This window comes from Schistocerca serialis, chromosome 8 (assembly GCF_023864345.2).
Source record: "Schistocerca serialis cubense isolate TAMUIC-IGC-003099 chromosome 8, iqSchSeri2.2, whole genome shotgun sequence".
Taxonomy (NCBI): Eukaryota; Metazoa; Arthropoda; class Insecta; order Orthoptera; family Acrididae; genus Schistocerca; species Schistocerca serialis.
In genome coordinates, this window is record NC_064645.1 from 493,855,003 (window position 1) to 493,999,181 (window position 144,179).

General features: G+C 40.8%; 1 protein-coding gene across 1 annotated transcript; it reads right to left on the bottom strand.

The window, feature by feature from the left end:
* Window positions 1-11,880: 11,880 nt before the first annotated feature.
* LOC126416631 (protein CBFA2T3) lies at window positions 11,881-90,661 on the bottom strand. Its single transcript, XM_050084393.1, has 5 exons — window positions 90,604-90,661; window positions 35,365-35,569; window positions 20,941-21,133; window positions 15,594-15,901; window positions 11,881-12,311 (listed from the first exon to the last, which is right to left on the bottom strand). The coding sequence occupies exons 1-5, from the start codon at window positions 90,630-90,632 to the stop codon at window positions 12,180-12,182; spliced, it is 867 nt and encodes a 288-aa protein (XP_049940350.1). The 5' UTR covers window positions 90,633-90,661; the 3' UTR covers window positions 11,881-12,179.
* Between the last annotated feature and the right edge of the window lie 53,518 nt (window positions 90,662-144,179).

Genomic DNA, 144,179 nt, shown 5'->3' on the forward strand with positions numbered 1-144,179 from the left:
GTTCCATTATTCTACAACAGATTGACGTAAGCGAAATAGGCCTATAATTATTCGCATCTGATTTATGACCCTTCTTGAAAATGGGAACGACCTGCGCTTTCTTCCAGTCGCTAGGTACTTTACGTTCTTCCAGCGATCTACGATAAATTGCTGATAGAAAGGGGGCAAGTTCTTTAGCATAATCACTGTAGAATCTTAAGGGTATCTCGTCTGGTCCGGATGCTTTTCCGCTACTAAGTGATAGCAGTTGTTTTTCAATTCCGATATCGTTTATTTCAATATTTTCCATTTTGGCGTCCGTGCGACGGCTGAAGTCAGGGACTGTGTTACGATTTTCCGCAGTGAAACAGTTTCGGAACACTGAATTCAGTATTTCTGCCTTTCTTCGGTCGTCCTCTGTTTCGGTGCCATCGTGGTCAACGAGTGACTGAATAGGGGATTTAGATCCGCTTACCGATTTTACATATGACCAAAACTTTTTAGGGTTCTTGTTTAGATTGTTTGCCAATGTTTTATGTTCGAATTCGTTGAATGCTTCTCTCATTGCTCTCTTTACGCTCTTTTTCGCTTCGTTCAGCTTTTCCTTATCAGCTATGATTCGACTACTCTTAAACCTATGATGAAGCTTTCTTTGTTTCCGTAGTACCTTTCGTACATGATTGTTATACCACGGTGGATCTTTCCCCTCGCTTTGGACCTTAGTCGGTACGAACTTATCTAAGGCGTACTGGACGATGTTTCTGAATTTTTTCCATTTTTGTTCCACATCCTCTTCCTCAGAAATGAACGTTTGATGGTGGTCACTCAGATATTCTGCGATTTGTGCCCTATCACTCTTGTTAAGCAAATATATTTTCCTTCCTTTCTTGGCATTTCTTATTACACTTGTAGTCATTGATGCAACCACTGACTTATGATCACTGATACCCTCTTCTACATTCACGGAGTCGAAAAGTTCCGGTCTATTTGTTGCTATGAGGTCTAAAACGTTAGCTTCACGAGTTGGTTCTCTAACTATCTGCTCGAAGTAATTCTCGGACAAGGCAGTCAGGATAATGTCACAAGAGTCTCTGTCCCTGGCTCCAGTTCTGATTGTGTGACTATCCCACTCTATACCTGGTAGATTGAAGTCTCCCCCTATTACAATAGTATGATCACGAAACTTCTTCACGACGTTCTGCAGGTTCTCTCTGAGGCGCTCAACTACTACGGTTGCTGATGCAGGTGGTCTATAGAAGCATCCGACTATCATATCTGACCCACCTTTGATACTTAACTTAACCCAGATTATTTCACATTCGCATTCGCTAATAACTTCACTGGATATTATTGAATTCTTTACTGCTATAAATACTCCTCCACCATTGGCGTTTATCCTATCCTTGCGGTATATATTCCATTCTGTGTCTAGGATTTCGTTACTGTTCACTTCCGGTTTTAACCAACTTTCCGTTCCTAATACTATATGCGCACTATTTCCTTCAATAAGAGATACTAATTCAGGAACCTTGCCCTGGATACTCCTGCAGTTTACCAATATTACGTTGACTTTTCCTGTTTTTGGTCTCTGAGGACGGACGTTCTTTATCAACGATGATAATGTCCTCTCTGGTAAGCCGTCAGGTATTTTATCGTTTCGCCCAAGGGGGGGTCCCTTTAACCTAAAAAACCCCCGTGTGCACGCCACACGTACTCTGCTACCCTAGTAGCTGCTTCCGGTGTGTAGTGCACGCCTGACCTGTCTAGGGGGGCCCTACAGTTCTCCACCCAATAACGGAGGTCGATGAATTTGCAACCATTATAGTCGCAGAGTCGTCTGAGCCTCTGGTTTAGACCCTCCACACGGCTCCAAACCAGAGGACCGCGATCGACTCTGGGCACTATGCTGCAGATATTAAGCTCAGCTTGCACTCCGCGTGCGATGCTGGTTGTCTTCACCAAATCAGCCAGCCGCCGGAAGGAACCAAGGATGGCCTCAGAACCCAAGCAGCAGGCGTCATTCGTTCCGACATGTGCTACTATCTGCAGCCGGTCACACCCAGTGCGTTCAATAGCTGCCGGAAGGGCCTCCTCCACATTACGGACGAGACCCCCCGGCAAGCACACCGAGTGCACACTGGCATTCTTCCCCGACCTACCCGCTATTTTCCTGAGGGGCTCCATAACCCGCCTAACGTTGGAGCTCCCTATAACTAATAGGCCCGCCCTCTGTGACTGTCGGGACCTTGCCGGAGAATCGGCCACTGGCCCAACAGGCGAGGCATCCTGTGGTGGCTCGGAAACGATGTCATCACCACTAGGAAGCACCCCGTACCTGTTGGAAAGGGGTAAGGCAGCTGCCACGATTGTCTGAAATAATTCAGGTGATATGGCAGTAACTGTGAAGTTTGAAGCCTTCTGCTGTACTCAGGAATAAATCAATATTTCAAATAGTTTCCTGGAGAGAAAAAAAAAAAAAAAAAAAACCTGCATGTATGGATGTTAAAGGAGCCACTTGTAATTAGGAGCTGAAGACTTGATTTGTTTGAAGTATAAATAACTATTTAGAAACTCACTTAGAGCATAGCTAAGTAAGGAAAATTCATTTAACTGTAGAAATCAATGTCTTGGTCACATATTAGTTTAATGAAGTTCATAATCAGTTTCAGATTTTTAACCTTTATTAGATCCAGTGAGCATAGCACTGACATGTAGACATGTGTAGACCTACATGTCATTGCTGTAATCTTTGAGCCTAATGATGACTGCAAAGCTGAGACTGGTCATGAATTTTAATAAACTGGTGTGTGATGACGACACTTATTTCTACAGTTTAATCTGTGATAAAGGTCACCAGTCTCCTCTGCAGGTCAAAGTGACCTCATTTTGGTAAAATGAATTTTTTGTGCAGTTTGATTTAAGATTCATTGGATGGTCATCATTGTCATTCAGAAGGTACCCTCCGATGCAACATAAATGTTTATTTTAAGAATTTTTCCAGGAATGACATGTGAAATGGATTCCTTGATAAACTGAATGCCTCCATTTGGTGGTAGGATTATTATGCTACATCAAACTGATGCAATATGCATGAACATACCTGCCACTTCTACAAAATTGTTGCCATTATTAAGATATCATACACTATGTGATCAAAAGTATCCGGACACCCACAAAAACATACATTTTTCATTTTAGGTGCATTGTACTGCCACCTACTGCCAGGTACTCCATATCAGCGACCCCAGTGGTCATTAGATATCGTGAGAGAGCAGAATGGGGCACTCCACGGAACTCAACGGACTTCGAACATGGTCAAGTGATTGGGTGTCACTTGTGTTATACTTCTGTACGCAAGATTTCCACATTCCTAAACATAGCTAGGTCCACTGTTTCAAATGTGATAGAGAAGTGGAAACATGAAGGGACTCATACAGCACAAAAATGTACACATTGACCTAGTCTGTTGACTGACAGACCATCACATAGGAATTCCAAACTGCATCAGGATCCACTGCAAATACTATGACAGTTAGGTGGGAGGTGAGAAAACTTAGCTGCTCATAAGCCACATATCACGGCATTAAATGTCAAACAATGGCTCACTTGGTGTAAGGAGAGGAAACATTGGACGATTGAACAGTGGAAAAACATTGTGTGGAGTGACGAATCACGGTACACAATGTGTGATCCAATGGCAGGGTCACGGTATGGTGAATGCCCGGTGAACATCATCTGTCAGCGTGAGTAGTGCCAATAGTAAAGTTCGGAGGTGGTGGTGTTATGGTGTGATCATGTGTTTCATGAAGGGGGCTTACACACATTGTTTTGCATGGCACTATCACAGCACAGGCCTACATTGATGTTTTAAGCACCTTCTTGCTTCCCACTGTCGAAGAGAATTTGGGGATGGTGATTGCATCTTTCAACACGATCGAACTCCTGTTCAAAATGCACGGCCTGTAGTGGAGTGCTTACATGACAATAACATCCCTGCAATGGACTGGCCTGCACAGAGTCCTGACCTGAATCCTATAGAACACCTCTGGGATGTTTTGGAATGTCAACTTTATGCCAGGCCTCACTGACTGACATCGATACCTCCCCTCAGTGCAGCATTCCATGAAGAATGGGCTGCCATTCGCCAAGAAACCTTCCAGCACCTGATAGAATGAATGCCTGCGAGAGTGGAAGCTGTCATCAAGGCTAAGGGTGGCCAAATACCATACAGGATTCCGGCATTACCAATGGAGAGCCACCACAAACTTGTAAGTCATTTTCAGCCAGGTGTGTGGAGTGTAGCTTCTCATTTTTGAGTGACATATTGTCCAGCAGCCAATACCACAGATAGCATAGAAAGTGAGGTTTGATCTTTTAATTGCTTCAGCTTCACCAGAACCTTTCGAATTTTCTTGTTCTAGTCCTAACACTCATTAAAAAAATGGAGCATGTTGCAGAAATAATGAAGATGACAACTAAAAAGATGTGATAAAATGCAGTTATGATTGCTGAAGTGCATTGTTATTTGTGTTACACCTTGCAGTTTCATCAATTTCATCAGCAGTTCAAAAGTGACTGTAGAAGGTTTGCTTGTTTGCTTCAGTTGCAAGGGGGTTGATTTGTATATCCTGGAGCTCATTTGTTGTATATCATGAAAAAAATGTTACTTACGTTTTTCCAACTTATAGTCACCTTGGAAAATATGGTTAATATTGGAAGTCTTTTAGACTAGATTAGATTAGATTCAGTTTTTGTTCCATAGACCCAAAAAATTAGATGATTCTCGTGGGTGTGGAACATATCAGAAAGTATAACTACAGTCCAACGTAAGTCAGGACCCTTCATCTTGATTTTGTTGCCAACTGCGCCAGCAGCATGCCAAGAGGTCAGTAAGTAAAACAGTTGAACCGGCACGATCATGAAAGTGAAAGCAAATAGTAGTTGTTTATTTTGGATTGTACAATGGTTTTTACTGAAAGCTGAATTTAATGTATTGACCACCAAGTTCATCAATATTTTTCTCCAAAATATGGGAAATGAAAATAAAAGCTACCTTACATTTTTTTTTCCATCAGTGCAGTTGGAACATGACACATAACAATAGCTTCATAACTGTTGTCTACATGGTTTACTGAATTTATTTTCTAGGCAATTATTTCATTAGACTGCTTACCAGACAAGAAACAGCTGCATATATATAATAATGCCAACTGGCAGACTTTTTTTCCATTTTGTAATATCAGACTTTATTGAAAACATAGTGTATTTGGACAATACACTTATTGCTTAAAGTAAAATGTAACCATTAATTTCATTACTGGTGAATTAAAAGACCACATTCATTTGTTTTGTAGGTTTTAAACACATTTCATTGGTGAAAGGACAGTGCAATAATTTATTAGAACCGTGATACTTAAACATGAACAGCAATATTAAAAATGTATCTAATTGTTGGAAATTCAATCAACAGCATTATTAAATAGCTTATAATACAGTATATTCATCCAATAAATGTGGTGATAAAACATTAATTTATTATTTGTGGAACACCATCAAAATGTGACAATAGTAATGTCAGAACAACAGATGTTACCAACACATGCTCACTTCAGTTGAAACTCAGTACTGGATTAACAGTTTTGGTACCACCTACTGAAGTGGAAGGGGGCAGAAGCATCATAAAGGAGCATGGTACACATACAAATTGTGTCACTTAAGTTGTGCAAATAAGTGCAATAAGTAGTTTCTTTGGTATTTTTACATGATCATTAAGGTTGCACATACAAAGTTCTGAAATCAGTATCTGTTTTTGACAAATACCAAGAAATGTGTGTTTCACTTGCAGAGTACTGGTATGTTAAGAGATTAATATTAACAACTATAACAAAATATACAAATGGTAACTCATACACCACCATCTATACATCCATTTCAGGTTTTGTACAAAATGATCAGAAGCACATGAACAAAATAAAAAACAATGCCTACAATAATTTGTTATGTCCACTTTTATATCTTATATTTAATTTTCATGGCCACTGAATTACAGTAATAATTTGTAGAATCCATATTGATTTCAACAGTTTGTTGGTTTTTAAAAACAATGGAAATTTGTTTTCTTTATCCACTGTAAATGGTTAAACAGCAGCATCCCCAGTACAAGAGAAGTAAATCCACAGGAAAGATACATATAAATAAATAAATATATAAATAAATAAATATAGTGTATGATTTTCATATTTTAAACATAATTATTAATCCACAACAATTATCTTCTTCAGGCCTTTTTAGTACATATCCAGTTTTGTTTCATAATGAAACAAAAACAATATGTTTTATGATGGGGAAAGCTGACATCGTTTCTCAGTCTTGCATGTGCATAGAAGCATAATCAATTTGTGTGAAACTCCACTATATGAAATCATTCATTATTTTGCCTTTCTCTCAGATATTGCCAAATGCTAAGTCGCTTGTGTGGAGAAATGTTCTCAGACCAACATTGACTGTGATTTAGTTCTTAAACTTTTACTAAAAATGTCCATTAATTTAGAGTCTAAACAGTTCCTCTTGCTGTTTGCGTGGTTGACACTGACTGCAGTGGAATGATGGAAGAAATCAATGTAACTTAAGTATTATCTGTCCCATACAAAAACTGATTATGACGTTGAAAGTAAATATAGGTCATTTGCAATAAAACCTTGATGGACTTTAACTTCAGATATTGAAACATTCTGGTTGGTTTGTAAAGCTTCTCAGACTACCTTAAAGAATAGTTTGTGACATGTCATTTCTCTCCACATGTGCTGTCAGCAAAACATTGAAAGCTAAGAATATAATGAACATGTAAATAAAGGAAAGAAGAGTGAAAGATGCTGAATCCAAAAGTAAAAGTACAGCAGTCTCTTCATTTAACACCCATCCAGCAGCACTGAAACTTGATGACATTACACATATCTGTGGTAAGTGAGAGGGTCACAGGAAGGGTGACATTGCAGATTGTAGGGGGGGGGGGGGGGGGGGGGCACGGCACATGGATGATGGATGGATGGATAGATAGATAGATAGATTATATACATAGGTAGGTAGGTGTAGAGAGAGAGAACAAAACATACAACATGCTGGGGGAAATATCAGCAGTTACAAGGTTAATTGCACTTCTTTTCTGATCTGGGGCATGGAATAACAACTATAGTGTATTATGGTAGTCTAAAATTGTAAAATAGTGAAGCATGATACAACCAGTGGAGGAGAACTTTAGTCAACAAATATATGAAATAATGCACTTCAGATAAAACAAGCAAGGGGGGAGGGGAGGGGAGGGGGGCGGGGAGGCAAAGAAAAAAGCTAAAATGGAAAAGGAAATGAAGTCAGGTAGTCTGTAAAAGAAAAGGTGTGGAACAGAGTAAATATGTGATTCAAGTCATTAATATAAATTAAAACAATCAATCATCTGCTTCCTGGAACAAATTCCAATCTGTATACTTGAAACCCATGTATGTGCTGTGTTTATAAGAAGAAGGTATAGCTTGTCTCGGGTACACACGACTTATCTTTTTCCATTGATTTTAACAGTATTTTACCACACTCGTGATAGAGCGAAATACTACTTTAAAATTAAACATAAAAACTGCAGAACATGGTAATGTGTGTTTGGATTCCACAAATATATTTGGTGGATGTCAGTCTAAAATTCAGCAGAATACTTCATTTGTTTCCAAAATGAAAATTTGTAACATGTTTATTCTCATTTATAACTTCTGTGGCACTGATAGGTTGGCGTATTTTGATTTATCATTAAAAATCTGAATGCTTTACTGGACTATGCTCTCAAAAAAAAAAAAAAAAAAAAAAAAATAATAATAATAATAATAAAAAAACCAAAGCAAGCTGGTAGTTCCTACCAGGTGTGAAAGATCTTCTTCAGTGTGAACGCACTCACATTGCTCAAACTCTTACGGGAATTGCTAGATTGACTGCTGCGGTGTGTGGACAGAAAGTTGGAAATGTGGGTCTCATGGGGAGCGAGCCAGAGATAAGTCCCTGTAGAGCACTATCCTCTGTGTCCTCAATGGCTCAGTCAGATAGAGAGTCTGCCATGTAAGCAGGAGATCCCAGGTTCGAGTCCCCGTCGGGGCACACATTTTAAACTGTCCCCATTGATATTTATCAATGCCTGTAAGCAGCTAATGGTCTGGATTTCATTGTAATTTCATTTTAAGAGCACATTCGTCATTCAGAAGGTGGATTGTATCATAGATATAAACAACTGATTCTAATATCACAAAAATAATGAAATGATGAATTTCTGTACACATAAAGTAAGTTTTTAGATGTACATAACATAGGACCAGGACAGTAGACTATGCCATGTTCATCCATATCAGCATCAGTTGGGACAGATCCTGAATAATACCATGCCACTGCTCTGTAGTTGTGTCGTGCCATAGAAGTGTCAGAATGTTGTGGATACAGTATCCTGTTGAAAGGCCTTTTTCAGACAGCAACAATTATGGCTCTGAGATGCCTTGCACATAGCTCCTGGCTATTGCACTGTTGCACCCCATTTAGGGCTGAATGCAAAATGTGCAATGGCTGAGTATAAGGTGGTGGTGAATAGTGAGTCATGTCACAGCAGCCATGATTGAGGCATTCATCAAAAGGGATTTGCTGTGAGTTTTAAGGAATGCATAGAAAATTAAGGAGGACTGGAACCAACGTGTCTTGTGATGAAGCCAGATTCTGACAAAAGACTTTGCAACTTGTATGTACAGTACATACATATAGAAACATCATTGCTTACTTGTATCACAGCATGTATTCAACTCTAGAGTAAGGGTGATAAAGCCTCAAACTGACTACACTTTTTTATAATAAACTATTAATTTGCCATGATATTATACTAATTAAACATTTGTTACATTCACAGTACTGTATCTTTTACAAAATTTCAGGTAGTACCAGATACCACAGATGCACAGTTATTACGTGATTCAAGAAAGGAATTGTTAGTCACCAAAAATTAAGTTATTTGACATATCTGAAATTTGTCAATTCCCTCTGGTAGTCAAGTACATTACTTCCACTGATATTGCTGACATAAATGTGAGACCTTGGGCTCCTGGGATAAAGTCTGTTTTTATAAATATATGAATGTCTTAAAAGTAATACACAATAGGGAATATTATTTTGTTAGGGGTCTATTTAATGCAGTTCCTTCAACATCTGTTCAGGAAATCTAAATATGCCATTCTTAGAATGGCTTTCCTGTATGATCTTGTCTGGAATAAGTTCCATATCTGAAGACACTTTGAGACTAAAAATGTGTAGGCAGGCTTTGGCAGCTTCCATTATTCTTAATTTTCCATAACCATCACAAAAATTCTTACAAATACAAACTGACATGTATATCAGTCACAGTTACGGAAGTGCAGGCTAAATACACTCAGAGCCTGTCAATATACCAACTGTTAAGTTATTTTTTGTTGCAGTTACACCCCTATTCCGCAACCTATGTTTCACTTATTTATTTCATGTACTACATATAGCACAGCCACGTGAGTTGCATATTTCTTCACAATCTTTTACTTATCCCTCCTTTCTGCCTTTTCTTTTCTGCTAGACATTTCCAATCATTCCTTTTTATCTGCACTGTTGTTCTGCTTTTTATCTACATTGAACCATTCCTCACACTCCATTTCCATCCAGAATGAAAGGTTTCATTGCAGTAGCCACCCTTTTATTTTTCCAGAAGCTGTCAGATACTTTAAATTGTCTCTCTTGCATGCCATTCTGCATATAATTTGGAGGAACTCACCATTATTCTTTCCATTCCCTCAAACCTAACTTATAATCCGCATTCCTGTGTAGCTCCCTCAATAATGAATTTTGTTATGGAAGACTGACATTTGTTTCTCAGTTTTTCATCTTCCTGCTGTATCTACAGCAATTCCTACTTGGTAAATACAATTCTTCTAACTTTCTTTACTGTAAATAGAACCAATCAGTATCTCGTAAATTTATTTAACATTTTGATCTCCAGAGAAATGTTTGAGAAATTTTATTGAAGAGCATAACAGAAAGGACTGGTTGCGAGCTGCACCTGAACTTACATTTATGTACCCCGATCTTTGTTACTGCTTCTATGATCTCCAAGATAGCGTTAGTATTCAACAATCCACAATTTGAGCAACTTATAAAATTAAAACATCAATACTGTACATATGGTAAGATTAGTACAGCTAATGACTTCCATACTTTATTCTTTTATGGCATCATTTGTCTGGATACACAGTCATTTGAAAATTTTCCAAATTACTGGCCTAATTCAATATACATTTTAATTAAACAAAACACATTTCGAAATAATTATGGCAGTGGATGTTAATGAAATGCACACAAGTGTTCTCCAGTAATGTCCGTGTTTTCATTCATTTTGCTGATGATGTGTGGATTTTCAAATAAAAAGTGAAAATGATGGAAAGTACTAAATACAGATCCTAGAGTTTATATAGAATCTGGAAGACAGGTATCAGAAAAAATTGTTGCTAATAAAGAAAATTAACCAAGGTGCCCGTCAGGGCTTAGAGTGTGTGATGCTCCAATACAAATATTAAAAAAACAAGAGCATTCATGGTTCCCTCCAGACATTTCAAACTAGCTGAGTGAGATTTACAGCAGCAAGAGATGAAAAAATTGGATCTGGAGAAGTAGTTCATGAAGTTAAAAAGTAGTTACAGAAAAATATCTTAGCTAATGTCTGTTAAGATTATTGTTATTAAATCACTAATAATGTTTGTGCAGTAAAGCAGAAATTTGAATGATGAGAAACTTTATTACATGAATTTGGAAAAGACCTGAAGGCTATGGTCACCATCCAGTAGGATAAAATCACCTGTTGTTAATCTGACCCAACAAATGAATAATTAATTATCTTCGGGCAAATGTTATCTTCCTCCATTCACATTTGTCACCACTCAGTCCCAAAGTAAGACGTTTTGTGAATGTTTTACTGTTTGTTCCATTTAGGAGGTTATTTAAACATTTAATAAACTGGAGAGGTAACGTCAACTAATACATATGTGGGTATGATTTCTTGAGTTTTTTATTATTTTATATACCCATGAGTCTAGATGTTACTTGTAAATACATAGGAGTGCTTTCTCCCACTAAAAGATCCCGTTTTTTTCTGAAAATCTGTCCCAAGCGTTTGTGTTGCGATAGTAGCTGCATTGAGTATTTTAGAGGGCTGAACTGAGTGTGTGTGCTAAATGAAAATCTTAGCAGTACAAATAGTTGAGGAAAGCCTCTTTCAAAAACATGTAATAAATCTGCCACTAATTTGGAGAGTATGCAAAGAGTCATGTGGTTTTACAATGCATTAAACTACTTTAAATACACAGGAACTTCACAACAGTATTTAACATTTTTAAATTTCACAGAAACATCCATCGTGAATTTGGAAAGAAATGTTTAATTAGCACAAGCACCTGCATTTTTCTCAAAATGGAGGAAGATTAACATTCAGTTTTGCTCTCTCTCTCTCTCTCTCTCTCTCTCTCTCTCTCTCTCTCCCTCTCTCTCTCTGTCTCTGTCCCATAGCATAGAACACAGTTTTCAGTATACTGTCAATGAACCAAAAACAAAAACAGGCATCAATCTCCTTCATAAGTAAACTAATTATGAAACTGGCCTCTTATCTCTCCATTTACATACTGGTTCAATGGACATGGTATCTGATACATAATTAAATGACAGAGAAAATTTGTACAACTTCATTGTTGTCACAATTAAGCTCTTATTTGATTACAAAAATCTGTGGTAGACTAAAGTAATGTAAATATCTCAAGGTTTTGAAATGCAATGTGTTAAGTAAGAGGATGTCAATACACATTCTGCCCCACATGTATTCAGTCCATACACTAATTTCTAGTGTAATTATCTTGCCAAAAAAAAAAAAATTACTTGTATCTTCCATCCAATAACTGAGCCCTACTAACGAAATCTGATCTTGGCAGTCACATGACCCTTAGGAAAAAAAAATCTACTACATGTATAGATCAGTTCAAGTTGCCTTTGTATTTCACGCATTACTGGTGATAAAGGCTTATCATACTTTCCCTCGGCACTGGAGACAATGAGGTGTACATCAGTCATCATTGTGAAGTTGCAGTGGCCCTCCGCACGGGCCGGCGCTTGCTGCGTCACTTGGCTGGAGTTGCACCAGAAGGCGACACACCAGTTACCGTTGGCGGAACTGCAGGACTAGATGTGGGTTGCTGGCTCGGGGCAGCTGGCACCGAAAGTGGTACAGGTGGAGGCAGCTTGCAACACACCTGCACAAAGTGTGTGCTGTTACCTATCAACATGAAAGTAATGTTCTCTCTTTGTGTTCACTATAAAGGTGAATAAATACGTAATATTCTTTGTTGAAAGATTACAAAGATGCACACAATCTTACACTCAGATTAGGTGCGCATTTTTGTTTACTAAGGCCAAACAACAGCAATTCACCCAAAAACTAATTTCTGTAGTATGGTATCTATGTGCATGTAGTATAACAGTTACCACAACCATTATAAATTACTGAAACTTTCTAAAACAAACTCCAAAAAGAATTTGCTCTTTGCACATAAAGAGCAAAACATACTATTGTATTGTGTATTGAAATCGGAGAAACGACGGAGAGGCTTCGTCCCAACGTAGCCCTCAGTGGTTCACAGCCCCACAACAGGCCACAGCAGTCCACCCGCCCCACACCGAACCCAGGTTTATTGTACGGTTCGGCCCCCAGTGGAAACCCCCCCTTCCCCCCCGGAACATCTCATAACAGATGAGTGTAACCCCAATGTTTGCGTGGTACAGTAATTATGGAGTATGCATATGTGGAGACAGTGTTTGCGCTGCAATCACCAACATAGTGTAACTGAGGCAGAGTAAGGGGAGCTGCCAGGCAGATTCGTGCCAGGGACCGGCATGCCTTCCTGCTCAGGAAGCAGCATGTTAGACTGCACGGCTAGCCAGATGGGCAAATAAAACATAATTTTCTGATACCAAATAGTCTGATACCCTCCTGGAAAATTAGCAGCATTCGGCTTGCCCTACTTGTAAAAAAATGTCCCCTTTATAATTAAAGATTTTTTATATCAGTTGGAAATGTTATTTTTTTCCTATGAAAGAGTTTCCAATCTGTAAACAGTTTGTAAACTTTTACAGCAACCTGTAACATTTTGAAAATTGTGTGTGTTTAGTTGTTTGCTCAACTTAACCTATGATGATAGTGACACACCGATAGAGAAGTATATCATGTGGTAGAGTGCGGTTACGCTTACCGATTTGATTGATTCCATGTCAACTTGAATAAATGATACTGCAGTAGTGAGTTCTACTCTCACTTTGTGTGCACTGTTTAACTTGTGTATGCATATTTTACCTTTAAGTGAACTTTTTTTTCAATTTTGATTTTTATGTAATTCTCAATCACCTATAAATATTATTATATAAATTAGTGAATTTTAGAACTTATTTTTGCATTATAGTCACATCAATAATAATGGTATCAAGCCTCAATGCCTTTCCATTGTAATGGAAGTGATCTGTATCTTAGTAAAAACAATGTTATAAAAATTAATACTGCATAATTTCTCTCAAAGCTTGTACAATATTCAGAGATATTATAATGGCAAGAGATAATGTATAACATGCTGTAAGTCACAACATGTGGAACTTTTGCAAATCTGTAAACTGTAATTGTAATTTTGTCAATAATTCAAAGCAATGTACATGGTTCCAGAATGAGATTTTCACTCTGCAGCGGAGTGTGCGCTGATATGAAACTTCCTGGCAGGAAGTTTCATTGTACATGGTTATTGGAATGTTACATAAGATAATGTGGTGGAGAGCAGATGTGTGCAGTTTGCATGGTTTTTAGCCAGTTCTGGAATAGTCTGTCAAGGTTGATGTAAAGCTCTTTCTGATTCCAGTTACACATTGAAATTAAAAAAGAAAATTGTGTGTTGTCTACAGTATTCAAAAAATTAAGGTGTTGCAATCTTCTTCCAACATGTGTAAGAGTGTTCAGGCTATAAAAGTTGTAACTGCAGTGAAGTTGTCATTGGATTACAGGTGAGTTAGAAGTGGCACTTGACCTGGAGGAAATTTTTATTATGTCATGTGGTTGACAAAGGGACGAGACGTGGTAACATAAAATCCATAATCCCCAAGCGAGTGAGTGAGTGTGAGAGAGAGAGAGAGAGAGAGACAGACAGAGAGAGAGACATCGCCACAGTGAATGGAGTAGTATGATGTGCAACATCACTGGGATGTTGGCAGACATTGTACTAGCAGGGGCCTCGATTTTTAGCAGTACAACATACCATGTCAAAACTCCGAAGTTGTGTCCAAATAAACCAAGTTGTGTCCAAATAAACAGAAGAACAGTCAAAAGATATGTAGTTGTTGCATGGCACAAAGATTATCTACCTTGAAACATATGGAGCACATCTGGGACATCTTCAAGTAAGATGTTCACATCTTGCACTGGTTACTGTCATCATAGTAATCTCCATTGGCTATGGAATTAACTATTCTCTTCATGAAGATGGAGAAAATTATGAATATTTTTCCTGAGCTATGAGTACCATCAAGAGGTCCTGTAAAAGGACAAGACTTCTCACCAAGGCCTTTCATATTCTCAAGGAGATCATGTCACAACGTTTAACAACTGTGATCCGGATTAAATAGGTTTCTACATGTTGCTCAATAGATGTATGTAATTCAAATGCTGATGACTACAGTATGGATCACTCCTAAGACAAGTCATTATATAAAAATATGCTCTTTTCTCAGTTTTTTCTGAGACACAGATATCTGAAACTGCGAGAAATGGAAAGAATATTAAGTTGACAAATGTTTTTAACATGTGTTTTACTGTGAAGATGGGTCTTTACCAAACCCATAAATAACTGTATGAAGAAATTTAATCAGTCAACATGGGATCTGCACTTCAGAGTACTATGTAGTTACAATTAAAGTGAAGCTACTTACAGAGGTCCAATGTGGGCACTACCCGGGGCATGTGCAGCATGGTCAGTTACAGCAGCAGCAGCAACCTCACCAAAAACTTCCACCGGTATAGGATGCCTTCCTCTTCCAGGTGCCATACAAAGTTGACTCATGTTTTTGAACTTCATTATCATCTTCTTTAAAGCATTTAATGGCATCACACCTCTTCTCAGAGCATTCAATTGACAATACTCTCTATGCAGCACTGTAACAGCTGCCGTTCAAATAAAACAGTTTCATTGACAATGCACAGTCTCTCTTCTCAACAGCCATACTGTTCACTCATATCATAGCTTGTCAAATGACAGTGTGGATGTTACACCATCACACAAACAGCACACAGCACCAGATTTGCACCTTGTGGCTACAATTGGAACTAATTTTTTTCCAGCATATAACAGTGCTGCATTAACCAACCTTCATTGCTGTATGATAACTACATCACACACTGGACTTCTGTGAGTAGCTATTTTTCAGGTGTGTGTGTGTGTGTGTGTGTGTGTGTGTGTGTGTGTGTGTGTGGGTGTGGGTGTGTTGGCACACAATCACAATACCTGGTGGTGACTGTCCCAGTCCTTATGTTGGCAAAAGGCGCCACAGTAGCGTGCCGTATTGCAGCCACTGCATGTCTCATTGGCACGTCGTCCACAGTTCCAGCAGGCATTGGCTGTTGCCGCTGTCGCCCCAGCTGGAGGTGGCTCATCATCGTCTGTAGGGACTGCCTGGCGGCGTGCCTCTGCCAGCACCTTCTCCACCTTGGCACGCTCTGCTGCCACCAGCTCAGCAGCTTTCGCCTCCGCCTGAGCCACTGCACGTTGCAGTTCTGCTACAGCTTGACGCTTCACCTCATTCACTGCCTCCTCTGTAAATATGGTATGTCATTGTTAGTACACAGCACTTCATACTCTAAAATGAAGGGAAAGTCTTTCATTTTGAGCAAAAGTAACATCATACTTGAAAGTACACGGATCATGGATTTTTTTCAAGAGGTAAACTGATGCTTGTATGTTCTCACAGTAATCATGGCCACATTATTTAATACAGTGCTCAAGGAAGTTGTATGAGAATTGTACAGCAATTACAAAGGTGTAAATGTGATTGGGAGAGAACACTTCTTAGCATATGGTGATGAAATTGCAGCCCTGTTAGAGTCAGACGCTGAGATTGTGGAGACAGTTAAGCATCTAGCTCACAATGCAATCAAAGTCAGCCCAAAGACTGATGCTGAAAAGATGGAAGTGATGGGGCTATCCAAATGAGTGATCCATTGCAAGTCAAAGATCTGAATTTGGCTAAGGTAGTTTTCTAGCACCCACTTTTAAGTACATGTTGTAGCAATCACGAAAGCTCAATGATGGAGATAACACAGTGGGTTATTAATGCATCAATAACATTTCAACCTGAAATGGGTAATTACATCACATACAATATCCACCAAAACTAAATGTGATGGCATTATATGGAACAAAGATCTTGAGTTATACAAAGATGTAAAATGAGAAACTGTTTGTATATGAACAAAGTCTTGAGGAAGGGCTTTCACCTAATGTGACGTGGAATGCTAGAGTAACAGGAGGAACCAACAACATTAAGAATTGTTGCAGCAAACGTTGTCCAGAAAATGAAAAGAATAAGACTTCAATTGTACAGGACATGTGGTCCACATGCCTGAATGCTGCAGAGCCAAACAAAAACATACACACTGTTATTTCAAGAAATGTAAGTTGGATGAAATGAAAGGCTAACCTTGTGTAAAGATACTGACTGACGAAGGTTGAGACCAGAAGGATTATGGGAACATAGGACAAGGAGGTGGCTGGGGTGGAGAGGGGGTGGGATAGCAGGGTAGGGATGGGGGATAGTAAAGTACTGCTTATTGGAGCATATAGGGGTGAGGTGGAGAGAGAGTAGGGAAGCTAGGTGCAGTTGGGAGATTAACAATATATCCTATGTTCCTGTAACACTCCTGCCTAAACTTTTGTTGGTCATTGTCCTTACCCATCTAGCCCCTTCCCTGCTCGCATTCCAGCACTACATAGCCCTGTATTCCACCAATACACCCACAGTCTTTTTACTTCTATCCTTTTCTGCTTTTCAAATTTTTCCACCACAGGGGAACATATGTTCCACTCCTCTGTAGTCATTGTTCTTACTGGTTGTTCTGACAGTTCTTTAGCTTCTGCTTTTTCCTGCAATGTAGCCTTTGATTGTGGCCCAAACTAATGTGACGGCATTTAATTCACAATGGTACAGAGGAATTTGAAGAACAGTTTTCCCTGAATTCTTAGCCATTTCACCTACTATGTATTTGTTGTGTGCTACTCTTTTTTTTTTAACTTCTAGTGGTATATACCATCTTCGAAAGTGGTATTTTTAGATTTTAGCCATTTTGAAATATCTTGCTTGTTGGGATTCACATTAGGAACTTTGTCTTTTTGAGGAGAATGGTATGGTGCATTATCAAGGACAGTAATTGTGTTTTCCTGAAACTAAGGAAGAACAAAACAATAACTGTGTTTTCCTGAAGCCAAGGAAGAACATCTTGAAACCACTTCTCGAATGTGTCAGCACACATTCCCTGTGATAATCTCTACAGTTCTTGGATCTGAAAATCCCTAAACAACTTTCCATGAAACCTGCTTTGCTCTCCATGTGTGTGATAATTAGTCATTTTCCTTTACCCAGTGGAGCATTGTTTCTTGTGGATAATCTGGACAGAAACAATTATTTTGAGGATTTTATGACACTATTTGCCCAGATGTTACTTTGGGTATGTCCTGCATTCAGCCACATCTGGTCCAAATAGTACGTGGGCCTTCCATCATCTCTCAACAATTTAATGGTTCGCAGAAAATTCCACCTCCATAAAATGATGTCATCTCTGTTTATAGCATGTTATTGCCTCCATGCCAAACATATTTAAAATTAATTAATTATTTATAAAATGTAGTTCTCCAAAAACTGCCCATACCTGGATCTTCATTCATGGCAAGAAGAACTTTGTCAATTGTTGGAATTTGGCACCAAAAAAAAAAAAATCATGTACCCTCCTTCATACTGCATTTCTACCGAAGTCAGCAATGCTTTCTGAAAGCTTCTATCATGATTTTTCTTATATGGGTGACTTCAGAGAGTGTGACGTTTTACTCATTTATCACATGATACACTCAAGAATGACCAATGCCTGTAGATGCAGCTGTTTTGAAAACAATATCAGTCACTGATTGCTCTGAATACAACTGCTCCATTTTATACACATTAAGAACCATGTGTTTCTCTGCAGAATCTGATAATTTCTTCTTCGATTGTTTTGGTGCGCTCAGAACTGAAATGTCACTTGTGTGCACTCAGAACTGACATGTCAGCCTCACTTGCTGTATCTGTGGAGGATGACATAGGGGAGTTTAGTCATACAGGATATTAATGGTAAAATGCAGGCACATGAACAATGAATGATGAAACTGATATTTACACCAATAATCAAATACTGGTCTTTCAGGTGTTATGAACATTACAATTAGATTTTGAGATCACACACTGAGGACTTAGACACACAATGAATACAGTTACACTCAGCGAGCACTCCCTGTATCACTCACCCCTTGATGGCAGCATTATGGTCATGTACCGTGATGTGTTTACAAGCGGTCTCTCATTTAGGTGAAGAGAGTATAGGATTGAGTTACTACTGTAAAGACTCTCAAAAAATTTATTTTGGAAAAAGCACCCCCTGCCCCCGCCCCCGCCAACCCCACCCCAAATACTGGAAAACATTTAAGACTATTTAACCCCTCCCCCCCTCATCCTCACCAAAAATACTGGAAAACATTTAAGACTATTTAAAGTGAACAAGGTACCAGATCTTGAGATAATTTAATTTTCCAATGATACACAGTGGAATTAACACCTTTCCTGAATGAACTCTCTTGCACAGCAGATAGTTTCACTTGAATTGAAAGAGCAGAGCAGAGATCACTTGTTTTCACAGAAAGTTCAAAGAATGGATGCACAGAATTACAAACCAATGTCACATACATATTGTATTTATGATGAGAGATCTTAGGTATCTGAACATTATGACAATCCTGGAGAAAAAAAAAGTTCTCTAATGATCAGGAGAAACCACTCATGTGAAACACATCTTGCTGTATTCATATAAGCCCACCTCCATAGCCACAAGCCTACGTGATAGCACTTGACTTGGTGATAGCTGGATTGGATCCTGATGGTGAAAGAAATTTTCACTGCCAATATTGTTTGCAAGAAATTTTCACTGCCAATATTGGTTGCAAGGGGATGAAAAAGTGTGATGTAAAATTCTTGATTACCACACTCTGATGCTAGCGTCCTAGACTTAAGTCCAAACATCTCCACAGTGTCTCATGGACTGAGCACATACAATACTGATGATGATGTCTCCAGAATAGGGATGTTAAGCATGGAGCCACCCTTGGTGCTGTTTTAGAAGAGTAGGCTATGTGCCAGCACCAATTTTTCACCATCCACCCCTCTCTCACTACCAAACAACACAAACTACACATCACATCCATTAGAGTCAGACTACACTGAACAAATACACTCTAGAAACAACTCTCAAACCCACAGCAAAGGGGCCATAGTGCACTGACAAAGAAACACTTTTTGATTAGGTGGCTGAACCTACCCCTCAGTACCTCTCAGCCAATAATGCCATGCAGTTCTTTTTTTTCTTTATTCATACAAAATATTTTGCATGCAGCACCTGCGGCTGAACATGTATACTCCATCTTCCAAAAGACATTTCACACTGCTCAATTGTCACTGATATGTGCTTGGTTCAATGAATATTTGAGCGATAGTGCCCAGAATGTTATAATGGCTAGTGAATGTTCAGCTGAAACAAAAATAACATTGAGCATGCCTAAGACAAGCATAATAGAACCTTTAATGTTCCAAATACTCATTACAAATTACCAGATACAGTCAGCTCAGCAGCACTACCAAAGGGTTTGCTGTTAAATGCTATTGCCAACAGGAAAATGCCATCATTAGACAATTATAAGGACAGACTTAGACAAAATTTCCACTTGATGTAAAGAGTAGCAGCTCTATTAAAATGTGGATAAAAAAGCCATGATGCCAATAACAAGAGAAAAAATTCAAAGTATCTATTTGCAGAATTGCTAAAATGTCTAACATGTCAAATCATTTAATAGTTAGGAGTAATAATAAAAGCTCCATGAAACATAATGAACACACAATAGATAAGGTGAGTGATAGACTTAGATTTGTTGGAAGAATTCTGGAAAAGTGCACTGCATCTGTAAAGGAAATGGCATAGGAGATGTTATTATGGCCAACTGTAATATACTGCTCCAATGTTTCATTCATTCATTTGAAGTTCTTCTTGAGTATGGATGACAACAGACATTGAAAGAATACAGACATATGCTTCTTGGGTTGTAACAGGTTTACATGCCCATACAAAAGGGTAACACAGATGCTTGGGGAACTAATATGGGAATCTGTGGAAGAAACGTGATAGTATTAACATGAAACATTGCTACGTAAATTTAGAGTACCAATACTTGAAGAAGACTGTGTGAAAATTCTGTTCCCACCATCATGTTGCCTGTCTGATACACTACCAATGTCAGCCACATTGACAGACATATCCCGAGTCAAGAGTGTGTGAATGGTGTGCTACCAGAATTCCACTCATATTTACAAATATGCAGGAACTATCCGTGAAAATAGTGCAGTATGTACTGCTTACACGTCACACTCAGATACACTAATTTTCTCCACATAGTGCTATACATACTGCTGACAGACAGACTACTGTCATTCTTTGTCCTTGGAAATCTTTACTTGTCTGCCACACTATTCTTTATAGGCACTGACTCCTGCAGATGGACTCACCTGCACGACGCTTGACCTCTGCTACGCGCTCCTCTGTGGCGCGGATCGTCTGTGCCATGATATCTGCAGCTGTCCGCTTGATGTCACCACGACCCCAGTCATCAGTTACTACACCAGGCACTGCACCCCTATGTTGCAGGATCGCCAGTGCTCGTTTTGTCTTCTCCACCATGCTCAGAATGCAGTTTAGCATCTGCCAACATAGGAGTAACATGTGAGTCCTGCTGAGCTCCCTGTGTGCTCATGATTGATACATGTATTTTAAACTGATCTGCCATTTATAGAAGATTTTGCTGTTGTAAAAATGGTAAGTTTACACAATTTGTGGCTTAACATCAAGTCGACTCTAATTCAACTGTTGCAGAGTAATTTACAATCAGTGACATAATACCAGCTGTCATTACATTCTGAAAAAGACTATATTTTGTAAAGAAAATATTGCTATCAAAGAGAAAATTCACTCAAGAAAATTATAAAGTTATGAGACACAATTGTTGGCCAGTAGTTAAATTTTTAGTATTGATGATATGCAATAAGTAATAAACAATAAAATTTCTTTTGCTTTTGATTTTTTCATCTTCGTTCTCCTCCCCCATCTCTCTGATTGGATTTCCCTCCATCTCTTATTCCTCATAGTTCTTAATTGCACTCTTCACTCCATTTTCTTCCTTTTAATCCACTTTGAGTCCTCACTCTACCCTCATCTTCTCTGAAGTTGGTACAGTGCTTACCAACATACTGTATTCATCTTCACAACAACTCTCATCCTGGAATCTGATTGACCTGTCCTTCCTTTTTAATCTTCCCCAACCTATCTCTCTTTCCTCCATGAGGAATGAACTATTAGTTCTGAAAGTTAGATAGTTTTTGTACGTTTATATACAACTACCAGCATTTTCAAAACTTTTGCCTCCTGAACATAAGAAAGAAAATACTGCATGATATGAATCCTCCTGATTCAAAACCTCCCTGAAAGTCACTTTTTAAAAATAGTGTCCTCCGAATCACAAAATTAATCTTCACTGATTTACGAATGTGTGGATATGAAAATCCCCTAATTGCAACAAGATATTTTTAAGAAAATAAGAGTGAAATTCAAAGATCACTGCATTTGTCTGCAGTTATTTTCAGAATCCTCTATAAACATTAGTCAATGAGATTTATGGACTTATTAACAGCCATGCAGGATTAGCCGAGTGGTCTAAGGCGCTGCAGTCATGGACTGTGCGGCTGGTCCCAGCGGAGGTTCGAGTCCTCCCTCGGGCATGGGTGTGTGTGTTTGTTCTTAGGATAATTTAGGTTAAGTAGTGTGTAAGCTCAGGGACTGATAACCTTAGCAGTTAAGTCGCATAAGATTTCACACACATTTGAACATTTTGAACTTATTAAGATGGTGTCTTCTCCTCTCAGTATGGCTCACTTCTTGCATTTATAGTGCTATACTCAACTGTTTTCAGAAGAGGGGAAAGTTATTAATTAGCCACAAAAGATAGGGTATTGTAATTTTTGTTGCCTTATAAGCATTAAATAATTTAGATTTTAATAACAAAAAAACCTAATCCATGGAATGTTTAATGAAATCGAGGAGTTGGAAAAACTGAAGTTCACAACACTTCCATGAAATCATTGCAACTGTAGTGTAGTGTGAACAAAAACATATTTTCAGAGTACTATTTTAGCACATCATACTTATGTTGCTAAAGCAAATCCAGAAAGAGGACAGAAAAGGGTGAGGCAGCCAGAAACATGGAAAAGATGGAGAAACAGAAAAGGTAAATTACCACTGATAGTTTCACGGACTGGATAGGCATAATATTCTTTCATTGATTGCTATAATTTCTATCCTTAACACAGTAATACTTTTAAACTAACAAATTAACAAAATTCATTATTCATTTTCAGATATTCTGCTAATTACCCATCTGTTTACCACAACCAAATGTAAACGTTACACAAAGGTGTTCAAGTGTTCCCACTGCAGATGGCAGATATTATGAAGTTCAACTGAATCTTCTATGCATCAGAAAACAAAATTAGCCATGACAACTTTATAATGAGTCAATGTATTGTTTCGCAACCTAAGAGGAGAAAAACTCAGAAATAATCAAAAAGAGGGCTAGCCTTCATCTGCCACGTATGAAGGGCGTATTGTGGATGTGTTGTAGTGTGCAGGGAAGCATTTCTTGGAATCTTAGGATTGAAAAAAAGGACTGTGTTCACGGTGTTCTAAGGAGATTACATGCCAGTGGTGATGATGCAGTAAGAGAAACTAGGGGAGGTGACAGAAGAAGCTACAACTGTGCACCTTGCTGGAAGGCAATAGGAAAATTTCAAGAGTCATTCAAATGTTCAGAACCTCACTACTGTAGAAATAGGGAGAGTCATAGTAGGTTGTACTTACCATCTGAACTTAATATTAAGAAGATATGGCAAACAAAGCAAATGTTTAATACAACTGTCATTAAACTTGAAGGTCAAGAGAGTGTTCTTTTCATAGAGGTTTTTGTAGTAGTTACAATATACACTTTGGGAGTCCTAGAACTGATGTTTGTTGAGACTTGGCAGAAAATCCTAAGAAATTTTGGTCTTATGTCAAAGCGGTAGGTGGATCAAAGCAAAATGTCCAGACAGTCTGTGACCAAAATGGTACTGAAACAGAGGATGACAGACTAAAGGCCAAAATACTAAATGTCTTTTTCTGAAGCTGTTTCCCAGAGGAAGACTGCACTGTAGTTCCTTCTCTAGATTGTCGCACAGATGACAAAATGGTAGAAATGGAAACAGATGACAGAAGGATAGAAAAACAATTAAAATTGCTCAAAAGAGGAAAGGCCGCTGGACCTGATGGGATACCAGTTCGATTTTACACAGAGTACACGAAGGAACTAGCCCCCCTTCTTGCAGCGACGTACCATAGGTCTCTAGAAGAGCATAGCACTCCAAAAGATTGGGAAAGGGCACAGGTCATCCCCGTTTTCAAGAAGGGCCGTCGAACAGATATGCAGAACTATAGACCTATATCTCAAACGTCGATCAGTTTTATAATTTTGGAACATCTATTACATTCGAGTATAATGACTTTTCTGGAGACTAGAAATCTACTCTGTAGGAATCAGCATGGGTTTCAAAAAAGACGATCATGTGAAACCCAGCTTGTGCTATTCGTCCACGCAGAGGGCCATAGACACGGGTTCCCAGGTAGATGCCGTGTTTCTTGACTTCTGCAAGGCTTTTGATACAGTTCCCCACAGTCATTTAATGAACAAAATAAGAGCATATGGACTATCAGACCAATTGTGTAAATGGATTCAAGAGTTCCTAGATAACAGAACGCAGCATGTCATTCTCAATGGAGAGAAGTCTTCCGAAGTAAGAGTGATTTCAGGTGTGCCACAGGGGAGTGTCGTAGGACAGTTGCTATTCGCAATATATATAAATGACCTAGTGGATAACATCGGAAGTTCACTGAGGCTTTTCGTGGATAATGCTGTAGTATATCAAGAGTTTGTAACAATGGAAAATTGTACTGAAATGCAGGAGGATCTGCAACGAACTGACGCATGGTGCAGGGAATGGCAATTGAATCTCAATGCAGACAAGTATGATGTGCTGCGAATACATAGAATGAAAGATCCTTTATCATTTAGCTACAATATAGCAGGTCAGCAACTGCAAGCAGTTAATTCCATAAATTATCTGGGAGTAGGCATTAGGAGTGATTTAAAATGGAATGACCATATAAAATTAATTGTCGGTAAAGCAGATGCCAGACTGAGATTCATTGGAAGAATCCTAAGGAAATGCAGTCTGAAAACAAAGGAAATAGGTTACAGTACACTTGTTTGCCCACTGATTGAATACAGCTCCCCGGTGTGGGATCTGTACCAGATAGGATTGATAGAAGAGCTAGACAAGATCCAACGGAGAGCAGCGCACTTCGTTGCAGGATCATTTAGTAATCATGAAAGTGTTATGGAGATGATAGATAAACTCCAGTGGAAGACTCTGCAAGAGAGACGCTCAGTAGTTCAGTACAGGCTTTTGTTGGAGGTTTGAGAACATATCTTCACTGAGGAGTAAAGCAGTATATTGCTCCCTCCTACGTGTATCTCACGTAGAGACCATGAGGTTAAAATCAGAGAGATTAGAGCCCACGCAGAGGCATACTGACAATCTTTCTTTCCATGTACAATACGAGACTGGAATAGAAGGGAGAACCGATAGAGGTACTCAAGATACCCTCCGCCACACACCATCAGGTGGCTTGCGGAGTATGGATGTAGATGTAGATGTAGATGAGAATTAGGAGACAGGTTGAAGGCAGAGAAGAGTTATTATAGTAGAACGAAGAGTACATACTTTGAAGGTGGGGCATTTTCTGATTTATTGCATCAGGATAAAGAAGGGTCGTTGATATATCTTTTAATTGTTAGAAACACACGTTGCTTACAAAACTTTAAGATCAAGCTGTTTATTTTACTAGGCAGTATAATTTCTACAATTTTGCTAAGTGGCTGGCAATTGAAAAGCACTTTTGTCTAAGCCAAATGTTCACTCTTATTGATGGAGCAAAACTCAGCACTCAGAGAGTTCAAATGAGATAGCAAGCTTTGTATATCATAGACTTATGTGGACAAATATGCATGGGATAAATATAGTTAAGATTTGTTGCAGATGGTTGCTGCAGTCAAAACGAAGATGGGAATATGTTCACCATGGTTTGTAAATGGATTCATTCAGAGCCCCCTATTAACATACAGGAAGTGGAAATAGTTTTTCCATTTATAGGCCACTCATACCACCTAATAGAGTTTTTGCAAGAACAGAAAAAAATTGAGAAAGATGGGAATTACAGTCAGCACAAAAGTTTCTGTATTACAAAAACTTTGTTAACTGTCAAAGTTCAAAGGGAATAAGCATACAGAATTGATTTTGGTGTAGAAAATGTAACAAAAGAGGGAATAAGCATACAGAATTGATTTTGGTGTAGAAAATGTAACAAAACAGGGCACAAGTGTATAACCGATCAAACCAGGTCCAATCAAAACAAATCACCTCAAACTGAATCCAAACAAAGTGTCAGATGTGAACATAACATTTTGGTTGTAATTGGATGACTATTTATGACCTGAGGTTTTACAAGGAAATAGAACTGGTTTTCAAAAGGAGTTTGATGATGCTGAAAGTGATGAAGACTGCCATTATGGAAATATGCAGACTGATCCAGTATTGATAGTTTAATTACAGAGCACATACACACCTGCAAATTTGTTCAAATAAAGAATTTTTGTGTTCCTTTCAGTATTTTATAATAATCATTTAATGAATTTCAAAATACTTCTTATCCATCCTCCCAGCAAGAGTGAAATTCAAAATCCCCTATGCCAATAACCAAGTTTCAGAAGCCTCCACATACATATTTCATTGTAATTTAGTGTGTGTTACAATGCTGTTTTAAACATTTCTACTGCAGTTCCTTCTTCCTCAATGTTCAATGCATTTTGCTGGGAGTATAAACATGTATGCTTTAAGTGGAAGTTGTACTCACCAAACTTGTGAAAATGGCTTATAGGGCCTTTTGAGTCTAGAGGATTCATTTTAGACACAGAGCTACTTTCACAAAATAATGATTTGTCGTAATTAACAGTGCAACAAAAAGGAAAGAGACCTCAGTGAGATTGAATGTAAAGGGTATCAGTTATTACCTACTGAATTACATTACAGCAGTCTAGTAACAACAATATCTCAAAGCAAATTTATTGCTTCCAGGTTAGTTCATGCACCCAATGCACAGATTGTTGCAAATGTTGAATCTACAGCAAGCCCAGGTTCTATTCTCTTAGACCCCTGTTCCAAAGGGATAGGCATGGCACTGGGTATCACCCTCTCCCAACTCTTGCTCATCAATGTATGTGGACACATTACATGTAAGATGTCACACAAATACTTTGCACTGAAAGAGCTATTGTGTGAGGAACAGGAGAAAACTTTTTGTTAGGCTGTTGAGCAACTCTTGCACTCTCCTAGATAATAATGTCATACAAACTCACCTATAGAGGTGACATTGTGTCACACCCAGGCACAATGAAAAGACTGCTATAAAATTTTAGCTTTTGGGCTCCTTCTGAAGTACAACACACACACACACACACACACACACACACACACACACACTTTTGCAGAAGCACAACTCTGCTGCAGCTAGACTGTGTTGTAACTGCTCCCAATGGGAGCAACAATCCAGTGGTGGGGTAAGGAGGAGGCACGTGATGGAGAAGGGTAGCGGTATGTGTAGTGGTTCTTGTGGGAGCATGCAGAAATGTGGTGGGGACAGGTTAGAGCTGCTGGGGAGCAGTCAGGAGGTTTGGGGAGAGGATGGGGGGGGGGGGGGGGGGAGTGGAAAAAATGAGAGCACATGGAAAAGGATTAGTGGGCACATTGGTAGAAGGGAAGGCTTTGTTCTGCTGGTGTTAGTAAGAAGGATACAGATTGTGCAGGCCGTGCAGTGATGATTGACATGAAGCACATGGTGTTTGGCAGCATGTTCAGCAACTGGTTGATCCAGCTCTCTCTTGGTCAGTGGCCGTTCATGTGGACAGACAGCTTGTCAGTTGCCATGCCTAGACAGAAGGCAGCACAGTAGTTTGAGTGTAGTTTGTAGATGAATACTTCAGAAGAAGGAGGTCTCTTGGCTGAAAGCTGAAATTTATAGTAGCCTTTTCGTTGTGCCTGCTTGTGACTTAATGACTCTTCTACATGGTGAGCAGCAATCTATCCATTTCATAATATTGTTGTTATTTCATACTGGCCTTCCCATTGCTTGTATTATGACTTCAGTTATGCTAAGTAATACCATCTGTTCGTAAGATGCAGCATTCAAATTCTTTTAGTCCCTCTTGTGGCCATTTATTTAAAGCTTTATTGTCACTGCAATTGTGTTCTGACTTTGAATGTATCAGTACTTTTATGATAATGGTGGAAAAATATTGCTTGAACAAAGATTAAAAATTAAATTTTGTTTAACATTTGAAAAGCAGCCAAGTAAATGTACAAAAATGCTGGAAAGTGTGTTTGTAGTAAGTGAAATTAAACAATTCAAAATCCAGGATGGAAAGCAACAATATTGTGGTGGCCACCTACTTAGATGTTGACCTCCACCTCAAAGATGGCTATGTCAGTAACTCTGTCCACATCAAACCTACTAAACACCAGCAGTACCTCCACTTCAACAGCTGCCACCAGATCCATACCAAGAAGTCCCTTCCATACAGCCTAACCACCCATGGTCGTTGCATCTGCAGTGACAAGTGGTCCCTCTCAAAATATATTGAGTCTCACTGAAGCCTTTACTGACTGTAATTAACCTCCCAATCTTATAGAAAAACAAATCTCTCATACCTTACCTTTCCAGTCACCCACCACCTCCCAAAGTCTCACCAACCGGCCACAGAGGAGCATTCCTCTTGTAACTCAGTACCACCCAGGACTGGAGCAACTGAATTACATTTTCTGCCAGGGTTTCAACTACCTCTCATTGTGCCCTGAAATGAGAAATGCCCTACCCACTATCCTTCCCACAGTGGTACTCCACTCTGAATTGTAAAGGTGGGAACTCTCTCTGCAATATATCCTACTTTCCCATAACCCTCCTGGCCTCAACCTTCTTTAGTCATTATCTTCATCCATGTAGCCCCTTCCCTGTTCCCATTCCAGCATTACACAGCCCTCTATTGCACCAATGCACCCAGTCTTTTTACTTCTCTCCTTTTTCGGTCCCCCCCCCCCCACCCACCCACCCTCCATCTAACCTTCATACTGCATCTAGCTGCTATACCTTCTCCCCACCTCATCCCTGCATGCTATATTGTTTGTAGTGGGCAGTTTACTTGAACCTGTATCAATGGCACAGACTTTTATGTGGCAGCAAGCAGGAAGGACATTTAAGATTCTCTATAATCATGAAACCTGGGAAATGATGAAGTTCTTTTTAGTACATTTACATACATCCCATCATAAACAAGAACTTTAAGGGGTTATGGGCACATAAAGTTATACATTACCAAAGAGAAGCAGCCACAGCATGCTACTTCAGTATTGAGAACTAACAAGCAATTATCAAGTATTGCTGATCTATTCATATTAATAATTACATGAATTCTTCAGACATTAATTTTAACTATATACCACAGAATTACACTCAGAAACAAATTGTATATATGGTGTCTGTGGTTGGGTTTGTATCACTGCTTTCAAGCAACAAAAAGAAGCAAACTTAACCTGTTCTGTAAATTATAGTATGATCATCTACACCATTACACAACCTGCTCACATTTTACATTTTAAAGAAGGTAGCCAGGACAGTATATGCCAGTCAAAGTTCTCCATATACGAACACTGTAAAGGCAGAGTCCTTGTGGCACATTTCCACTAGTTAGTCTAACCACCAATCCATTAAATCCTCTTTTTAAATACAATTTTGTGAACAAAGGTTTTGGCAATATCAGCACTCCCATAAAAGTTTTGTCTGAGCTCTTTATTTTATTGACACACTTCTGTAGAAGCTAGCTCAGCAGCCAATTTCATTACAGTGTTGTTCTTACTAGTGGCAATATTCCACTTTAAAGTGCTCTTGTCTGCAAATAGTTTTTTCTCTCTTCAATATTATATTGTGCTCAGCAGATCAAGTTTCCCATTGCATGAATATGCAGTCATGAGAACATGTACAGTAGCTCTAAATTTACATCTGTCATAAATATACCAAAATGGACAATGATAATTTGTTCCAGTTGACAGTCTACATTACTTATTGAAATACATTCATATACTGGCAATGAGCTGTCAAGGACCTGAGAATAAGGGAATCACATTTCCTTCCTTGAATAATAGGTACAAATCTTTAACCTGCTTAAGCTATTATGGCAAGCACGGAATGATTAAGATGAGTAGCATAGCTGCTCTTCATACGCACTGCTGAGTGTCTATTTTCCTCCTCTCCCCCTCCCCCATCACTTCTGATAAGGCCAGTTCAAGAACCTCTTTCCTCACAAGCAACAAAGCATTCGGTGCACCTTCCACTCCTCCCCTCATCCCACAGGCATTAATTGCCTTCCTCTTGCTCTTGGGAAGAACTTTAAAAATAAATCATAAATCTAGAAATAGTGATCACAGAACTTTTTTTTTTCTTTTAAAGTATGTACCACATAAACATTCCTCTAACAGCCCATCTATTGTGCTCAAATTTCACACATGGCTTATCTTAACTTGTCTAAGGCTGAGGAACATGCTACATACATGGAGGAGCTCAGTCACATTTTGCTGCTCATATAAAATGATATCTAATACCCCTATAGGGTCCAAAATTAACATATCAAGCACATCCTGTATCTTGACCTCCATCACCTGACCTCCGTACTCAAGATTTTTCTGTATGACGTCATCTCCAAAGAAAAGTGTACAACATTCCTGTTGACACAGGTGAAGAGCTGGAGCAGTGAATAGTACAGTCTTTCCCATATTTGCAAGCTGGTCTTGGAATGTTTGAAAGAATTCATAACTCAACAGTAGTATTGCCCTCAAGTGTTTGAATAAACAGGGAAGAGCTCATTTAATGTTGTGATGTGCTAAAGCTGTATTGTATTTCTTGTGAAGATTGAACTTAGATGAGGACCTAATTGAAAAGTATTCATTTATACTGGCTAATTTTTGACTGAAGTCAGTGGCTCATAACCACTCATTTGTGGACCCGTGTTTACTGGAACAGTTTTGCTTCTTTTATCGTGTCTTACACACCCATGTCAGTTTTTTCCCAGTAATTATGATACACCCTTTATACAAATTTTGTTCTTTGACTCCTCTGACACCTGTCTCAGTTTAGTGCCCATCTCAGCTTGGTGCCCCACATGGCTGCTTCTGTTGCTTGGACCTTAAACCAGCCATGAGCATACTATGTTCTATTAATAACTATATCTTTCATTTCTTTCAGAGTCTCTGTTAATCTGAGGTTATAATTTGTTTTCTGTACCACAGGCTTACAGATGGTACGTTGGTCACAATGCTTAATAATGAAGAAATAAAAAAAAATTATTGTGATCAAGACTTATGATTTATACTGACAGAAAACAAATTGTGACAACAAAAAATAATTAATACAGAGCAATGCAATTTCAGGACAAGATTTGTCTAGGTAGCATATTTAACTGATTAACATTGCTAGATTATGTGTTAATGTAAGTGCAAGAGAGCCATTGCAAATGTGAAATGCGGTACATTAGTAACCTATGTAACAGTCAGAATATTGAATGAAAGCATGGAAACAGGCATGCATTGTGTTGTATGGGTGCTGGATGACAGTTTGTGGGATATAGTTCGATGCCTGTTGCACTTAGTCAGTCAATATGGGAATGGTTAATGCTGTTTGTGTATGATGCTGGAGTTGTTGTCCATTGGTGTTCCATATATGCTCAATTGTAGACAGGTCTGGCGATCGAGCAGGCAACAACATGTCGACACTCTGTAGAGTATGATGGGTTACAACAGTCGTACGCGGGTGAGCCTTATCTTGTTGGGAAACACCCCCTGGAGTGCTGTTCTTCAATGGCAGCACAGGAGGTGAAATCACTAAATTGATGTGTAGTTTTGCAGTAAGGGTGCAAGGGATAATGACGACAGTGCTCCAATTGTCGTATGAAATCACACCCAGATCATAACTCCGGGTGCAGGGCCACTATGTCTAGAACACAGAAAAGTTGGTTGCTGGCCCTCATCTGGAATCCTCCTAACCAACACACCCAGCCATCACTGGCACTGAGATAGAACCAGCTTTCATTATAAAACACAACAGGTCTAAACCACACCCTTCAATGAGTCCTTGGTTGACACTACGGAAGTCACAAATGGTGGTGGTTTGGGGTCATTGGAATGCATGCTACAGGGCATCTCTCCTGAAGCTGTCTTTGAAGTAACAAATTTGTAGCAGTTCCTCGTGTACTATGATGCCAACTGCAGCTCAAATTGCTGCTGTGGATGCAGTACAATGGAGCAGACCCATACACTGAACATGATGGTCTCCCTCTCAGTAGTGTAACTTAGCCATCCAGAGCCCTGTCTTCTTCTGACTGTACATTCTTGTAACAACTGTCACCTGCAATCATGACCAGTGACTACATTCCTCCCAAGTCTTTCTGCAATATTGCAGAACAAACATCCACCTTCTCAAAGCCCTATTACACGACCTCATTCAAACTCAGTTGGCTGCTGATAATGGTGTCTTTGTCATCTTAAAGGCATTCTTGACTAACATCAACACACCACATCCAATCTCCAAGGTAACATCCATGACCATTACAGCATGTATAGCAAACCTGATTTGCATCTCTATAGTAGTGCTATTAGTGCCACTCTTGTGTGACTGGCATGAAATTTGAGTAGACATTATCTTTCAGATGTAGAAACACCCTAACCAACTTTCGTTTATCTCACAATACTCACCTTGGTGTTGCGATCATTTTTTCTGTCAGTGTACATGTGCTATACTAAAATGATCGGTGACCTCTCTGTAGAACTGAGGGTGTGCCTCCGACACTTTATCTTTAAAGGCAAAGATCAGATGGAGTACCATGTTATGGAGCACAGTTTTAGTCTGTATGCAGGGTTATGATCAACACAGTGCTAAGGCTGATTCACACTGGTTGTCAATGGAAAAGAATGGAGTGGAACAGCACCATAAAATGGTAATGTGTTCACACTAGACAGAATGTGGGCATAATGTCATGTCACTCTGCACACCACACAATAAACAGTGGTGGTAAGATCATCATGGAAAGCCCATCTTTCAGAAAGTATGAATACAGTACAGTAACTGGCAGTAGAGTTTATTGACACCTGTATGAGTACACATAATAATACGACACGGCAGCCCCTGTGGATGGGTGCATTTAAGGATGTCATAAGGCCCCTGCATCCTCTTTTGAGGCAAGTTGGCCCACATCTGTTATAACTGGTGCTTGATGTCTGGCATCTGAACTGTCTCAACCATTTGCTTTCAGGAACAGATCTGGGGATCTGGTTGGGCACAGGATTCCCTCAATATCATGCAGACAGCTCATAGAGATCCACACCATTTGTGGACGAGCATTGCCCTGTCGAAAAATGGCACCACAGTACTGTCATATGATATGAGGATGCACAATGACCACAATGTACCATTGTGATGTCAGGGTTTCCTCAATCACTACCAGCTGTGTCCTGAAGTACCCAATGGTGCCCCATATCATGACACCAGGAGTAACACCACTGTTCCTGTCCAAAACACTGTAAGAAAGAGACCTCTCACTAGGTTGCCACTATACTCATCGACTATGGTCATCCAGAGTAGAGCAGGACAGTGATACATCGCTGAACACAACATAGGGCTTTTCATCAGCTTCCACATAGGATGGTAATTCCCTTGTTTGTCTGCCCCTCGTCTCCAACCGATGGTGCAGGATGACACAGGATGTTGCAAGGAATCCATTACTTGTTCTCAGATGGTTGAACCAGATGTGAAGGAGTTACAGTGTGCATGGTGCACAATACATCGATCCTGTCTCTTGGTGATCAGATGTGATTGACTGGAACCTTCATGATAAGTATGTCTGCCCTCACATTCACATGCAGTCCAACATTGAGCCACTGTCAAATGTGAATGCCTCATAAGCCTAGATATTGCATGATTAAACCAGCCGGCCAAATGGAGACCCACAGTTAAGCATCTTTCAAACCCTGCCAGGTGCTGATAATGTTGTCTCTCATGAATACATGGCATCTACGTGTCCTTCACAGTGATTACTCAACATCTGATGATGTTCACATCCCTTATATACACTATCACATGATGATATCATGCAAATTCAGTCTGGTGACCATTCCATTTGTCACAGATAATTGCAACTCTAAACATAGCCTATGCACTCAGGTGACAAAAAGTCATGGGATAGCAATATGCACATATACAGGAGGCAGTTGTATCGCATACAGAAGGTGTAAAAGGGCAGTGCATTGACGGAGCTCTCATCTGTACTCAAGCCATTAGCGTGAAAGGTTTACGATGTGGTTATGGCCGCACAGTGGGAATTAAAAGACTTTCAGTGCAGAATGATAGTTGGAGCCAGACGCATGGGACATTTCATTTTGGAAATCATTAGGAAATTCAATATTCTCAGATTCATAATGTCAAGAGCATGCCAAGAATACCAAATTTTCAGGCATTACCTCTTAACACGAACTACACAATGGCTGACAGTCTTTATTTAATGACTGAGAGCAGTGGCGTTTGTGTAAAGTTGTTAGTGCTAAGAGACAAGCAACACTGCGTGAAGTAACCACAGAAATCAATGTGGGGTGTACGACGAACGTATCTGTTAGGACAGCATAACGAAATTTGGTGTTAATGGGCTGTGGCAGCAGACAACCGACGCGAGTGCCTTTGCTAACAACACATTCCCTGAAGCGCCATCCTGGGCTTGTGATCATATCGGTTGGACCGTGGACGTCTGGAATATCGTGATCTGGTCAGATGAGGCCTGATTTCACTTGGTAAGAGCTGATGGTAGGGTTTGAGAGTGGCACAGACTCCACGAAGCTGTGGGCACGAGTTGTCAACAAGGCACTGTGCAAGCTGCTGGTGGCTCCATAGTGGTGTGGGCTGTGTTTACATGGAGTGGACTGAGACCTCTGGTCAAACTGAATCGATTATTGTCTGGAAATAGTTATGTTCGTCTACTTGTAGGATCTTTGCAATCATTCATGAACTTCATGTTCCCAAACAATGATGGATTTTTTATGGACGAAGATGTGCCATGTCTGTGGGCAACAGTTGTTTGCGACTGGTTTTGAAGAAGGTTCTGGACAATTCGAGCGAATGATATGGCTGCACAGATCACCTGACATTAATTCCATCAAACATTTATGGGACATAATCGAGAGGTCAATTCGTGCCCCACCTGCTCCCGCAATACTTTCACAATTGTGGACTGTTATAGAGGCAGCATGGCTCAATATTTATGCAGTGGACTTCCAACAACTTGTTGAGTCCGTGCTACGTTGGGTTGCTGCACTATGCTAAGCTAAAGGAGACACGATATTACGAGGTATCCCAAGACTTTTGTCAATTCAGTGTGTGTATGCACCGATGCTGTGTGTGCGTGTGTGTGTGTGTGTGTGTGTGTGTGTGTGTGTGTGTGTGTGTGTGCGTGTGTTTGTACTGCATTACATTAATATGCTATCAAGTCTTCTGGGTACTTCACTTTTTTTGTCAGGAAGTGCAGATTAATTTCCACTGGTGCCAGACGTGTTGTGCTGGCGGTCTGTGTGCATGCCACCATGTGAAACGCATTTCCGTCTGCTGTGAATTGACCTCTGTTCAGAATCCTCTGGCGCGGCACTCACCACGTGGATGTTCCGCCACTCGTCGTCACCCCCAGCAACGGAGCCGGGTCCCGAGGAGGCGGACCCCGGTGTGGAGAAGCCGTCGGGTGTGGCGGGGGTGAGGTGCGGGGGCGGCGAGAAGAGCGCTAGGGGGCCCTGTCCGCCCCCGGGCACCCCGCAGGCACGCTTCGCCGCTGGCACCGCGCACTCCTCGCTCTCGTAGAAGCTGCGGCACATCAATGTATATGCTCACTAACAAACAGTGTGAATGTATCGTACACGGCAAAATACAGTACGACCTTAACTATCCGGCATGCTCTGGTGTCTGTCAATGCCGGATTATCAAGGTCTTTTTTAAAACGGGATATAAGCAAAAAATATAGTTTTTATGTTCAAAAATACAGTGCAGCGCCAAAGAAACTAGAATAGGCATGCGTCTTCAAAAGCAGAGATATGTAAACAGGCAACGCCTATATAAAACAATAAGTGTCTGGCGCAAGTATTACATCAGTTACTGCTGCTACAATGGCAGGTTATCAAGATTTATGTGAGTTTGATCCTCGTGTTACAGTCGGCGCACAAGCGATGGGACGCAGCACCTCCGAGGTACCGATGAAGTGGGGATTTTCCCGTACATCCATTTCACGAGGTACTGTGAAAATCATGAATCCGGTAAAGCATCAAATCTTCGACATCGCCGCGGCCGGAAAAAAATCCTGCAAGAACGAAACCAACGACGACTGAAGAGAATTGTTCAACGTGAGGGAAGTGCAACCTGCCGCAAATTTCTGCCGATTTCAGTGCTGGGTCGCCAACAAGTGTCGGCGTGTGAACCATTCAACGAAGCATCATCGATATGGGCTTTCGGAGCCGAAGGCCCACTCGTGTACCCTTGATGACTGCACGACACAAAGCTTTACGCCTCGCCTGGGCCCGTGAACACGGACATCGGACTCTTGATGACTGGAAATATGTTGCCTGGTCGGAAGAATCTCGTTTCAAATTGTATCGAGCGGATGGACGTGTACGGGTGTGGAGACAACCTCATGAATCCATGGACACTGCGTGTCAGCAAGGGACTGTTCAAGCTGGTGAAGGCTCTGTAATGGTGGGGGCGTGTGCAGTTGGAGCGATATGGGACTCCTGATACGTCTAGATACGACTCTTGACAGGTAACACGATCATAATAACCACCCTGTCTGATCATCTGCCCCCATTCACATCTATTGTGTATTCCAACGGACTTGGGCAATTCCAGCTGGCCAATGCGACACCCGACATGTTCAGAATTACTAAAGAGTGGCTCCAGGAACAATCTTCTGAGTTTAAATACTTCCGCTGGCCACCAAACTCCCCTGACATGAACATTATTGTGCTTATCAGAAGAGATCCCCACATCTTCGTACTCCCACCGATTTATGAACAGCCCTGTAGGATTCATGGTGTCGATTCCCTCCAGCACTACTTCAGACATTACTCCAGTCCATGCCACGTCGTGTTGCGGCACTTACGCGTGCTCGCGGGGGGGCCTACTTGATATTAGGCAGTTTCTTTGGCTCTTCAGTGTAGGTACACTAACTGTAATTTATCAAAAACACAGGTGGAACTGGCTCTGAGCACTATGGGACTTAACATCTGTGGTCATCAGTCCCCTAGAACTTAGAACTACTTAAACCTAACTAACCTAAGGACATCACACACATCCATGCCCGAGGCAGGATTCGAACCTGCGACCGTAGCAGTAGCGCGGTTCCGGACTGAGCGCATAGAACCACGAGACCACCGCGGCCGGCGCAGGTGGAACTACAGTATAAAAAATTAAAGTGTATATTACTTTAATGTAAAAACAAAATTGAACTGAAAGTCGAATACAGTACTCCTCTATTTAAACACTTAAAGGCTTAAAGCGTTAGAAAAGTTCGATATCCTCAATGATTTCTTGCACGCTGATTACGAATTAAACTAAGCACCACTGTTTTGAACAGACCAAGAAGAAGCTAATTAACAATAATTGTCACTAAGAATTTGGTGCAGTTAATTATCTGTAGGGACAGTAAAGGGCGTGGAATATGTCGGATTAGTATTTGCCACTGAAGGTTTAATTGAAATTTTTTTCTACGCATTTAAATTTTCTTCATTGCAGAAACGTTAACTTGCTTTTCGATTGTGCTTTTTTCTTAACAAAAACTGTTATGAACTGCAAATTCATAACTTCAGAAGCGTTGTATTGTTGCCTCTTCGCAGTATCATATCGTCAGTCAACTCTTCTTCAAAAACTAAATTTCTGACAATGTCAATCCATTCGCAACTTCTATGCTGAAAACGCATTCCGTTCATTGGCTGATGCAGAATTTTTCATCCATACAATTTTAGAGTGATCAGTTATGGATTCATCATCATCTGCACCGCTTTCCATGTCGACTTCTTGGACCGGGTTATGCCATAGTTTTCTCCAGGCCCTGTGCAAAGTCGTATTTTTCACATAGGTCCTAGCAATTGCCGCCGTGAAAATGACGTCTTTAATGTTAAAACAGCGCTGGAACTCGCTGCATTGTGAGCTTAGCTGCCTTGGAACAAACATTCCTCTGCACCAGTATTTGAAATTCTATATGGCTCCTAACAATGTCCGAAAGATATGTGCGGAAAATGTTACCTGGCACAAGCTCTGATTCTGGAGAGTGAACTCTGAAATTGTCAAGGATGCGAACCGCCTTAGAGTTTGTAGGTAGACCTATCTTTTCAAAAATTTCCTTCATATCAGGAACGAAATGGTAAAAGAACCAGTCTTCGAACAACCCGACTTTCATCTACGCATTAGTCTGTGCATTGTAAACAACTGGTGTATGTGTCACAAGAGGTCAACGTTTTTGATATTTCCCGGTCAAAAATACAGTTTATTAGCTTCTGAAGCATTTCCATATGCTACGGCAGTTATTCTTTCTATCTTTATTCTTTATAAAGTCCTTTGCCCAGGACTCCTCAGGGATGAATTTGGAAAACACTGCCATAACAGACCAGTCTCATCAGCGCCGAACTAAAAATGTGCGAAAATTTCGGATGAGTACCAGACTAGCGGGTCTGGCGGATTATCGAGTGTCAGATTATCGTGGTCTTACTGTACGTTTCGACCATCAACACTGCGACACCGTTAGGAACTCAAACTGGAGTGAAGTGTCCTGCAAACTGAGATTTGCAAAGTAGGGAGAGTGAAGACCATGGTGACCCCCCCCCCCCCCCAATAAATTTATTTTTAAAAGCAGCATCAATTTTTTAATATCTTAGTTAGCAAAATATGACGCCGTTGAACGAAGACATCCAAGCTTAACTAATTACACGTATTAAAAGCTTTTGTGCGGTAACAATTAGTCGTTTGCAGGATTTAATAACATGTCATGAAAACAAATCCATTTGTATTATTTACTAAACAGACAATATTCCGAGTTTTAATGAATTTTGTTAGTACGGCAATAAATTTATTATCAGTGTCCGTGTCAAGAGAAACAGCTATGAAGAGAGTTCAAGGCAATTCATCAATACTGTCTTTCTTTATGTTGTTGTTGTTGTGGTCTTCAGTCCTGAAACTGGTTTGATGCAGCTCTCCATGCTACTCTATCCTGTGCAAGCTTCTTCATCTCCCAGTACCTACTGCAACCTACATCCTTCTGAATCTGCTTAGTGTATTCATCTCTTGGTCTCCCTCTACGATTTTTACCCTCCACGCTGCCCTCCAATGCTAAATTTGTGATCCCTTAATGCCTCAAAACATGTCCTACCAACCGATCCCTTCTTCTAGTCAAGTTGTGCCACAAACTTCTCTTCTCCCCAATCCTATTCAATACCTCCTCATTAGTTACGTGATCTACCCACCTTATCTTCAGCATTCTTCTGTAGCACCACATTTCGAAAGCTTCTATTCTCTTCTTGTCCAAACTGGTTATCGTCCATGTTTCACTTCCATACATGGCTACACTCCATACAAATACTTTCAGAAACGACTTCCTGACACTTAAATCTATACTCGATGTTAACAAATTTCTCTTCTTCAGAAACGATTGCCATTGCCAGTCTACATTTTATATCCTCTCTACTTCGACCATCATCAGTTATTTTACTCCCTAAATAGTAAAACTCCTTTACTACTTTAAGTGTCTCATTTCCTAATCTAATCCCCTCAGCATCACCCGATTTAATTTATAAATATAAAAAAAGGCAAAGGGATGACGATAAGTAAACATTTATTACGAAATGTATTCCAATTTACTCAATTTTACCGCAACAATGCAGTAGCCCACCTTGTTTATAGGAATTTCCTAAACTGATCTAACTATTGTTTATAGCCTGTTGTATTCCATGCATATTATTTTTCCTTGATTCTTCCCCACAAAATGTTTTATAATAAACTATCATTTTACTGGTCGCGATTTCGCCCGCATTACTCAGTAAAAGAAATCTATATGGTTTGGTTTATCGAAGAAGCCCACCTTCTTTTGAATGGTTTCGTCTCTACGCAAAATTGGCGATGAGAACCAGCATTTCGCGATCAAGAAGTTTCTTCACCCTCAACGGGTGACTGTCGTGTGAAATGTCCATTCACGGAATAATCGGTGCGATATTTCTTATTGGCACGGTGAGTACCCAACAGTACGTGAAGGTTTTGGAAGACGATTTCATCCTCATTATCCGAAGCGATCCTGATTTCGGCAAGATGTGGTTCATGCAAGACGGAGCTCGACCCCACCGAAGCAGAAGAATGTGTAATGTCCTGGAGAAGCACTTTGGTGACCACATTCTAGCTCAGGGTACCCAGAGGCCACTGGCATGTGCCTCGATTGGCCACCATATTTTCCGGATCTGAACACATGCCACTCCTTTTTGTGAGGTATATTAAAACAAGGTGTACAGCAATAACACCAAACCCATTGCCGAGCTGAAAACAGCCATTCAGGAGGTCGCTTGACAGCATCGATGTTCCGGCACTTCAGCGGGTCGTGCAGAATTTCGCTATTCGTCTGTGTCACATCATCGACAATGGTGGCAGGCACATCGAACCTGTCATTACTTAAATGCGAATGTCTATAGTGACGTTTACTCGTTGAACAAAGTGTGTGCACGCCGTAGTTTGTAACTAATTTACGTTTTTATCATATAGTTCAATAATTGTCAACCTGTATATGGAAAGAACTTAAGACTACTGCCAAATTTAAATGCTAAAATTACATAACTTCTATAAACTCGGTAATCGCATAATATATTTTAGTCCAGGCTTGCAGTGGCACACTTTAGGAGTTTAAGTGGCATTGAAATATACGGTCTCAGGCGTCGAGAAATCACCTAAGATGGTTTTAGTTGAAGTGGGTTACTTACCCGTCATTCCTTGGCCTATTTTTAAAAAAAGAAAAAGACAGCATTGATGAATTGCCTTGAACTCTCTTCATAGCAATTTCTCTTGACACATTCAAGTTGAAAAAATTAACTTTTTTCAAGGGGATGTCCCGTTTATATTACCTTATGCTCCATACGCTACCTATTGAGTCGCCCCTCCCCCTAGTAATCTAGCGCTGGTGGCGCCCGTGGGAAGGTCATATACATCCTGTGTATGAGGTAAGATTACGCAGCGTGTTTCTCGTTAAAAATGAACTGCATTTGAGTGTCGGTTGTATTGTGAGTAGACCAGGAAGCAGGCGCATGTCGCGGGGGTTTCGGGTGTAGGATCGTGACAGCCCACCTCCACTCCCCGCCACAAGAAACTTTTCAGTAAAAGCGCTTATATTTTTACATAAATCAATTTCCAAAGATCTCAGCTTGCTTTCCGAGAATAAAGTAGTATGAAAACTAAGGTCGTAAAGCAAAGAACTACAGAAATTAGAAGCTATGTTTAGCACAGACTACTTCTCAGTTATTAGGTGAAGGTTTGTCCACGTGGATGGGCTCGCGAGCTAACCGCTTGCAGGGAACACTCCAATCAGGAAAATGTGCACATTCGCAGGCTGACCGTATCTGCCGTCGACAACAAATCTGATACGGTTCCTGAATCGACACGTAGAACCGGCAGATCATAGTAAGTTGAGTAATCAAAGAGAAAAGGGGAAAGACCCTCCACTAAGGAGGAAATAAAAAGTTACTTCTTAAATATTGTTGGAAATGACTTAAAGAACAGCATTCCTCTCATTTAGATGATCGCATAGCCGTAGTCTGCAGAACCGTATTCTCAATCATAGGGAGAAGTGAAATACCGGTAATGGTGGCAGCACACTTGGGTTTTATATCGTGTAGATTAAGAAGCAGTCAAGGTGGCGGGAGTCTATTTGTAATACCTCTTAAATCAGTTTCACAACAAATGTACTTCTCAAAACTTTGCTACAAATATTTTTCAAATGGTGTATTTATCTGAACTGCAATTTCTAATCCAAGCGAACAATTATTGTTATCCCGGGCATGTATTTATTTCAGTTCTATGAATCAGTGTCGTCCTTCCCGCTCGCTCTGTCCATCTCCTGTGTCCTCTCCCCACTCTGTCCATTATTTTCCCCCTCTTCCCTTACACCTCTTTCACCCCCATTCTTCGTCCATCTTCTCGTGCCTCTCTCTCTGTCCATCTGCTACCCCCCTCCCCTCTCTCTGTTCATCTCCCCCTCGCCCTCTTTCTGTCTGGCTCCTCTTTCCTTTCTACATCCGTCTCTTCCCCCCTCCCCCCCCCCCCCCACCATTCCATCTCCTCTTCCCTTTCTCTGTCCATCTCCCCAACTACTCTCTCTGTGCCGTACAATGGCATAATTCTGTAGGTACATTCATGTGGATACTGTCTGCTAAATGCGTTGCGAATAGAGTTACTATCAAAGAAGTAATAAATTCAAACATCATCCACGATACGGCAGTTTTTCACGCGTCCCACTGTTTATGATGTCATATACCGTGAACTACGTGCCGCAAAATGATATAATTTTGCACGGATATTCAATGCTAAACGTGAACACTGTCTGCAAAATGTGAACTGAATACAGTTAGCAGTAAAGTCATGCCTGATGCAATAGTTTTACTGAACGAATAGCGTAAATGTAGTTAGTGATAAACTTTTACCGTTTCATCATTTTGTGGAGGCTGTAAGCGAGAAAAATTTTCGTATGGGCCTGAAATTATTTGTTTGGTTCGTGGGGGCGCTGAAATTATTTGTAAAACTTGTTTTACGTTACTACGTGCTCTCGTTCTCAAATACTGCGTAGTGTGCATGGCCGTTATAAGTAATACAACGTGTACATTATGCAACACACAGTACGAAAGTATGGATTAAACACATTGAAGATTGTATAAGCATTGTATTCATTACTTTGAATCGTATCCAGCACGTATAAACCAAGAAGAGCATTTTCACAAATACGATAAAGTTCAAAAGTCAGAAATGCTTTATTCAAAGACCAAATATTTTTCCCTAATTCGCGTAATCGTAATGTTCTTCAAATCAGTAAGTATCTTGCACAACACATTTTCTAAAGTAGGCTACATTCTTCCCCAGCGTTCAAGCAATTTCCTTGCCATATTTCATCAAAATTTGTTCAGCGGGTTAGCAGTAATAAATTTAAACGTCATGCCTGATGCTGCAGCTTTACACGCATCTCAGAGTTTATAACGTCGTATATCTTGAACTACGCATCAAACAATGATATAAATTTGCAGGTACATTCAGTGATATATGTGAACACTGGCTGCAAAATGTGTCACGAATATAAAGTTAGTAGTAAAGAAATAATAAACATAAAAGTCATACCTGATGCGAAAATGAACAGAGCAACCGACAGACTTTTTTTCCGTTCATCATCATTTGAGGGGAGGTGGGGGAGGGGGGAGGGGGGACGGTGTCAGCGAGAAAAAGTTTCGTGATCTCGTTCCCAAAACTAGCCGCACGTAGTGGCCGCAGGATTTGAGGCGCCATGTCACGGATTGCGTGGACCCTCCCGCTGGAGGTTCGAGTCCTCCCTCGGGCATGGGTGTGTGTGTTGTTCTTAGCATAAGCTAGTTTAAGTAGTGTGTAAGTCTAGGGACCGATGACCTCAGCAGTTTGTTCCCTTACGAATTCACGCACCTTTAAACATATTCTCAAACATTGGCTGAATAATGTCTGCGTATTCGCGCGTAGTGGTCTGCATTTGTTTTTCACCCCCATCCTTACCCGTTTTATAGGTAGGTGGTTCTCACCCGCACAGCGACTTTTTCGAGACAGTGGTATGTAAACCGCATTTTTAAAATTTTTTTAATATCTTGTTTTTTCTCGATACGATTTTGATGAAATGTAGCCTATTTGGTGCACCTACTTACGTCAAAATTACCAACGAAAACACCACAAAAATTCGTCTAGTAGTTTTGGAAATTTGCATGTTAAGAGACAAATAGACAGCTGCGACGGTTTTCCGAATTTATTGTTAGTACAGACGAAGATTATCGCATTAAAACGTTTCGTGCGTTATTCTGTAATTAAAAACTTTATAATCATTTTACTGAAGAGTTTACACGTATTTTTTATTATTGTTACTATTATTAAAATTCTAGGCATTTGCGGACTGTCAGTCAGACAGGGTGTTCGGAAATCCCCGTTTCAAAGTTCTAGGACTAGTTGAAGGGTATGAGTACATCATAGGTATGTTGAATCGGAACCCATGTTCCGAAACTTACCGCTTCCGTGCTACAGTCGTTTGAAAACATGTTTGCTAGGTAGGTATGCAGCAGGCTAGTCGTGGTGGGGGTGGTTACGTCGGATCGGTTGGTGTCATTTGGCGTCTACCGTCTATCCTACTTCTCTGACCTGATTCGAGCTTTATTCACGAGTCTGTGAGTAGAAGAGCAACAAGGTTGAGTACACATTTGTAGAATACACAGACACGATACTTCTGAGTGGCGGAACTCACGGTAATGGAAGATTTGCTTGCCGCGTTTATCAAGATCATCTTCCACAACATCGCATACCTTTTTCTCCACAGTTACGTAACGGCAACGAGAAAGAGTACTTTCATCGTCAGCAGGCGTGACTGCGATGCTCCATGGAAACGCCGCACTCATGAATAGGACGAGGCCGTAATACATCACGTTGAAGAGAATCCGTCAACGAATACACGAGCAACTTCTTTGGCTATTAATGAGTGGACTTGGAAAACAAGCGATTTACTGGGTCACGCCTATCAATTGCTTGCAAAAGTGTTCACTTTACCAACATGTCTTTACATGGGTGTAGCACGCAGCAAGCAAACATCACTCTCCAGACATGGGTTCCAGTTCAAAATATTATCTACTCATTACAAACTGTCCGCCCTCCGCCATCAAAACCTGGGTCGTTGCCTGAAGAAGATCGTGCTACGCCTCGTGTAACCTTGCGTAACAAGGCCAAACGTACACCAGCACGTGTCGGAACTCTATAGCGGCAGGAACGTGGCCTATCGAAAACGCTATTTACCATTCCGCGATACTAATACATTGGTCCGGGTCTCACGACTGTCACGTGAGTTGGGTTGATGAGGGCCATATTTCACGGATCTGCAGGAGCTCAGGGTGCCCACGCACCTAGCGCCGCAGAGCACGAACATATAATACGCCTATGCCTGTAAAACTGGCGTTCTGTAATATTTTTCTGTATGTTAGTTTCAGTATTGTTTACTAAAATTTATGTTATTAATTATTATTAATAATGAACAAATTATTAATTGGAAATAACAGTTAAATGCTTTGACTGACTGATCCATTGCTTTTTAGTAGAATATTTTATGCATTACGAATGAAAAGACACACAAAGCTGATATAATATTCTACAATATTTATTATTTTACAAATATGTTTCCGGCTGTTACGATAAATACCGCCGAATATTACACAAGTGTTCTGTGCGCTTTTTTTCTGTCATAAAACTGCAATGACTACAGTTAAGGGTTGCGAAAATATCCCATTCCAGGAACTGTGTGTTTATTACAATTTTACATTTTCTCCCCTTGCTTTGAGCGAAGCTGTCTCATTTGTTATGTCACTGAAGTCAAGTTTAGTAGCTGTGCCGCATTCTGTCGACAAGATAGCTGCATTTGATAGTCTGCTATCACACATACTCGACTTCAGTTTTTTTAATTGTTTTTCATTATCTGAAATTGTGTTCACAAGCGGCTGCAGTCCTCTGAGATTGCCATTAACACCCTCAAAGTTATTCCAGTGTTTTATAAGCGTCGCTTAACACAAACTTAAAAAAGAAACCTTCAGATCATCCAGATGGGAATCCGTGTCAAAGTTGTTCATCAGGTATTTCAGCTGGCATCTGAAAACAGTTGTTTCGTTAACTAGCTCCGCTATTTCAGTGTAGTAAATTATGTAATCCGTCACCTGTTTTGCTGTCTTCCTCCATCGTCACGTCTCGCTCCAGTCCTCGGAAGGCAGAAATTGGCAAATATTTGAGGCATTCGATCAAAAGCGTAATTTGCTTCAAGACCCCCCCGCCGACTTCTGTGTTCATACTACATTGTAGCGAAGTATCCGGCAAAAACTCTATTGCCGAACACGAGCAAACTGTGCAGGCGGCATCTGAGTAAACATAGCGCAGTATAAACACCAAGGATGTATGAAACTTCCTGGCAGATTAAAACTGTGTGTCCGACCGAGACTCGAACTCGGGACCTTTGCATTTCGCGGGCAAGTGCTCTACCATCTGAGCTACCGAAGCACGACGCACGCCCGGTACTCACAGCTTTACTTCTGCCAGTACCTCGTCTCCTACCTTCCAAACTTTACAGAAGCTCTCCTGCGAACCTTGCAGAACTAGCACTCCTGAAAGAAAGGATATTGCGGAGACATGGCTTAGCCACAGCCTGGGGGATGTTTCCAGAATGAGATTTTCACTCTGCAGCGGAGTGTGCGGTGATATGAAACTTCCTGGCAGATTAAAACTGTGTGTCCGACCGAGACTCGAACTCGGGACCTTTGCCTTTCGCGGGCAAGTGCTCTACCATCTGAGCTACCGAAGCACGGGTATATAAACTCCATAGAGTGGCTATCTGTGAGGTAACAGCGCTCCCAGCGGCAGCAAATAGCAACACCGGCCGCCATTTTTTGAAACGTCTACATGTCAGTATATTTACATTTGGTGTATACTACTGGCGTTAGAAAACCACTGTTTTCCGGTTGTAATTTGTTTTAAAAGTCTTATTGACCGATCGCGAATCATGCCCAGTGTATGTGCAGCGTACAATTGCGCTAATAGAAGTGATAAAACAAATGGAATATCATATTTCAGGTGAGTATCTAAATGCGTATTGTACTTCGCGCCTTGTGCATCATTTTCGTGTTTAAGCTGTTTACAAACTGTAAATAAGCTACTGTATACACGTCTCTTTATTTTTAGATTTCCTCTGAATAAGAAAGAGCTGTTAAGTCGGTCGGTAGCCAATATGAGGCGAGATAAGTGGCAGCCAACTCAATATAGCTACATATGCTCGTTTCACTTTGAAGATAGATACATGTACAGTACAAACGAGAAAAGGCGATTTCTGGCAAACGCAGTACCGACAATATTTACGTTTCCTGACCATCTGCAGAAAACAACTATAGTATAGAGACAACCAAGGGAACGGCCTGTCAGTGAAGAATCAGCTTCCTTTGTTATTTATTTGCTATATGGGTTATGTGTGACTTTTACTATTAATCAATGTATGTTTAAAGAAAAATAAAGCTTAATGATAATACTTCATTTTTGTAGGTGAAAGAGTGAATCAGAATGATTATACAGATCATTCTTATTGTTTGCCTAGCCCCAAAAAATTGAAACAGAATTATGAGGCACTACAGAAAAGGACCGAGAAGCTGAGGAAGCAAGCGAAACATGCAAGGCAAAGTGTTTCAAGAAAGAAGAAACAAATTGTGACATATAAAACAGTGGTTGTAGGCCTAAATAAGAGCCTTTCTAGACTGTGCTTCTGAAGTGATAGGATGTGACAAAAATAATGATATTCTGAAGCAACTTTTTGCAATGCAAAACAAATGTTCAGTTCCTCAATATCCTAATGAAATAAGACAGTTACCCCTTACACTCAATTTTTACTCCTCCAAAGCTTATAATCATTTGAGGAAGTTTGTTAAATTAACCCATCCTCGAACACACCGCAGGTGGGAAACTACAGTAAATGGCAGTCCTGGATTTACAGAAGAAAGCTTAAAAAAATTAGCAGATGAGGTTCAATGTAGTTCAGGACCTATTTTAGCTGCACTTATGTTCGATGAGGTGGCTCTTAAAAAAGACTTAATATGGGATGGTAATAAGGTCTGGGGTTATGTTGACTTAGGGCAAGGATGTGAGGAAAGTAATGATAGCCAAATAGCAAAAGAGGCACTAGTGTTTATGGTCACTGGGATTAATAAGAGTTGGAAAATTCCTGCTGGCTATTGTTTTCTTAATGGTTTAACAGCAAGTGTGAAACTTAATTTACTGCAGCAGTACCTCCGTAAATTGGAGAAAACTGATGGAAAACAGGTTTCATTGCAATAAAATGCATCAAAAATAGTTTTTATACTGCTCCAAAGGGCGTATTCAAATTGTTGTGTGTGGAATTGTTCAGAATGTTGGGTGACAGGCCGAATTTATTTACACGATTTTGACCATCTAATGGTGCCAGCTGAATTTGGAGAAGAGTCACATTACTCTTTTCTAGTCAGGATGCTGTTAAAATAGTATTTTAATTGTAGGTTACACCATTTGTGCAAAAACCAGGCCAATGGAAGAAAGAGGGAAATATATTCGGCAAATATACACAAACTTATATGGTTTAAGGGACAATGAAAGGTCCTGTGCTGTCAATTGATCGTTTTTGGAACTACTGAACTATTTAAAATTGTTTTTGACCTAATCTATATGGCATTGCAACGAAATGAACTGCAACATTTCGTAATAAACTTTTCAATTGATTGATGTCAGAAGTGTGTTTCATTTCTTTTAGCCTTCATCACTATATGTTTTACAGTAGAGAAATCAGATTGTCATTGCAAATTGGCTTTTTTTTTACGCCATGCGTAGTAAACAATAACAACATTCAGTATTAGCAGACGACGTGAAGGCTGCACCTTGACGTTCCAAGACATGGCGGCTCAGTTTTCAAGTTGCTTCAAAGATGGCGGTGCCATAGCCAGTCTATGTTGTTTATATAGGTCGTTGATAAACACAGAACCGTGTCAGCGATAGACGTTGAAAGTTGGACGTTAATATTTCTTTGTAGAGATGGGCAAACTGAAACACGTAACTGTTTCCAAACAAATGAAACAGTACAATGTAATGTTTCGATAACCTGTTTCGAAACAGTGAAACAGTTTGTGTTTTGTAATCTAATAAACCTACACATTTTATCTTCTTGAATGTCTACTGTATAAGTATGTACATATAAATACAAATGAGGTGCGAGAGCTCTAATCATATCGCAGGAAGTATGTAACTATCACTTAGGCGTATTGGCAGTTTCGTATTTCCTGCAGCAAATGCACTGCTTTCGTGTCGTGTGACTTTCATGCTTTTCAAATGGCTGAGGACAGCTATGGCTGAAGATACAAGAACCACCACGAACGGAACTGGAGGTGGGAGCAAATTGCAGAAACTACGGATATGCTACTGGGATTCCCACATTCCTTTAGTATGGGTAATATACCCATCCTGCTAATTTCCATGCACACAAAGGGAATCATTGTGGATAATAGGCACATTGACTATAGACTCACAAATAACGCCAAATAATTAGAAAAAATAACAAAATATAACAGAAAAAATTTTTGTCTTTCAAGGTTTTTCAAACCGTTACTATAAATACACCATGCTCCCCAGCCCTTCCCGTTCACCATTACACTGTAAGTGATACGTCAAACAGATTGCTTGCAATTATACCTACATCAAATTTATGTATATGTCTAATAACTGTCACTCTACGCCTTTTTTTATTCAAAATGTTGTAGTCTTACTTGCGTTTCTTAATATGATTACTGTACATGAACAGAGAAGCGTTGGTTATAAAAAAAGTGTAATTTAACTGAATGATTTTCACATATTTATTATTTTGAATGTGAATAGTATGCGTTGTTTTATTGTTTGGTTAGTGTTTATAAAGCAGATGTTACGCCATTTCGGAATAGGACAGTCAGCTAGAAACGAAGCTTTATTTTCGGACATCTTAAGCTTCATGCTACTGGCTGTCAAAAAGATTTCGACACTCTTGAAAGTGTTTCATGAAGTGGTATGTTGTGTTTCAGTACCTGTGCCGAGCCCGAATCTCGTCCGACAACGAGCGGAATGAAACATCACTGTTTCGATACAATTAGTCCGTTCCAAGCACAGGTGGACTGAAACAGCCTTATTTTGAAACAACGATACAGTTTCTGTGTCTGGCTCGAGATCGAATCTGGTCTGGTTATCCGAGACAGGGGCAGAATGAAACATCACTGTTTCGAAACAGTGAATCACAGCCGTTCCGAAACACTGAAACAGTTCCACGTATCGATACACTGTATCGAAACATAGAAACAGTGGCCAAGTCTACTTCTTTGCAAAGTTGACCAATGATTCTGCTGTGGTGTGCATACACAAACTCTGAGTCTGAGATATTATTATTGCGAGTAGCAGCGAGCGAACTATTGTTGAGAGGAGTCGGAAGTGGTCGGACGCAGCCTGCGTTTTGGTAATTTGCCTTTTTGTTGGACGTAATTGTTGCTTGCTTGCGCACTGGAGGGATTTTGTCAGATTTTTGTATGCTTGCGAGTAATATTTGTATCTTTGTTGTGGCCAGAGACATGTTTATTGAGTATAGACATTGTGGAATAATTAAAGTCTGTGTTTGGCAGTGTTTAAATAATGTATTTTGCGAATATAGTAAATTAAAGTCTTCATTTGGGGTCTTTCGTTTTTTTCACCGTTTAAGGCTAGTTACCAAACCCCTCCTGATCATTCAGCCTCTCTATACAAAAAAAATGACAGGACTTATCGCAATTATTATGATCATGCATTGCACTCTGCATGGATCGCAGTATTCCTTTTGAGATATTTTTAGCAGCGGCAAGACGAGTTATCCTTTGCGTATAGGAGCATTGCATGACAGTTGTTAGGAGCTGTTAAGGAATATTTTAAAACTCGCAGTCGGATAGAATTCTTTATGATTTCAATAATTAATTTCTGTTTCTTTTCGTTCTCAGTCAGAATTCTATTACTGTCAGAGATGCAACATCACGTATTTCCGTGCTTCTTTCAGCAAAACAAACAATAATTACAAATATACACGAGTTTATAAAAAAAATTACCAGTTCAGTTTCAACGTCTGTTTCTGCATGATTCTGCTTGGACGAAATAACACTGTTAAAATGACGCTGTGAAAACAGCGTGCATTTACAGCCAACGGCCGAGAGAAAGGCTGCTTCTCGTAGGGCAATACATACTAACGCGAAGTGTAGGAGTCCACTCCAGTCCTTAGTTCTTAAATCGTCTTTTTTCCTGTTTTTCTCCCGCCTAGTTTTTGATCCTCCTTTGTGCTTGCGCCCTTGGTGCGGCCATATCTCACAGCTGCCTCCGTATGGCCTTGGGTGCGACTATAGCATTACTCGTCTATGATATAAGAAAACACGTCGGTGTAACAGCTGAACGCAAGACACGCAACAATATCAATGAATTTGATTTGCAGCCAGATTGTGGATGCCTGAATTTCACGTCATGTAAGAAGACGGCCCAATTTCCAGCCATTCTGTGCATCTCCCTCCACTAGCCACAGGCAGCCAATAATATTCATTCTCTTTCCGACCGGCTACCAGAAACAGCGAGAACCTCGCTCCGACATGCTGCACTGTTGCCGTACTTCGCGACAACCGCATTATTCATTCAACCGTCATTTTTTTTTGTTTGTTTCATTCTTGCAGCAGTATAGCTGTCAATGTGTATCTGTAAATGTCTATGTGCGAGTAAAAAAAAAAAAAAAAAGTAAGTTGACAGCAATAAATGCGAAGTGCTTCACAAGCAGGCGAGGCGGAGTATTTACCGCATTTACAACTTTTTTAAACGTGAATTTGAAAGCAGGTCTCCTACTGTTGGCATTTGAAAACACAAGATGGAATTCGTGAACCAGGTGGTGTCGGTAAGAGAACTGTAAAGAGAATTATAAACGAAAGTGTCAGACTTGTAGGAATCGTAGAAACAGTTGGTTTCGTGTCACCTGGAAAACATCGCAATTGCAAGGAACCTGTGACACAAATGGATGGTTTTAACAACGAAGTTTTAAATTGCTCCAGTGTTACAGTTACTTAGGCTTCAATGATAAGCGCTTCGTCAATGTAAAGAATTTTAAAAGACGTTGGTTCCAGACATGTTTAGAAGAAGTTTCTAATTCAAATAAGTGACATAGGTGCAGCACGAACTATATCCCATATAAAGATTCACGATACAAGAGAAGGAGGTAGTTGAACAGTGTATTACCTCGGTGAAACATGGGTCATTTAGAATCATTCCAAGAACATCCGCTGTAAAATGAGTGATGGTACCGGCGGTTTTAAAGTTATCATAGGAACAGGTTCTCGGACAATTATTCTGCATGCTGACTCTTCGTCTGTGTATGTTTTTTTTTTCTTTGAATAAACTTGTACTTACGTGTAAGAAAAACAGCAGTGATTACCATTCGGAAATGAGCGCTGTCAGTTTCGTGACGTGATTCACAAGTCTTGTCATACCTTGCTTCGAAGTCGGTCATTGCTAGTTATAATTCAACTGTTATAGAGAAAACTTCAAGTACAAACACCAGATAAGCGGATATTTATCTCCGGATTAAAAATAAAAATATTAATCACCCTATAAACCAGACTCGTGCCGATCTTGCAGCTCGTTGATTTATACAAGTCACGTGACAGAACGTACAAACTTCACTTCCTTGCACGCGGACAGGGTCACATAGTATTGCGTTTACCCACATGTCACTGTCAGTGTAGCTGGTTGGTTGGTTTGTGGGGGTGAAGGGACCAGACTACAAAGGCCATCGGTCCCGTCAGTGTAGCCTCATGGAATTAATTTGGGCAAAGGTTTTTAAGGTTATGTGGAAGAAAAAAAATTCAAGATAACGTACAGTGATTCGTTTGTGCATGAGGCAATAAACAACATCCCACCTGTAGCGTGGGCACAATCTGTGCAGCATGCTGGAAAGCTTCAGAAAGAAGAATTTGACAGGTCAGAAATAACGGATATAAGCCTTGAGCCTATCATCGTAAATTTACAATCAGATTGTTCGAAAACAGATTCAAATTGTGATGATGATATTACGATGTAGACTTTGGAACAAACTAATAATATTTCTCAGTTTTAAAGACTCGCGGTTTAAAAAATGTGTTTGTCAACGTATCAGTTGAGTACATAATAATGAGAACTTCCTAGCCTTTTTGATTAGGACTTTATATCCTTTTACTTATGCAGACTATAATGTTCAACGTATTACCCAATGAGAAGCTAATCTTGTCCCACCATGTTGTATGCTCTTATAACTCGCGAGAATGCAGCTGGATAAATTCGTCAGAAGTCCGATATTTCCACATGTAAACCTCTGTCATTTTCAAGGCATGAACTGGATAAGGCCCGAAAATGACAGTAACTGTTACTTGTCGAGATATCGGTGGTTTCAGATGTTACCGGTCAGCATTCCCTGGAGTTATTCACAGATGATGGTTAATTGTTTGCTTGCTCAATGGCTTATAAATGTGGTCTCTCACTGTAATATCGAACGTGTTAGTTTACACTCGTAATGCCCGTTAACAGCGAAAAATATGACAACTTACTGACCATTTTTACAATAGTCTTTTACATTAGTCTTTTCCACCAATAGTTCTTTTTTACAAGCAGTGATTACACTTGTCTGTAGTCAAACAAATACACACACACACACACACACACACACACCTTACACATTTCAAAAAACTGTATTGAGTAGAAGCAGTTGTCATGCAAATGTAATGATTTCGGTTTATGTTTGAAATTAATTCCGTTGTGTATTAAATTTTTACTTATAATGCAGTTCAAATCGCAATAAATGATCTAATTATTACAAGCAGTTTCAATGACCTTGTCATTAGACTATTGCCATTTTGAGAAAAATTGTATTTCATGTCTTCACAGTTGTGTGCCAGCTGTTATCGCCTCCCGACGTCAGGTAGAGCAACTCTGTGGAGCGGTGGATGCAGCGTCATCAGGCCGTGAATTAATATTTCTCTCATGACGACCGATCGAAGTTGGTTTTTATATTCATTATTGCCCTCATAGATTAGAATGTATAATACAATGTTGTTGTTGTTGTTGTGGTCTTCAGTCCTGAGACTGGTTTGATGCAGCTCTCCATGCTACTCTATCCTGTGCAAGCTTCTTCATCTCCCAGTACCTACTGCAACCTACACGTTTCTGAATCTGCTTAGTGTATTCATCTCTTGGTCTCCCTCTACGATTTTTACCCTCCACGCTGCCCTCCAATGCTAAATTTGTGATCCCTTGATGCCTTAAAACATGTCCTACCAACCGATCCCTTCTTCTAGTCAAGTTGTGCCACAAACTTCTCTTCTCCCCAGTCCTATTCAGTACCTCCTTATTAGTTACGTGATCTACCCACCTTATCTTCAGCAATCTTCTGTAGCACCACATTTCGAAAGCTTCTATTCTCTTCTTGTCCAAACTGGTTATCGTTCATGTTTCACTTCCATACATGGCTACACTCCATACAAATACTTTCAGAAACGACTTCCTGACACTTAAATCTATACTCGATGTTAACAAATTTCTCTTCTTCAGAAACGATTTCCTTGCCATTGCCAGTCTACATTTTATATCCTCTCTACTTCGACCATCATCAGTTATTTTACTCCCTAAATAGCAAAACTCCTTCACTACTTTAAGTGTCTCATTTCCTAATCTAATCCCCTCAGCATCACCCGATTTAATTTGACTACATTCCATTATCCTCGTTTTGCTTTTGTTGATGTTCATCTTATATCCTCCTTTCACGACACTGTCCATTCCGTTCAACTGCTCTTCCAAGTCCTTTGCTGTCTCTGACAGAATTACAATGTCATCGGCGAACCTCAAAGTTTTTACTTCTTCTCCATGAATTTTAATACCTACTCCGAATTTTTCTTTTGTTTCCTTTACTGCTTGCTCAATATACAGATTGAATAACATCGGGGAGAGGCTACAACCCTGTCTCACTCCTTTCCCAACCACTGCTTCCCTTTCATGCCCCTCGACTCTTATAACTGCCATCTGGTTTCTGTACAAATTGTAAATAGCCTTTCGCTCTCTGTATTTTACCCCTGCCACCTTCAGAATTTGAAAGAGAGTATTCCAGTTAACGTTGTCAAAAGCTTTCTCTAAGTCTACAAATGCTAGAAACGTAGGTTTGCCTTTTCTTAATCTTTCTTCTAAGATAAGTCGTAAGGTTAGTATTGCCTCACGTGTTCCAACCTTTCTACGGAATCCAAACTGATCTTCCCCGAGGTGCGCTTCTACCAGTTTTTCCATACGTCTGTAAAGAATTCGCGTTACTATTTTGCAGCTGTGACGTATTGAACTGATAGTTCTGTAATTTTCACACCTGTCAACACCTGCTTTCTTTGGGATTGGAATTATTATATTCTTCTTGAAGTCTGTGGGTATTTCGCCTGTCTCATACATCTTGCTCACCAGATGGTAGAGTTTTGTCATGACTGGTTCTCCCAAGGCCATCAGTAGTTCTAATGGAATGTTGTCTACTCCCGGGGCCTTGTTTCGATTCAGGTCTTTCAGTGCTCTGTCAAACTCTTCACGCAGTATCTTATCTCCCATTTCATCTTCATCTACATCCTCTTCCATTTCCATAATGTTGTCCTCAAGTACATCGCCCTTGTATAAACCCTCTATATACTTCTTCCACCTTTCTGCCATCCCTTCTTTGCTTAGAACTGGGCTGCCATCTGAGCTCTTGATATTCATACAAGTGGTTCTCTTCTCTCCATAGGGTCTCTTTAATTTTCCTGTAGGCAGTATCTATCTTACCCCTAGTGAGACAAGCCTCTACATCCTTACATTTGTCCTCTAGCCATCCCTGCTTAGCCATTTTGCACTTCCGGTCGATCTCATTTTTGAGACGTTTGTATTCCTTTTTGCCTGCTTCATTTACTGCATTTTTATATTTTCTCCTTTCATCAATTAAATTCAATATTTCTTCTGTTACCCAAGGATTTCTACTAGCCCTCGTCTTTTTACCTACTTGATCCTCTGCTGCCTTCACTACTTCATCCCTCAGAGCTACCCATTCTTCTTCTACTGTATTTCTTTCCCCAATTCCTGTCAATTGTTCCCTTATGCTCTTCCTGAAACTCTCTACAACCTCTGGTTTTTTCAGTTTACCCAGGTCCCATCTCCTTAAATTCCCACCTTTCAGTTTCTTCAGTTTCAATCTGCAGTTCATAACCAATAGATTGTGGTCAGAATCCACATCTGCCCCTGGAAATTTCTTACAATTTAAAACCTGGTTCCTAAATCTCTGTCTTACCATTATCCGAAAACAAAGGAAGTATGTTACAGTACGCTTGTTCGCCCACTGCTTGAATACTGCTCAGCAGTGTGGGATCCGTACCAGATAGGGTTGATAGAAGATATAGAGAAGATCCAACGGAGAGGAGCGCGCTTCGTTACAGGATCATTTAGTAATCGCGAAAGCGTTACGGAGATGATAGATAAACTCCAGTGGAAGACTCTGCAGGAGAGACGCTCAGTAGCTCAGTACGGGCTTTTGTCAAAGTTTCGAGAACATACCTTCACTGAAGAGTCAAGCAGTATATTGCTCCCTCCTGCGTATATCTCGCGAAGAGACCATGAGGATAAAATCAGAGAGATTAGAGCCCACACAGAGGCATACCGACAATCCTTCTTTCCACGAACAATACGAGACTGGAATAGAAGGGAGAACCGATAGAGGTACTCAAGGTACCCTCCGCCACACACCGTTAGGTGGCTTGCGGAGTATGGATGTAGATGTAGATGTAGATGTATATAATCTATCTGATACCTTTTAGTATCTCCATGATTCTTCCATGTATACAACCTTCTTTTATGATTCTTGAACCAAGTGTTAGCTATGATTAAGTTATGCTCAGTGCAAAATTCTACAAGGCGGCTTCCTCTTTCATTTCTTCCCCCCAATTCATATTCACCTACTATGTTTCCTTCTCTCCCTTTTCCTACTGACGAATTCCAGTCACCCATGACTATTAAATTTTCGTCTCCCTTCACTACCTGAATAATTTCTTTTATCTCGTCATACATTTCATCAATTTCTTCATCATCTGCAGAGCTAGTTGGCATATAAACTTGTACTACTGTAGTAGGCGTGGGCTTCGTGTCTATCTTGGCCACAATAATGCGTTCACTATGCTGTTTGTAGTAGCTAACCCGCACTCCTATTTTTTTATTCATTATTAAACCTACTCCTGCATTACCCCTATTTGATTTTGTATTTATAACCCTGTATTCACCTGACCAGAAGTCTTGTTCCTCCTGCCACCGAACTTCACTAATTCCCACTATATCTAACTTTAACCTATCCATTTCCTTTTTTAAATTTTCTAACCTACCTGCCCGATTAAGGGATCTGACATTCCACGCTCCGATCCGTAGAACGCCAGTTTTCCTTCTCCTGATAACGACGTCCTCTTGAGTAGTCCCCGCTCGGAGATCCGAATGGGGGACTATTTTACCTCCGGAATATTTTACCCAAGAGGACGCCATCATCATTTAATCATACAGTAAAGCTGCATGTCCTCGGGAAAATTTACGACTGTAGTTTCCCCTTGCTTTCAGCCGTTCGCAGTACCAGCACAGCAAGGCCGTTTTGGTTAATGTTGCAAGGCCAGATCAGTCAATCATCCAGACTGTTGCCCCTGCAACTACCGAAAAGGCTGCTGCCCCTCTTCAGGAACCACACGTTTGTCTGGCCTCTCAACAGATACCCTTCCGTTGTGGTTGCACCTACGGTACGGCCATCTGTATCGCTGAGGCACGCAAGCCTCCCCACCAACGGCAAGGTCCATGGTTCATGGGGGGAATACAATGTATCGTAGGCAAATGAGCCTGACCGTTGTCCGCAGCAACACAGTTCGGCAACGTGGACTTTGTTTGCCCACTCTCTGCTGCTGTGCATGCGCATTTCTCATCCCCCCAACGCTTCCTTTCCGCTCCGCCCCTATGCGCGGAAACGCCGTCCTAGGTGATGCAGACTACAGTGCATGGTACACGGCAATTCAAAAGTTGCGGAGGCGTTGTGCTTTTCACGCACTACTGTTGTCTCGGATGCACCTGAAAAAGGACGCACCTCAAAGGAATTATCCAAATGGTATGGAAATCAGTAGATGTCATGTACATGTACAGGCAAAAAAATGATTACAATTTCGTAAAAACCAGATGATTTATTCAAGAGAAATAGTTTCACAAACTGAATAAGTCAATAACGTGTTGGTCCACTTCTGGCCCTTATGCAAGTAGTTGTTCGGCTTGACACTGGTTGACAAGAGTTTCTGGAAGTACACCTGAGGCATATCGCACCAATTCTGTCTAACGGCGTGTTAGATTGTCAAAATCCCGAGCTGGTTGGAGTGCCCTGCCCACAACCCTCGAAACGTTCTCAATTGGGAGAGATCCGGCGACCTTGCTGGCCAAGGTAGGGTTTGGCAAGGACTAAGGCAAGCAATATAAACTCTTTTGTTTGCAGGTGAGCATAGTCTTGCTGAAAAGTAAGCCAAGGATGGCTTGCCATGAAGCGCAACAAATGGGGCGTAGAATATCGTTGACGTACTGCTGTGTTGTAAGGGCGCCGCAAATGAGAACCAAAGGGATCCTGCTATGAAAAGAAATGGCATCTCAGACCATCAGTCCTGGCTTTCGGGCCGCACGGCGGGCGGCAGTCTGGTTGGTATGCCACCGCTGTCCGGGTAGTCTCCAGACACGTCTTTGGTCTGGAATGTCATTGACTGGAGCACAGCCGCGCGGGATTAGCCGAGCGGTCTGAGGCACTGCAGTCATGGACTGTGCGGCTGATCCCGGCGGAGGTTCGAGTCCTCCCTCGGGCATGGGTGTGTGTGTTTGTCCTTAGGATAATTTAGGGTAAGTAGTGTGTAAGCTTAGGGACTGATGACCTTAGCAGTTAGGTCCCACACATTTGAACTGGAGTACAATTATCTTCTGTGACGGATCCCGCTTCGAATTGAGCCCCGATGCCCATATGTTGTGAACGTGTAAAATGACGTCAAATACAAAGAAGCCAGCAGTGTACAAGGATAAAAAATTACATGCACTGCAGATGATGTACAAAGGTTGCTGAATTTACTGTTTGTACTTTAATAGTGTCAGAGCGACAAGAAAGTACGTAAAAAGTTGAAGACTTGTGTTTCAAAATTATGACAGAAGACAGTTTAGAAAGTTGCGGGACAACCAAAAAAGCAAAGACTGAATCTCTAGACGACGGACATTTCATGTGGTTTTGTTGAAAGATGAAGATAGATTAGCGGATGAAGTTGGCGCTCAATCCGAAGATGCCATAGAGGCAACAACGCAAAAAAATAATGGTTTATTCAAAACGTCAGGCGCAATCAACTTCAGCTGAACTAACGCTAGTGAAACGCCTGCGTAATCGTGCTGTAGATAAACGACATACGAATCTGGATCACATATCAAAAAAGTTTTGCATCACCTCGATTCAGAGAGTTCCGGAACCTGTACAGAAAACTGGAATAGAGGTCAACGTAAACAACATTTCCGCCCTTTTTATTGCTCATCAAAACCACACATTGCATGTTGTACGACCATACAGCGAGACCTTCAGAGGTGGTGGTCCAGACTGCTGTACACACCGGTAGCTCTAATACCCAGTAGCATGTCCTCTTACATTGATGCATGCCTGTATTCGTCGTGGCAAACTATCCACAAATCCATCAAGGCACGGATGGTCCAGATTGTCCCACTCCTCAACGGCGATTCGGCGTAGATCCCTCAGAGGAGTTGGTGGGTCACGTCGTCCATAAACAGCCCTTTTCAATTTATCCCAGGCATGTTCGATAGGGCTCATGTCTGGGGAATATGCTGGCAACGCTGGTCGAGACATGCCGTTATCCTGAAGGAAGTCATTCACAAGATGTGCACGATGGGAGCACGAATTGTCGTCCATGAAGACGAATGCTTCGCCAATATGCTGCCGATATGGTCGCACTTCGGGTGGAGGATGGCATTCACGTATCGTACAGGCATTACAGCGCCTTCCATGACCACCATCGGCGTACGTCGCCCCACGTAATGCCACCCCAAAACAGCAGGGAACCTCCACCTTGCTGCACTCGCTGGACAGTGTGTCTAAGGCATTAGGCCTGACCGGGCTGCCTCCAAACACGTCTCCGACGATTGTCTGGTTGAAGGAATATGCGACACTCATCGGTGAAGAGAACGTGATGGCAATCCTGAGGGGTCCATTCGGCATGTTGTTGGGCCCGTGTGTACCGCGCTGCATGGTATCGTTATTGCAGAGATGGACCTCGCCATGGACGTCTGGAGTCAAGTTGCGCATCATGCAGCCTATTGCGCACAGTTTGAGGCGTAACACGAAGTCCTGTGGCTGGATGAAAAGCATTATTCAACATGGTAGCGTTGCTGTCAGGTTCCCCCGAGTCCTAATCCGTAGGTAGCGGTCATCCACAGCAGTAGTAGCCTTTGGGCAGCCAGAGCGAGGCATGTCCTCGACAGTTCCTGTCTCTCTGTATCTCCTCCATGTCCGAACAACATCGCTTTGATTCACTCCCAGACACCTGGAAGCTTCCCTTGTTGCGAGCCTTTCCTGGCACAATGTAACAATGCGGACGCGATCGAACTGCGGTATTGACCGCCTAGGCGTGGTTGAACTACAGACAACACGAGCCGTGTACCTCCTTCCTGGTGGAATGGCTGGAACTGATCGGCTGTCGGACCCCCTCCGTTTAACAGGCGCTGCTCATGCATTGTTGTTTACATCTTTGGGCGAGTTTAGTGACATCTCTGAACAGTCAAATGGACTGTGTCTGTGATACAATAGCCACAGTCAACATCTATCTTCAGGAGGTCTGGGAACCGGGCTGTTGCAAAACTTTTTTTGATGAGTGTATTTCAGATAAAACGCGTGTCGTCGTTTTTGTTCGGGAGTCGAGGTGTAAGGGGGGCAAACTTCTTCCACTCTTCTCTCTTCTTCCAAACAATTTTGAATGTCTTGAACACTAGATTTAGAGCTATTTCTCCATTGCGATTAGTGACACAACGTTAACACATTGCGGTCGCATGTCAGCTACTTGTCACTGCCCGCTCACAGCTAATTGATTGACTGTATACCTGTTGTTTACAAAAAAAAATGGTTCAAATGGCTCTGAGCACTATGGGACTCAACTGCTGAGGTCATTAGTCCCCTAGAACTTAGAACTAGCTAAACCTAACTAACCTAAGGACATCACAAACATCCATGCCCGAGGCAGGATTCGAACCTGCGACCGTAGCGGTCTTGCGGTTCCAGACTGCAGCGCCTTTAACCGCACGGCCACTTCGGCCGGCTTGTTGTTTACAATTGTCAGTTCATGCTGCCACCGTGGTTACTGCGCTGACGTCGCTTATACGCCAGAAACAAAATCAGTGTCGGTACTCCTTGTACGGAAGGTGTATCATGAGTATTTATGACATTTAACCCATGTCATTGTAATTTCCTGATTATCTGGATTTTCGATAGTCCAGATGTCCTAGGGTCCCACCTACTTCGGAAAAAGAAGTTCCTCAGTAGATGTCTTTGATCACGGTGTTTGCGCTTCTTTGTGCAGTACGGTGGCTTTTACACGGTACTTTTTAAAATTCCCGTAATTTTCTCGGACTGCTTGCCAGACTGGTTCGGTTGCAATTAAATCAGGCGTGTAATATATGGGTTCAGTAGGATAAATGAAAGGGAAGTCCTTACGTCTTCAAAATCTGAAATTGAAAAGAAGAACTTTAACTTTTGCATGATACATTCATTGATTGCCTAATACGGGCAGGCTGACTTTCCTGTCTCCCTAAACATATACATCCTCATTTCACAGATCGTACTGGGCAGGTGAAGTTACGGATCAGTGGCCCCGTGACAGATACACAGAAACCAAGAGCGACCCGAGCCGCTCCTTTTTATACCAGGCGCCCTTCCCTTTTTAGGAAAGACAACAGCCGTAGCAAGTGTAATGTCTTCGTCATCAGTTCGTTTACGGGAGAAAATTTGTATGCTCTGGTATTACATCAAATGACTGGAAGAAAAATGATATCTGTTAAACGAATCTGGAGCGTAAATTTAGAGTGTATCAAATAGTCACAATAGCAGTGCGGGAAGTGACGATTTGTTGAGAAAAGTCATAAATTTGACACAAGGCGAGAGAAACAGCACACAAAAATTATGAGATTTCTATAAAAAAACGGAGGCACCCACGATAGTATGCTCAGATTTAGAGTGATTCACCATCTCACGCGAGTATATTTCTGTGCTGCTGATGCTATTCAGCATGCAAGATGTATAGCGAAAGCTATTTAGTGCTTCTTTTATATGTAACAGTAATTTTGCACTTCGTCTTTTCTATAAAGGTCGTTTCCACGGTCCATCATTAAGAGGTGGGAGAGCATTAGTACGGCCTGCAGGATGGCGTAGTTGCTTTCCCACTCGGGCTTTGGGATTAGATGCTGCAAAAGGAGCTGTGTTTAGTGAACCTGGGGAGGGTGTAAGACGAAAATTACACTACTGGCAATTAAAATTGCTACACCACGGAGATGACGTGCTACAGACGCGAAATTTAACCGACAGGAAGAAGATGCTGTGATATGCAAATGATTAGTTTTTCAGTGCATTAACAAAAGGTTGGCGCCGGTGGTGACACCTACAACGTGCTGGCATGAGGAAAGTTTCCAACCGATTTCTCATACAGAAACAGCAGTTGATCGGCGTTGCCTGGTGAAATGTTGTTGTGATGCCTCGTGTAAGGAGGAGAAATGCGTACCATCACGTTTCCGACTTTGATAAAGGTCGGATTGTAGAATATCGCGATTGCGGTTTATCGTATCGCGACATTGCTGCTCACGTTGGTCGAGATCCAATGACTGTTAGCAGAATATGGAATCGGTGGGTTCAAGAGGGTTATACGGAACGCCGTGCTGGATCCCAACGGCCTCGTATCACTAGCAGTCGAGATGACAGGCACCTTATGCGCATGGCTGTAACGGATCGTGCAGCCACGTCTCGATCCCTGAGTCAACAGATGGGGAGGTTTGCAAGACAACAACCATATGCACGAACAGTTCGACGACGTGTACAGCAGCATGGACTTTCAGCTCGGAGACCATGGCTGCGGTTACCCCTGACGTTGCATCACAGACAGGAGCGCCTGCGATGGTGTACTCTCTCCAATTGAAAACGTCGGGTCAATGGTGGCCGAGCAACTGGCTGTTCACAATAGCCAGTCACTACTCTCGATGAACTGTGGTATCGTGTTGAAGCTGCATGGGCAGCTGTATCTGTACCCGCCATCCAAGCTCTGTCGAGTCAATGCGCAGGCGTATCAAGGCCGTTATTACGGCCAGAGGTGGTTGTTTTGGGCACTGATTTCTCAGGATCTATGCACCCAAATTGCGTGAAAATGTAATCACATGTCAGTTCTAGTATAAAAATATTTGTCCAATGAATACCTGTTTATCATCTGAATTTCTTCTTGGTGTAGCAGTTTTAATGGCCAGTACTGTAAGTTATGCAGACAACACAATTGCAAATTTGCTTCTTTGGCGCGGTACGGGAATCAGAAGAATGTGAAGGTGTCCACAGCAAGATGTGTGTGTGTGTGTGTGTGCGTGTGTGTGTGTGTGTGTGTGTGTGTGTGTGTGCATACGTATAAACAGAATAATAATCACTGCTAACCCATTGGTCACTTCTGCAATTCCACTAGTACTCTGTTATCTACGGTACATTATTTTTGAAGAGGTGTAACCTTATGTGAAAGATTCAACACAGTGAGATAAGTACAGGATGTTCCAAACGGTACGCTACAACTTCAGTGTCATATAACTTGACTTGCAATTAACGTTGAGAAACGAAGTAAAGTTTATTGTTGCTCCAACACAAAAAGTTTTTTTATGAAACGTAATGAATAAATGTTTTTTCCTTGCCAGGTGAAAGGGCGATATAAAGGAAAAGAAGTTTTTTCTTTGTTGTTGCAGGGTGGTAGGAGCACCAATAATCGAAGAACGGAGACTATACATAAAAGGCACAGTGAGTAGTTTGATTTATTGAAACAAAGTCAGACACCTACATTTGTAGAAATTACAGAACGCGATAAGGGAAACTACCACCATCTCGGCCGCCATAATAAAATAGTATGGACGTACTTGGGAACGGGAAGTGTGGGTTTGAAGGTGTATAGAAGCTAAGCCTGTCTCTCTTTTGTTGCGCTTGTTAGTGATGAAGTAGAGAATACACAAAGGTCACAGTTCGTCGTAATTGATGGAAAGTCATGGAGCAAACAGAAGTGATATCTGGGGTTCCCCAAGGAAGCGTTGTAGACCCTCTGCTGTGCCTAATCTATATAAACTACTCTGAATAAGAAGCACATGGCTTTGGGTATGTGGCATACGCCACTGAGCAATAATTGAGGACTGAGTATGTTACCAAATTATACTTTTATCTTTCAAAAATTAAGTAAACAAAACAATATCATTACATCCTCTGTAGTTTACCTAAAAAAAACTGAAATTCCCGGCGGGTGCCGAATACAAAGTGGACATAATAATTCATCCCTCATTCTAGGTACTTTTCATTGGACTTTGAGAGCTTCAGTAACGTATATCAGCTCCTTGAGCCTTTATCACTGCCCCTTAACTATATGCCATCCTCCGTGTAAGTCTACGGAGATCACCCTGTGGTATCCGTTCCCATTCTTTCACAAGAGTCCACGACAGTTCTTGCAGAGTCTTGGGAAACAGGACAACCACGAACACATCTGTCAAGTATGTACCACATGTGCATAATGAGGTTTAGGTCGGGACTCGCTACCGGCCACTCCATAACTTCAATGTCCAGGCTTCGCAAGACGTCCCTGCTGATGCCCGCCACACAGCCTGTGAGTTAACGACCATAGCCCTCTCATTTAAATATATCGCCGAAAGAGTCAGCCTACAGGAATTGTGAAACGAACCCTATCGTCCAGGACTACGTGCCACAAAGGGCGCAGATTCACCACGAGATGGGGAAACTCACAGGCGTCTATTGTCTGCTGAGGCCTAAGCGCTGTATTGTGCAAGTGAGACGGACGAGAACCAGCAGTCTGATTTAAAGTAGCGTCACTTGACGTTTGCTCTGCGAAGTTGCGGCGTTGTCACGTCAAGCACTGGCCGGAGGCAGCCGCCTCAGCGCATCGCTACCCCCGGCGATAGAAAATCGTTTTAAAGCTTGATCTTCTACAATAAGTAAGTAAAAAATTTCAAACCCACATATGATGTATATCTCCACAATGTTTCAATCTGTCAAATATCTATTCTTAATTTTAATTTGGACAAGAGTTCCATTAATTTGTTTGAAACCATTTAAATTCTCGATTTCGCAAACAGCTTCTAACTTATCACGTCATTACTGAAAAACTGTTGGTATCACAGAAAAATATTTTTTTTCCATTCATTACCAGAATAATGCACTCGGCAAAGAATCCTTAAAAGTTATCGTAGTGCATTACGTTTCCTGTATATAAATTTCTGAAAACTGCATTTTTAAGCAACCCTATCAGTATTGAAATCGAAACAAATCTCAATTTTGAAATTTACGTACAGTATCGGTCTCAGTGATACCTATAAGCAAATCAAATATCTTTTCTTAATTTTAATTAGGGCCGTTGTTACATTAACTATTGAAGTGTGAGAAATATTCACGTCCGGAAAAGTTTTCTTCTTTAGATTGCAAATCTCGAAAACTATTACACACATTGAATAACATCTTGGTGTATATACAAAATGAAATAGAATTGAAATTCAGTCTAACTTACCCTAAGGAGATGACAAGAGCTGGCCAAACAGTATTTCTTAGTCTCACAACAAGAATAAGAATTAATCGAAATAAATTCACAAACACAATATTTAATGGCAGTAAGTACACTACACACTAATCAGACAATGCGAAATCACCGCTTAATTCAGAGTCAGAGCCAGTGGAACTATCCGTGTCGCTGCTCGTACTAACAGATATAATCGAGTCTTCGACACTTTGTTGTAAGATACCTTCATTGTTCCATGCGTCCTGTATCACTCCTTTCACGTGATGTACTACCTTCTGCCAGTCTTCCTATGTCACAATTTCAACTGCCTCTTTCAAAAGGCGCTCCACTTCGGTTAATGTGAATTTCTTATTTTCTGCAGGAATATGCCGTTTAACCTGAGCCCAACTCAGCTCTATTGCGTAAGGAGGCAATCTGAGCACTTAATGCCAGTATTTTTTTGCAACTTCATCCACAATGTAAATCGGGTTCTTTGGCTTGTGTTACGATACAAGTTCTAATAATTCTGCCCTTGTCAAATTACTGTCGAACTGTACCTTATGTTTCTGTAACCAGCTAACTATGTCGTTTTTTCTTGTTGCCTTTGTGGATGCTTTATCTTGTATTACTGAGTGATAAGGAGCGTTATCCATTACAATGATAGAGTTTTTTGTTAAGTTCTGGAGCACACAGTCGTCAAACCATTTCACAAAAGTATTGTTGTTCATCTCTTCGTGGTAGTCGGAGGTCTTAAATTGAAATGAATAGCAGCAGACAATTTGGAATGAAACCTTTTGAATTTCCGGCATGTGCTACAATTATCCTTTTTCCTCTAGCGATCGGAGCTGCCATACTACCGCTGATGGTACCGTCTGTCCAGCCTTTTTTTAAACTGTGTTCTGCATTCACCCACGTTTCATCAAGCCAAACGATATCATCAAAATTTGTCCCCACTAATTCTCTAAGAAAGCAGCATCGCCATGCTGCAATATCTTGGCGTTCCATTAGTAACTTTCTGCCAGAGACGGATTTATAGCGGAATCCTAACATTTTCACGGCTTGTAACAAAGGCGATTTACTACTCTGAAACAGGTCAGCCGCTGTGAGGGTAGCATGTAGTTTTTTGAGTGTTGGATACTCCTTCCTCGAATAAAATGCGTATATTTGACTACGAATGGCATCTTCCTGAAAAGAGTCAAGTTTTGTGACTCTCTTCTCTAGTCGCCTCTTTTTCCCATGTGTCTCCAATTTAGATGATTCACTTGAGCCTTCTTTCGTGAATTTCTCCTTCCAGATTCTTATTACTGATCGTTCGCTAACTTGCAGAGCAGCTGCAGTTCGCTCCACGACCCTATCCAAAGGAACGAGAGGCCCTGCTACATCCCTCTCTCTCTCAAAATACTCCGTTAAGGAAGACACGTATTCACGCGCCTGACTGTGTATAACGACGCCATGTCCGCCACTTTTTGGAGGTTTCCGACGAGTGTGCAGCCTCGGCCTCCCTCTCTTGCGACTGCTTTCATCAGACATTGTAAACACGCGAAGCTACAAGTCACTCAAATCTCTCACCCGCCCGTCTACAACGGCTCGCTGAGGACTGGCTGGCACAATGCCTTCGTCAGCTCAGCAGAGCGAAGTGGCAACGCAGTGGCAGCCGACAGCGCCGGCTGTCATTGGTTTATTGGTAGCGGGAGCCATGCAGCCCGTTGCCTGTCAAGTGACAACTAGTTTGGTTCAAATGTCTCTGAGCACTATAGGACTTAACTGCTGAGGTCATCAGTCCCCTAGAACTTAGAACTACTTAAACCTAACTAACCTAACGACATCACACACATCCATGCCCGAGGCAGGATTCGAACCTGCGACGTAGCGGTCGCGCGGTTCCAGACTGTAGCGCCTAGAACCGCTCGGCCGCACTGGCCGGCGACAACTAGTTTAAATAATAGTATACGTCACAGGGAAACCCAGTAGATGCCGTGTGGCCAAGGAGACGTAGCAATGTTAAATCTGGCGGACGTAAGATCGGCCATAAAGGGAAACTATTTAATCCTGTAGTAATATAGGGAATCAAGCCATAGTGATCCCAATGAAACTTCAATATTGATCATATCTATAATAGTTTAGGATTTACTGTTAAAGTGAAATTAACAAGTTTTGTAACAAAGACCTGAATGCTAAAATCTGAACGCTTTAGTCGATCTTAACGATCGACATTTCATATAGGAGCGCATCATTGAAATGACAAACGTTGTAAATAGCAACTCTGTAACTTTATTTGTTTAAAAGATACAATAAATTTAAATTATCAATATTTTCAGTTAAGTATCAGATCATAATTTCCTCCACACAAAACACATTGAACGAAGGCAGCATGACACATTATTGAATCATTAGGTAATAGAATATTTGTTGTAAAGTTTAGTGCCTAATAGTTACTTTTGTTCTGTATTTATCAGAAAGCACATTGGCCATGACATTCAAAGTTAACAAGGAATTTTTATTGGTTTTACTTTATTTAGAACGTGAAAGTGGCCAAGCTTTGATTATTTAAATATGTTAAAATGTAAAATAATGTAGAATAAGCTGTAGCCAATCAGATGGACGGTTTCAGGAAAGGGAACTGCGGTAGTCAGTTGAGCGAAGCGCGGGAAACGCGGTCCGAGAGGGCAGAGAGACAGTGCTGGTGCAGACACCAAAGCGGACAGTTCCGCTGGGAACACCAAAGGGTACAGTTCGGACTGAGACGCGAAAGCGGACAGTCGCTCTTTAAGCAGCTAGGAAGTGAAACTACTTAGAAAATTTCGCGTTGTGTGGTATTGCGGTACTTAGTCTCTGAGCGGTGAGCAGCCGCGCGCCTGGTGTGAACTAACTTTTCGCATAGTTAACGAAGTGGAGTAATGGACTTGTAATACGCGATGAGATTGTGAATGATCGAACTCTGTCAAATGGATATGTGCTCGAGTGTAACAGTAACTCTAAATACGACTACTTTCGCTGTTACTTTCTGAATAAACATTACTCTAACAAAATCGCGATTGTGTGGCCTACATCGTTTATAGGTCGTTAATTTAGTTCCCGATATTATTATTACTGCTATTATATGTTATATTAACTTCGTATTTCGCAAACTTGCCATCAGCCAGACAATTTAACCAAATGGTCACAAGTATCTAATTTAGGGCGTGTAACGCGACACATGCAGTTCAACCCCTAGATGAATGTGAGCCAAGACATTTCGACGAAGAGGAACCGCATGTGAGCCCGAACATCTTTGAGACGTTAGCTCGAAAGCCCCTGGCACTACAAGCAACTCAGGACCACCACCGTAAGCAACAGCCAGCACATGGTCCAACAGTATCTGTTCTATGTAGTGCCTGGCAATAAGGCGACCATGGACAACGGTTGTCAACACTGAAACCTCCCCACAACTTCACAGACCTCGGACATCTGTGCGTTTATTGGCCAATACTTGGCACTTACCGCTCACCACGAACAGGATTATCACCCTGCGTCAGAGGATATCTGGACTCGTCTGTGAATAACACGTTTCGCCAGTGACGAAGTTGCCATTTGGTATGGGAACGGCAGAAATGAAGGCAAGCTGCAAGATGTGTCAAGCGGAGTAACTGAACAGGACGTCTGGGTCGTAAGGTCATCACACTCCGATCGGACACAGCGGCTCCAGTGGCTCTTCTAAGATTGTGTTGCAGTGCCCTGGTGGTATCCGTATGACCCTGCAACGCAGAGATGGACAGATATCGGTCTTCATATGTGGTTGTATTGCGTCGGCGACCTTGTTCAACTCGCCTTGTGTTCTGACCTGTCTTCTTGTAGCGTGCCCAGAAACTATGGATGACACATGGCATCTGCAGAAACACAACCGAAAGTCCATCCTTCCTGGATCCCTTGTAACTTGCGCTGCATTAAGATGTCGCATTGCATATGCTTTCTCCACCTAGTACGAAAATATTTTTTAACTCCATATGATCATCGTATTGAAACAGAAGAAAGCAGAGCTCTCACGGAAAGATCTAAGCTTTCGTTTATCCTGCGTGCCATTCGAGAATGGAACGGTAGAGAAATTGTCTGAAGGTGGTTCGATGAACCCTCTTCCAGACACTTACGTGTGAATCGCTTGGTAATCATGTAGATGTGCTCTTGATGCGAAAAAAGATACATCCCCATTGAGAGTGTGACAAGTGAATGAAATGAAGAGGCGACGCAATCGCAAAAGAGAAGCGCGGGAAAATAGCAGGCGGGATCAGTGGCAGGTGCTTCTGCTTGGCGGATTCCCATGTGAACGAATTCGATGTCATGTAGCCCGCATAATCCCAGGTTTTCCGCTGATGATATGCGTTCACTCGGCTGCCTGTAAAATTCCCCTTTGGAAGGCGAAGGTTTTTTCAGCGGATGATTCTCGCTTACAAAAAACTCTTCCAAATTTGTATTTTATTATTGCGCAATACAACTAACCTATTTGCCTACATTTCACGACTTTTTGTTTTACTCTGCTACGGAGAGAGGAAGGCAGATTATGGTTTGAGAGTCCTGTCGATGACGAGACCGCTAGGGACGGAAAACAAGCTCTGACTGGGGATAAATGGGAAGGAAACAAGCAGAGGCCTCTACAAGTTAACCGTTCTGACATTTACCTGCAGCATTTTAGAGAAACCACAGGGAGGGATCAGAACCGCCGTGCTCCACTGCGCGAACTGTTTGCGTCCTATGTTTCTTTTTATATGTGCATTTGCTAGTGATGCTCTTTCGAAGATGTACACTACTGGCCATTAAAACTGCTACACCAAGAAGAAATGCAGATGATAAACGGGTATTCATTGGACAAATTTATTATACTAGAACTGACATGTGATTACATTTTCACGCAATTTGGGTGCATAGATCCTCAGAAATCAGTACCCAGAACAACCACCTCTGGCCGTAAAAACGGCCTTGATACCCCTGCGCATTGAGTCAAACAGAGCTTGGATGGCGTGTACACGTACAGCTGCCCATGCAGCTTCAACACGATACCACAGTTCATCAAGAGTAGTGACTGGCTATTGTGACGAGCCAGTTGCTCGGCCACCATTGACCCGACGTTTTCAATTGGAGAGAGATCTGGAGAATGTGATAACCAGGGCAGCAGTCGAACATTTTCTGTATCCAGAAAGGCCCGTACAGGACCTGCAACATGCGGTCGTGCATTATCTGCTGAAATGTAGGTTTTCGCAGGAATCGAATGAAGGGTAGAGCCACGGGTCGTAACACATCTGAAATGTAACGTCCACTGTTAAGTGCCGTCAATACGAACAAGAGGTGACCGAGACGTGTAACCAATGGCACCCCATACCAACACGCCAGGTGATACGCCGATATGGCGATGACGAAGACACGCTTCCAATGTGCGTTCACCGCGATGTTGCCAAACACGGATGCGACCATCAGGATGCTGTAAACAGAACCTGGATTCATCCGAAAAAATGCCGTTTTGCCATTCGTGCACCCAGGTTCGTCGATGAGTACACTATCGCAGGCTCTCCTGTCTGTGATGCAGCGTCAAGGGTAACCGCAGCCATGGTCTCCGAGCTGATAGTTCATGCTGCTGCAAACGTCGTCGAACTGTTCGTGCAGATGGTTGTTGTCTTGACTCAGGGATCGAGACGTGGCTCCCAATCCATTACAGCCATGCGGATAAGATGCCTGTCATCTCTACTGCTAGTGATACGACGCCGTCGGGATCCAGCACGGCGTTCCGTATTACCCTCCTGAACCCACCGATTCCGTTTCTGCTAACAGTCAATGGAGCTCGACCGACGCGAACAGCAATGTCGCGATACGATAAACCGCAATCGCGATAGGCTACAATCCGACCTTTATCAAAGTCGTAAACGTGATGGTACGCATTTCTCCTCCTTACACGAGGCATCACAACGACGTTTCACCAGACAACGCCGGCAACTGCTGTTTGTGTATGAGAAATCGGTTGGAAAGTTTCCTCATGTCAGCACGTTGTAGGTGTCGCCACCGGCGTCAACTTTGTGTGAATGCTCTGAAAAGCTAATCATTTGCATATCACAGCATCTTCTTCCTGTCGGTTAAATTTCGCGTCTGTAGCACGACATCTTCGTGGTGTAGCAATTTTAATGGCCACTAGTGTACTATGAGGTATGAGACAAGGAACCTACAATCTCCAAAGAAATTAAATTCGAAACTGGTGAAGATCTTTTAACATACCACAAAGAGAATGAATGATTATGTGAGAAATTAATGGCGCAACATATAACAGATTACAAGTGAAATACATAGGCTCTCACTATATTCTGTACTCGCTATTGTGTAAACCACATGTAAGAAATTCAGTATTTAACCTTTATCTATTTGGAGGAAACCGCCAGATGCGGCCTCCTACGTGGGTGTAGGACAGTCGAGCGCAGGTTAGGCGGTGTGGTCCTGTGTCAAGCTGAGGTGCTGATGCGACGTCATTCAATTAACAGTCATTTACTTTCGAGTTTTACAACCACTCTTGTCTTCTTTCCAGTGAGGGCCAGCGGTGGCCGTGCTGAGCCCGTGTTAAGGGGATAGGACGCCAAACGGGCCGACTTGGAGCAGGAGAGGCATCACAGGACATTTTAATTTCCAGTGTCTATACTTTTACAAATAAATTCATAAAACTTTGTCAGCATCACCAGGAAGTATTCAGGATTCACACTCATAGCAGTAGAAGTTCGTAAACATAACAAAATAATTTTTTTTTACGTGTGAAATTTCATCATTTTTTTCACTTACTAATGGCTGCATTTGTTGCTATAGGTACACTTTTCTTCATAAGTTAGAGAGATTCTTCGATGAATTTTGCACATGGTGTATACCGTATTCACAGGTGTATGAAACTCTAGAATTTATTTAATTTATGAAAACACGAAAAAACTGTCATGTTTTAAACTTCATGTTTAGGAAAAACACAAATTTTATAGTTAATTACCTCAATTTTTAGCACAGTTTTTAATAGATTTCGAAAATTCTACAGTTTCATGCACCCTTAAGTGTGGTTTGTATGCTGTGCACAATTCATGGAAGAATCTTTCTTACTTATGAAGAAAAGTGTACCTATAGCAACAAATACTGCCATTAGTAAGTGAAAAAAATGATGAAATTACACGTGTAAAAAAAATTATTTCGTAATGTTTTCGAACTTCCACTGCTATGAGTGTGAATTCTGAATCCTGGTGATGCTGATAAAGTTTTACGGATTTTTTTTGTAAAAGTACAGACAGTGGAAATTAAAATGTCCTGCTCCAAGTCGGTCCGTTTGACGTCCTACCCCCCTTAAACGGAGGTGCAGGGTAGCGCGTCAGCGCACGGTGAGGAATCTGCTGGCGCGGCCGCCGCGCCGGAGTTGTGTCAGGTCAGTGCTGCGGCGTCGTCGTAGGAGTAGGACTACGGCGGCCGATGCGTCTCTAAGAGTGGGGCGTGGCTCCAGACATCTGCCGGAGCCTCAGTGCTCTCGCTGAATGTAGCTTGGCGCCAGAAATCTGCTTGCCCTGCTGCTGTTGTCAGTTGTCGTAATGGCGTAGGCGGAAGGAGAAACACTGACAAGAACAACCCGACTGCTCGCAGAGTTGAACTTCCCTCCATTGCCAGATGGGCGCAAACTCGTAGCAATACACTCCATAGAGCGAGGTGGCGCAGTGCTTAGCACAATGGATTCGCATTCTGGAGGACAACGGTTCAAACCCGCGTCCGGGCATCCTGACGTAGGTTTTTCGCGATTTCCCTACATCGCTTCAGGCAAATGCCCGGGTGGTTTCTTTGAATGGGCACGGCTGACTTCCTCCCCTATCCTTTCCTAATCCGATGAGACCGATGACCTCGCTGTTTGGTCCCCTCCCCCAAATCAAACAACCGACCAGTAGTCTCCAAGCTGGCGACAGCGAGGACGATTTCGTGGTTTTCACCAGGTCGTCTAGCAACTAGTAGAGCTGGCCTTCCGTTGCTATGAATGATGGAATGGCCAGACACAGAATCTGTGGGAGGAAGGCAAGGATTTTACAGCAGTGGGTGATGTGATGCCCCTGTACTGGTGACCGAATGTGCTCTTATTTTCCCAGCCTATGAGCTGGCCTAATGTTTAATTTCAGAGTGTTCCTTTGTGCAAAGTTTCCAATGTGAAGGCATTCTTGCATAATCCCTACGTGTGGTTACTACATGTACCCCATTACAGAAGAACCTTGTATCCTCTCTGCAGTATTGTGTAAGTGGTGAATCAGGTGTTTCTGACGTTCTCTGTCGCACATTATGGGGCAATAAGCTCCCAGCTTCTTCGTATTTTGGCTCTTCCGAGTGTTTACATTCGTTACGCTCTCGCTGTGAACTCGATGGTTGTGCTCCGCGTAGCACCGTCCCAGTTGGTTTCATCAAAATTTTATCCCTCCCTTAATTACTATTCTTCTGTGTAACTTATTAGACACATCATCAACACATGACGTCATATACTTTCCTTGTTGCGTATTGTAAGATCTCCGTTTATTTCGATTTACCACTTAGTTTCTTTGTTATATATTGTAGGAGATTGATATTTTCATATTACCATGGCATGATACCACGTCTGCCATTTTCTGAATGGAATAATAGGATCCCATTTTCGCTGTTTACATTGTTCATATTCCACGGAATCAGTCACCATAATCTCACAATGGAAATGAGCGTACGGCATTGTGGGCCGTGAGTCCCCCATTTGGGGAAGTTGGGCCGCCGAGGGCAAGTACTTATTGCATGCGACGCCACATTGGGCGACTTGAGCGTCGGAGATGGGGACAACACAACACCAAGTCCCTGAACGGAGAAAATCTCCTGCCCAGCCGGGATTCGAACCCGGGCCCCTTGGCGTGGCATTCCACCGCGCTGACCACTCTGCTAACGGGGGCGGACACTATAACCTCAAAATGATACACATGGGATGGCAGATGTAGGAGACAACGCTAAGTGCTGTATTTGACAACGGAAATATGTCAGAAGATAAAAATCGTTCCGCAGTGGGGCCTGTTTTCAAAGAAAAAGAAAAAGTCCAGCACATTCCGTTCGTAGGGCTTAAATTAGCGGAGGGCCATAAAATAGTAATGTGTATGTCCCAAGATCGGGACGAAGCAATTGATGTTTCCTCAGACCACAACCCAGTCGGAATAATGTTGTGTTAAAACAGCCTGGAACAGTATAAAGAGAGCTATAAACATTATTATCAGTTTAGGTTCGTATTGTTTAGAATACAGTGACGAAGTTCATGAACACATTTCCCCGCCAGCATTCCGTACTCTACGCTGTTGCTGCTACATTCCAGATGCGCAATCGCCGCCCGACTGAGCGACTAGCAACTCTTCGGCTCCCTTCGTTGCCGTTCGGCCGGAGAGGATTGTATCGTTTAGGGACGTTCAATGTCAGGTAGGACTGCCGTAACACAGAGCGTGATAGTCGAGGGTATGCGAGTTTGGGCAGAGAGGAAGATAAGTATATACAATAAAGTCATCAGTGTGCAAAAGTACAAGACAGTAATAGTAGTAATTATGCCGAACAGGAATAAAAAAATAATAACGTACAAAGCAACAGTGAAAACAATACATTAATATGACATTAAGTGCTTGTAAAGTTAATCTACGGATTATCGTCTGGTGAGTCTGGGTCACAATTACAGCTAGATTCTCCGAACTAAATGTGGTCAGACTGTTTCTAGTGACTGAATCGTTATGTAAGCTTCTTTCTCTAACATTTCAATGCTGGACAATGCACAATTTAAAATTTGTAATTAAGCTACGGTATGAGACAAAGGTTTTAACTGATTTGTTATAAACAGGGAAAGTCGCATGATTATAGGAGGTGACAGGGATACGGATTCGTGTGTCCCACTAAACACGAAATTTATCTTGCACACTTGGAGAACCGATTCGTTATGGTAATGTTAAGGTTTGTCCCACGGTAATAAACTGATACGTACTTTCCCCCTAGTTAATCAGTGAACGTAAGGCAGATGGAGCACCCGTGACTAAAATGTTTAAAGGAATTAGAATGATAGCAAATTATTTCTCATAAGCAAGCAAGACAAGCAACAGATTTCAGATAACCTAAATGGTCAACATTAAACATAGCTGGGGCTAAAATTGTGGACTACGGCTGGGTAAAATTCAAAAGCACTGTAGAATACTTTTCAGACAGGCATTTTCCGAGAAAGGTTGTATGCGGTTCCTTGGGAAGGGGTGACCCGCTGTATTTCAACAGCTGTTTTAACGTACATTTTCATGGGCGATAGAAATTGTATATCGCGGACAATATGGCCAGGCAGTATTGCCTGGCAATACTGTTAGCCTCACGGCAGATACGGCAACATTGCGGGACTGAAACCATTCACACGGCCCATAGTATCGCTGTGAAATGAACGAAAGCGAGCTAGCGGAAGCGAGTGCGGTTGTTCTGCTTTTACATTCCACAGGGGAAACGTTAACTAGGAAAAAAATGGCCTCTCAGGATGCGTGTGTTTTCTTTTTTTTTCTTTTTTTTAAAGTAAGCGAGCTGCCTCCAAAACTTTTAACTCGTGAACTGATGCCGAATGATGAACGTACGTTCCGCGTAATTTCACGAGAATATCGAAACACGATTTTGAATACATCGTAAAAGCAATTGATCGGAGAATTGTTTAGATCAATACCACACTGTGAAAGTTATACCAGTTACAGTAAGACAGGCAACCACGCTTCTGTTTTTGGTTTCTTGATTCCTACAGGAGTTTGATGTACGTATGAAGTGCATCTTGTAGCGTCCAGCGAGTAGTCTAGACGCTCAGTGTCACTGGAGACTGGAGACGGTCCGTCCGATAGGCTAACGTGGAGGCGGCTAAATGGAAGTTTGAGAAAGTTATGGAACTCGGTCGGGAAACCATCGAACAAAGACAAGACTTGAATAACTACAATCTTTCATTGCACATGTGAGCCAGTATTTGATAAAGACTGAATGAAAGTACACTACTACCAACTGCAAAATCCCATGGAGGGAGATACGTGAGCAGAGACAGGACAGATACTACAAGTCCAAGCCCCAGTCCTGACTTACACATACGCTCCTCTTGGACCGCTGTCTGTACTGAACTCTCTCACGAGGTATGCCGGCTCCACTTTTATACTCTGCAATGGGCCACGCTGCCCCTTCTGTGTAGGTACTACAGGACACTACACTGCGTGGCCCAAGTAGGACCATACATGGTCACCGCCAACGCACTGCCCCCCTCGGGCTCAACACGTGAGCTCGCTTGATACCCCGTGAGTCTACGTAACATTTCCGGCCAACGCCCAAACCAACGCCCTTCCTGTGGCGTCTTCTTTGTACTATGAATAATTTCTAGAAAACTTATTTGTGCTGGCCTCTGTTCTGTTGTCTTTCGGGCGTTGCATTTTTTAAATATGCGAAAATTTATCATCGACATGCCTCTTCGTAACAGAAGTTGATAGCGCTGTGGTGGAAGAAGTCAAGGAATTCTTAAAGATGAATTTGGAACGACAATACAAAATTTATGTTAATGTTTTATTGTGGTTCGCCAGTACAGCGAGAGAAATTGAATTTCATAAATGTGAGACATCTACGACCCTAGTTTACACTGAAGCGCCACAGAAACTGGTACAGGCATGCGTATACAAATACAGAGATATGTAAAAAGGCATAATACGGCGCTGCGGTCGGAAATGCCTATACAAGACAACAAGTGTCTGGCGCTGTTGTTAGATCGATTGCTGCTGCTACAATGGTAGGTTATCAAGATTTAAGTGAGTCTGAACTTGGTCTTATAGTCGGCGCACAAGCGATGAGACACAGCATCTTCGAGGTAGCGATGAAGTGGAGATTTTGCCGTTCGACCATTTAACGAGTGTACTGTGAATATCACGAATCCGGTAAGACATCTCCGACATCGCAGCGGCAGGAAAAAGATCCTGCAAGAACGGAACCAATGACGACTGAAGAGAATCGATCAACTCTTCCGCAAGTTGCTGCAGATTTCAATACTGGGCCATCAACAAGTGTCAGCGTTCGAATCATTCAATGAAGCATCATCGATATGGGCTTTCGGAGCTGAAGGCCCACTCGTGTACCCTTGATGACTGCATGACACAGAGCTTTACGCCTCGCCTGGGCCCGTCAACACCGATATTGGACTGCTGATAAATGGAAACATGTTGCCTTGTCGGACGAGTCCTGTTTCAAATTGTATCGAGAAGATGGACGTGTGCGGATATGGAGACTGCCTCATGAATCCATGGATCCTGCATGTCAGCAAGGGACTGCTGAAGCTGGTGGAGGCTTTATAATGGTGTGGGGCGTGTGCAGTCGGAACCCCTGATACGTCTAGATACGACTCTTGACAGGTGATACGTACGTAAGCATCCTGTCTGATCATCTGCGTCCATTCACGTCCGTTTTGTACTCCAACGGACTTGGGCAATTCCAGCAGAAAAATGCGACACCCCACACTTCCAGTATTGCTAAAGAGTGGCCCCCAGGAACACTCTTCGAGGAGTTTACATACTTCCGCTGACCACCAAACTCTCAAGCTGAACAATATTGAGCATATCTGTGATACCTTTCAACGTGCTTTTCAGAAGAGATCTCCACCCGCTTGTACCCTTACGGATTTACGGACAGCACTACTTCAGACATTAGTTGAGTCTATGGCCGTCGTGTTGCGGCACTTCTGCATGCTAGCAGGGGACCCAAACGATATTAGGCAGATGTACCAGTTTCTTTGGCTCTTCAGTGTATAATGTAGTAGTATGAGAAGTAATCCAGGCCTGTATAAAAACGGTAATTAACGAAACTCATTGTTGGTAAGTTGCTGCCCACGAACATGGAAACACGTGATGAAGCTTACAAAAACTTTGGTAGTCTTCTAATACAAAGATATCAGTGAGATTGTCCCATTTAAGATTGAAATCTTTCCATATAGGGCTTTTTATGTTCCATAGTTCTGGTTGAAGAAGTAGGTGTGTCACATTTATGAAATTCATGGTCCTCTCGTTTGGCCGCTACTAGAATCCTGTAGACAATAACAAACTGAGTGCCTCTACTTTTTGGTGCGTAATTCTTGCAGAAGTGCTACCACTGTATGACTGGACTTCCTGGTTCTCAGGAAGTCGCGATGCCCAATTCTTGATGTAAATCTTGACACGTGTCCACCTAAGCGGTCCTAACATCTCCCTCAAACACCTGTTTTTCGTGTCTGAGAAGCAGATGGTGCGCGGTGAGTCTCAGATGGTGCCCCACGAGGAGCAAGTGCTGCTACGTACGAGTACCAACTTTTGAACTGAAGTGAAATAATACTCAATAAAATTTTTCTGGGTTTGTGACTGCACTGTCAATATACAAACATAAAAAAGTTTTTCTTCACCCCGGTTCCCAGAACTCATGAAGATAGACGTTGACTGTGGATACTGTATCACAGACACAGTCCCTTTGACTGTTCAGAGATGTCACTAAACCCACCCAAAGATGTAAACAACCATGCATGAGCAGCATCTATTAGACGGAGGGTTCCGACAGCCGATGAGTTCCAGTCACTCCACCAGAAAGGAGGTACACGGCTCGTGTTGTCTGTAGTTCAATCATGCCTAGACGGTCAGTACCGTGGTTCGATTGCATCCACATTGCTACTTTGTGCCAGGAAGGGCTCTCAACAAGAGAAGTGTCCATGCGTCTCAGAGTGAACCAAAGCGATGTTGTTCGGACATCGAGGAGATACAGAGAGACAGGAACTGTCGAGGACATGCCTCGCTCAGGCCGCCGAAGGGCTACTACTGCAGTGGATGACCGCTACCTACGGATTATGAGTCGGAGGAACCCTGACAACAACGCCACCATGTTGAATAATGCTTTTCGTGCAGCCACAGGACGTCGTGTTAAGACTCAAACTGTGCGCAATAGGCTGCATGATGCACAGCTTCACTCCCGACGTCCATGGCGAGGTCCATCTCTGCAATCATGACACCATGCAGCGCGGTACAGACGAGCCCAACAACATGCCGAATGGACCTCTCAGGATTTAGACACACTGTCCAGCGAGTGCAGCAAGGTGGAGGTTCCCTGCTGTTTTGGGGTGGCATAACGTGGGAGTGACGTACGCCGCTGGTGGTCATGGAAGGCGCCGTAACGGCTGGACGCTGGACGATACGTGAATGTCATCCTGCGAGCGAAGGTGCAACCATATCGGCAGCATATTGGCGAAGCATTCGTCTTCATGGACGACAATTCGCGCTCCCATCGTGCAAATCTTGTGAATGACTTCCTTCAGGATAACGACATCGCTCGACTAGAGTGGCCAGCATGTTCTCCAGACATGAACCCTATCGAACATGCCTGGGATAAATTGAAAAGGGCTGTTTATGGGCGACGTGCCCCGCCAACCACTCTGAGGGGTCTACGTCGAATCGCCGTTGAGGAATGGGACAATCTGGACCAACCGTGCCTTGATGGACTTGTGGATAGTATGTCACGACGAATACAGGCATGCATCAATGCAAGAGGACGTGCTACTGTGTATTAGAGGTACCAGTGTGTACAGCAGTCTGGACCACCACCTCTGAAGGTCTCGCTGTGTGGTGGTACAGCATGCAATATGTGATTTTTATGAGCAATAAAAAGGGCGGAAATGATGTTTATGTTGATCTCTATTCCAATTTTATGTACAGGTTCCGGAACTCTCTGAATCGAGGTGATGCAAACCTTTTTTGATGTGTGTATATGAAACTACCGACGTTTCAGTTCCTATTGCATGCAACCTTCTTCAGGGTATTTTTGTTTACTGCTGAATGAGAAAACTTTGCTTCTTATATACCTGTAGACATGGATGTTATCTAATTCTGACAGGCTGCTGAGGTTGAAGAGGAGGGATGTTAGAAATCTTTATTGGAGTTTTTATCATTTCTTTCCATTGGTGGAAACCCGACGTTTTGACTGGTGTTAGCATTACTCCTCGTGGTTAGCGGAAATGGTCGAATGGAAAACCAGGCGGCAGTTGTGTCTTCTATGAACGCGGTGCTATTACCTCGGCAGATGACGGCTTCGGACATAGGTTTCCGTTGACAGTTTACTTTTCTCCTGGAACCCTATAAAATCTCAAGGGTTTTTAGCTCACTCAGTCACTCACTCACTCACACACACACACACACACACACACACACACACACACACACACACACACACACACACCCAGACCCTAATTTAGTCATCGAATTAAGGGGGGAGGGGCACCCATTGTCCATTAAATAATGATCCAGGCTTGTCAAAGAAGAATTCCTTCCATGACTGGGAAGTATTTTGCTTTCAGCTGTAAGTACTATTAGAAGATACGAAATACGTTCAATGCAATCTGTACATGGTACGAGTGCGAACTGGATTAAGCAAATGTGGCTTAGATCGGTAATAAGCTAAAACGCTAGTAAGCTAAAAAATAAACAGTTCTCAAGCTTATTAGCTGGATTTGCGTTCAGTCACAGTTCCAGCAGTTCTGTGCCAGTAATGGCGATTGTAACTTTGAGTGTTCAGTTCAGTTTCTTGCAACAGTGAGTGTTCTGTTGGTGGTCAACACGGATAAATATGTGAAAAGAAAGCATAAAGTTACAGGAAGTAATGACATTGATGTATTCCAGTCCGAGTCTCTTGCTTCAGCTTCAAGTAGTGGTAATATTACAGCTTCTGAGTTAAAAACTGCGGAACTTGAAATGACATGTGTTGGTGAAAATAGTTAGAGTAAGTGCATTATGTCTACTGTGGCACACCATACATATATTTTTGTGATATTGTAGAGTTAAATTCATTAACAGGCGAATCAATTGCCGATAACATTGAATCTTGTTTCGTCAGTAATGGAATTTATGAAGACACTTTTTGTGATCAGGTGACAGCGTTTACTTCAGACGGGGATGCAAATCTACAAGGAATTTATAAAGCAGCAGCTACACACATTCCTGATAAATGTAATCTAATATTGTAATTATTGTTTGGAGTATAAACCGGAGCTTGCAGTTCATGATATAATAGATACAATATCTGTTCTACTACAATTCAAGTCTTTCATGGACTCCTTATATTCTACTTTTCTGGCAGCCCAGAAACCCGACGTGAATTGACAGTAATCGCCAATGCCATACAGACCCGAAATTTAAAAAGAAAATGGGAAGAATATTTGATATTTGCTGGATAGCATCCTCATGCAAAGCCGTGACAGTTGTAATGTTAAGTTACAGTTCTCTTATCCAAACAGGGCAACATTTCGAGGATTCCTCCACAAAATGAATTCATGTAATTTTGTCAAGAAGTTTTAGGGATATTCTGGAAACGATAAAATCACTTTCCTTGTATCTGCACTCTAGAAGATCTGATGTGTAATACTATTTCGTAAATAAAATTATGTATTGGTGCATTAGATACAACGAAAGAAATGCCTGGTGTACTTCATCTACATCTACATGGATACTCCGTAAATCACACTTAAGTGCCTGGCTGAGTGTTCATCGAACCACCTTCACAATAATTCTCTATTATTCCAATCTAGAACAGCGCGCGAAAAAACGAAAACCTCTATCTTTCCGTGCGAACTCTGATTGAAAGTTGGTGATTCAAATTACGTGAGAAGATACCGCCCCAGCGGAAAACGCCTTTGTTTTAATGATGTTCACCCTAAATCCTGTTTCATGTCAGTGACACTCTCGCCCCTATTTCTCGATAGTACAAAACGTGCTGCTCTTCTTTGAACTTTCTTGATGAAGCCGCTGAAGTCAAATATTCAGCTACGAAGAACATTCAGGGACATGCTGTATTCGAATCTTCAGACGGAGTGATTGAATTGTTCACAAATTTCAAGAGGCATTTTCTTGAAAGTGTCGTGGACACAGAACTAGAAGATTTTTCACTGCTTATTCTTGGACGAGTGTGATGTTTTAAATACAATGTGGTGGTCGCAGGAAGAAAACAAGTTAATGTTTGGCAGTCGGTGATGACAAAACCGAGTCATTGTTAAATACCGTGGAAATAGTGCCTTCGAACAGTTACAACTCTATTACTGTAATAACCATATAAAATTTTCAAGTTCAAGCAAGTGAAAGGAAAAGATTTTTCTGGCGAAAATTTATGGAAACAAATGCAACTGTTACAAATAACACCATTGTGATCCGCAGAGTTTGAAAGGGTGTTTAGTACAATGAATAATACTCTCCACTAAACTCCGGAATCAAATGCAAACAAAAACACTGGCATTTCTTATGTTAGTGATAATTAATAGATCGTGATTAAATAGTTTTGGCCGGCCGGGGTGGCCGAGCGGTTCTAGGCGCTACAGTCTGGAACCGCGCGACCGCTACGGTCGCAGGTTCGAATCTTGCCTCGGGCATGGATGTGTGTGATGTCCTTAGGTTAGTTAGGTTTAAGTAGTTCTAAGTTCTAGGGGACTGATGACCAAAGATGTTAAGTCTCATAGTTCTCAGAGCCATTTGAACCATTTTTCTTTTTTTGTTCTACTACCGCTACCAGTACCATTCCCACTAATACCACTACCGCCACCACAACCGCCTTATGACAGTAACACACCGGTATTGCTGTTACGACGACTACAGCTGCAAACAAAACACAGATACTGACCGGTTTCGGCCTTTATGCTGAGCATCTTCAGATCCAGCGCACCATATGGCCACAGCCGGCACTGCACGGAAGAGTTGCGTGAAATCACAGTCGTAAACGCAACTGCTCCGTGCACCACCGGCTGCTCCCATATGGTACGTTAGGTCTGAAAATGGCCAACATAAAGCCCGAAACCAGTCATCATTTTTTAATAAATGATTATTGCGATATTCCCTGTTTTATTAACTAATGATTCATAACAGATCGCTGTCAAATCTCCAAACCATATTACCCAAAAGAACAAATACTGAGTCTTAAGTTTCCCCCACCCCTCATCGAAAAGTCTGATTCGAACACTAACTTGACTCGACAAAGCGATAGTGGTAACTAACTTGAATATATGATTAAGTACAGCCAAGCCCCAGTTCAAAGTAGTCTGAATCGTTACGCCGACTATTACGCCTGAAAATGTCTCTGCAAACTGCCATGACGATGTGCTGTTATCTATACGTATAACAGAATTGTAACTGGCTGATGACTGCATATAAGAGATATTTAAGAAAACTTAACACGAGGGGTCTTTTACAACAGCAACAGAAGCCAGAACAATTATTTTTAGAATTTTTGGTTGTCTACCTATCCGTGTGTTTGAACGCGAATCACGCAAAAACTACAGCCCTAAATTCGATGCGGTTTTCGTAGTTGTATTTTCGGAGGTCTAGATTAAAGTTTAGTACATGTTTCGGCTTAAAACGCCATCTAGAAGCCAAATTGTCTGTACATGTAGAGAGTTTTCTGTGACTGCGTCAGTACGGGGAAATCGGAATCCATAGGAGATAACGGCCAGTTCCACAAGAAAATGCACGCCGTTATCTGTATGAAATAGAAGACACTACTATAAATATGTGTTTACATGAAAATACATGTTATTACTAATTTCACAATTATCTAATAATTAATCCACTGGCCGCCATTATCGATTATAGCTTGGCACCTTTTTGGCATGATTTTCATGAAATTTTCTTCATATTATCTGAGCATTATCCTGATTTTACATGACAGCTGCTTTAAAGTATATGTTGGCTTTCCTTTAAGCTTCATCTTAAAATACGACCAAGCATTTCTGTCGGGTTTGCATCCGGAAACATTGCAGGCCAACCCATTGTGGACACCCTATTGTCTTGTTTCCACGCTATACAGGGACGGTTAACCAAAGAGCTTCTTAACGGAACTCAGAAGGAATTTTTTGATAAATATTGCACATTTTTTCAGCACTCTTTTTTGCATTCATTTTAAACTGCAAACGACGAAATAAAACATTCAGCTCTCGCACTGTTATCTACACACTGTGCAAACCCGCATTGAGTACAGATTGGAGACCACTACCAGAAATGTTGCTGCGGACGTTACATTTAAAATTATGGCGTACACTTTCTTGTGGAACTGACTGTACAGGGAAACTGTCTTAGCAACATTTAGGTGCTTTTTTGTGAAAAAAATTTTGCCACAATCAAATTTTTGGTCAAGCGTGAGTTGTCAATGAAAATGAGTAAAATTGGCAACATTTTTTTTTTATGTGGACCGACTCAGTTTTATGTAAGGATCACTTCATTATAATGGAAGAAAAAAATCGGGCCTGCAGAAGTTTTATAAAAGTAAACTAAATAAACCAGGATATACATGATAGAATCCTAAAAAGTAGCATTTTGGATTGTTTTATAATAATAATAATAAAGTTAACAGTTAGTATCGTTACCCATAGACATTCTTCAATTAATTCTTGAATCGGTTTAACTGTCAACGTTGATAAGTTTGTCCAGTTGACACTAAAAATCACTTCGTACATTTCTTCAGAGGTTTTCATCGCGTGTTATCGATATAAATGAAGTGATACAATTGTTCCGATTTCATATTAGTGTCTTTTAACTTCTTTCTTCTTGAATTTATTCTTCAATTAATGGAATGTGATCCGGATATGTACTCTAGAGAAGAAGAAACGTAGTCCACACAATAAATATCCCAATGACGATATGGGTAAATGTACTACTAGGCAACACTAACTATGCGGAAACTTTACGTGTTTTGCTCGACAGAAATCGACGTCAAGGCGGGCAAAGAAATACAGTATTGTTCCGTCTGTAGAATTTGGTTTGAAAAGGTGCCACAAAAAAAGAGTCGTCATGTGCGGACGAGACGACGTAGTTTCAAAAAGATTTTTTATAAAAAGTGTTGTGGTGTGCTGGGCATAGGCATACCTGTCGCGTCTGGCAGGGCTCCAGTTGTTAGATTATTGGAACGAATTGAGCAACATTTACAAAATGCCGAAGGGTCGGAAATATGAGGCATGTTACGGTTGGCTACACTGGTCCCCCTGACCAGAGCGAGCACCGTGGAAACATGATAGTACGGAAACTCACATTGAAGTGTCCAGTTGCGTGAAAGTGTCGGTAAGAAATCCCGTGAAGTGCAATCCACGAGCTGTGATACGCTTTTTACTCGCGGAAGAGATCAGACCTACCGAAATTTTTTCGCAAATCAGGACGGTTTAGGACGAAGGTGCTATGAACAGAACCAGTGTGTGTAAGTGGGGTACGAAGTTTAGTGTAGGCAGAACAAATGTTCATGACGAACAAAGGAGTGGGAGCACCCTTCACTTTGACTGATGATGGTACATTGTTCGTGAAGAGTGCCAGTTAACAATGGATGAGATTTCTGCAATGTTTCCAGAAACCTCTAGAACTCTCGTGTATGAGACACTCACAGAAACGCTGGGATACCGGAAACTGTGTGCAAGGTGCGTCCCAAAACGGATGACAGAACTGCACAATAAAAATCGTATCTATAGCTCCCGCGAGTTTCTTGAGCAACTTCAATTGGAAGGGAGCATTTCTGATCTCTGTTGTGGCTGGAGATGAAACCTACGTGCCTCATTTCATGCCTGAGACAAAAAGACAGTCGTCACGGTGGAAATCACACCAATCCTCCATCTGCCAAAAAATTCAAATCAATTTCTACCAAAAAAAAAAAAAAATCATAGCCTCAGTGTTTTGGACAAAAATGGCATAATTTTGGTCGAATTTCTGCTCCACGAGTAGATCATCGATGTGTAGCGATATTGTGAGACAAAAAATCTCAAAAGGAGTGTTCAAAAGAAAAGGAGGAGAATGCTGACGAGAGGAGTGTGCCTAATGCAAGACAACACTCGCCCTTATTCAGCCTTAGTCACCAAGGCGCTCTTGGTCTCGTTTGGTTGGATTGTATTGAATCCCCTCCCGTATTCCCCTGACTTAGCGCCTTCAACTTGTCACCTCCCTGAAGGTACTCAAGAGTGAAATTAAATTTTCAACCGCTGAGCTGGTATAGAAAAAGAAGTGGGAGAATGAGCTGGTGGGAGAGTTCTTCGAGGAGGGCATAAGTAAGTTTGTGTCACGGGTCACCACATGAACTGAACGGGATGGCGATTATGTGAAAAAAATAGTCAACAAGTGTATCAACAATATCTGTATTTTTTTTCAAATAAATTTTTTCTAAAAAAATATACAAATCTAATACACTTCCCTTCTGAATGTGCCTCTTACTCCATTGTGGAGTTACTAGCACACAGACATAAACGACAGTTTATCAGCAACGAGCTCACACAAGTGTGTGCATTTTAACTAACTTGACACAGCTAATACCTGTTACTCTAGACTGCGCAGTTACTAAACTAAAGTAGTTGAATATAATAATTTCAATTCAAAATTCAAAGCTAGGCTGTACTATTTAGGCTCTCGTGACCACTTGCTGACCTACTGCCTGTTGGCTTTCGACTCGGAATGGCCAACATTTTATTTTTTATTATTTTGAACTTTTCCTCATTACAGAGGCTTATCTCCAACATAATAATTTACTTGGAAATCACAATACAAACAATAAACGTTTCTTAAACTATATTTTCAAAATATTCCTCCAGGTGTTTCGATCTTGTGTGTTCTCTTCCTCTACACCCATTCTCCTCATTGTGTGCTGTACATTTTGGAGCCAGGTGGTCATAGGTCGTCCTCTTCTTCTTCTCCCCTCCGGCTCCCACTCCAGTATCAATTTTGGTATTCTGGTTTTCGCCATTCGTCGTACATGCCCGTACCACTGTAATTTCTTCCTATCCATTACATCATATATTCTTTCTTTTATTTCCATTCTCCTTATTATTTCGGTTTCCTTATCTTTTCTTTCCTGGAGATTCTTGCCGATCTTCTCCAGAAGTCCATCTCTAGAGCTTGTAATTTTTTAATGTGCTTCATGTTAATTGTCCAGGTCTCCGTTCCAACATTTATTAAGTGATTTTTGCTGAGCTTTCGCCAACACCAGCGGCTGGAATATTCAAAGAATCACTATACCAGTACTGGTGGGTGAATCTTTTGACAACGCCATCACTCATGCTGGCGATTGTTGTGTAAACGTCGGCCGAAGATCCCAAGACGAAAGCCAACGCACAATACGTCAAAGATAGAAAGTTTTAGATAACATGGTTTTGAGAATTGACAGCTATCTACTCCGGAGAGCCAAACAAACTGGTACACCTACCCAACATCGTGTAGGGTCCCATCGAGCACGCAGAAGTGCCGCAACACGACGTGGCATGGACTCGACTAATGTCTGAAGTAGTGCCGGAGGGAACTGATACCACAAATCGTGCAGGGATATCTATAAATCCGTAAGATTACGACGGGGTGGAGATCTCTTCTGAACAGCACGTTACAAGACATCCCAGATATGCTCAATAATGTTCATGTCTGGGGATTTTGGTTGCCAGAAGAAGTGTTTGAACTCAGAAGAATGTTCCTGGAGCCACTCTAGCAATTCTGGACGTATGGGGCGTCACCTTGTCCTGCTGGAATTGCCCAAGTCCGTCGGAATGCACGATGGAAATGAATGAATGCAGGTGATCAGAGTGGATGCTTACATACGTGACACCGATCGGAGTTGTATCTAGACGTATCAGTGGTCCCACATCACTCCAACTGCACACGCTCCACACCATTACAGAGCCTGTACCAACTTGAACAGCCCTCTCCTGACATGCAAGGTCCATGGATTCATAAGGTTCTCTCCATACCCGTACACGTCCATCAGCTCGACACAATCTGAAACGAGACTCGTCCGACCAGGCAACATGTTTCCAGTCATCAACAGTCCAATGTCGGTGTTGACGGGCCCAGGCGAGGCGTAAAGCTTTGTGCTGCGCAATCATCAAGGGTACGCGCATGGGCCTTCGGCTCCGAAAGCCCGTATCGATGATGTTTCGTTGAATGGTTCGCACGCTGAGACTAGTTGATGGCCCAGTATTGAAATCTGCAGCAATTTGCGGAAGGGTTGAACAATTCTCTACAGTCGTCGTTGGTTCCGTTCTTGCGGGATCTTTTTCCGGCCGCTGCGATGTCGGAGATTTGATGTCTTACCGGATTCATGATATTCACAGTACACTCGTTAAATGGTCGAACGGCAAAATCTCCACTTCATCGCTTCCTCGGAGATGCTGTGTCCCATCGCCCGTCGGCTGACTATAAGACCACGTTCAGACTCATTTAAATCTTGATAACTTGCCATTGTAGCAGTTGTAATCGATCTAACAACTGCGACAGACACTTGTTGTCTTGTATAGGCATTGCCGACCGCAGCGCCGTATTATGCCTTTTTACATATCTCTGTATTTGAATACGCAAGCCTATACCAGTTTCTTTGGTGCTTTAGTGTATTATGAATTATCAGTTAATAAACAGTCGAGAGTGTAACAATCATTTGCTTAAAAACGATGAGCGGTTTCGGCCTTTATGCTGACCCGTGTATTTTAAGAAGGCAGTGTCACACAGCCCGTAAACATTTTAAATAGATCACGATTTAGCGCCAAGAGCTGCGGTTAATATTTTTATTGAACAACCTTTAGCGCCAAGAGCTGCGGTTAATATTTTTATTGAACAACCAATTCCGCTCCACGGACCTCATCAGGTTCATAAAACATTTCCATCATCACAATGGGCGATATAAAGTCAATGGCATCAATAAAATCCAGTAAAATAGTTTATTTATAGTCCGCAGCTCGTGGTCGTGCGGTAGCGTTCTCGCTTCCCGCGCCCGGGTTCCCGGGTTCGATTCCCGGCGGGGTCAGGATTTTCTCTGCCTCGTGATGACTGGGTGTTGTGTGCTGTCCTTAGGTTAGTTAGGTTTAAGTAGTTCTAAGTTCTAGGGGACTGATGACCATAGATGTTAAATCCCATAGTGCTCAGAGCCATTTGAACCATTAGTTTATTTATATTACTATTTGACACCAGTACCACATTTATGGATTTTATTATTAGCGCCGTTGATTTTATATCGCCTAGTGTGATAAACCTGATGACGATTTGCGAACCGAAACTAATAGCTCAATAAATAAATTTGATCAGCAGCTTCAGGTGGTAAACCGTGACGTTCTTCAAACAATTTTCGGTAATGTTTACTGAGTAAAGCTTAGTTATTAAATCACTAAAAGCTCCATACTGTAATTTATTACGATAATACTCTGCACTGCAGAAACAGCGCTATAATAAGATTGTTCGCATGTATTACTGCAAGGTGTAATGTTATTAACAATGAAAGCCCACAAATTTTTAATTTTTGCTCATGTACAGAGGGCATGAATGAATATTTATTCTAACGAGTACAGTACATGAGTAGGTGTGAGCTACAGCAATGGTTTTGTATTGATGGTTTCACAGTATATGTAAACAATGTCAACGAAAACAATGGTAAAAAAGTAAATCGAAATTTAATGTTACACTTACATACTTCCTCAATTTGGATATTTTTTTTACAGCGAATGCTCTTATGTCCTGCTTCCAAGCGTAGTGGAATACAACCACCGCAGCATAACACAGCAGCAGCTTAGTCACTAAAACCCCTCCTCCTACCCCTACCATGTTCTTGTCCACCCTGTATGAGGCGAAGGTGTAACGTAAGTAAGATTGGACAACCAGTTTGCGCCCACCAGAATGTTTTAAATCACTATTTACCAACACTGATATAAAGTATTGTAGTAAAACAGTTTATTTTTCATCTTTTTTTGCCATTGAACGCCGTAAGGTGTCGATAAAGATAATTCTTAAGTTAATGTAAATGGCATACAGTGCTTGGAACATGTATCAACTGGTTGTGCTTGTTATTTGTTATTTTCAGCTGACAGTGGAGATTACGCCTACCCTAAAATACTCGCACATATTGAATTATTGTTTGTTTCCACGCAAAATACTGGACTTCCCACTTCAGCTTAGTTTTAATATTCTCTGAATGCAGTTATGTCGGTTTTTACGGTATAATAGTCTCAAACGAACTCTTAACGTGCCGTAGAGGAAGACCAATACTTTAATACATTTAGCAGGTTCAAATGGATGTAGGTTGCGGCAGTTATGCAGACATGAAGAGGTTTACACATAATAGACTAGCATGCGAGAGCTGTGTCAAATCAGTCTTCGGACTGAAGACCACCGCAACATCAACAACAATAACAGCTAATACCGTACGCGCAGCTGGTTGCCATAAACTTACCACTCCTCCTTGCAATCGTGGGTCCACATAGCACAGCTGTTGTTCACAGAACTGCCTTCCTTACGCGTGACGTCTCAGCAGACACGCACACACAACACACACAAACCATTGCAGCTCTGAGCGCTTGGCCAGTCCCCTCACGCGCTTCCCCCCACTCTTCCCCCAGATAACGCACCCCACCCCACTCCTCAGGCCGTGGTGCGAGGATAGTTTCGTGGGGCCTCGCACACGAGTGACGGATCGAGGCGATTCGTCGACAGATCGCGCAATCTGTACGCATACCTCTCTGATCGCAGCGATCGATCACAAATATCCCATCCACTCTGATGGATTGCATGCGACGTATGACAGTATGGTTGTCTGGCTAACACTCGTTTGTCTAGATATTAAGCGTGGTTCGCTGCACCCACGTAGAGTAAGAATTTTACGTTAGAATTTACAGTTATTCGAGTACCACAAATCCCTCTGGAAAGTGAAATTAATGCCGGAGTTTTTATTCATTGATTGAGACTGTCCTGCATACAGAGGTTTGTCTCCAACATAGCAGTGCACTCGGAATTTATTACAATGAATATTACATATCTAGTCAATCACGATCTGTTCAAGACGTTTCTCCGAGTATTTCTGCCTTGTGCATGCTCTTCTGCAACAAATCATCTCATTTTCGTCTGTACATTTTGGAACCAGGTAGCCATCGGTCGTCACCTCCTTTTCCCACCCCAGTAATAACAGAAATAAATGAAGAAGAAATAGAAGTGTATAACATTTTTCACTGATTAGCATTTTTAACCTTGTCCTGCAGAAGTAGAGATTCACTGAAAGTTCATAACGATAGTCAGGACACAGAGGGTTCCTTCTGCTGATTTTAAGTCATTTATGAGACTAGATGCATTATTAATGTTTTAACTTCTAAGCGGAAAGAGGTAACGCCAAGAAGACATTTTAATTTAAATGTTTCGGGCATACCTACTCTACAGCTGTACTTAAGTCCTTGTCATTTCATAATGTAATCCAACTCCCTCCCTCTACAGAGTACAATAATAATTACGGAAATCAGCAGTGTTGCATTTGATAACATTTCTAACGACATTTCGAGATTTCAAAACCATTGTGTAGACATTTGCAGTTGAGCTGAAAGATTAATAAATGAAAGAGGAATTGACAACTTCAGGAAGTATTTACGAAATAGATAAGAAAGATGTCCAAAACACACTTCCATTCAATGAAACAATGTAATATTTTGAAAAAATTTTGCCAGGGAACTGTGGACCATGTTACAGAACACAAGTCTAATAAATTTCAACTCGGGGTTTATTTATTTCGTGGACTATCGTAGATCAACTGCCAGTCTGCTAACACAGCAGTTCATTTTCGTGTGTGACGGGCGTGTACACGATCAGGCAATTTGTCAAACTTCGCTATGTTTGCCAATTGTTTCACCGGGTACGACGCTGTTTGACATCTTTGGGAGATACTTTGACTGACGGAAAATTTTGACAAAGTAGCGGATGTTCTTTGAGTCGATGCTTCGCCGCATATGTTTCAAAAAAAGTGCTTTATTACAATTTATTTAATTGTATCGTGAGTTTCTACCACTATGGAATTCACGATCATGAATAAAAACATGAAAATAGCACTGACAGTTACCATAATGGTTGTGGTGTCACATCTCTGCCAGCTATATATCACGCAGGATAAGATTAAGAAGAAAATCAACATTCTACACACAAAATACTAGCGTGAATGCAATAAAATAAAAATCGTTCTCCGGTTGTTCCACGAACGATATAGACTATACGTTTCTGCGTGTGGTATTTCAATGCATCGTTAGAAAAACAAATACAAAAGAATAAGTTTTCGCATACTTGTGTCTTCTGTTTCACTGTGGGGGAAGTAACTCTAGACAACTTATTAAAAGTTTCACCGTCCACTCGGAGAATAGTTGGTGTGGTCGTCGGTTTTCCAGTGTTGCACTTCCTATAATACATTTCCATGCGTACATATGTTTCTCGTTTTAAACCATTCACTGGACCAGCGTTTTATTTTCTTTTTCTTATTTTCTAAACACAGTGCCAGAATCAACGTTAGAAATGCCTTACCTGCATTTGTCGCCACTGTCATCATGAGAATAGCGTCTACTTCAAAAGCGAGATTAAATTGACAAACTTGTGGAACGGTCTAGTTTGACAAATCCGTGGACGGGTAAGAGCAAATCTGGCTAATAAGTTTGATCGTGTACGGAGGCCTTAGTATCGCAGCTGTCAAAGAGCGTCGGCCAAATACCATCATACTTGGATCAACTTCAGCTACAATATGGCCGCCACGAGGTGACACTATAATCCGTTCATCATAAGAATAAACCTGATGTAAACAAACACAAACGCGATGATTGGTCAGAAGCCGTAGCACACGTACACTGGTGATATTACGCTCTTGGAAGTAGGTCCTGCTTATGTATTAGATATTTTATTACTAAGTTACTTTACATGAAATTTTAAGATATTCAAATGTATTAACAGCTATCAACGATTTTCTTAATCGCGCTTTAGCTACGTAGTTTTTATTTCAAAAATCGTGTACTGCCACAGCCTCTGCAGCGTTGTACCAGTGTTGCCAATTTAGCGACTTTGTCGCTAGAAATGGCGACTTTTGCCTTCGTCTTAGCGACAAAAGAAAACTTTTTAGCGACAAAAATTATTTAGCGACTAATCTGGCGACTTTTGGAGTACTGACGACTTTTGAAGCACAAATCAAAACTGTTTTGGGCCAGTATTTTCATTAACAAAACTAAGATTTTAACGATAGAATGGGTACTACACTGACTTTGTTCTAGATTTACTAAGTTAAATTAAGTTCTTAGCAGATCATGTAGCACTGTTCAGCATTTAGTAAACCTGAATGTGGGAATTGCCTAAAGAGTAAGAAAACCTTGACTATAGAACAATTCATTATTCATTACCCACTAGCCTGTTATCGTCGATAGCGTATCGATCTATAATTCTTCAACTTTTGAACTCCCTTTATTTTTCGAATTGACAAAAAACATACGTAATATTTGGTACAATAAAATACATTTCTGTCCAGCAACCTCTAATTTTTCGAAATGTTAACTCGCAGTCAAATTATTACCACATGCACAGTGGTAACGCAAGAATAATTCGGTGGGGGTATCTGAGACATTATTACGTTTTAAACAATGAACAATAGGACTGATATCGAGTTACTGAGTGAGAACATTGTTTCTTGACCTCTAGTTCGCCTGAGTTTTAATGTATTTTCAGTGATTATAAATTGGTGAAACTTATGTTGTGGTGGCTTACATAATGGATTTACCGCAGAAGAAGAAGCAGTACGCTCAAAAATTCAATGGATGGCTGAAACCAGTCGTTGGAGACTTATCCAAGGCAAGATGTCAAGTATGTGCAACAGAGTTTTACGCTAAATTGTGTGACATTAGAAAGCATTCGAAAACTATTAAGCATAAACAAAAAATTGATTTAAAAAGAAACACAAACCACCTTACCTGTGAAAATTGTTCCGAAAACTACAGTTAGAATAGCAAGCAGAGCGGAAGGCGCCCTTTCTTCATTTATTGCTGAAAATTGTTCTATTTTAGCTGTAGATCATTTAGGAATACTGTGCAAGAAGGTGTTTTCCGGTGATGAGGGCGCTAAAAACATGCAATTACATCGTACAAAGTGCACTAACAGCATAACTTAAGTTTTGGCTCCATTGAAGATATTGATAACCAAACATACAGTGTACTAATAGATGAATCCACAGATGTATCAATATCTAAAATTCTAGGTATCGTTATACGGTACTATAGTGTAAACAACCAAACCATTAGACCAGCATTTCTCAAACTCGCTGTAGTAGAAACTGCAGATGCAAGAAATCTGGTTGCTGTTCTTGTGAATTCTTTGAAAGATCTCAAACTTTCAATCGCTAATATGATAGGAATTGCCACAGATAATGCTTCTGCAATGGTTGGAATAAACAATGGGCTTTTCGAACAACTCAAGAGAGAATATGGTTTGAAGCATTTTGTATTGATCCGTTGCATTTGTCACTCTTCAGCTTGCAGTTTCGAACACCTCAGTGAATACCATACCTAGAAATATAGTTTCTTGTACGGGAAACCCACAATTGGTTCTCCATTTCACCCAAAAGACAAGAGGAATATAAAAAGGTTTATGAGACAATAAATTGTGAAAACAGCCACTAAAAATTTTGAAGGTCTGCGCAACATGTTGGTTTTCAATTGAACCAGCAATACCAAGAATTCTGGAGCAGTGGGAAGAACTAAAGCTACATTTATCACTTGCCATGGTTCAAGACAATTGTTACACTGCCGATCTTTTGTACAAGATGTATTGTGACGACTCAAATCATCTTCACATGATTTACCTTAAACATGCTTTAAAAGACGCACAAATAGCATAAAAGAAATTCAACAAAGACTGCCAAGTAACGTTACGATCCTGGAAAAAATGTCAATGCTGAATGTTGAAGAAACACTAAAAGTGAATAAAAATAATGCTGTAGCGGATGAAGCCAAAGAATTGGGTTTTAGTGGCGATTTCGTAGACGGTATGCTGCAAGAATGGCATAATATCAACTTCATTAGGTGGAATAACACTACTAACACTGTTCGATTTTGGAGTGAGGTTGTGCAATATAAAAATGCCGCAGAGGAGAATCCTTTTTCTTTGATTTCACAGCTAGCAATGACTGTTCTATGCCTAATGCATTCAAATGCAGAAGTGGAAAGAATATTCAGTTCTATGAACATTATAAAAACTAAACATAACAGATTATTGTTAAAGACAATTAATGCTTTGATCATATTGAGAGACCATCTGAAGAAACAAAATAAAGATTGTACATCTTCTGACATACGGTCAGACGTATTGGAGCTTATTGGAACGAACAAAAGTTATTCTTTTGCGACAAAACCAGTCGAACTGCAACATCATCTTTTGATCGACGTTCAACCCTCTACATGAACTACAGTTCTGTCAGAGCATGAAACGGAAGAGTCATTCGAGCTTCTGAGTGACGACGATGAATAGCACACATACCGGTATGTATATATTTTGTAACCTAATTTGAGTTCTTGCTTTCTTTTGTTACAAATATAGTTGTATATTTCTTGTATATTTGACTAATGTTATTGAAACAACAATTTAGGTGTTGCGTCAATTATGGTAACATGTTTAATTAAACGTTAGCGTATTTTGCATGTATTTTGTTGCAAGAGATGCGTCATTTAATTAAGACAATATAGCAGTTACGTATGAGAATTTTTATTAATATGTTATTAACCCCCCCCCCCCCCCCCCCCACTGGCTTATTGCACCATTCACAGCACACCCCTAGTAAAACCAGTTTTAGCGACTTTCTAGCGATTTTTGATATTGAATCTAGCGACATGGGTTTTTTAGAGTTGGTAACACTGCGTTGTACTCTGATTGTCGCGCTGTTAATGTGCAGTGTGAAAATGGCTGAGGCTACTCTATGTTTCGTAGTGAAAGACATGCGTGGAACACTGTTAAAAAATTCCGGGAAACAGGCTGTTCTTAACTTTTTTCATAAATTTACGGTGATAATCGGCTTTGATGTTTTCCCTGTGATGTATATACTGCAAATGATAACGAAAAACAACAATGAACGTGTAGCGCAGTTGGGAGCGTAATGGACTATCCCCAACACGCAGGTGTTCGTGTGTTGGTTAAGTCTCCCCAGTATCTTTTTATGAATAATGCAGTATTCTTGTTTCTAATTACATATTGGATGCGAAATTCCTGTTTCCATTTCAAATACAAATTGTTAATCATCGATGTTTTATGAAAGACAGCTCCGGTTCATAAAAGTTGTTAATTAAGAAAACATAACAATTTAATTTTTTAAGGCAGAAATGAAAAACCAAATCCTTTTTATCTGGACTACATCCATCGTCTTATACCACAGAGGTATGTAAGTATCGTAGAAACATGAAAAACATCCATTTTCACAAAATCGAGCACATCACACAAATGCTGGATTTTTACTTTTGCTACTGTACCATTACCATATGAACCCAACAGAACTGATCTGGAACCAAGCTGCGGGATTTGGCCAGAGAAGTAAACAGACTGCTAAGCTGCCAGACGTACTGGAACTAACACACGCAGCTTTTTCACACGTCACTGTCGAACGCTGGCGGTATGTAGAACGGCTCGTCATAAAAGAAAAGAAAATGCTTCGCCTTGTTGACTTCGTGGATTCTGTTGTTGATAGGTTCGTTATCAATTTAGCAGGTGACACTTCCAGAACTGAAATGTATTTCTCGGATTCGGATAAGGAAGGAGCCAAGAGATTACCACACGACTGACTGTAAGTAATTTTTAACTATACATCCTTCAATACTCTCTTATGCTACACACAGCTTATGCAGAAGAATCACCCTATTGTTAAGTCGGGAATTTTCATTATTCTTCTTTCTCTGCCTCGTGATGACTGGGTGTTTGTGATGTCCTTAGGTTAGTTAGGTTTAAGTAGTTCTAAGTTCTAGGGGACTGATGACCATAGATGTTACGTCCCATAGTGCTCAGAGCCATTCCATTCATTATTCTTGTTTTTAATTACAATAGTGTGTTAGCTAAAAACGATACCGTGTTGCAGTTTTCGTCCAGTCGTCTAAGGAGCATATTGTGGGAGATTTGCAGTATATTATTTCATTCTGCTTAAAAATTAAATGACATTTGTAGCCGCGTTGCTCCTCTGCTCGTTTCTTTTTACGTGTGAACTGCAACTGGACACGCCACTGCAGGCTAGCTGTACCAGCTGACCGGCCAGTGCTGTCCAAGTTAAATGCACCGGTTAAGCTGTTGTCCTGTACTATCGCTAAGCCGATGTGCGCATATCGCACTTGACAGTAGTCGAGCTAGCTTGGCTACAGTCCCAGTATTCCATAAATTATCTGGGAGTAGGCATTAGGAGTGATTTAAAATGAAATGATCATATAAAGTTGATCGTCGGTAAAGCAGATGCTAGAGTGAGATTCATTGGAAGAATCCTAAGGAAATGCAATCCGAAAACAAAAGAGATATGTTACAGTACACTTGTTCGCCCACTGCTTGAATATTGCTCAACAGTGTGTGATCCGTACCAGATAGGATTGATGGAAGAGATAGAGAAGATCCAACGGAGAGCAGCGCGCTTGGTTACAGGACCATTTAGTAATCGCGAAAGCGTTACGGAGATGATAGATAAACTCCAGTGGAAGACTCTGCAGGAGAGACGCTCAGTAGCTCGGTACGGGCTTTTGTTGAAGTTTCCGAGAACATACCTTCACCGAGGAGTCAAGCAGTATATTGCTCCCTCCTACGCATATCTCGCGAAGAGACCTTGAGGATAAAATCAGAGAGATTAGAGCCCACACAGAGGCATATCGACAATCTTTTTTTCCACGAGCAATACGAGACTGGAATAGAAGGGAGAACCGATAGAGGTACTCAAGGTACCCTCCGCCACACACCGTCAGGTGCCTTGCGGAGTATGGATGTAGATGTAGATGTAGATGTAGATGTAGAAACGGAAATCCAATGAGATTTCAGCAAACGCGGAAGAATACGTAGTGCAATGTTTACATCAGGTTTATTCTTATGATGAACGGATTATAAAATCCAAGAGAAACTGGTATATGATACTGCGCTCACATGAGCCTATCACAATGATTTCTACAAATTTCTGGGAAATAAAAACTTTTTCAACACTAGTGAGAGAAACTCTGACAATTCTGCTGTGCTGTTGTGGTCTTAAGTCGGAAGACTGGTTTTGATGCAGCTCTTCAAGCTAGTCTTTCCTGTGCAAGCCTCTATCTCCTAGTAACTACTTCAATCTTCTGTGGTGTGCATGTCATATTGGCCGTTACAGAACTGTTAACTTCTTACTTTCATACATCGATATGCACACATCTGAGAGCAAACCATGTTGATCTGCGATCTTTGATTGTGTTGATACACCGCTTCTGCCTCAGGGCGCTCATAAAGAGGGCATTATTATGGGTCGATATGTATTGGGAAGGTGATGTAGAACTGAATGATCAAGAAATTTTATCCGGAACTGAGCTGCTATATATTGAACACAGATTTGCTGCATATGATTAAATAAGGCGATGACAGTATTTATGGATTTTGAAAAGAATTGTGTTTAAAACTGTGAATCAACGATCCGCAGCTTTGCATACTTTCGCGTAGTTAGCGTTCTGTTGTAAAATCAATTGTCGCACCGGGATTTGGTTGAAACGTATCTCATGGATTGCGCATGGCTAGGGACGTTAGTTCTCCTCCCTCACATATATATTTTTGTGAAAGAACAGAGATCATTTCGGTATGTCCACGATCTTGACATGGAAGTTATAAATAATTATCTGCTATAAAACGGTTTTAAGAAAATCATTTTGTAGAAAATTAGGACCCAGAATTATAACCATGCAAGAGATACTATGTTGCTTGGTCCACATTGCATGTAGCGTTACACACTTCAATATCATTTTTACTTTACCATATTAATTTAGCCTAACTGCAGCGCTTCTTGCTGTTCTCCACTTTAGTGAGAAAACTTTTACTGTGCAAGAATAGTTCAGGGCCATAGTCATCCAGTTACACTATACATACGGAACAACGTCGTCACACAATTAATCAGTGATTAGATCAGACAGCTTACATTTAGTTTGGAAGTTATTTTCTTGTTACAAAAATTTCATTTCAGTTAACAGTGTGATCCAACCGTACCTGAAACATTTTTCTGAGTTTTGTTCGCAAGTTACGTACATAAATCAGCAGTGGAGTTTAATAGAAGTAATATGGATAATTTATTCAGATAAAATGGAGTAGATCATCTGATGCGTAATTTTTATTGGTTTATTTTGGCGGATTTTTGAGATGTTGAAAACTGTCTGCTACAACGTCAGGCAACACACCTGTTCACTCGACTACGCAAAAAAGCGGGGTTTAAGTTATTCCATTTTTCGGTAATTAATTTCGTGAACTTACACTCTACACTACACACAGAGTTTTTAAGAAAAAAAAATTACATTGTATATCCATTTAAACCTGTTTACTGTATTCATTCCTCAGCCCCTCTCTACAGTTTTCCCTCCATACTTCCATTAACAAATAAACTATTACCCTATGCCCCAAGTTGCATCCTGGTAACTGATTCCTTATTTTAGTCAATCTGTGTCATAAATTTGTTTCCTCCCAATTCGATTCAATACCTCCTCATTAGTCATTCAATCTACCCAGCTAATCATCAGTGTTTTACTGCAGCACCACCTTTCAAAAGCTTCTATTCTCCTCTTGTATGAACACCTTAGCGTCCACGTTTTACTTCGACAAAAGACTACACTCCACAGAAATACCTTCAGTAACGACTTCGTAACGTTTAAAATTTATATTCTTTCAGAAACGCTTCTCCTAATATTTCCAGTCTGCATTTTATGTCTTCTCTACTTCGGCCATCGTCAATTGTTTTGCTGCCCAAGTAGCATAATTCATCGACCACTTTTAGTGTCTCATTTCCTACTATAATTTCCGCAGCATCACCTGATTTAACTCGACTGTATTCCATTACCCTTGCTTTGCTTTTGTAAGTGCCTGGCAGAGGGTTCATCGAACCATTTTCATACTACTTCTCTACCATTCCACTCTCGAATGGCGCGTGGCAAAAAGGAACACCTAAATCTTTCCGTTCGAGCTCTGATTTATCTTATTTTATTATGATGACCACCTTATTATAGTCTCTTTTCAAGACACTGTTCATTCGGATCAGCTGCTCTTCCAAGTCATTTGACGTCCCTAACAGAATTACAGTGTTATCGCCAAACCTCGATGTTTTTATTCCTTCTCTCTGAACTTTAATTTCCTTTCCAAACTCTGCTCAATGTACAGATCGAATAACTTTGGGGAAAGGCTACAAGTCTGTCTCACCTCCTTCTCAACGAGTGCTTCCCCTTCATGCCTTTCGACTCTTTTAACTGCTGTCTGGTTTCTGTACAAGTTGTAAGTAATCTCCCGCTCCCTTTATTTTATCATACTACCCACAGAATTTGAAAGAGTGTGTTTTAGTCAGCATTGTCTAAAGCTGTCTCTAAATTTACAGAAGCTATAAACGTGGGTTTGCCTTTCTTCAGTTTATGTTCTAAGATGAGCCGTAGGCTAGTATTGCGTCGAGTATACCTAAATTTCTCTGGTATCTAAACTGATCCTTACAGGAGTCGGCTTCTACCAGTTTTTCCACTCGCACACCCGATTTTGAAGATGAGGTGCTGGAACGTGTTGCAGCAGACCCCACTACAAGTGCTCGTCGTATTGTAAGTGAAATGGGAGCTGCACATACTAGCGTGAGGCGAGTACTCCACGAACAACAATTATACTCATATCACCCACATCGAGTCCATGCAACGCTTGTGACTGATTTTGCACCAAAGGTCGTACTGTGTCAGTTGTTGCTCCAACAATAGATTGATCGATCATATTTCCTCCAAATCGTGCTGCTTACTGACCAGACCTCATTTGATCGTGATGGTATTTCGAACAGCAGGAGTAGCCATGTGTGGGATGAGGAAAACCCCCAGGCTGTAGTAGATTCACACCATCAAGTACGTTATTCTGTGAATATATGGGTCGGCATTGTAGGCTACAATCTCAATGGGCCAGATCTTTTACCTGCCTGTCTGAATGGCCACCTGTACTCGGGGTTCGTGCAGTTGTTGGAGAACGTACCCCTGCCTGTTCATGGAAGGATGTGCATACAACACGACGATGGACCGCCTCACTTCAGTGTGGATGTCCGAAACCATCTCAGTGCTGTATTTTCTGGTCCATGGCTTCCGAGGTTACCTGACCAGAATCCCCTTGGTTATTTCCCATGAGGATACGGAGATGGAATTAGTTGTCAGAACTGTAGCTGCCTGTCATGTGATTCGAAACACTCCAGGGATATTTGTCAGGGTGCGTCAGAATCTTGTTCACCGATGTCATGCTTGCATTGAGGCTGATGGCCGTCAGTTTCGACACATGTTGTACAAATGGTTCAGATGGCTCCAAGCACTATGGGACTTAACATCTGAGGTCATCACTCCCCTATACTTAGAACTACTTAAACCTAAGTAACCTAAGGACATCAAACACTTCCATTCCCGAGGCAGGATTCGAACCTGCGACCGTAGCAGCCGCGTGGTTCCGCACTGAAGCGCCTAGAACCGCTCGACCACAGCGTCCGGCTGTACAAATGGTACGTTCATTGTGTCTATGATGGTATTTGCAGTTAACTGTAACTAATGTAAATATAACCGTACACAGTAATGCGATTTTATACCTATTATCTCCTTATGCTGGCTTTTCCGACCGCAGGTTCCCTACCTCAAATTGTTCAGTAGAGCATCCTCTATATCCCGTTAAATTTTTGCACGCTCTTACGGAAACTTCCTGTATAAAATGAGAAAAGTGATTGGCAGTATTACAATGGCAACACCTACAGCTAGAATGCAGTAACAATCGCATGACTTAATAATTGGTAACGCATTGCGTGGTCATTGTCAGACTGCTGATCATCTACAATCACTGCAGGTTGGGGACCATTCCTACAAGAGAGTGCAAGAATTCAAATACCTAGGGGCACTTTTCACTGAGAACTCGTCATGTGAAGCAGAGATCAATGCCAGAATACAAGCAGGAAACCGATCTTACCACAGCCTAGCACAACTGCTTCGGTCCAAATATCTCTCCAGACAGTTCAAGATTCGACTGTAGAAAACCCTGATCCAGCCAATGCAGTGGGCCGGCCATGTGGCCCGGATGGAGGATCACAGATGGCCTCGGAAGCTCCTGGATTTCACACCTACAGGAAAGAGACCGCCAGGGAGATCCAAGAAGCGTTGGAGGGATGGACTCCATGAAGATTTAAACCAAGTGTCAATAGATGTGAACGGATGGCGGATAGCAGCAATGGACAGAATACAGTGGAGGAGGAAAATGGTAGATGCGTGCGGTCCACTGGGCTGATCACGTAGTAGTAGTAGTAGTAGTACTGCGAAGACAATAATGCACCTTGCAGTGCGGTGTGGCCTATTAGACGGTACGCATGCAAGTGCAGTGTGTGAGATGTGCATAGTTTCTCACTGTCGTCCTCTGGCGTTGATTGTATTGCAGAATGGCACCATTTCTAGTTTGGAAGTATTTTACAAAGTGTGATAGCAATGAAGTAGAATGGTCCAGTTCATTTAAAAGATAACAACGGGAGGAAGCACAACAAACTCGCGTCACAATAAAGTCGAAAACATTCACAATGTTCCTTGGAAGAGAACATAAATTTGAGTGACAGACTTGTAATTTTATTGACGTGCTATAAACTCGGTATAATAACTGAATCCTTAATTTTGTGGTCGCTTCATGGTGAAAAATTGATGACGATGCAAGAATGTTGTCACATTTGCCCTCGCAATTGCCCATCCGCGTTCTTCACCTTAGAAATCTTTGCTGGAGACGATGAGACCCCTTTCTGCCGCAGCCTCAACCCCGTATCGATCGTGATCTCCTATTCCGTCACCTTCGTTATAATTTTTCGGTTTTTCTCGAAATCTACTTTTATTGCTAGAAAAGACAGAAAACCGACTATCTCAGAAACCAGTTGTTTTGAGAGGTTTTAAAACTCAGGTTAAACTTGAGTTGGAAGGAACCGTTGAAACCGAAAACCCTTTGTTTCAGCGATAACTGCCATCCCTACCAAGTGGTGAAAAAACATCGTAACCACCCTCTCCTTTGACACCACGACCGAACTCTAATGAGTGCATAGATCTCTCTGATCACTTTGGCTCCTCTCAAGAACTTTTCCCAACAGTATCCGCAGAGTAGAGCTTAAATTAAATTTGTAGAGTAACGGCACGTTGTCTGCCGCTCTGCAACCACTATTTGTTCAGCAAAGAAAAATGAAACGATCGCCTGCCACTAATGGCAGGGAGGCCCCAACCGGGGAAGTTCAGCCGCCGAGTTGCAAGCCTTATTTCAGGTGACGCCACACTGGGCAAGCTGCGTATTGGTGATGACTAGATGATGATGAGGACAACACACCACCCAGCGGGCAAAAAGTCTCTAACCCGAAAAAGTCTCTAACCCGGTCGGGAATCGAACCCGGACCCGCTGCATGGTAGGCAAGCACGTTACTACTTTTTTTATGGTCTCATTTTATTCGTTATTGTTCGTTGCATTTGTTCGGGGCGGACGTCCGATGACAGATTCAGATTCTTTATTAGTCATTCAGCATTGTTACATGCAATAGACTTCGTCAGTTCACTTAACCTATTAATTTTACAAAAAAATATTTTACATATTTAAGTTGATATTGGGCATTTCTAAAAATTCTTCTAATGAATAGAATGGATTAGTTAACAAGAAGTTATGAACATTGTCTTTAAGTAATTTGTCAGGCTTGATTGACCCATTTTTAGACAATTTGTTATATGTTTTAATTGCCATATACTTATGACTATTGTTAGTTTTAGCTAATCTATTTTGTGGCAACAGCAGAGAAGTACACGTTCTTGTATAGTAGCCATGTCTTTCATTTGTTACACTTAAATTAGGTAGTTCAGCAAGTATGTAGTTAACACTGTCAAGAATATATAAATTAATTACTGTTAAAATTCTATATTTAGTGAACAATGGTTTACAATGTGTTCTATTATCTACCTTAGCCATTAGTCTGATTGCTTTCTTCTGGATCACCATAATTTCATTTATTTTTCTGCTGTTTCCCCAGAGTATTAACCCATACCTTAAAACAGATTGAAAAAAGGCAAAGTATGCTGTCCTTACGTACTCAAATGTCACACAACACATCAGTCTCTTCAACAAATATATAACTCTTGACAACCTAACCACTATGTGATCAACATGAGAGTTCCATGTTAGACTGTTGTCAAGTACAATACCTAAAAACTTTGCCTTTTGTTTTTCTATTTTTGTAGTCTTTGATAGACTGAACCACATATTCTGGGTCTTTTCCTCATTTAATAGCAGACCATTGGCATTAAACCATGATGTTGCATTTTCTTTTACCAATTTCATATCACTTACAAGGTTATCAAGTACATGGTTTACAGATAGAAAAGTTGTGTCATCTGCATACATATATGTCTTTACATCTATATTTCCTTTATGTGTACAAGGAAAAGAAGTGGTCCCAATTTAGATCCCTGTGGCACTCCATGTTGAACCTCGAGTATGTTTGACAGATGACTTCCTGAACTCACCACCTGGTTCCTTTTATTGAGGTATGATTTGATGAGTTTTAAACTTTTATCACATATTCCATAGTACTCAAGTTTAGAGAGCAGAAGTGAGTGGTCAACACAGTCAAAAGCTTTGCTCAGATCACATAAGGTTACCTGTGCATGCGCATGGTCCTCAAATGCTGCTAGAATGTCTCTGACTAAGAGCTCTATGGCATGTATAGCTGACCTTCCTATTCTGTAACCAAACTGTGATGCACTTAACGTACCATTTAGTTCTAGGTACTCATACATCTGCTTATTATGCCTTCAAAGACTTTTCCTAGTACTGGAATTAGTGAAATTGGTCTGTAGTTTGCAGGATCTGATTTGACACCCTTCTTAAAGACTGGAGTTACCTTGGATACTTTGAGAGGATCAGGAAAAAACCCTGCTCAAGTTTATCGTTGACCCGTTCACTCAGTTTTCTTATTACAGAGGGCAGCTAAACAGGCAGACAATTGTTCATTAATTCACTATCAATGCCTGTTACTTTTTACTTCTGCAGCGAACCCGTGTGAAGAATATTCTTGGCATTGTGAAAGACGCTGGTTTTAATACATGAATATTTCAATGATTATCTTTTTGTGTGTTGTAACCGCTGTCCACCACCTTAGTCTCCTTAATTGATCGGGTTAGAATTCCCTGCAATCTTCCTACGGACTGGGTGCACAGTGGAAACACTCCTCTTCTTTCGCTTAAACGGAGTGACACTCCACCAATCAAACAGCTATAAAACAGTTACAGAGTCACTGAGGGGTTCAGTTGTTACTGGAAAGTGTAAGCTGTTTAAGTCAGCAAAAAAATTAAATATTCGGTAGTCATCATTATTTTCCTTTCTCAAAGTATTCAATTCACAAGAAGAATCCCTACCAGCTATGTAATTTTGATCTTAACAATAAGAATTTGCACTCCCTATACAAGCAACGTGCATTTAATATTCGCCAGAACGGGAACGATCGTCCAAAGCTCTGTAAGAGCAGAAATCCTCGCACGATGGATTTTTATTTTCATTAACAATGCAAAAAAATCAATAGGTTGGTTTGAATAGGATTCCAGTAATGTGTATCTGCCGTGTAATGATTCATATTGAACAGAACAAACGAATTTATGCATTTGCATATAAACTGTCGGTACTGTGCTGCATATGCAATCATCGCTATATTTATAATACAATCACTCTTTGTTGCCATTTGTATGCATATGAGGCTATGTATATTACGCAAATCGGTCAACACTTTCGTCCTCCACATGGATACACTCACTTTCACGTGAAATATAACAATGATAAGCTTGAGTGCACGGTCATAGCATTAGCACTGAAGTCGCCACATTGATAAAGTCTTTCGTCGGGGTTTAAACATCTGGCTCTTCTTAATCAGTCCTCTCACTGCGCCTTGTACATAACGTTCTCGCACTTTATTCACTCCATTCAAAGACAGTAAGCACTGTTACAGTATTTTCTGTGTATAGCTTTACTAAAAAGAGATGCCAAGAACTTTAATTCATATGTCCTTGTGGTATCGACAGCTACGGTGCCACAGCGTAGGTGCGCTCTCGGCTCTCGTAGGTTGGCACTACGAGAGCTGACGAACAACGCCGACCACAGCGCCCTCTAGCCGACGCTGTGCAGCTCCACGAGCGCCGCTCCAGATTCAGCCCATTTGATCACGAGTAGACGAACAAGCAACATTGTGGGCGAACCACTGCAGATTTTGCCTTTGTAACTTCTAGTGGATCTTAGCTTTGATACCTGTACCGCTTCGCACCTACATGCTCATCTCAGCCAGAGTTAAGTAACCCTTTATGTACTCATATTTTTTTAGTAAACTTGGGGGTTGAACCATACATTGACACAAATATAAAAACAATATTAGATACTGCTGTAAGTTACAATATTTGAAGGGATTCTCCTTATGCAATCGTGACTGTGTTTATCAGTCCATTGTAAAGAAAGACTAAATAACGCTTTAAAACGCAAATTAAATATAATTTTCATCACCACTTTCATCTGATAAGTATTCTATACAGTCCTCTGGACTGTTTGGTAACATGTTCTGATAAAATGCCTTACCCTCTGAATGTACAAAAGGCGTTATTGACTGTAGGTATTTGACCATCTCTGCATACAATGGAATAGGTGTTGTGCGAATGGGCTGCTAGTTATGATTCGCAAGATGTTAGCCTCTTTTTGTTGGATTTAATATCTTGAACGCCTTTTATGCACTGAAGGAAAATTTATAGTACAGTATACGCTTCCAGGTGAACTATGTCTGTAATGCAAACATTTTATCTGCAGCCAAGGAAATGACTCTCCCAAAACATTTTGCATTCTATTAATATCACAGAAAAGAAGCTCTAAATTGAGAAAAATGTTCTGCGTACGCTAGATGATATGTAACAGTGGTTTCCTGGGAGCTAATTGGATCAAATTAGCTGAATCTTTATGCGTAAAAATTGCAGTTGGATTTTTTTTGTTAATGATGTCATTCTCCATGTAGGTGTGTCCCGGTTCAAGGAGCTTATACTTAATAAGCTCCAACTTACTACTACTGTGGTCCTCCTAGTGAAATATAATTATGAGCATGACAGAGAAGTTAATATTCTTGATCTGCAACTGGAGGAGTCACTAAATGTAGGGTGTCACTAACTATTGCCACCAAAAATAACTCCGAAAGTATGGTAGGAGCTGCAAAGTTTGTGGGACAAATGTTGCGTAGGAAACGGGGGTCATAATATGGCGTTGGTTTTTTGTTTGTAGGTGGGGTCGCTTCATATTTCTTTTCAGATAGCGGCTATCGAGACGAATCCAGTGATGTGTAACAGTAAGGTCTTTGAAGGTCAACGAAGGTCACAAATGTGGCATGAACGTCCATTTACAGAAGGTGTTCGAAGTGATGACCATTGGTATCAATGCAGTGCTGCAATCTTATCATGGATTGAGTGGTATTCCTTATCACACTGGCACTTATCGAAGCACATGCTCTGACAATTCTCTCTCGCCTATCTTCAGGTGTAGTTGGAACGTCTTTATATACAATTCTTTTACGAATCCCAAGAAGAAAAAAATCCAGAGGCGTCAAATCTAGCGAACGAACCGGCAACGACACATCTCCTCCGTATCCAAACCAACGATTAGAGCATTGTCTCTGCAACTCATTTCTAGCCATCAGTGAAAAATGTGCCGGATACCCATCGTGTTGATACCACATTCTGTACCTTGTTCCCAAAGGTATTTCTTTCAATAACAGACTTAATGTTTCTTGCAGGAATGCGGTGTACTTTCTACCATTAAGATTCCCTACGATGATATAGGGACCTTTAATTCTGTCATCCAGAACCCCACACCATACATTCACCTACCACGGTTTTTGATGAGCAACTTGCCGCAGCCAACATGGATTTCCAATTGCCCAATAATGCATGTTATGCAAATTAACATTTCCATGGTTCGTGAATGTAGCTTCGTCAGTAAATAAAATCAAATTAGTAAATGTGTCATCCCTCTGAATCTGAAGTTGAGCCCATCAGCAGAATTAAATGTGACACATACAATCCGTATCCGTTAATTCTTGGTGGAGACTGATATGGTAAGGATGATATTTATGGCAATGCAAAACACGAACAACGCTCTTCTGGCTCATGCCAGATTCCCTTGCGATTTGACACCAACTAACGCAAGGGTCTCAAACCACGGTGGCATGAGTACCAATTCCCATTCCCTCGTTAGTAACTTTCCTTTGCCGGATATGTTTACCTTGTTTTAAAGATCCAGTTGTTCTCAATTTATCATACACATATTTAAATGTACGACGTATAGGGTGAGTACGTTGAGGATATCTTTCAGCGTTTAAGTCTCGAGCTCTCACTGAATTTCTTTGGCATTCTCCATAAATGAGAACCATATCGACTTGTTCTCCGAAGGAATACATCATTCATATTCGCTTGATTCGACGTTACTTGTCTTACCTTTCATATTAGTGTTGTATTGCGAAACCGTCGAATGGTATTTACATATCAATGGCACGTTGGCTGGATACGCCGTATTCGGCGAATATTTACTATTTGCACGATATACGAGAGAGAATTGTCAGAGCATGTGCTTCGATAAGTGCCAGTGTGATAAGGAATACCACTCAATCCATTATTGCAGCACTGCATTGATACCAGTGGTCATCACTTCGAACACCTTCTGTAAATAGAAGTTCGTGCTACCTTTGTGACCATCGTTGACCTTCAAATACTCTACTGTTACACATCATTGGATTCGTCTCGAAAGCTGCTATCAGAAAATAAGTACTAAACTATGGCATCCCATTTAAAAAGCAAAGTTGACCTTCATATCTCTGATGCGACCCACCTAGGAACAAAAAACCAACGTCATATTATGGCCCCCGTTGTCCAATGCAACATTTGTCCCACAAACTTTTCAGCTACTATCATACTTTCGCAGTTATTCTAATTTTTTTTTTTTTTTTTTTTTTTTTTTTTTTTTTTTTTTTTTTTTTTTTTGCTTGTTGGTAACAGAGTACACACTTAAAATGAGAGTCCGCATCGATCGTTTATAGAAAGCTATCCCACAGTGTAGAAGGAGTGTTGGTAAATACTTTTGCCAGTGAAAGCATAGGAAATAAATGCTTTGATTATCCCTACTTTTCTCTTTGTCGATCTTCTTCTGCTCGTCAGTAGATTCCACTGGACGTAAATAAACTTTGCTTTCTTCTCTTATTTTAGACTTTCTTTCGGATTGACATTGGCTCTAGCAGAGAAAACCATGGACGATCCTTCACAAATGTATACATTCGTTATTGTTGTGTGAAGTACTTCCGTATTTGCGATATGACACTGGTTTTCGGGTAGCCAGGTTATGTTGTTCCCTTGGAGTTTGATTAGTCTTACGTATAAAACTTTTTAGTTTCCTTAGCTGACTATGTAGCGTACCTCAAATTTATGAAAAACTAGCACTGGCTGTTCCTGCATTAAACCACAGAAGTAAGTTTAGATATTATATACGCAGTAATGTATAGCTCTCATCTCTTATCAGTTCCTGACGTCTCATTAGCAATTTCAAATGCTATAATTTAATTCATTCGACTTGTTCCTGTCTTTCAATTCGATAATCTACTCTAATTTCTGCAATATTGTAATAATGGGTGCCAGTTTATTGTCGACGGTCCATGTGATAGTATAATAACTATGACAACATATGTGCTACAAATATAACTGGTCAAGTGGCAAGTATTTGAATCCACTAGTCTCGAACCAATGTATCGCGGCAAGCGCAGCTGTGCGCTTGCTGTAGTGGCAGCAGCTCGCCATGTGTGGACCATATGTGCAGGCGACATCTGGTCGCTGGCAGCCGCACAATCTCTCGCGCACACGTGGCCAGCAGACGCCCTGCGCTGTGTCGAGTGGGCAGGGAGAGTGGGGGGGAGGGGGGCGGCAGGGGCAGTGCAGAAAACCAACACGTCGCCCCCACATTGTGCTCGTAGCAATTTACTGATTCCAGGAGGGGCATCCTGTACTATCTGGTTGTGCACGACGCTACTGCAGCAGTTACTACTATCTGGGGTGTCTGGGTGGTGTCTCATACGCACTCATATCTCTTAAGCGCACAGTTCTTCATTTATACTTTAAAAGGGTTGAATTTATTCGCAACCATTTAGCGTGTCAGTAATGTGATACAAAAACAAAACTCGAACATTTTGTGAAGCAAAGATTTCACACCATCATTGGCTTACTAGCGATACAGGTCAAATTTTAGATTGAGAACCCACATCCGTTTATTTATTTATTTTTTTTTTTTTTGTGCAAGCAGTAAAGGAAACAAAAGAAAAATTTGGAGAGAGTATTAAAATCCAGGGAGAAGAAATAAAAACTTTGAGGTTCGCCGATGACATTGTAATTCTATCAGAGACAGAAAAGGACTTGGAAGAGCAGTTGAACGGAATGGACAGTGTCTTGAAAGGAGGATATAAGATGAAAATCGACAAAAGCAAAATGAGGATAATGGAATGTAGTCGAATTATGTCGGGTGATGCTGAGGGAATTCGATTAGCAAATGAGACACTTAAAGTAGTAAAGGAGTTTTGCTATTTGGGGAGCAAAATAACTGATGATGGTCGAAGTAGAGAGGATATAAAATGTAGACTGGCAATGGCAAGGTTAGCGTTTCTGAAGAAGAGAAATTTGTTAACATCGAGTGTAGATTTAAGTGTCAGGAAGTCGTTTCTGAAAGTATTTGTATGGAGTGTAGCCATGTATGGAAGTGAAACATGGAAAATAAATAGTTTGGACAAGAAGAGAATAGAAGCTTTCGAAATGTGGTGCTACAGAAGAATGCTGAAGATTAGATGGGTAGATCACATAACTAATGAGGAGGTATTGAATAGAATTGGGGAGAAGAGGAGCTTGTGGCACAGCTTGACTAGAAGAAGGGACTAGTTGGTAGGACATGTTCTGAGGCATCAAGGGATCACAAATTTAGCATTGAAGGGCAGCGTGGAGGGTAAAAATCGTAGAGGGAGACCAAGAGATGAATACACTAAGCAGATTCAGAAGGATGTAGGTTGCAGTAGGTACTGGGAGATGAAGGAGCTTGCACAGGATAGAGTAGCATGGAGAGGTGCATCAAACCAGTCTGAGGACTGAAGACCACAACAACAACAACAACGTACCTTATCGTAACTGGGCCCTTATTACTGTGATTACTTACACTAACTGTTGCTGATAAATAAAGTTTTCTCTCAAGCTGTAGCTTACAGACGTGGAAGGTGTTCCCACAGTCGGATGGAGCTTAGGATGAGAAAATCATTTACTTTGTGGAACTGTGTTTATTTTTTGTTTGGTAATCTACGGTGAGACAATTCGTTTCGGAATTTTAAGTCATTTTTTCACGTATATTTTTCCTGGCTGTTAGGCCTTTAGTCAGTATAGTGTCAGTTTGGGTGTAGCATTTTAGTGCCGCATAGTGCCATATTTTCCGAAATGCCAGGTACCTTTAAAAACTTCGTCTACCTTTTCAAGGACAAAGAATACCAAAAGTTCTTCGTGTAGACGTATCGGATTCCCATAATACTTGTATCAAGAGATGTTCAAAGAAGAGATACATAGTATGTTTCCAAGAGGAATTATCTACAACAATCCCTTGTTGTCTGTACTAAAGAAAGACGAGTCAACACACTTGTTACTTGACTCGTGACAAGTCAATACAATTATAGAACCAGAGACAGACCACCTTGAAATGCTGGAAGAGCTACTACAGTACTTCCACGGGGTAAAGATACTCACCTCAGTGGTCAAGCCTTGTTGGCAGTTGCAACTACACCCAGAGAGCCAGCAATTCAACATGTGTTACTCTGCTGTGACCATTGTTATCAGTTTTAAGTTACCGTTCAGGCTTAATGTGTTGCCAGACTCATTTATTAACGCTTTGTATTCAGGAATGCCAGAAGGACTGAGTAAGAAGATGACATTATATTTAGACTATATGATAATTGCAGAAAAATCTTGGTGTGAATTTCATGTGACTGAACTATTCACTGCTGTTGTTCAGAGATCATGGAATGACGGCGAATGTAGTGCAATTAGAGTTTGGTTGTAGTGAGATCAATTTCCTTTAAAATGTGACCATGTCAGAAGGGATTTGTCCCAGTTTGGAGAAGCTACAGGCAGTATGTAATTTTGGGGTGCCAAAGACAAAATGAGGAGTACATGCCTTTTTTGGGTTAGCAAATTTTTAAAAAAGGTTTACTGATGTGACTATGACTGCGCAACAACTATATCATTTAACAAAAAAAAAAAAATGCTCTATGGTGTTGGGATGAAGCACAGCGAAAATTCGACACACTGAAAGGAATATTAATTGATGTTCCCACTCTAGTACATCTCAATCTGGAGAGAGAATTCTGCCTTGCATCAGATAGTTCCTGGTATCAGAGTATATCTATTCCATGAGATAGAGCGTGATGGTGTAGTTATTTCACAAACGATTCAATTCAGAAGTTGAATTTTATCTAAATCGGAAAGAAATTGTTCTGTCACTAAACTAGAGGCCCTCGCGATGGCGTGGGAATTCATGAAGATCAGGTTCTTCCTTTCTGGTAGAACCACAAAGGTTTAGAATGGCCACGAAGCGCTGCAATTCCTTATAGCTGGGAAACCAGCACATAGGAATTTGGCACGTTGCTTATTGTATCTGCAAGAGTTAGGTTTAAGATTGAGTACACACTAGGGAAATACAACATGGGAGCAGATGCACTACCACACGTGCCAGTAGTATTAAATGTTGTAAACAATGGAGAACTACATGAGAATGGATTAGAGATAAGGTGCATGAACCTGTCTCTAATGAGAATTTTGTTGGGAAACCTGTAAGGGAGATCTCACAGGAGCAGGATAAGAACCCAGTACTGAAGAACATGAAAGTGACGGGGAGAGATAGATACATTTATGCTATCTCCTCAGAAATAGTATCTTGTTCTGGAAAAAGAACCCAACTGATGACAGCTGGAGTTTGTGCGTACTAGAGGACTTTGTGAATAAGCTATGCTGGTATGTCCACTTAAGACATGTGCACTTTGGTGCAAGGAAATACTTTACTAAGTTAAAGAAATCAGTATGTTTCTAAAAAAAAATGGAGAGAAGAATTCGGAAAGTTTTGGCTACTTATAAATCCTGCAAATGTGCAAAACCATCATTTGTGGTGCACTGAAGTCTGCTATTTCATACCTGTGAGTCATAGACAACTTGTTACAACTGATCTCTTTGGCCTCATTCTGAAGATGAGATGGAGTTTCCTCTGCCTAATGACAGCAATGCAATTAATATCAAAGTGCGTGACTTCCACTCCCATAAACAGTGCTGCCACAAAGATAGTATGATAAGGCATTTGTAGAGTCCTTTCTAAGAGAAGTACGGAAGGATAACAAGGTCATAGTGGATAATGTTTCTCAGTTATAATCACAAAGATGGTAAAATCTCTTGTGACAAGAGAAATATTGCAGAAATCTACCTATCTCGATATCACCTTGCATCAAATCCAGCATCGATAGTAATGAGGGAATTTGGTAAAATGTGCCACCTGTTGAAGAGTTACAAGGCATAATAAATGAATTACCACTTGAGGCCTCAGTGACAGCACCCATCTTGGTTTTAAAGAACAGCAGCCAGCAGACATCGGGCATATAGTTAATTTTCTCCTGCAGGAAGAGATAGGCAAGCTGAAATTGTTTGCATAGCGAGTGAGCAAATACAACAGGCAGCACAAGGCGGTAAAACAATCAGAAAGGTGCACTTTGTGTCATGCAGTTAACAGAAGGAGACAAGGTCTTGGTTAAGGCACATCACTTACCTAGAAAACAAACTGTAACAGTTTTTAACGTATATAGTGGGCTAATGTGGGTCTATAGAGTTATTCACCCAAATATGGCTGAGGCAGAGCCATTTTGCACAAAAATGTCTCAAGGCATACATCATGTGTCTAATCTTAAGAAGTATCAAGAGTAAACTATTGATGAGAATACAGAGCTTAAATGCCTGTGGTAGTTGCAACTTCTACAGATTGTTAATGAGTTTTTGGTCCATTGTTTATAACTGAGTAGTTGGTAAGTTATTTTTGTCGCTAAAAGTAATAGATAAGATGTGAATGTTTATCTTGATATCTGAGATGCATTGTGGAAATTGGTATGTTCTTCCATGTTTTTCATTCTGTGCGACATATTGATAGAGTTGTGAAGAGGAAATTTGGTGGAAGTCACAAGAGGGATTGCTGAAACGAAAATATGAGTTGTGGATGCAAAGAAAGGTTTTTGTCGATTTTGAATTAACAGTCATGAAGGAAACACTGTGTTATTTGAGGAATGGGGTAAGTACTTGTCAGTCTAGAAGCAGAGATGAGTGCCAGCTACAGTAGAGAAGCAGGGGTGAATGCCTGCCAGAGTACATGCAAGACATAAGACCAGAACAGTTTCTTGAGACTAATATTCATGCTGTTTTCAGAGGCAGTTAGATTAAGTGATCACAAATGAGAATGTCATATTAAGATTACCCGACTTTGGCATATGGATATGAAAGATATGTGTTCAGTGAATGGCGTTGAGAGTTTGAAGGATGCGAACATATCCAGATTGTAAGAGAGGGTACCAGGATCAAAAGAGGTTGTGTATGTTAAGAAAATAATATACTTCAGATGAGTAAGATATATCAATACTTCCAGCAATATATGTCATGCAAAATGTGAGTAATGTTTTGTATATTGTTACGTCAGTATGTCCATGGATATGAAACTTTTACTGTGTTATTTTTACGTTGTGTATAATCAAATGTGTAGCTCCTGTGAATAGACGCAGTTTCGACTTTTGGGGCGTGTTAGATACAGTAGACCAAGAAGAAGAAATTTATGGCCTGTTCTTCAATAGAATGTAGTTTTTTTATGTTGATTAGACTAGTTTTTGTGTCTTTTTCTATTAAGATTTATTATTTATGAAGTGGTCTGGATCATTTATGTACTTGTACACCCAGCAGAGTCGAAAGAAAGTACGGTAGTTAGCAGTAAACAAGTAGTACTTTGTGGTTCTGACAGTGAAATGTATAATACCCGATCTAGTAATTACGAGGAAAGGACAGCCCACTAATGTGTCCGTGGAGGCTATGCCTATGGGATGATAATATTATATCGCAGCTTTTTATGGTTGTTGCGTTTTTGTTGGTGAGTTGCATGTGAGTTATGTTGCGGTTAAGGTCTTTATAAATTTTGTTGATCCTTCCTTCTCGTAAGTGGGACCTCACCAATATAAATCTCGAGACTTTTTCGTGCGCAGATAGTTAGGCCTATTAAGAAGGTCATTGGGAGATTCTTCCGAGAAACTAATTTTTGTCTGTCTGTGATACTGTGAGAGAAATAGACCATTCATATAAAAAAAAACGATCTTATACATACGTCAGTGTATATAGTAAGTGTCACATGTAAATTTTATTCGGATATATTTCTGTATTAAAATTAAGTGACCTATTTTGATTTATGTGGCATTTCTCGAGTTGTCGTTGTTGTTGTTGTTGTGGTCTTCAGTCCTGAGACTGGTTTGATGCAGCTCTCCATGCTACTCTATCCTGTGCAAGCTCCTTCATCTCCCAGTACCTACTGTACCCAACATCCTTCTGAAACTGTTTAGTGTATTCATCTCTTGGTCTCCCTCTACGATTTTTACCCTCCACGCTGCCCTCCAATACTAAATTGCTGATCCCTTGATGCCTCAGAATATGTCCTACGAACCGATCCCTACTTCTAGGCAAGTTGTGCTGCAAACTCCACTTCTCCCCAATTCTAGTCAACACTTCCTCATTAGTTATGTGATCTACCCATCTAATCTTCAGCATTCTTCTGCAACACCAAATTTCGAAAACTTCTATTCTCTTCTTGTCCACACTATTTATCGGCCATGTTTCACTTCCATACATGGCTACACTCCATACAAATACTTTCAGAAACGACTTCCTGACACTTAAATCTATGCACGATGTTAACAAATTTCTCTTCTTCAGAAACGCTATCCTTGCCATTGCCAGTCTACATTTTATATCTTCTCTACTTTGACCATCATCAGTTATTTTGCTACCCAAATAGCAAAACTCATTTACTACTTTAAGTGTGTCATTTCCTAATCTATTCCCTCAGCATCACCCGACTTAATTCGACTACATTCCGTTATTCTAGATTTGCTTTTGTTGATGTTCATCTTATATCCTCCTTTCAAGACACTGTTCATTCCGTTCAACTGCTCTTCAAAGTCCTTTGCTGTCTCTTACAGAATTACAATGTCATCGGCGAACCTCAAAGTTTTTATTTCTTCTCCATGGATTTTAATACCTACTCCGAATTTTTCTTTTGTTTCCTTCACTGCGTGCTCAATATACAGATTGAATAACATCGGGAAGAGGCTACAACCCTGTCTCAACCCCTTTCCCAACCACTGCTTCCCTTTTATGTCCCTCGACTCTTAAAACTGCCACCTGGTTTGTGTACAAATTGGAAATAGCCTTTCACTCCCTGTATTTTACCCCTGCCACTTTCAGAATTTGAAATAGAGTATTCCAGTCAACATTGTTACAAAGATTTCTCTAAGTCTACAAATGATAGAAATGTAGGTTTGCCTTTCCTTAATCTATCTTCTAAGATGAGTCGTAGGGTCAATATTGCCTCACGTGTTCCAATATTTCTATGGAATCCAAACTGATCTTCCCCGAGGTCGGCTTCTACCAGTTTTTCCATTCGTCTGTAAAGAATTCGCGTTAGTGTTTTCCAGCTGTGACTAATTAAACTGATACTTCGGTAATTTTCACATCTGTCAATACCTGCTTCCTTGGGATTGGAATGATTATATTCTTCTTGAAGTCTGAGGGTATTTCGCCTGTCACATACATCTTGCTCACCAGATGGTAGAGTTTTTTCAGGACTGGCTCTCCCAAGGCTGTCAGTAGTTCTAATGGAATGTTGTCTACTCCCGGGGCCTTGTTTCGACTTAGGTCAGTGCTCTATCAAACTCTTCACCCAGTATCACATCTTCCATTTCATCTTTGTCTACCTCCTCTTCCATTTCCATACTATCGTCCTTGTATAGACCCTCTATATACTCCTTCCACCTATCTGCTTTCCCTTCTTTGCTTAGAACTGGGTTTCCATCTGAGCTCTTTATATTCATGCAAGTATTTCTCTTTTCTCCAACGGTCTCTTTAATTTTCCGGTAGGCAGTATCTATCTTACACCTTGTGAGATAAGACTCTACATCCTTACATTTGTCCTCTAGCCATCCCTGCTTAGCCATTTTGCACTTCCTGTCGATCTCATTTTTGAGACGTTTGTATTCCTTTTTGCCTGCTTCATTTATTGCATTTTTGTATTTTCTCCTTTCATCAATTAAATTCAATATTTCTTCTGTTACCCAAAGGTTTCTACTAGCCCTCGTCTTTTTACCTACTTGGTCCTCTGCTGCCTTCACTACTTCATCCCTCAAAGCTACCCATTCTTGTTCTACTGTATTTCTTTCCCCCATTCCTTTCAGTTGTTCCCTTATGCTCTCCCTGAAACCCTGTACAGCCTCTGGTTTAGTCAGTTTATCCAGGTCCCATCTCCTTAAATTCCCACCTTTTTGCAGTTTCTTCAGTTTTAATCTACAGTTTATAACCAATAGATTGTGGTCAGAGGCCACATCTGCCCCTGGAAGTGGTTTACAATTTAAAACCTGGTTCCTAAATCTCTGTCTTACCATTATATAATCCGATACCTTCTATTATCTCCAGGTTTCTTCCATGTATACAAACTTCTTTTATGATTCTTGAACCAAGTGTTAGCTATGATTAAGTTATGCTGTGTGCAAAATTCTACCAAGCTGCTTCCTCTTTCATTTCTTACCCCCAATCCATATTCACCTACTATGTTTCCTTCTCTCCCTTTTCCTACTGTCGAATTCCAGTCACCCATGACTATTAAATTTTCGTCTCCCTTCACTACCTTAATAATTTCTTTTATCTCATCATACATTTCATCAATTTTTTCATCATCTGCAGAGCCAGTTGGCATATAAACTTGTACTACTGTGGCAGGCGTCGGCTTCGTTTCTATTTTGGCCATAATAAGGCATTCACTATGCTGTTTGTAGTAGCTTACCCGCACTCCTACTTTTTTTATTCATTATTAAACCTACTCCTGCATTACCCCTCTTTGATTTTGTATTTATAACCCTGTATTCACTTGACCAAAAGTCTTGTTCCTCCTACCACCGAACTTCACTAATTCCCACTATATCTAAATTTAAGCTATCCATTTCCCTTTTTAAATTTTCTAACCTACCTGCCCGATTAAGAGATCTGACATTCCACTCTCCGATCTGTAGAACGCCAGTTTTCTTTCTCCTGATAACGACGTCCTCTTGAGTAGTCCCACCCGGAGATCCAAATGGGAGACTATTTTACCTCCGGAATATTTTACGCAAGAGGACGCCGTCATCATTTAACCATACAGTAAAGCTGCATGCCCTCGGGAAAAATTACGGCTGTAGTTTCCCCTTGCTTTCAGCCGTTCACAGTACCACCACAGCAAGGCTGTTTTGGTTAGTGTTACAAGGCTAGATCAGTCAATCATCCAGACTGTTGCCCCTACAACTACTGAAAAGGCTCCTGCCCCCCTTCAGGAACCACACGTTAGTCTGGCCTCTCAACAGATACCCCTCCATTGTGGTTGCACCTATGGTACGGCTACCTGTATCGCTGAGGCACGCAAGCCTCCCCACCAACGGCAAGGTCCATGGTTCATTTGTCGTGATGGTGGAGAAATGGCGCCCACTCTGTGGGGCGAGAGTGGCTAAGATTTCTGTGGGACATAGTGGATCGACATGCTATCACTCGTGCCAGACAGCATGGGAGGCTCCTTGCATTCATTTTCTGGGTCCACTCTCAATCTCCTGGCGCCATGAGGGCAGCACGACCTACCGTCCACCGTCCTTGGCGTTCATTGGGGACGACGCCCCTCGTTGTTCCTGTCACTGTGAGATTGCCTCAGAGTGAGTGTCTATCCAACAGACCTGCCTGTGACACCGCACTACAGTTGAGTGACCATCCACGCTTAACGCCTGAGGTTGCGGGTGTTCTTAATGGGAGCAGCATCTGAAGACCTGGTCGGCTGTGGTTAGTTGTGATGGCCCACCGTCTAGCAAGTCCATTCGCTGTCTTTGGGATGAATACCACTATGAACTCGGGACATATTTGGCCTTGGTGTGGTATACGTTTGTTATGACTGATGAGCATTCTCAGGAAAATGATTAAGTGTCTTTCACCTTCAGTAACAAACACCGAAACTTTATCACTAAAAATGTAGAAGATATGTCAATCAGTGCATAGCCCTGAGACAAATTTTAAAATTTTGAACTAGTGAAGTTGAGGACAATCCATTCGAATTTACACAAAAAACATTAATTAAATCTCAACTAACGAGACGAGAACAATTAATCGCTGGGTTGAATGAAGGGCAATTAGGGGTTTGGTGATGGAAGGGCACCCCGATCCCATTCATGTGTACCTGGGAGCGGCTTTGAGTGGGACTGACGAGTACACAAGAAAACTACGTCTCCAATACATGTTCCTTCTCTCCATGACCACAATCCCAGATTTTCTTCAAAAAGAGATACCAATGGTAATGAAACTTTTATCGCCCCTCCCTTGTTTCCTTTTTTTACTCATGTGCTGTTCGTTTGAGAAGTATTGTACTATAAAAACAAGCACAAAAACGCAATATGCGTCATATTATTAAGTAAAATATGTTTTTCTGATATTCTTCAGAGAGATCTTTGCACTTCACCTTTTTTGTGATTTTTTTAGTTTTTCTTTGTTAATTTCCTTTTTACGTCTCTTAAATGAGGACTCTATTTCCATGTGCGTACGGTTAACACATACGGAGAGTATCATACATACTATCCTATTTAAGCTTATTTGGTGTGACAATAACTATAGAGCAACAATTTATCGTGCCAGTAAATATATTTCTACAATGGCACATGCTAATGGTATGTAGACACACATGGTTATTATATAGTCCGCTGGTTTCCAATTTTTTCTACCTGGTGTTCCCTTTTCAACCACCTGTGTCTATTTATTTTATTTATATGTTTATTAATTGGTTAACTTCTTTCTAAAAACTTTGTTTGACAATAATCTGCAATTCACTCTTTAGTAAAAGAGGGTTGCCAAATGTCTTACTTAAGTGCCTAATGCTACTGCTTTCACTTTAACATACTTTTTGTGATGAAAATCACAAGAAAAATGCAGAACATGAATGACACAGTTGAAATTGTTTTTCTTAAGCCAGCTGAATGTTTTCTTTCAAACTAGCTAAAGCAGAGCTAAGGTCACTCTCCATGTTCGGGAGACTGCTGTCATTTTTTTTTTTTTATAATGGCTAATGTCGAAAATCTGATCTCACTTAGGCATGTAAATGAGAAGCGTACGAGGTCTTTTAAGGATTCTTTTTCCACTCTTGGATAAGCGGTAAGGAAACCGGCCCAAAATTCTTCCAACTACGTTTGTTGAAACAGTTCTTTAGCACTCGAATTAATTTTCAGTTCCGTTGCACCCTCTAGCATTTCATCAAGAAGTGCCTGATTTTGCTAATTTGCACTCCCAGTCTTCTCAAGACATATAAGGAAAATAAAGTTTGAACTGTTCTTGAAGCCAATCCAGGTTATGACACACAGAACACTGTGTCAGTTGACATTGTCTTTTTCAGTAAATGTGAATCCATACTTAATATATTATTATACAATCTTTTTAAAGCAGACATATTTAACCAATGTGCAAAACCAATGCAAATACTTTCTACCGTTACAGAGCACAACAGACGTAATACCGAGTTAAGAATGCGGACCGCCGACTGAAGAACGTGTTGTATCAGCAATAAGTTGGTGACGTGTGAGGCAAAGCTGTTGCTGCCAGTTCTACAAAACCTGCACTCGCTAACGGTAATAGAAACATAAAAATAAAATTTTTGTCCTATGTGACTGCATGTTTCTGCTTCTGTTCCGAGTTGTCTGCCCTCGCCCCCCTACCCCCCCCCCCCTTCCCACCCATCAATGTCTCATGCCCCTCCATGGAGTTACGCCCCCAGTTTGAGAACCACTGGTCTACCCCATTGAGAATAATCATTGAGTTATCATTACAAGAGCTTCGTTAGACTTACGTATTAAGCTAATCGTTGTAAAATTAATTATTATTTGTTTTATGTAACTGTGGAATTAGTAATGTTTTGCTTTTGTGTGTTGAAATATGTTTGCAAATCATGTACAGTCTAAGTGAATGTGTGAATGATTTACTGATTTACTAATGTTATCTTTTTTATGAAAATAACTTTGTAACATCCTCGAGATAAATTTTAGCTACAGTGCGACGAGAGGAAATTATATCTGTAACAGTTATAAACATTATCTATTCGACATATAAAAAAATAGTGAAAACGATGATAAATATTAATTATTTATATAATATTCTATGATGTAATTGGATATATCGATGTGTATCATACAAAGACAATGATGATTGTAAATTCCTTTTATGATCTGCGTTTGTCTTCCTTTGTTTTTACCTTTTGTTGGATGGCTTTTGTAGGTTGCGGACGCATATCAAACTGACGTCTGTTGAGAAATTGTAATTATCTGTTAATTATTACTTGAGAATAGAGTTCATTATTATTATAAATATGAGTGAATAATTATTTGTAACTTTAATTCCTCTCTCAGTAGGCATTATCTGTGTTAATTATTTCTTTCCGCTGCAAGGAGTGCAGCCATTGATGATAGCGATTTGTATCGCGTTTTTGTCTGTGTTTTCCTTAGAAACAAATCAAATGTTTGCTTGATGAAGTCTAAATAGTGGACAATACGGAAGTAGAGTTTATAGAGTTTAATAAGCATTTCAAATAATTACTTATTTGGTCTAACAATAGAAAGTCTCTAACAATTGTCTGCCACCATCTTAACAATTATATCAGCGGCAAATTCAAATAACGAAACTCTGCAGACATAAATGCCGAACGTAATACAAATGTGTAAAAATAAATGTGCACTGGTGGTCCTGAACTCATTTTAATGAAAATGATTCGAATCAGATTGGTTCTTTAAAAACAGTGCTCATAGCACGATGCTTATAAGAAACTTTTCTAGCTGATGTATGGAGCCGAAATTAATTACGCACGAGTTGCGAAGAATATTGTTTAGGGTACATACGTCAGTGTTGTGCGCGGCTGATATTCGGTGGTTTTAATGATCATTTTGCTGAAGATCCCATCATAATCAACAGTTGTATAGAATCTGTTGTATGAACTGTGATTTAGCGACACTTACACAACTTACAGACAACACTTTAACACAATGTTAACTTGGAGTTCTTTAGCAACTTGACCAATTCTTTAGCCGGGAGAAAAATTATTTAGTAACTACTTAATGTAATAAAATAAGATTATCATTTCCATTTACAAATTAGTTAAATACCAAACCACTGAATAAAACAGCGAACCCCACAACTTATGCGTATAATTTTTGTAAAATACTCATGAATGATTTTGTTCTGGGGAGTTTATCTAACTCATGTTTAACTGTTAATGTGTACTTGAAATAATATATAATGAACGTGGGCCATCATCACTATGTTATGCTGAATGACACAAACAAAATTACTTGTCTCTATTGTCACATTATAACAGCTGTTATGACATAATTGTTCTCCCCAGCACAAGTGAAATGACAGGGACCTGTTTCAGCACATTTCACGTAACTGTCATTTGTAACACGTAGCTTCTCTGAATCAGACTAGCAGACTGGTATTCTCCTATTTTTTGGGTTCCATGCATCAATCAGTGAATCACTCTGTTGTCCGTCTGTCTTCTGGTCTCTCTGTTCGACTGTTAGAAGCCCTTTTTCTCAGGAATGGGTAGGCGTATCAAGTTGAAATGTACGTCACACACTACGGTCTAAGGTCCCTTAACGGTGCAAAAAATTTAAATTTCTAAGTCAATGCCATCAAAAGATACTGCCATTTATGACACGTATTTTGATACTCGCAAACTCACTCATCAAAACCTATAGGGTACTTCCCACTAAACTAAAATCATGAAGCGAGGTTTCACAGTACAACTAAAGGAAAACATCTGAAAATTTTAAATTTGTAATTATATCACACGAAAAAAGTTTTTGGTCATTTGTTATCCGACTGTCGTCTGTCCCTCTATTAAAATTCATTTTCTTCTGGAACAGGTGGAAGTATCAAGTTGAAATTTATATCACACACTAAGCTCTAATTGCCCTTGGCGGTGCAATAAGTGTAAACTTTTAAGTCAATGGAATCAAAAGTTAGGCCATTTGTATCAGATATTTTGACATTCACAACCTCACTCATCGAAACCTGTGGAGCACTTCTCTTTCGTGTAGAATCAAGAAATTTGGCAAGAAGCAAGGTGTCAAAGTATAAGTGAAGAAAAAAATGAGAAATGGTTATCTGTAATTATATCACATACAAAATATTTCTTTTTTCATTTGTTATTCGTCTTTAAACTTAAACATTCTCAAAAGTCATGGAATTCCCTGGACCTATATTTTGCTACTATCAGCGTCAATAACAGGCAAAAATCGTGGAGATTCTCGATTCTCGGAATGGGCGAACTGTCTGTATACATAATTAAGTTTGTGCGGAACCCTGTGTGAGCAAGTCCTACATGCACCTAGCGAACTTTTTGTTTTTATTTTTTGTTTTTTGTAAATGTATTTATATGCTGGACACGGATTGTACAGGAACCCGTTTCTATTAATTATGATTTTTTGTTTAACATGAGCAACCTGTTTTAGCTTTTTCTGAAACATCCACCATGAGTAAGTCCCGTAACGTGAGGATGTGTGCGTAATTGAGAGTGCATTAAGTATCAGTAGTGGTCAGAGTAGTTTTTTTAATTTCTCTTTGTAGAGTATTGGGAAATATCAGTTGAATCTCGTTGAAACACAACTTGTTACCTGATGTAGCCGAAGACACGAGACGTTTTGTGATTGATCAGGCAGACCAAAACGTGAAAACGTGGATAATCTTACAACGAACTTTGCTCAAAATTTTGTCTTTTGACTCGCCCCCCTCTTTCTTTTAGCGTCCTCCAGACTAGGCCAAACCCTGGCGCCTCTGTGTTGTTTTTACGACCGGTCCCCCAGCCCTAGCTCTGTAAAGATGTACCAGACAATGGTCGCTAGTGAGGGAATCTAGATGATTTTGAGAAGACACTGTTTCTGGTAATGGTATGGCGAGAAGATCGTGCTCTCCAGAGCAAACTTAATATAAGTTTAAATTTTGGTTAGGATCCATTAAACATTTCTCTTTTTGATGCAGATATTCTTCACATTTACTTAAACTATCAACCAGGGGAATTAATGCTCCTTGATATCTTGTGACGTGTGTATTTACTTACACTTGTTTATTCCTCACGAATCAAAAGTACGATCTCTGCACGAATTATCATCTTAATTACGAATAATTACTTTTGTCACTCATTAAAAGGAATGCTTGGATACAAATCCAAATTTGCATGCCCTGAATTTTAGCAGTCGTTTTATATTTTGACAGGTTAACTTTGAAATTAGCGTCAGCCCACAATAGGACCATACAATCGTACCCTACTCATTTCCTCATCAGAATGAATACAATTCAGAGATGACGTTGATAGGTTAAGATTTATTCGAATTATTAGTCCTTTAATCAACATGGTTTCAGTATCCAGAATGAGATTTTCACTCTGCAGCGGAGTGTGCGCTGATATGAAACTTCCTGGCAGATTAAAGCTGTGTGCCGGACCGAGACTCGAACTCGGCATCTTTGCCTTTCGCGGGCAAGTGCGCTACCATCTGAGCTACCCAAGCACGACTCACGACCCGTCCCCACAGCTTCAGTTCTGCCAGTACCTCGTCGCCTACCTTACAGACTTTACAGAGGCTCTTCTGCGAAACCTGCAGAACTAGCACTCCTGGAGGAAGAGATATTGCGGAGACATGGCTTAGCCACAGCCTGGGGATGTTTCCAGAATGAGATTTTCACTCTGCAGCGGGGTGTGCGCTGATATGAAATTTCCAGGCATATTAAAACTGTGTGCCGGACCGAGACTCGAACTCGGGACCTTTGCCTTTCGCGGGACAGTTTTAAGCTTAAGGAGCCAAATTAATAATATTGTTGTTGCTCGACGATGTATGAGTCGAGAGGAAAGCTCTTTCTAGCTAATAAATGTTTGTTTCATGATATATAATTCACTCTTCGTTCTTCTTGCTGAAGTCTCAGTATTAATTTGCCTTGCACTTTTTAAATAATTCACTGGGTCAAATATATGTAAACTTCCATAGAGACCTCACATGACACTGCACACAATGGCACTGGCATACAGAAACGTACGATTAAAAAGAATCATACTAGTTTTCAAAAGCCCATGTCATATAGCAAAATGTGTAATGTGAAGCATAAGAAATCATATATGAAGAACCAAGAATAGAAGCAGAAGGGTTTTACACGAAATACGGACACCAGTTACACTCATAAATTTAAACAATTAAACACATTTTGCAAACAAACCGCTCGTGGAAAAAGCCTACAATTTCACAGACACGCTATTTTCTTGATCATCTATTTTTTTCTCACTTTGATAGCAGAGATCACCATCGTTGTCTACCCCCCGTGAGACGTTTCACTCAGAATTGATCATACAGGAAACTGTGATGCGGATTTCTTTCCATTTGCGATTTTGGACAACCACACATTACAGCTAGCGATACCCGGACGACTGTTTGTTTAGGGTGCGAATTTCTCGTACATCCTTCTTGCAGCCTTGACCTGATACTTGTAAATTAGCACCTCTTCTTATGCGTCGACAAATACCTTAATTCCGAACGAATGGAAAGCAGTGAAATGTGGTGATTCACTAAAGCTTGCTTTATGGCATCGTAAGAGCACAAATAATTATGGCCAATGCATAGAAAGAGAGAACAGTGTGCGTGTGTGTGTGTGTGTGTGTGTGTGTGTGTGTATGTGCGTGTGTGTCGCAATAAATTTTTATGATGTTATCTACCCAATTGTCCATTACTTTTTACGTCCAGTACCCCTCGAGTAAATACTGTATTAATACTCGATAAAGGATGAAGCACTTCACTAACAAATGGTGACAGATGCGTTATTGTCATCGTCGAAGAAGAATGGAAGGAAAGTGAAAGGTGTGAAAACAGACATTTGTAACCGCTTCGATTCCTGATGCTTCTACCCATGAAATCTGTGATAAGCGATTGGTCTGTACAAACCGCACGAAATGTCGTTACTGTTGCAATGGAGCGATGCCGTTCCATTAAAATGGACGGAGGGAACGAGACGAGGTTCGGCATATTTTAATGGGATTTACTGCGGGAGCGCACTCGTTTGCAAGCTTTTAGGGCACTAAGCCCTCTAGAATTACAGGAGATCGTTTAGAGATGACATTAAATCGTTGCGACCATGTCTGCAGATCCGCCTTCCCAAGCATACGCGCTTGCGTGTACACACACACACACGCATATTTTCTCTCTCTACCTATCTCTAGCGTTCTTTAGGCAGGCACGGATATCTTTGTGTTAGAATGACATCGTCTGTTTCTTTGGGTAGCACTTTACTACTTATCTTTCGTGTCGCAATTTAGATGACAGTAATTGCAAGTAACGTTACCTAAAATTAGAAAAAAATATGAGCGCAGTCAGGGGCGATTCTAGAAGTGGGTCAGGGTGGGGGGCTAATGGCAAAGAGGGGGGGAGGGGATTTGGGGGAATGGTATATCGCTTAACAAAAGGAGAGTTAGGGTCCGCCACCGTCAAACTGGTAAAATTTGATGTTGCTTAAGGTAGTTTTTGGGAACTATTTTGGAGTTCACTGTAAAAAGGTGCCTCCTACAGAATGTGTGTTCCCAGGAAAATAATAAGATTTGACTCAGATGTCCGGCGATTTCGAAGTTTTTGTCACGGGTCAGCAATTTCAGTGTTGGTAGGAATCCCCAGCATATTTAGTTTTCTTGATTATTGTAAGTGGTACTCGTACACTAATATACATCCAGTGTATATTAATAAATAATAATACGCCCATTTTAAGTTAAATGATTTTTATTGGTTATAGTAAGCTATTTGCCGCTCTTATTCTTTTGTTATAATTATTTGAAATACATTGCAACCTACATTGTTACATAATTATAATAAATGATTGAATCTGTTGAAATAATATATATGCTGATTTCTGAAGTCATTTTATCTAGTGTAATATGATTCTCTATTGGGGGTGGGGGCTATAGCCCTCATAGCCCCTCCCCCCCTTGCCACCGACCATGAGCGCTGTTGGTATATGATTCACTCAACAATGGTGTCTGCATCGAAAAGACTACCTCACCCCTGTTCCCGCAAAACACAGTGACTGGCGCCAGTTACATTAACCTAAAAAAGATTATCTATTTCTTGATAAATACATTGATACTGTAACCGTAAGTAAGAAAAATATTTGAAGTCTGTTTTCAATTTTTTCGTATCAGGGATGTACTAGGAGTAATCACAATTTCTTTTCATCTTGACGTGATTTTTCCTAGTGAAAGTTCATTTTTTAAGTTTATGTTTGCTTTAACAGTAAATATGTTTTGAAACAGTCTACCTAAAGCAAAATAAAATTTCATATTTTCTGTTTTAAAGCTTAAATAACATGTTGACTGAGAAAATAAGAAATAAATAGAAGCAGTAAGATAAATAGCACTGCCACGTACAAAGTAAGGAAATTATCAGTAGTTTCATTTCAATCCGAAATTTGTTTTTCGTTCCACAAGAAGCACAGTAGTATAGAGAAATCCTTATTAATTGCAACTGATAGTTCGTATCCAGACATTAACAGTACTGCAGGAGACAGATATTTTCGTGAACGGTAGTGTGTGGTGTAAGGTATATATTTTTGTTCAAAATTTTTTGAATATGGTTACCAAAATCACAAATTGCATATACCTTCACGTAACATTTTGTTCGACAGAAAAATTTAAGGAAACGTGGGGGTGGGGGATGGTCTGGGTTGAGGTCCCTCCTCTGCCCCTGGGTAGCTTCGCAATTGAAACATTGCCGAAACATACATGCGCTATCAATAAAAAAAAAAACTGGAAAAAACGGTCAGATGTTTTGTCAAATGATTTGTCTAAAAGTAAGAAATAAAGACTAGCTAAATGTCTGGCCGGCGTTTGAATGTCGCTCGAATCATTTAGTGCAGCTGAGACCGCTGAGTGAAATTCCACCAAACAAGTATACTCTAGTACTCTTTAAGATTCTAATTTAAAGATTGAACCTCAATTCATTTGCTGCACATAATTTCGAGCTTCAATTAAATGTGCCTCAAATGTTTGTGTAATCTGTTTTATTTCTCACTTTCAGACAAAACAATTCACAAAATATTTGACATAGTTTTTCAATTTTTTTTCGATGTTTTGTTCAGAAAATGTGAAATGTGAATATACTTGGTATTCAACAGAAAGGATTGTAGTTTCAGTTTTTGTTGTGATTCGATATTTTTTGCCACTTCATTTACATAGCAGCAGCTGTTCGTGAAAAATTTCAATTTTCGTTCAAATCACTAATTGAGTTTTTTTTAATTAACCTGATTACTTTCAAACAATTAAATGATGGTTTGCAAAACTAGCCCTCACGCTGCCCATTTAAAATCGTGTTTGCCGGCTGGTGTGGCCGTGCGGTTGTAGGCGCTTCAGTCTGGAACCGCGTGACCGCTACGGTCGCAGGTTCGAATCCTGCCTCGGGCATGGATGTGTGGGATGTCCTTAGGTTAGTTAGGTTTAAGTAGTTCTAAGTTCTAGGGGACTGATGACCACAGATGTTAAGTCCCATAGTGCTCAGAGCCATTTTTTTAAAAATCGTGTTTCGGTATTCTGGGAAATTCGCGAGTTAAAGTTTCGGAAACACTTCGATTACTAAAAAAACTGGCCAGACGCGAGTAGGACTCGCGCTGCAAGTGTTTCGTACAAACTTAGTTAAGTACGCAGACATTTCAAATTACGTGTGTAGACCATTTCAGTCATCCTGGGAATAGAGAATCTACATGAGTTTTACCTGTTATCGACACCGGTACTGGGAAGTTATTGGTTGCGGGAATTGGAAGACTTTTGAGAATGTCGAATGTTTTAATTGTAAGTTTAAAGTTGGATAACAAGTGACAAAAGAAATATTTTTTCGTATGATATAATTACACATTAACAGTTTTCTGATTTTTTCCCTTTACTTTTACTATGAACTTCTCTCCTTGCCAAATGTAATGATGGGAAGGACGCTATGGGTTTTTATGAGTGAATTTACGAGACTCAAAATATATGACATGATAATTATTCGAAAAACGTCATAAATAAAGCACTTAGGAACCAAGACGTTTCCAAGGAATTACTACATGTCAAGTCTGGATGATCGCGTGCCTTACGAATGTTTGATTTCATCAGTCAAATTGATGTCACATAAATGGCTGTATCGTCTGAGTCCAGTGGCTGAGAAGCTTACATTTATTACACCGCCAAGCAACCATTGATTACAATATGTGACAAATTTGAACTTGACACGCCTACAACCAATGGGTCAACAGACGGAGAGACAGAAAGACAGTCCGATAACAAATGACAAAAAACTTTTTCTTGTTATTTAATTATTAATTCAGAACGTTAGGATTGGTTTCTTTACTTATACTGTTAAACCCTACTTCTTGCCCATTTCATGATTCTAGGTCAACGGGAATTAAGCTATAGGTTCTGATGAGCGAGTTTATGAGTGTCAAAATATTTGACATAAATTACTGTATCTTTTGATTGCACTGATTTAGCGTAAGTCTGTTACACCTCTAAGAGATTATAGTGCTCACTCAGTATGTGACTAAATTTAAATTTGATGCGCATAACCGTTCCTGGGAAAAAGGGTTATTAACAGCCGGACAGAGAAGACGGATGGACAACAAAGTGGGGTTTCGTTTTTACCGATTGAAGTACGGAATGCTAAAAAAGAACACTTCCGCAAAGTCCGATTTGTCTCTTTCTTGGTAACTTTTTCCCTTGTGGAATGCAAATGCACGAGCGCCGTACTCACGTCCACTAGCTCGTTTTCGTCCATTTCTGTACGATAGTGTGGTCTGTGTAAACACTTTTGAGCCGGAAATGTTGATGCAGTCATTACCGGACAACAATGGTCCTCAGTGTTGCCGAAAATGGTGGAGCAACTCGTGTGGCTATATTGTCGGGAACATACAATTTCTATGGGCCGTATAGGCGTACTGTTTAGCTTTGGCAGGTTGCGAGCAGTCGACTGGCTGTCAGTAACAGCGACGATTTATCTAGCAGTTCACGTGGGGCAGCTGGCGGGCAGCAAGTGTGATTCATCCGTGTGACGGCCCTGGCACAGGTGTGCAGTATTTACGTTCACTTGGGACCGGGTGACAGGTGGCGTCCCGTGTCCACCTGTGACACGGTAGCGCGCAGGTGGCGGATATATCACGCTGAATCCCGCCTAATTCCCATTGTATTATTAAACACCAATAACGTGCGCCTGCTCCTTTCCTATCTATTATTCCAGTGGCAGGCTCACGTCCTATCAAAATCGTTTCAAATTAATGTGGAGGTACTTTAACCGGACAACTAAATATCGTCGCACTTACATAAATGCAAACTCCCCCCCCCCTCCCTCCCCCACACACACACACGTTTTGATATATCTGTCAGGTTTATACAGACAGGGCAGCTTCTAGAACATTTTTTTTGTACATCCAAATGAAATATTACATAATTGGCACCCCTCTGCTTCATCGTACAACTTCGCCCACTCGCTTGCTTCACTCAGATATTATTAAATTTCCTTGGGATTTTGGGAAGATCTTGAAAAATAAATCTACTGATCGTGGAAATTGCTTGTTTTTTCTTTTAAAATAAGTACTGCATAGATATTCTTCTGTAATATGAACAAATTTCAGTGTCTTATTCCATGAGTAAATATTAAAAGAAAAGACAACTCATTTTCGTTCAAAAGAATACAAATTGTTTTAGTGAAAGCACAATGAATTAGACTAAGATAGTGTTCTGGCTCCAATAAAAAAACGTGCTATCCACTAAACTTAATGAAAATATATAATTCCAATCTTTTTTTACTTTTTAATAAGAGAGATGTTTGACTGTATAATTCACAAATTATTTCACTTCTTATCGAAATAATTGCGACAGAAACATCATGTTAGACAGTGTTAGACATAAGACACTGTTTAACCACGCAAGCTGTATGTTAAATGCGATTAAAACTTACAGTTAATCGCTAAAGTTTAGAAAATATGCCATGAAAAGAGTTGAAAATTGATAACCTTGGTCAAAATTTCTATTTACGCAACTGAAAAGGAAAACGCAAATTTGTGTTTGATATGAAAGTCGTGTATAATTCCAACAGTTGTTCATTATAGGTAGTGGTAATTTTTTTCTCGGCTTAAAAGATTATACTGAAATTGTTGTAGCTTTTGATTTGGAATCTCAGTCTATTGACTTGAAGATATCGCTTTCTATGTCTAACTGACAGACCATAGAACCGTTCTCGCGAAAATGTTGACCCAACACCAGGTTCGAATAATTCGTTTCAACCAGATCCATGGGTCATGGGTGAAATTTAATTAGATGGGGATTGAATGAAAAACTTAACTTTGAAATACATCGATACTAAGTACGACAATATTTGATATTGAAGTCGGCTCGTAACCGCACATTCGCGATTATCTTGCAAACATTAATTGAATGGTCCGTCAATGCTTTGCAGACCATGATGATAATATTATTTAGTTAGGCTAATTAATGATCCTGTGAATCATGTTGTGTAATCGAGTAGTGAATCACATACATTTATTTAATTTAAAGCACCCAGTTTATCTAGAAACAAAATATTTCTTTCTGTCCTTAACTAGTAAAAATGAGGTTATTTTCAGTTTACTTTTGGTTTTGGAAAATACAGTGTTAGAGAGTGAGTACAGTAAGTTAACAGTTGCGGATTGGTCAAGGAGAGAGATACTCTCTTGTTGTCCTCGGAAAGCCATGAAGCTGATTCGCTACAGTATGCTCCAACCAATCAAAGATGGCAACGTTCGTGCTGGGAGAAATTAGCGGCCGCTCATCTCAAGGAGTCGTAATTCAGGATCAGTATCGTGAGGACCTATGTTCCGATGTTCGAGTAATGCACTTTTTATGAGCAGTAGAGTGCATCGGAAGCAACATTTCCGGAAGATTGGAAAATTTTAGAAAATTTGGTGACTTTTTTTTGATGCAATGAAGAGCTCCGCATGGCGTGCTATACTGTAGAAATTTCCAAATTTCAGTTTACTGAATACTGGTGAACTGAATAGTACTGAGCGAGCATCTCAGAACTTATAACCATAGTGTGAACTTTACAGTTGTTTATTGAGTGCTGAAGGTTGCGGTTATTTAGACAACACGTCGCGAGTTCTTCACTTACCCTGGCTGCTAATGATAGAATGCGCTGTTTGGGTGAATATGAGAACAGATACTACGAGCAAATACATGTTTTTACGTCAAGAACTGTGAGTCGCCGCGCGGGATTAGCCGAGCGGTCTCAGGCGCTGCAGTCATGGACTGTGCGGCTGGTCCCGGCGGAGGTTCGAGTCCTCCTTCGGGCATGGGTGTGTGTGTTTGTCCTTAGGATAATTTAAGTTAAGTAGTGTGTAAGCTTAAGGACTGATGAGCTTAGCAGTTAAGTCCTATAATATTTCACACACATTTGAACATTTGAACTGTGAGTCAGGGCGTACTTGACAGAAGCGAGCGCATAGTTAAAATGTCATTGTAGTACAGACATTTTAGACAAGAATTTGTTTTATTGCGTAGCCTCAGTCAAACCTGACACAATGATTCTTCTTTGCAGCGCGAAACAGAGCGTTATATGCACCCTTTTTATACGTACAGCCAATATTTTAAGAAGCTTTTCCAAACTGAACCACGATAAATGTTGTTTCAGGACTGTACGTGGTTCTAAGCAGCTCACCAGAGTGAGTAGAGTTCATACAAACAGAATGACCCCATACCGTCACAGTGTCTAGAGCTGCTAACCTCTGACATCAATGGCAGATTTTCGGTTTATTTTCAAAGAGGCGCACGAACAGTTCACAAACTTTGTTCATTAGGAAAGGTAACCAGATTGGTTCGAAATTCGAAGATCGTCCCTTTTGTGACACACACAAATCGTTTCTTTGCCCATCACAGCACTATGCGAAAAGACTTATGCATCTAATTCGCAGCGATTTCTCAATAACTGACGCTGTTCAAGTCCCTTAAGGGGAGTTGGAACGCCCTATCCCGACAATGTTAAATTTAGTGACTTGACTTCCCTGTACTTCAGGAACCACTATAGCTGTTGACATGAAACTTTTACAGGACATTGAACTGTGTGTTCTGAGTCTACTGAACTACAATAATTTCATTTCAGCCACTGCTTTCGGAAATACAATTTTTTAATTACACGGTTAAAATTTTGTGTACTTTTTGTAGGTTATCCTAAATAATTTTAAATATACATAACATTATGTTCTTCTCTTCGTTCAGTAGATTCGGGATATGTATGTTATTACTCCCTGAAAATTTGAATACTCTACTCGAAGTGGTTTTTGAGATTTAGGGAAAAATGCAACAGAAAATGTAAATTTTCAGGAACGGCTTCTAAAGTTTCAAGAGACTGTAACTCAATATATGCTTCATTTTTATTTTTATTTTTAGTCACTCAGAAGCACCGTGCACCATGCTGTATATCATCCCTTGATCTTTTTCCAAGTTTTTTCTGCTGTTTTTCTTTCTGGACTCTTTAGTGGCCGACTGTGCTGCATACTCTGCTTTATCATTGTGAACCTTGTCCATCCGTTCAAGTTCTCTGATGTAGTTTGCCCCAGGATTAATTCCCATATACTGTAGCACTTTCATTCTACCAATGTTGCCGTCATTAAATGCAATAACAGCACCACTGAATCCCCATTTTAGTGTCTTTATTCCAACAAAAAGCGAGTCCATATGAGATCATTGAACAACTCAATGGGATTTTGAGTCTGACCATGCAGACACTTCTTCAGGAATTCAGGATTTGCCAGGTCTCTGTAAATAGGTTTTATGATGTCCATGATTGCTGCTGGGATGGAATGGTTATGAGTGTATGAAGTGTTTGAGTACTGGACATTGCGGTAATTGCACCATGAATCAGTTCCAGGAGGGCAAAGGTGGTGTACTGGTTTTTCATCAGTTGATAGTCTGTGGTAGAAGGTAGCCCATACTACCTGCTTAGTTTTCAACAAATCCTCTGTATTATTTCTAATGGACAACCCGTAACACTGCTGTGTTCCATCAAAAATTTTGTCTGTCAGCCTGCCTCTTATGGTTTTATCATCAGAATGTTTCATGTCTCTCAAATTTTGTTTCAACTTCCTCATCATAATGCCCATACAAACACGTAATTTAACCTTTCTAACACAGCAAACCACAGCCTCCTATATAAAAAATTACCGATTTTATTAGATCTTGAACTAATGCACGTGAAAATTTTAACATTTTCAACCGGTGTAGATTGTGTTTTTGTCGTTGTTGTTGTTGAGGTCTTCAGTCCTGAAACTGGTTTGATGCAGCTCTCCATGCTACTCTACCTGTGCAAGCTGCTTCATCTCCCAGTACCTACTGCAACCTACATCCTTCTGAATCTGCTTAGTGTACTCATCTCTTGGCCTCCCTCTACGTTTTTTACCCTCCACGCTGCCCTCCAATACTAAATTGGTGATCCCTCAATGCCCCAGAACATGTCCTACCAACCCATGCCTTCTAGTCAAGTTGTGCCACAAACTCCTCTTCTCCCCAATCCTATTCAATACCTCCTCCTTAGTTATGTGATCTACCCATCTAATCTTCAGCATTCTTCTGTAGCACCACATTTCGAAAGCTTCTATTCTCTTCTTGTTCAAACTATTTATCGTTCACGTTTCACTTCCATACATGGCTACACTCCATAAAAAATCCTTTTAGAAACGACTTCCTGACACTTAACTCTATAGTCGATGTTAACAAATTCCTCTTCCTCAGAAATGCGTTCCTTGCCATTGCCAGTCTACATTTTATATCCTCTCTACTTCGACCATCATCAGTTATTTTGCTCCCTAAATAGCAAAACTCCTTTACTACTTTAAGTGTCTCATTTCCTAATCTAATTCCCTCAGCATCACCCGACTTAATTCGACTACATTCCATTATCCTCGTTTTGCTTTTGTTGATGTTCATTTTATATCCTGTCCATTCCTTTCAACTGCTCTTCCAAGTCCTTTGCTGTCTCTGACAGAATTATAATCTCATCGGCGAACCTCAAAGTTTTTATTTCTTCTCCATGGATTTTAATACCTACTCCGAATTTTTCTTTTGTTTCCTTAAGTGCTGGCTCAATATACAGATTGAATAACATCGGGGAGAGGCTACAACCCTGTCACACTACCTTCCCAACCACTGCTTCCCTTTCATGCCCCTCGACTCTTATAACTGCCAGCTGGTTTCTGTGCAAATTGTAAATAGCCTTTCGCTCCCTGTATTTTACCCCTGCCACCTTTAGAATTTGAAAGAGAGTGTTCCAGTCAACATTGTCAAAAGCTTTCTCTAAGTCTACAAATGCTAGAAACGTAGGTTTGCCTTTCCTTAATCTTCCTTCTAAGATAAGTTGTAAGGTCAGTATTGCCTCACGCGTTCCAACATTTCTAGGGAATCCAAACTGATCTTCCCCGAGGTCGGCTTCTACCAGTTTTTCCATTCGTCTGTAAAGAATTCGTGATAGTATTTTGCAGCTGTGACTTATTAAACTGATAGTTCGGTAATTTTCACATCTGTCAACACCTGCTTTCTTTGGGATTGGACTTATTATATTCTTATTTACGTCTGATGGTATCTCACGTGTCTCATACATCTTGCTCACCAGACGGTAGAGTTTTGTCAGGACTGGCTCTCCCAAGGCTGTCAGTAGTTGGAATGTTGTCTACTCCCAGGGCCTTGTTTCGACATATATTATTCGGAATAGTGCAAATTTTATAATGAAATAGAAATCTGAAAATGTGAAAGAAAATTTTCCATTCTAACACCCCCTTATATACCCTGCCAAACCTGGTAACAGCAGTAACACGCTCTGGTGCCCGTGCTGCCTGGCACAGTGAATTAAAAATCTAATTTGCCATCACACTGATGGTGTATACATGTAAGGAGCTACATTAACACCCGATCGTATCTTCTATGTGCTTTAACTTCCTTCCAACAAGCCATGTAACAAAGACGTAGGCACCGGCGGTGTAATGGGGGGGGGGGGGGGGGAGGATATCCAGAGGTCCGGAATCCCCCGCCCCCCCCCCCACCCACCCCAAATTTCACATGACATAGCTGCTGTGGGCTGAAATAAAAGATACAAGGGGCGATATATGATGGAGTTCCTTGTAGAATATTAAAAGTACTGTGCTGCGCATGTTAGCCCTGTACTTAACAGTATTTGTAATTTTTCCTTTAAAAATGGTCAGTTGTCTGAACGATTGAAGTACTCAGTAGTAAAGCCGCTTTACAGAAAGGTAAAAAGGGATAATGTAGACAATTTTAGACCTAATTCTATGCCATCAGTGTTTGCTGAAGTTATTCAAAAGGCTGTGTGTTTAAGGATAATTGACCATTTTATTTCATATAATTTCCTATAAAATGTGCAGTTCGGTTTTAGAAGTAGTTTAACAACTGAAAAATGCTATCTTCTCCATTATCTGCGAGGTACTGGATGGATTAAACAAAATGTTTCGAATACTAGGCATCTTTTTCGATTTATCTATGGCATTTGATTATGCTGATCACAAAATATCGCTGCAGAAGTTGGAGCTTTATGGAATATGGGGAGTAGCTCACAATAGGTTCACCTCTTACTTCAACAGACAGCAAAAGAACATTATCCACAGTATTGAGAATGGCTATCATGTGGGGTCTGACTGGGGCACAGTCAAATGAGGGGTGCCCCAGGGATCGGAGCTGGTGCCACTCCTGTTCCTTATAAAAAATAAATGAAATCCTAGTATTACAGGTGATTCTAAAATATTTCTGTTTGCTAATGACACAAGCTTGGTGAAACGTCCCCTTAGAAAAATTTATGAATGACTGTGCTGATAAACCTCTTACATTATTTGATTTTCGAACAGCTGAGCAAAACTGAACGTACTCAGACATTTCACTCTTTACCTATTCTGATCAACACTAAACTGACACACAATATTTTTAGCGCAACGCAATCTGACTTTCAAAAATCCCTACAAAAGAATGGCCCTGACTAACAGTAACGTATACCTTTCATGAATCACTTACCTCACAAAAATCTTCGTTACTCGAACTACTGCAATACAGTGAGGCCAATACTGCAAGCTAAATAAGAGATTCTAACTACTGAAGTCACTAACTACAGATAGGCATAGTTAGCAAATGAAAGATTTTGATAGAGAACAAACAATGTATTTATCTTAATAGTGTTCAAAAGTCATTATATATATATATATATATATATATATATATATATATATATATATATATATATATATATATATATCACTACATGACATCCAGTCTTACAAATTTACTTTCTCTGAGGGACACACGTCCAGATCATCCACTCTCAAAACTCCGCCATCTCTCTCCCCACATCCACCACTGCTGGCGACTCACCTCCAACTGCGCAACGCTACGAGCCGTTCACATACAACTGCCCAACACTACAATAGCGACTATTCCAACAATGCCAACCAGCCGCAGACTTCACACAGCACAGTCAGTGATTTTCATATAGAGTGCTACGTGGCGTTACCAACATAAAAACCTAAACAGCCTACTTACATTGGTACCAAAGAATGTTGTGTGTAACATTGCCACTGAGTCAAATAGTGCAGTTCATGACATAAGTTCATGGCTTGCAGAAAATAAACTAACGATAAATCACAGTAAGACTCAGTTTTTACCGTTTCTAAGACACAATTCAACAAAACCCGATGTTTTACGTTCACAGAATGGGCATATGATTAGTGAAAGTGAACAGTTCAAATTTATAGGTATTCACACGATTATCAGAACTGACTGTTTGTTCATTATAATCCGAAGCAGAAGTAGGACCGACGGCGGAAATAAATGGAAATGAGTGTTTGGCGTCATTGGCCGCCTTGGTGCAGGTCTTACAACATTCGTCTACACATATTCGAATTGTAATTGGTTTGGCAATAGAGTGAAGTTATCATATTGCCAAATAAAGAAATGTTTAATTGGTCATTTGGGAATTTCTTATATGTACCATTGGCAAGATACACTTTTTAAGAAAAGCTTTTCTTGCTTAATTTTATAGATCAAATCCTATTTGAATGAAGGAGTACCGGGAGCAAATTACATAAAATTAATACATGTATGTGTTTTGAGTATAAAATGGAAAGCATGAACCTTTTTAAGGACTTCTTTAACAAATCGGACGCCCTCCTCTCTCCTGGCTGTCCTTGAATGTAATTGCGTTAACGAAATACTGCAGTTTCGTTGTGGTGAGTATCCCTTAACTCTTCCGGAAGCACAGCTATTTCCGGCGACGTATTTCAGGCGGCGAGGTGTCTTCGAGCTGCCAGCCTGTTATTAACGACGAGCAGCGAAATCATTAGCGGTGCGCGCTGGGCTAAAGCATACGCACCACGGCGTGCGGTGCGGGCCCGGCCCGCGTGCGGCGCATCCGTCATCGGAAACGGTTCGCGCGCCGGTCGTTAGTGGCGCTGCCGTCGTGAACAGAGGCCGCGCGCTGCGCGGGCCCCCTAATGGCGACCCTGCCGCAATTGTTCCCGGATTACGTTACGTGACCGAAAAAAACGAACAACACAGCGCCGGCAACAGCATTTTAATGATACCAATCAATTATGAATATGGTCGTCGTTGGGAAGGCGCGTCGTCGTCCTCCCCATCATAGTGCATTTTTCGTAATTTTTGTTTTCGTTTCCTTTTTTCCAGTCTCGGTTTTTTGTTGTTGTTGCCGTTATTGGTAACCATGCGTCCACAGATCCCACGCACCGTGTCCGGAATATTTAAAACGATGAAATGTAGCGAGTATGCAAACGCCGTTCTGCATGCCAATTTCCGATTTTTGTTGCCGGCGTCGCCTTTCGCATGCGATGGTCTGATTTTCAGAAACTTTGCCCGTAGTGAGTAGAATTCTAATGACTCTTTGTCAGTTTCCCTGCTCGATTCTTTTCGGTGACGCACGTTCCCATGAGAATAGCTAGGTATTTAATTCTCATTTGAAATTCTGGATAACAACGGTTTAACACAAAAATATAAGCTAGTTATGGATATCCTCACTTATGAAAAAAGCAAACTAAAGCTTTTTTTATAATAGTAAAACAATGTAGAAGTTCTTGCATTTAGTGAGGTAAACAGTTATTATTTTGACGTATCTACTTGATGGCATTAAACTTAACTGTCATTCTGATATATTTAACGGTGTAGACACCTGTGTGGGTAAGTCCTCAGCTAGTTTAAGCGCATCGATGCGACAACTTAAAATTAGGACATTGCATGGAATACTGTAGCGTTCTGAAATTTGGTGTTTATACAGGGTGCGGCAGCGTTCATAGTAGGATATTAAAAACACACCATCAGGCAGTAACTGCAATTTATGTATTACCTCTTATGTCCATTAATATTTACAGGTATGCCATTTACTAATGTGTAAGTCATTGTCCATTGCGTGGATTACTTTTTGAATATGACTCCTGTCAAGTGATGCCCAGTCTGCTCAACACATTCATGTAGGCGGCGTTGGAAGCTTTTCATAGCCCGATGTAACGTATTCCCTGGGACATTGCCGAGGGCAGTTCTGACGCGATCCTTAACTCAGGAATGGTGGCCAGAATTAGCATGGATTTCTTGCGACAGACGTTTTCCCGGTAGAGTACTTTCCCGTTTTGGTGACATTTCCTGGCCTCCTCGCTCACCTGACCTTTCATGTGCAGACTTTTTCCTTTGGGGCTGCCTGAAGCAAGAAGTGTTCCGAACACGTTGTGCCACCATTCCTTGAGTTGAAGGATCGCATCAGAACTTCCGTCGGAAATGCGGCAGGAAATACGTTACGCCGAGTTATAAGCTTCCAACGCCCCTACATGAATGTGTTGTGCAGAGGGGGCATCATTTCACAGGAGTCATATTCAAAAACTAATCCACGCGTTGGACAATGACTTACACATTAGTAAATGGCATACCTTTAACTATTAATTGACGGAAGAGGTAATAAATAAATTACAGTTACTGCCTGACGGTGTGTTTTTGATATCCTACTATGAACGCTGCCGCACCATGTAAAACTGATGGGTAGGTTTACCATATTAACCGTTTTTACTGGGGTCCATCCGTTTCTGAGACCGTTACCCGAGCCCCCTTTTCAGTTTTGGATTTTTTTTTTTGAAAAACCACCCTTTTTCAGCACATAGTAAAAACATATTTATTTAACACTTAAAATTATATTGAATCCTGGCTCTGGTAACAGCCGTTCAGGAAATTCATCGCACTTCTAGCAAGTGTTTTGCAAATGTATTTTGCTGTGATTTGTTTGCTCTCTACCGGGTTTTTGCAGACCTCTGCTTGAAGTCCACAACACCGCGTCTCTTTACTCTTTGTTTCCTCTTCGCTTTTGTGAAGACTCCGTAAACAAGACAAGCTTCACAGTAGTGCTTTAAGAGCATATGTCATGAGAACTTCGCAACTTTGGTACAGAAAAGTATTGCTGAGAAATGGTACCGATACATGATTATAGGTGTTAATTGCACTGAATTGTTGAAAGTGGTACAGTGCTATTTTGCCATACCCGCACATAATGCAGCTGTAGCTACTATGTTTTCTCTGCTAATTGCTCAGTGGACGGAGGACCGGAATCAGCTGTTGAAAACGTAAAGCTGTCTGATTGCACTGTACAACATAAAGAACGTAATACCTATATGCTGAGTACTATGACAGAAACATCTGCAAAAGCTATTGCCTAAAAACGTACAAGGACATGAAAAATAAGTGAACTAAATTGCATTATCTGCGTTCCCCGCCGGCCGAAGTGGCCGTGCGGTTAAAGGCGCTGCAGTCTGGAACCGCAAGACCGCTACGGTCGCAGGTTCGAATCCTGCCTCGGGCATGGATGTTTGTGATTTCCTTAGGTTAGTTAGGTTTAACTAGTTCTAAGTTCTAGCGGACTAATGACCTCAGCAGTTGAGTCCCATAGTGCTCAGAGCCATTCTGCATTCCCCCAGTTTTAGAATATTGAAGTATGGTAACCGTAGTGATGAGTCTTTCGTAAACGGAGAAATCCTAAACTGCAATATTTCATTGTTGCACCTTTCTTTCTCATTCTTGTCATTCAAAGAAAACTTGCTTTCACAAATGTCTCCTAAGGTTTCTGTGATAGTTTTTAGGTTCCGCATTTCTGTAATAGATGGCAGCTTTAATTACTTTCAAGAACCAGCTGATCATGCCTACGCGATTCCAGAATAGTCTGTGTTCTGGTTCATTATATGTATTCTGAGGTAAGAGATGTGAGACGGTTCTTCACTGACCTGAGTGCGAGGAAATCCGAGAAGACGCGATGTATTGCTTCAGGTATTTGGTTAAGGCTATGCAACTTATTAAAACGCATGTAAGAAATTAGCATTTGTGATACGAGACAGTGATGTATCACAGCTAAATCAATGTGTTTGGCTCTCTAAATTGTTACACGAATAAACACGCAGTTCAGCAGCCAAATACTAGCGCAAGCGCTGCACTTATGAACTATACAGAAGAAAGTTACCATAGTTCATTGGACATCTACAATGAGGTGACAAAGTCATGGAATAGCAGTATGCACGTATACGAAAGGCGGTAGTATGGCGTACACAAAATACAGAAGGGCATTGCTGGCAATATTTTCACTCGGGTTGTAAGTAGGCTGTTTAGGTTTTCTTGTTGGTAACGCCACCTCTGTATGAAAATCACTGGCTGTGCTGTGTGCAGTCTGTGGCTGCTTTGCATTGTTGTAATACTCGCCATTGTAGTGTTAGGCAGCTGGCTGCGAACAGAGCGTAGCGTTGCGCAGTTGGAGGTGAGCCGCCAGCAGTGGTGGATGTGCGGAGAGAGATGGTGGAGTTTTGAAATTTGTCATGAATTGCTATATATATATTATGACTATCAAGGTAAATACATTGTTTGTTCTCTATTAATATCTTTCATTTGCTAACTATCCCTATCAGTAGTTAGTGCCTTCCGTAGTTTGAATCTTTTATTTAGCTGGCAGTAGTTCGAGTAATGAGGATTTTTGTAAGTGATTTCTGAAAGGTATAGTTTAATGTTACTCAGGGCCATTCTTTTGCAGGGATTTTTGAAAGTCAGATTGCGTTGCGCTAAAAATATTGTGTGTCAGGTTAAGCACAGTCATGTATAATTGTTCAAAGGGGACGTTTCAGGGTAATTCACGTGAAAAGATTTCCGACGTGATTATGGCTGCATTACGGAAATTAACAGACTTTAAACGCGGAATGGCAGTTGGAGCTAGACGCATGGGACATTCCTCTCCGGAAATCGTTTGAGGATTCAATATTTCGAGATCCACAGAGTCAAAAATGTACCGAGAATACAAAATTTCAGGCATTACCTCTCACCACGCTCTACGCAGTGGCCGAAGGTCTTCACTTAACGACCCAGAGCAGCGACGTTTGCGTAGTTACCAGTGCTAACAGACAAGCAATACTGCGTGATATAACCATAGAAAACAATGTGGCACGCATGACGAATGTATCAGTTAGGACAGTGCAGCCAAATTTGACGTTAATGGGCTACAGAAGCAGACGACTGACGTTAGTGCTTTTACTAACAGCACATCATCGCCTGCATCTCCTCTCCCGGGCTCGTGACCATATCGGTTGGACGCTAGACGACTGGAAAACCATGGTCTGGACTGATGAGTCACGATTTCACTTGATGTGAGCTGATGGTAGGGTTAGAGTACGGTGCAGACCCATGAAGCCATGAACGCAAGGCACTGTGCAAGCTGGTAGTGGCTTCATAAGGGTATGCGCTGTGTTTACAGTGAATGGAATGTGTCCTTTGGTCCAAATGAACCGGTGACTGACTGGAAATGGTTGTTTTCGGCTACTTCGAGAGCATTTACAGGCATTCATGGACTTCACGTTCCCAAACAATAGCGGGTGTTTTCATGGATGACAGTGGGCTACATCACAGGGCCACAGTTGTTCACGATTGGTACGCAGAACGCAGAACACAAAACGTTTTCTGTTGTCAGACACTATTTTTACTAGAACTGAAGTGGGCGCACACTGCCGCTACTTAGCGGAAACCATCTAAAACTCGAGAGTTTGCTATTTTCAACAGTACGTTGTTCACTCACATATCCCAAATAATGTAGTAGTTATGACTTTTTAAAAATCGGATAATTCTTCTTGATACACTCTGTACTTCCATTTGAATAGGGAAAGAGTCACAAAAGAACATAGCTCTCCAATTTGCACGGAAACAAACGGAATTTATTCTGTATCAGTTAACCTTCGCCAAATCCAGCAGTTCCGCTCAACGACATCTCCAGCTAGCTAATGGGTCCTCGCTCTACTCTGA

What these genes read in the sequence shown, in the direction of transcription:
- LOC126416631 (XM_050084393.1), bottom strand. Translation starts at nt 90,632, where the DNA reads ATGTGGACCCACGATTGCAAGGAGGAGTG. An exon ending in AGTGGCGGAACATCCACGTG is followed by an intron (nt 21,134 to 35,364) that starts GTGAGTGCCGCG and finishes CTATGTTGGCAG; the next exon opens with ATGCTAAACTGCATTCTGAG. An exon ending in AGAGGTCAAGCGTCGTGCAG is followed by an intron (nt 15,902 to 20,940) that starts GTGAGTCCATCT and finishes CCATATTTACAG; the next exon opens with AGGAGGCAGTGAATGAGGTG.